Below are 144179 nucleotides of genomic sequence, written 5' to 3' on the forward strand. Positions count from 1 at the left end.
TTTGAAAGCCCTAAAGGCATCTCTAGCTATTCAAATAAACCTTATCTGGTTTTGAAGATTTTCTTTCATTAATCACCTTCATGGATGCATACCTGATGGTATCTATTCTTCAAGTCAAGATTGGTAAAGACACTTACACCATTTAGCAAAACTAACAAGTTATCTAATGGAGGAATGAGAAAGCGATACTTAACTGTGATCTTGTTGATTGCATGGTTATTCACACACATCCTCCAAGAACCAACTTTTTTAGGAGGAATGGGAAAACGATACTCAGCCTGCTAATGTAAACATAGGAGAAGGAAAAACAGAACGGAGAAAATGTGATAGAGAATGCTTCCACCATGGTTGTTAGTGAGCAAGAAATCCTTGAGTTGCAGGTTCAGTTCATGGGGAATAAGATTCACATGTGGCAAGCCATATTGGAGATAATGCCACGCCAACTGAGTCAGCAATGGAAATAAAACTGATTGAGGCAAAGAATCATAATGGCATCCAAGATTCGTTTGAAGTTTGGGAAAAAGTTGGCCAAAATGGGAAACTCTTGGTTGGAAATTTGAAACAAAAAGGAAAGTTTCAAATCCTTTCAATGTGTTGGATGTTGATATAGGGGTTGATTTTTAGGAAAAAAGGATAGTCACGAGAATTTGGGGTCAAGATTCTCTAACCAATGTGCAACATGTGAGCAAAAATTGGAGGGAGTTGTGAGTCCAACCAATCAAGCTATTTTGAAATAAAAAAAAAGGAAAAAGAAAATAAGAAATATCAACGAGATAATGGGTCTGAAATCAAAAAAAGGAAAAAGAAAATAAGAAATATCATTGAGATAATGGGTCGGACCAAGTGCTCGAGAAATAACCTCGTGGAGGGGATCCCTAGTCAAGATTCTTAATGTGTCTTGTGGTGAGGAGTATCCATGGTCTTAACCATGTAAATAAGAAAAAGACAGCATCAAATCTAATTACAACGGGGAAGATGGACATTCTTAGACTGTGTGAGACGAATGTAGTCAAAGAATATGCTAGAAAGTTTTGGAGAAAATTAAATAAGAACTTGGTTTTTATGGACAATTATAGCTTACCTTATTTTTGGAAGAATTTATGTAGGGTGGAACCCAATGAAGTAAAAAAATCTCAAAGATGATTTGAATTCAACATTTTTGTTATTTATGTGAAAATTTTAGAGTAGGAAATAGGCTATCTTTGAAGAGATATTGATCACATTTCATCTAATGACACATTCATTTTAATGAGAAACTTTAATACGACTAGGTTTCAGGAAGAGAAAATTGGAGGTTGTTTGGCATCTTAGAGGGCTATGAGGGAGAAATGGCCTAATGGAATTGAAGACCTTGGATGATTGGTTATCCTGATTAACAAGTCTTTAGGTACTAGAAGAATCTTTAGCAGACTAGACATAACACTTATAGACTTTTCATGGCTTTCCAGGTTCTCGCATATGGTTGTGAACTACTTATCATGTGCCACTGCGATTCAAGTTTCCAGAAGTTTTTTGAGGGGGATCAAAATATATAGGGTTAGGTTATTTTGACAAAATCCTAAACAAAATTCTAGACAAAGTTTTGTCTTACATTGCTAAAAAGTTATGGAATGGACTGATTTTTAAGTTGATCTTTCCATGTATTTTAAGTTACGGAATGGACTGATTTTTAAGTCGACCATCTACACAAGTTTTATGTCAAGTTTTAAGTCGATCTTTTGTTGGAAAAACTCGAAAAAACTAAATTAGGTGGGTTTTAGTGCTTTGAGGTCAACAATCTTTTAAAACCCTTGATGTCCAGGTCGACAATTTCAAAAAAAATTATTGTCGAGGGCACAATTTTTATAATTATTGTTGGTTTCTTCAATTTTTTGTGTCGTCGAAGCTAATAAGTCAAGTTCATAGGCTTCTTTGCCGTGTGGGGTGATGTGTATGGTCATGCATTTGTTGGCTTAGGTCTCGTCTACTTAGGCTTCAATACAGATATATCTAACCATTCACAAATGTTTGGCCTCAACTCATGGACCATCACGATGGTTTACCTCCTCACTAAAGTTGCCCAATGCAGTGGCATATGGGAGGCATCATAGGTACTACAAAAACCCAATCATTAATTAAGTTGTAGGATACCATATCTGAAAGCTCCCTCGATCTACTTTTTAGTATTTTAGGAGTTGCCTCCTAGTTTTACGGTTTAGGAACTGGAACATGATTCAAAATAGATAAAAAAATATTGTTCTACAAAAAGAACGGGTCCAGAGATCACATTACCGGATTGGAAGGTGTTAGGTACTAATCTCGCCTGGCAAATGTCGGTCTCTACTTTTTCTAAAAGTTTTACATTGCAAAAATGACCTAACAATTAAAATAAAATACAATAATAATTTATTTACTTGGGTGATTGTGACGGTCGATTTCCTAAAATTGGTAGAGAACGTTTCTCGTGTGAGTCTTCTTGCTTTTGTCTCCGTCATTAGATCCGCTTTCAATATCCAAAATGAGGTATTCTCGTCATAGATCTAAGTATTTTTTAACTTTTCTAGGTGTTTTGAGGGTTTATAGGTATTTTTTTAAAGGATTTCTAGGTGTTTTTTGAGTAAAAAATGTTGTTTAGGTGTTAAGTAGGGATTTGGGACTTTAGATATAGGATTTTGGGAAGGCTTGGGAGAGTTTTTGGCCTCTCTTTTGTAGGATTTTTCTTGACCTTCTAGTTTAGGTTGTAGAGGTTCCTTTTTATAGAGCTTTTAAAGAGTTTTTCTAGTTTGACCAAGTCTCTTTAAGTTGTTTAATTAGGGTTTTGAATTAGGATTTTAATTCTTACGTACAATGAAGATTTTTAAAGTTTTGGAGAACCATTTAATTATATTTTTAATTCTTTGGGACCCCAGATGGAAGGGTTTATAATAAATATCATGTAGGTCCCACTTAAATAAGTGGGCCACCACTTAAAATTTGACTCGTGGGCTTGATTGATTGATTTTATTTGTTCAAAATTTTAATTTAATTTATTAAGATTTTACTTTACGTTAATTAATGTTTTAACTATTAATTTTAGATTTTAGATTTTTTGGATTCGAAAAATTACTGTTTTACCCTAAAAGAGGTCTTTTTAAGTTGAGAGGTTGATTTTCGACATTTTGGGATATTTTGAAATTATTTTTTTGTAAAAATTTAATGAGAATATTTGTTTGTGTCCCTTATAGTTTTTTGGCGTGAAATGACCGTGGATCATATGAGGTGCATTTTCTTAATTTTGTCAAATTTAGTAAAAATTGGTGAAACAGTTTATTTGATTTTGATTTGTTATTTTATGTATTCGGAAGGATTTTCCTAATCGTAATGTACTCTCTAAGGATGTTTTGATGTCAGGGATATTTTGATAATTTGGTCAATTTTTTAATAATTTTTTCTCGTAAAGTTTCTTTTTGTCTCAAAATGATGATTTCTATGTTTTGGGTCATATTTTTCTAGCGTAGCGTGATTTCTAAAGTTTTACTTACTTGAAATACCTCATTCGAATTTTTGAAATATATCTAGTAACAAATAAAAAATATTAGAATATTCATCTATCATCGAGAACTGTCGCAATCGGGTTGATGAGTTGATTAATCGGGTGAGTACGAAAATAGGGTGTCTATAATATCTCATAGAACTCATGGTGGTACTCGCGCTCTTGTTGTCTCGATTCTCATGTGACGACTATTTTACTACTTCGAAACAAAAAATATGTAGCATGGTAACGGAATTATCCTAATTTTTCAAAAAATTCACATAGTTCTCCAATTAATGGCCATTAGTTTTTTTTTGATAACTGGATATTTCTATAGACAGTTGACTGAGCGTGTATCTAAGCATTGCCCAATCAATAGACTATTGTCTTTTCCAAGAACTAGTCCAGGGGAAACGTGCAACGCCTGCACATCACTTGCACTGAGTAAGTGAGGGTGCGCCCTCACGGGTGGGCCTGAGGAACTATTGCTCATACTTGAGTAGTGAACTCACAACCTATGGACATTCATCACTTATTTGTTTGAAATTTCCATTGAGCCAACCCCTCGGGTTTGAAGGGGGCATAAGTTGATTAAATTGACGAATTAATTGGCAATTTTTTTGAATAATTACTCAATATGGTATTTTAACAAGTTATTTTCTTCAACATCACAAGTTATTTTTTTCAACATCAAATCTCAAGAACAAGATAGGGTTTTAAGGGAGGTTGAAATGTTAGACCACGTTTTGTTGTGGCCAAATCAGTTTCCACTATTTGTGTTTTAAATATAATTGGACTCTATACTATAGTGGGAAACCCTAAACCATTCGAACTTGGAAAGAATCTTCATCAAAGATTTAATAGGAAACCTTTTAATTTTTATAAGTAAGCCTATTTTTAATGAGTTCAATAACTCAATGCTGGATAGGAATCTTACTAAAAGTGAAACTTTAGGTTATCCCCTCTCATCTATAAAAGAATGGAACAACATCCCTATTATTCCATCAAGAATACCTTAGACAATCCATAGAATAGAGAGAGAAGAAGGTGAATCTAGTATTCAAGAAAGACGAATTATTCTGATTCTCAAAAGGGGAGTTTATTATTCTATAGGTTTGTTCTTGCTCGGTTTATTGATCTCGATGTTGCAAGGTACGCTTCCAAATAATCTTAAATTTATTTGTAGTACTCAGTTTATTCTATATATTATTGTAGATTTCTTGCGCTATATGTTGATTCTAATTGATCAAAAAACATTGGATGGATTAAATGTTGTGTTGAATGAATTTGTAAATAGGAAAATGTTTAATATGCTTTATTAGAGCGTAGGTTAAAGAATCTGTATATCTTGGAATTCGATGGTTAAGTGTTGTTATCATTAAGTTTAAGCTCTTTGATTAAGGTTTCCTTGTATGACTAATTGAAAGCGCCCTCGATCCGCGGGGTGCGCGGATCCGCTTTTACTTTGAGGTTTTGGGAGTCGCCACCTAGTTATTACGATCTAGGAACCGGATACTAACTCTAAACGGATAAAAAAAACTAATCTACTGAAGAAAAACTGAATCCGGGGATCACATTATGGGGTTGGAAGGTGTTAGGCACCAACCCCGCCCGGCCAATGCCGGTCTCTACTTATCCCAAATAAGACTACATTGCTAACAAAAAACCTAGATAAAAGAAATCAAAGAAATTTTACCTTCGAAACACAACGATTCTATTCCCTCAGATCTGATAAAACCACTCATTGTACCGTATACCTTGTTTCGTTCTATCTCCGGATCTGATTTCTGATATCCGAGGCAAGGTATCTATTTCTTGGATCTGGATTCTTCGAATTTGTTATGGACTTTGGGGTGTTTTTAAGGGCTTCTAGGTGATTTTCGAGCTAAAATCAAAGTATAGGTGTTAAGTAAGGAGTTGGGGCTTCAAAATTAGGGTTTGTGGGAGGCTTTTTGACCTACTTCTCTTAGGGTTTATGATTTGATACGAAAATAAGGTGTGAGGACCCTTATTTATAGATTTTTTTAAGGGTTAGTTTAGATAGAATTAATATTTTATTATAATTCTTTTAATTAGAGTTATATTTTAAGTAGAATTGTTTTAGGTAGAGTTGTATTTTAATTAGAATTGTTTTGGGTAGAGTTATATTTTAATTAGAATTGTTTTAGGTAGAGTTATATTTGAGTTAGAATTCTGTTAAATAGAGTTATGATTTAATTAGAACTCTATTAGGGTTTTGACTTTTGGTCTTATTTGATTGACTTTAAGATTTTGACTTTAGTCTTATTTGATTGACTTTAATATCTTGACTTTGGTATTACTTGATTGACTTTAATTTTGACTTTAGTCTTACTTGATTGACTTTAATTTTTTGGAAAACCCCACTCTATTATATCTTTAATTCTTTGGACCCCCAAATGGAGGGGTCCTTGAATAAATATCTTGACAACCCTCAACAATTTTGTCTGAGAGCCTGATTGATCGATTTTTTTAGTTTAAAATTTTAAATTAATTTTATTAATGTTTCACTTTAATTATTTAATGTTTTATTTATTAATTTTAAAAATTTTAATTATAAAAATTGTGAAATTACCATTTTGCCCTTAGAGAGGACTTTTCACGTTTTAAGTCAGTTTTTTATGTTCTACGATGTTTTAAAATCGATTTTTCGCAAGGAATTCAATGGAAGTATTGGTTTGTTTCATTTATAAATTTTTTTGTGTGAAATGATCGTGAACTTTATGAGGGGCATTTTCGTAATTTTATCGAATTCTGTGAAAATTGGTGAAACGATTTATTTGATTTCGATTTGTTATTTTATGTGTTTGAATGAGTTTTCCTAAGCGTAACGTAGGCTCTAGGGATGTTTTAATGTTAGGGATATTTTGATAATTTTTTAATGATTTTTATCGTGAAGTTTCTTTTTGTTTGCAAGATGATGATTTCTAATCTTCTAGGGTTATATTTTTCTAGCGTAGCGTGGTTTCTATAGTTTTGTCAGTTCGAGATACCTCATCCGAATTTCTGAAACATATCTAGTAACAAAATAAAGTATTGGAATAAACATCCATCATTAGGAATCGTTGCGATCAGGTTGACGAGTTGATTAATCAGGCGAGTGCAAAAATGGGGTGTCTACAAATGCCCCTCTTTGGCAGAGGGTTGAAGAAAACTAGATAGCAAATCTATTTTGGTAGATAGTGCGATATCCGAATGCCAAAGCTAGTGACAGTTCATTTTGTAGCCTAATTTAGCAATTCATCGGTGTGTTCGGATCCTTGAAGGTAAAGCTCTCCCCGAACTAAAAAAATGTCAGGTCCTTGAGCGCGAGCTCTCACTGGCAGTGTCAAATCCTTAAATTTTAGAAAATTCTCCTTGACTGATGTAACAACTATGCAAGTGTGTGACTTAAAATCTGAGATAAATTTGGAAGAGTTTAAGTTCGAACTGAGTAAAATCTGAGCATAAAATGAATATAAATTGAGCATAAACTGAGCATAATTTGAGCATAATCTGAGCATAAACTGAGCATAGACTGAGCATAAACTGAGCATAACTGAGCATAATCTGAGTATAATTTGAGCATAAACTGAACATAATTCCGAGAAAACCCTCGGCGGTAACTGAACAAAATCCAAGATAACCCGACGACAACTGAGCAAAATCCAAGTTAATCCTTGGCGGCAACTGAGCAAAATCCAAGATAACTCGGCGGCAACTGAGCAAAATCCAAGTTAATCCTTGGCGGTAACTGAGCAAAATCCAAGATAATCCTTGGCGGCAACTGAGCAAAATCCAAGATAACCTTTGGCGGCAAATGAGCAAAATCCAAGTTAACCCTTAGCAGCAACTGAGCAAAATCCAAGATAACCCTTGGCGGCAACTGAGCAAAATCCAAGTTAACCCTTGGCGGCAACTGAGCAAAATCCAAGATTACCCTTGGCGGCATCTGAGCAAAATCCAAGATAACCCTTGGCGGCAATTGAGCAAAATCCAAGATAACTCTTGGCGACAACTGAGCAAAATCCAAGATAACCCTTGGCGGCATCTGAGCAAAATCCAAGTTAACCCTTGGTGGCAACTGAGCAAAATCCAAGATAACCCTTGGCGAAAACTGAGCAAAATCCAAGTTAACCCTTGACGGTAATTAAGCAAAATTAGCAGAGGAATGAATGAATTTTGGGAAAGAATGAATGAATTTGGAGAAGACTGATGTAATGAATAAATCTGAAAGATAATGAATCTGGAAGAGAATGATCGAATCCAAGAATGAATAGATCTGGAAAAGGATTAATGAATCTGAGAACGAAAGAATGCCCTATCTCCTACTCTAGGTAAATAAGTTATTCTTTGGGCAAAAACCAAAATATGAGATCAGGAACACTTTTGTTTGACCCTCAAAGGTTTTTTTTTTAAAAGTTTTATGAATTTAAAACCTGAGTTTTGATTTCTTTTGAACCTCAATGGTTTTTTGAAAAACTGTTATCAAGAGGGTAACCTTAAGTTTGGGGTTCCCATTATCTTTTGAGATTAACATTGCTCAAAAATAAAATACCACTAGTTTGATAATAAACATGGCATTGAAGATAATTGAACACATCGTGCAAAAATTAAAAAAATGCCCCTAGTATAAGGGGGGAAACTATATATTTAGAGAAAAAAGAAAATGCCCCTTGTATGAAGGTTTGAAATATTTGATTACCACAAGCGCAATAATGATCCAACTTTTAATTTTGATTAATTTTATTGAATATTTTGAGTTAGGCTCAAGAGAACAAAATATTTCCTTTTGAGACTCGTCATAGAATTCACCTTTCTCTCCTTTGGTTCACTTGGGGAAGTAAAAATTTTCAAATCGATTGTAGACAAGATACTTGTGGCTTTTGAGTCTGTGCCTGGTTTAAGTTAAGTATTGAACTTGATTATTTGGACTTCTTATATTTCAGCTCGGACCGCTTTTAGCTTTTTAACTCCCCGAATATTTTCTTCTGTTTTTCTTTGTTGCTTTAACTTTTGCCTAGATCGCCCTTTTAGATTTTCAAACTAGCGAGCTTTCTTTTTTTCTTTGCTCTGATTGTTGCCAAAGTTGTTATTTCAGATTTTCAACCTTGCGAGCTTGCCGTCCCTTTTCGGGTTTTCAACCTAGCAGGCTTTTTATTTATTTATTTATGGAATTGCTTTCTGATCATGCTTTACTATTTTCCTTGACTTTTCGCACGGTACTTAGGAGGACTTTTATAGGTAAGCTTAGGACTGGGTATACAAAGAAAGGGATTTTGAGGCTCAAAAATCCGAATGCCCCTTGTGTGGCATTTCTTTTATTTTGCCTTGAATTTTCTTTCCCATTTTGAAGATATGTATTTTTTTTCCTTTGAATTTTTTCTTGATTTTTTATTATGTGGGGAAATAGATTTTTTTTTATATTTTGATGTGGTCGGGCCTGAAGTAACTTCTTAGGTTGCCTTCGTACCCCAGAATTTTGGGATCAGACCAAAACGTAATTCAAATCTTCCCTCCCCTAGGTTAGGTGATCGGGCTGAGAAAGAAAAAGACATAATTTTTCTTTTTGAAAAGGTTGCAAAGAGATTCTGAAAGGATATATTGAATTGGGTAACTGGGTAATATGAGGATTGATTCGACCAAAGATGGCCTCCTAAATGTAGTAACGTTTGATTTGGTTAATGTTGGTTGGTTCTGGTAATTCGATTCCATTATGATCTTGAAGTTTGACAGTTTTTCCTGGTAATATTTCCTTGACGATGAATGGACCCCCCCAATTTGGTTTGAACTTCCCTCTAGGGTCAAAGATAGGTGCCCGATTCTCTTTGAGTACTAGATCCCCGACTTGTAAGTGACGGACCTTAATCTTTTTGTCAAATGCACGGACGACTCTTCTTTGATAAGCTTGCACGTGGTACAAAGCTCTTAGTCATTTTTCTCCGATCAAGTTTAATTCTTTATACCATTGACTAACCTAATCTAACAATTGACTTTCCTTGAAGGCCTTGAGATACGGGATTTCCATTTCAACTGCTAAGATTGCTTTCATATCATACACTAGAAAGTAGGGAATAGCTCCAGTAGAAGATTGTATTGAAGTTCGATATGCCCATAGTGCAAATGACAGTTTTTCTGACCAATCTCGATGTGATTGACACATTTTCATGATAATTATCTTGAAACTCTTACGAGCTGCTTCAACCGTTCTAGTAATCTGAGGACGGTAGGGGGATGATCTGTGATGCTGGATCTTGAACTTTGTACACAGAATAATGACTTAAGCTTTGAAGTACGACCCATTATCAGGGATCAGTTCAAATGGTACCCCTATATCAACTGATAATATGTGATTTGCAATTCAATATGTAGTGAGGATAGCACTGATACATTTTATAACATCTCTATCAATATTTTCATCTCATCAAGCGAGTATCTATTCTGTGTTGAACAACACCCAAGCTTGCACCTAACACATCCTCATCGGATCACGCGAACAAGTCTTTTGAAATTTCTGAGTAAATTCATTATCCCTTCGCGTTCCTCTTGGGATAGGAGGGTTTCTATTTGAATCTCTTTAGGAATTATTTTCTGTTCCGAGGTCAATGACCTTTGTTTTCTCGATTAAACGTTGAGTCTGACTTTTATGTTTTTACCCAAGAAAGAAATCTATCCTTGAAGCCAGATTAGTAGTTAATTTGTTAATGCGTTCGAGGTATTTAGAAATTTCCTTTATCCAATCATATTCAGATGGGGCGACAAATACCTCTATGACTCGACAAACTAACTCGACTCAATAGAAAAAAGAGTGGACTCGAAAAGAAGACATGACCTTGCTGAAAAAAGGGACTCAAACTTACCCAAATGACTCATGAAAACTCAAGAGTACCCACAATGGACTTGATTAGGACTGAGGATTGAGACATTGCTTAGAACCGGCATGATTAAGGCACTGTGATCTTCAAAGAACAACTGGGCGATGTTGAAAAATTTTGAGGTCATTTCTGACTGTTGACTTGGTATTGACGTTTACTCTAACTGACCGGATTTACAACTCTAGCTAGACGATGGACGATTGAGCTTAACTACAATGATAACCTAGTAACCCCATCAAATGTGGATTATCAATTCCAGTATTACCCCCTTGATAATATTTTAAATGAACCCTGAGATTTTATTGAATTATGTACACTAATCCATTAAACAATTCATCCATAAAAGGAAAATAATTTTATTGCACTTTTGAAAAATAATGTTTTTATTGAATAATGATTTTCACAAACATATTTCAATAATTTTTCATGCAAAATAGATATTTTGTAAATCATTTTTTTCTTTGAAAAATATTTTTCTTCCTTTTTTTTTTTGGAAAACATTTTCTTTTAGAAAACTTTTTTGGGAAAGCATTTCCTTTTTCGAAAATCCTATTCTTCTAAAAAACATTTTACTTTTGGGAAGCATTTCTCTTTTGGAAAACATTTTTCTTCTTTTAAAATAGGTTAAAAATCCAAATTAGAAAAAAAAATTTGAATTTCATTTTAATTTAAATGGCTCGGCCCATAATGATCGTTGGATCTAGATGGATTGGGTCAAGTTTAAAATGGATTTTTTATTGGGTTGGTGTACCCAGTGATACTGTAATTTCAAATCAGGTTAAACAACAAAAAATTTATCCTTGAGGACAAACTCTTACATTCCTGATCTCATCATTCACAAGGTCTCATTCAATGAACAACCTGGGAACACTCACGATAAGTTCGAGTCGTGACCTATAGGGAAAGTTTCTAGACTCTAAGTTTACTACTTGCAATGCATTTTTATCTGGCCACCCTTGCCCAAACACACTTATATACCTCTCGAGCGTACTCAATCAGACGGTATGTGGTGACTTGATTTGATATACCATATTGGTGATAATCTAAAACCTCAACTCATTTCTCTGAAACGAAAAATAGCCAGTTTGATCCCCAGTTGAGAGGTAGTGCACGATGTTGAGCAATGACCCACTTAAATACCTCTCGTCTAGAATAGACGTAGTCTATCCCCCTCGTACAGTAGGGTACAGTGGGGCAGGATATCGCTTAGGCACCGATTTTGACCAAAAAGTGCAATTGATATACTTGGATTATCTTTTATATATCTATAGGTACGAGTCAAGAGTTGTAGTTTTCATAAATGGTTTGGCATCCCACAAGGGGACCGACTACGTACTAATACTACGTTGGCAATCGGGACATGTGATTGTGTGACTTACAATAGGTCAAAGGCTCAGGTCGCCCCAGCCTGGGTGCATTAATATACCTTTCAGAGTCACATAATCAGACAGTAATGATGTCTCAGTTTGATATACCCTAAGGTACGTGACTGAAGTTGTGATTTTCATGAATGACGTTGCATCTCTGAGGAGACCGGGTCACGCACTAGTGCCACATTGGCTATAAAGGACATGCAACATGTAATGCAATAATATAAACGTGCTAGTGGTGTGTGCAAAACAGAGTGGGGTGTGCCCGGGGTCTTTTTCAAACACGTGGGCCCATGGGCCTGATTAAACCATAAAAATATGGATATTAGAAAATGTGATCATACACCATAAATATCCAAAGCATCAAGATTAAGATTAAGATTAAGGCATGCACATCAAATATATATAACAATTAAGATCATGTAATATCAGACAAACAACCAATCAAGATAATGCGAAATAGAATGAAAGTGATTAATCAAGATGGCACACAAACATTGATATAGGCACAAGAAATTTTTTCTTATGGTCCAATCGGGGATCACTTTGGGTGACTCAAAATAATTTGAGATTTCAACAAATATTTGAAGTGATGATAGGATGATATTTGTGGAGGTGAGGAAATTTTTTTTAACCTAAGAACCCTTTAAAAAAAAAACTACTACTAAAAAAAACCAAATCCTAAAAAAAAAGGAATTCATGTAACTAACAAATGAGTCGTTATTGTCATACCATCTTTTACTAATGCCACCCCAATCACTAAGTAATTACTTTTAATTGAGGTAATATTAGGGAAAATTGGTATGCCAACAAAAATAAAATAAAATAAAATTCTTTAGCCACAGAGAGGGCTGTCTATAGATTTTTACAATAATTGAGATACAAAATAAGATATTATTGGCACACCCATTGTTTACTTACAACACACCAATTCCTTTGAAAATAAATATTTGTTTACATGTGGATTGATGCGTCATAAGTAAAATTGGTGTGTTAATAACAACTCCCAACGACTTTCATCAATAAACTTCCTGCCCCTATTGTTATTATTATTATTTTTTTAAATAAATTGATTTTTAATAAAAATATATGTGTTGCTGCCTTTTTTTTAGAAAAAAAAATGAACACATGGAGCGCTAGCAAAAATTGGTGTGGCCATAGCCACTCTCAAACAACACAGAGAGCTGCCCCTTTTTTCTTTTTCTTATATTCCCCATCTATACCTTTTCTACTACACTCTCATCAAATCAAACGATACCCACCAACAACAAGAAAACCTTTCTCTAATCTTCCAAGAATGCACGACCCAAAGATCACTAGATGTAGGATAGCAAACCCATGTCCGCATGGTCACATCCGGGATCATCCCGATTATCTTCGTCACCAACTGTTTGATCCACATGTATATAAAATGCTACATAATAGATTATGCTCGCAAGATATTTGATCGAATGCCTCAACGTGATACAGTCTCTTGGAATGCGATGATTTTCGGTTACGCTGTATGCGGCTCAATGGGTCTTGCGCAATCCATCTTTGACTCAATGCCCATAAGAGATGTGATCTCGTGGAATTCTTCGATTTAAGGGTATTTGCAGAATGGTAATTATTTGAAGCCAATCCATCTCTTCTTACATATGGGACAAATGGGTCTCGGACTCGACTGTACCACTTTTGCCGTAGGTCTTAAATCATGTTTTGCTTTAGAGGACTATGATTTGGGTATTCAGATTCATGGTTTCTCTGGTCAAAGTAATTTTGACCCTTTTGGTTCCCACTCTTTGATACTTAGTTACAGTGGAGAGTTCGGTAACTTTGGCATGGATCTTGAGTGAAACCATCATCCCACCGTTCTCGAGTCTCCTTTGTTCGTATTCTTTTAAGGGTTGAGACGCCATTAGAGAGAGAGAGAGGGAAAAACGCCTATTTTCTTGCTGTTTTTTTCGTCCTTAAACATATGGAGAAGAAGATAAAAACAGCAGAAACTGTTTTCTGCTAACGACACATCACATGTAAAAATATGTTTTTTTTTTTTATTTTTTTTCTTGAAATCTTCTCCTCATCATGAACAACATTAAAAAAAGCAAATTTTTATTTCTTACCACATCACTCACAAATAATTTATTTTCACAACTCGGCGCCTATGCCTAGTAACGTGCTAAAAAAAAATTCATCCAAAATTAAAAAAAAAAAAAAAAATTCCATAACTCACATTCCAACCTCAACTTATGTCAATTTGAATCTTTCATTATTTAGGGTCATCCCAAAATGACCTTAGATTGAACCAAAAAGAAAAATTATATGCCAAATCTGAAATATCCAAAATTGAACCAAAAGGTACTAATAAAGGATAATACAAATAAAAAAATAATCAAAATAAAAATGAGTCAACACCCATTGTTTTAGACCATTACCTTCTTGAAATCCTGCATGATTTTAAGGTCATTCCGAATGACCCTAGATGAACCATAAAAAGTGCAAAAACAAAATATTCAACATCCAAACTAGTGCTCAATAATTAAGCAAAAAAGAATGATAAAAAAAAATAAAATAATCAAATAAACAAATAACTAAAAATAAAATAAAATAATTAAAAAAACTAGGTCCTACTGGCAATGCTTCCCATTCTTGGGGCTTTTCAAGTCTGATATTCAAATGTCCCTAGTGGAGTCGATGGTTAAGTGTTGTTATCATTAAGTTTAAGTTCTTTGATTAAGGTTTCCTTGTATGACTAATTGAAAGCGCCCTCGATCCGCGGGGTACGCGGATCCGCTTTTGACCTTTGAGGTTTGGGAGTCACCACCTAGTTATTACGGTCTAGGAACCGGATATTAACTCTAAACGGATAAAAAAACTAGTCTACTGAAGAAAAACTGAATCCGGGGATCACATTATGGGGTTGGAAGGTGTTAGGCACCAAACCCGCCCGGCCAATGCCGGTCTCTACTTATCCCAAATAAGACTACATTGCTAACAAAAAATCTAGATAAAAGAAATCAAATAAATTTTACCTTCGAAACGCAACGATTCTATTCCCTCAGATCTGATAAAACCGCTCCTTGTACCGTACTCCTTGCTTCGTTCTGTCTCTAGATCTGATTTCAGATATCCGAGGCAAGGTATCTCTTTCTTGGATCTGGATTCTTCGAATTTGTTATAGATTTTGAGGTGTTTTTGAAGGGCTTCTAGGTGATTTTCGAGCTAAAGTCGAAGTATGGATGTTAGGTAAGGAGTTCGGACTTCAAAATTAGGGTTTATGGGAGGTTAGGGAGGATTTTTGACCTACTTCTCTTAGGGTTTATGATTTGATATGAAAATAGGGTGTGAAGACTCCTATTTATAGATTTTTTTAAGAGTTGATTTAGATAGAATTAGTATTTAATTATAATTCTTTTAGTTAGAGTTATATTTTAAGTAGAATTGTTTGAGGTAGAGCATTTGGAGTTTGGAGGGCCAAACTTCTGTTGCATGTGCATAAGAGATGAGGAGTCCCCTAATCATTTCTTGTTGCATTGTGTTATACCTAAGGAGATTTGGATGCTTTATTTAGACCGCTGCTCTGGATAGAATGTTCACTGTAGATGTTCTCATTTGGAAGGGGTTTATAGGTTCGAACTTCTGTTGCATGTGAATGAGAGATGAGTAGTCTGCTAATCATATGTTTTTTCATTGTGTCGTGGTCAAGGAGATTTGGATACTTTTTCTAGGTCTCTTTAGAATGTTGGGTTGCTTCCCAAGAACGATTAAGGATCTCTTTGAAGAGTAGATGTCCTTGGGATCCTCATTTATATTATGGAAAGAGGATTTTATGGCCCCTTATTCCATTTGCAATGTGTTGGGGTCTGTGGAAAGAGAGAAATTAGTGTCTTTGAAGGAAAAAGTCAACAATGGGGGAAATCGTAGTGTCAGTAAAATATTTTCTTTTTTATTGGTTGAGGCCTTTGATGAGTTTAAAAGTGTTTTCTTTGATGAATTTATGGGGAGATGAGATTGGTTTTGTAGATTGTTGTGAGTCAAGTTGGGTTGTATTTTGGAGTCTTTTATGTCATAAGTATTGTTGGTCATCTCGGCAACTTTTAATATAATTGCATTTACTTATAAAAAAAATGTCTTAGGAAGACAAATTAGAGTGACAACATTTGGACTATACTAGGAAAGATTGTTAGTGGTGTGGTGCATGGAAGAGAGTATGTCACTGATGCATATGACTGACATGACTCACATTATGATTCAATTGAAATACAATATTACGTCATCTAACTAATTGGGGTTATTGACATGTTTTGAAAATTGTGGACACATGTAAAATTGATTTTGATATAATTCAATAATGAGTTATTTTAAAAGACACAAAATTTTAAATAAAATACACTATAACACAATTGGCATGTGTCAGACCACGTTTGGTTGTGGCCTTATCGAAATCCACAGCTTTAGTGTTTTCAATCTAATGGGTTTCTATATTAATGATTGTAAATATTTTGGAAACTCTAAACTGTTGGAAATTGAAAAGAATACCCATCAAAGATTTAATAGGAAACCTTGACGGACAAGACCTTGTTAAAAGAGGAACTCTAGGCTTTCTCCTATCATTTATAAATGAATGAAATGACACTTCTATTAGAAACATATTGTCAAACCGTTGGAACATTCTTTTCTACAGATTTTGTAATGTAGGGTAAAACATACAAACCTAGAGTTTATGTTAAAAATCAGATTCTTTGATGAAATCCCAAGAACTAGGAGTAACGAATAATCATCATGTTAAGTAAACAGACTAAAAACTTCAATATAGTATGAGATTGATGAAAATCAATTGCAAACTCTAAAATAAGAACTAATATCAGGTTCCTATGCTAAAAAAATAAAGGGAGGGCAGAAAAGGTTTTTTTATCTTCTTTTATTAATCAATTTTTTAAAAATCTAACTGTTGAATTTGTTTATTAGAGTTACTTATATAGATAACTCCCTCATGGAAACTTTGTAACCTTTTAAAATACTAAAAATAAATTTCTAACCTATCTATAACATAGTACTAACCTTCAAATCATATTAATTGCCATTTTGTTACTAATAATAATAATAATAATAATAATAATATTATTATTATTATTGTTATTGTTGTTGTTGTTGTTGTTATTGTTGTTAAATATATTTCACAATCGTCATAAGTTGATGTAGAATCAGGAGAAACAATTTGAGAACTTTTTTTGATTCTCTGTGATTTTGATTCCTAATTATGAAAAAAATCAGGTCGATAATTTGAATCAAATGATGCATCAGATTCTAGAATCCGAAGCAAACGCCCCCCTTTGAGTTGGGTCTTAGTTAGAAACAAGTTATCTCATTTTAAACTTAATTTTTCTCATTAACATTCTTGATTATTGTAATGCTATTAATTATAATAGTGCACCACTACCAAAATTGAACCAAGCATGAATAATTAGCAAGTACATTTATTTATTTTTGCTTATTACTAAACATAGCCTTGGAAGGTTTGGTGACATACATTGAACCAAATATTAATGCATCTATAATGTTTCAAACAACAATGCCAACAATTATAAACCACACAATTGACTAAATTTATTTTTTCCCCAAATAAAGGATCAATTTGATGGCCTAACCTTTAATATTAACATCATACATATATATATTATCATGTAAGTGAACTTGACAAGGGATTAAAAGCTGCCCCGGCATTGCTCCTTGTATACTGTATCTAGTAAAAAACAATTCGTCAGTTAGACGGGACTAGTGTTTTTTAATTTGATTATCAAGAATTTATCTTTCTATTGGAACTCTTTTACCTATCCTTTGAGAAACTAACTTATCATCGTTGCATGTAAATTTTAATTGGACTAGTTGGTAGTTGTGATACTGAATATCATCTATTTTTTATTATTAATTTATTGTTATCGAGAGGGAGAGAGAGAATTCAATTAGTAGGTTTTGGGCTAATAATTAGATTTTATTTATCCTTCTATTCTCTAGTATATTTTGTATCTATAATTGGGAGCTTCTTTGAGAATCTTTTCCATTTCACGATTGTAGGATTACCGTATCATTGTTTTGTTTGCTTCTTGTGGTTATTTCATGTTCTTTTGATGAGTTTTCTTGAAATGTATGTGATGGCAGATCGCTCAGATTCAAACAATAGCAGCTACCCATGTCATTCAAATAAGTCTCAAAGACAAAATTGTAATTCAAGATCATTGAAGATATTCAAAGGCGTTGTCCCGCAGAAAAATGGGCGCACCTGGGGTGCACAAATATATACAAAACAAAAGAGGATCTGGCTTGGAACGTTCAAATCAGAGAATGAAGCAGCCATGGCGTATGATAGTGCGGCCATCAAGCTTCGAAGTGAGTACTCCCAGCGCAACTTCCTTTTGAATGATCTCACCATTCAAGAAGCCAACTTCCAGAACCTACACTCTACAGAATCCATACTTGCTATGATCAAGGATGGATCCTATCAATCCCAGTTTATGAATTTTGTTAGGAATCATCAATCTTTAAACATGGAAAATAAAGGGAAGGGACTTATAAATGGTGGAGGGGTTTTGCATAAACAATTATTATTCCAAAAGGAGCTGACACAAAGCGACATAGGGAATCTCAATAGGCTTCTCATTCCCAAGAAATATGCCATCAAATATTTCCCTCCGATTCCAAAAAGTTCAGGAAATGGTGGTGTAGTGGATGATGTGGAATTAGAGTTTTTTGATAAGGAGATGAGATCATGGAAAGTCAGATACACTTATTGGGACAGTAGCCTTAGCTTTGTGTTTACTAGGGGTTGGAAAATTTTTGTTGACGGAAAGAAACTGAAGATGAAGGATATTGTTAGCTTCTATAGATGTGAGAATAGAGAAGGGGGAGAATCTGCATTCTACATGATCGACACCATCGTTGGGTGTAATGGAAGTGAAAGCTGCAGTGGTTCTGGAAGGAGTTTTAAATCAGTTTTAGATAGAAAGGAGAAGAGAAGATTGAGGAGGAGGAGGAGGAGGAGGAGGAGGGGGTGATGGGTTTTGCGCCACCGCGAATGGAGGAGAAAAAGAGGTGTCGAATTTTCGGTGTGTAAATCAATTGATGATGAGAAGATATTGGTTTGATTTACATTTTTTACTTTTGAGTTTTGTGACTGTCAGATTCAATCATACAATTAGGCTAACTCTTGATGCTTGTGTGTAAAATTCAAGACAAACGAGAGTTGTTTAAGTTATAATTGGTACATTTTGTGGGGTTGATATGGCACAAAGAATGTTATTTTTAAGAATAGTGGCATTTATATATTTATTATTATTATGTAACCTGCTGTTGAAAAAAACTGGTGGTAGGCTTATGAACCAATGACATGGTGCCAGATGTATTGAAATAGAAGGTAAGTGAAAGCATCATGCCATTAGCCAATCACTTATTCTATTTCAATACACGAGACATTACGCCCATTTGTTCATTTGCGTAGCACCAATTTTTCTTATATAGCATATCTCTATTCAAGAAAATGTAAGTGTATTTTTTTTTTTGTGGATGGGTAAGCTGTCCTTGAACCCACAACCTCAAATTTGCTTAGCAATGTGTCAAACCAAGTAAGTTATGGGTCTAAACCCAAACAATTTAACTGTATTACGTTAATATATATATATATATATATTTAAAATTTAAATATTGGCAATTATGACCACAGTTTAAATAATTGTATGTAACGTATATGCAAAGTTATGATGGACCACTTTAAAACTTGTTTGGTTGTCTTAACCTTAGTCACCAAGATTTGGGAATAAGTCGGCGAGGGAAAAATTTAAAACAAAGGGTGTGTGGTGTAGGGGGGGGGGGGGGGGGGGGAGGTGTTCAAGCTTAGGTTAAGGGCATGAAATTATTCCTAGCTACATGGTTCATATATTATATCATCAAATACTATGTTAAACTATAATGGATCCACCAACTCTACAAGACATTCAAGGTTTGTATAGTTCTAGATGTCAAACTTTTTACAATCATTAATTCAAGTTAGAGTTCATCAAGCAATAAAAATGAATGACCTCATTTGCATCCTTATTATCTAAGGCTTTATTAGTCAAATGGTCACCACATCATCTTTATTAAGGTCATTTCCTCTTCCTAGTGCATCAAAGTCATATTTTATTTTTACAGGGGTTTGGAAATATTTTCAAAATCCTTAATGAAACACCTGTAAAAGCCTGCATGCGTTAGGAAAGAGCAGACTTCCTTCATAGTTTTAGGGGGAGGTAGATTAGCGATAAGGTCAATTTTTGCCTTATCTACCTTTATCCCCTAGTGGGATACCATGCGCCCAACACGATCTCGGAAGTAACCATTAAATGACACTTCTATTAGTTTAGGACAAGATTCTTCTCGAGACATTTGGCTAATACTAATTTTAGGTGATTTAGACAATTGTTAAAGTTGGATTCGAAAATGGAAAAGTTATCTATGAAGACTTCTAGAAACTTTTCTATCATATCAAAACAAAATTCTCAACATTTACTGTTGAAAGGTCGCGGGCGTATTGCAAAGCCCAAAGGGCATGCGTCGATAGGAAAAGGTCCCAATGGGACACGTGAACATGATTTTTTCTTTGTCTTCGGGGGTGATTGGGATCTGATTGTATCCTGAGTATCCATCAAGAAATCAGTAATAGGTATGTCTGGCCAGGTGTTCTAGCATTTGATTTATGAATAAGAGAGGGAAGTGATCTCCTAGGCTTGGCTTATGAGGATTGAGTGGCTTGAAGAGGTAGTGCGAAAGAGGTGTTGGTTACTTGTAAGGAATTAGTACAGGGTTGTAAATGTTTGGACTTTGACTCGAATGAATTGCCAAAAAGTCCTAAAGAGTAGGCATCCTCAACTTAGTTTTCATCCCTAAGAAGGGATTGAAGGGTGGGCAAGTATTGAGGCATCAAGTACTTGACATAATTGGGAGTAAGATTCCTGAGGATGATCTTGACTTGTTCTTTTTCTTGAGGTCGATCCCATAATTGAGCAGCTTTAGCTTTCTATTGAGCAATGAACTCAGTAAAAGTTTTCCCAAACTTTTGCTTTGTCGTTTCTAGTTCCCTTTTTGCGAGTTCGATTTACCGACCAATGAATTCCTTCATCATTTCATGTCATGTTTTACCCGAGATGAGTCCAGTGACATTAACCAACGTAAAACATGACTTGTAAGAGTTCTCTAAAAAAGTTAGGCCATCTGTTCATTACTTAGACCTTGGGATTGCATGTTGTCGACATATACCTTTAAATGAGTCCTAAAACATTCGGTCCTATCAAACTTCTCCATGTCTGGCATTATTAATTTCTTTGGTAGACGGACCATAGGAAATAACGTCATTGCTTTTAATCTAAGAGGAAGATTGTCGTGGTCTTTAATATTCTTCAATGCCTTTTCTACCTGAGTTATTCAATGAGATAAGATAGGGTTGATGGGTAATTGATCATCTTCAAAATTTTTGACTAGGTCAAACATAACCTGAGATTCTATAATTTTATTTTTTTTCTTTTTAGTTTTCAGAGCCTTGATTTGTGTCTAAATAGAAGCAATGATCTGTGCTTGGAAGGATTTCAAAATCTGACGGAGTGTAGTTTCATCCATTGTACTTATTTCTTCTTGTGGCAAGGGTTTACTACTTGGGGTTGATAAAGGTACTCTGGTGAGATGACTCTTTCCATGGACCCAAAGTGGTATGGATGGTGGTTTAGAATGCTTAAGAGCAATTACTATCTGATTAGAAGTAAACCAAGATTAACTATTGACTCTGAAGGTTGGACTCTTAATCATATGATAAATTTTTTTTTACCTAAATTAGCCCAAGTCCAATGGTAAACATTGAGTCCAAATGCACTATAAGTCTATAGAGATCACAAGGGTAAAAGAGATTAGTTTACCTGATTTGAGTTGAACCTTGGGTCAGAGTAGTTAGTTTGACCTCCTGATTGCATCTTCTTGGGGTGAATTAGGTTGAGTCTTTGAACCTAAAAACCAATTAGTCCAACCTGTTTGATGTCGTTTGGTTAGATTCATTTGCTAATTGGGCCAATTGGTTCAAATTGATTGGTGCATTTTACCAATTAGGTCGGACCGATATTTTGGATTTAATTTGAACGGTGTGGATCGGTTCGCTTACTTACCTTTTGATTGGATTAAATAGAGCAACCCGGGAGCACTCATGGTCGATTCGGGTCATGGCTTAATGGGATTGCACTTAAGTTCAAGGTTCTAAGTTTGTTACATGATTGAGGTTAGGTTAGAAGAAGCTTAGGTTACTTCAGCCCGGAACATAGATATATTATTCTAGTCTCACTTAGTCAAGCAGTACGTGGTACTCCAATTTGATATACCCGAAAGTATTGTACTGAAGTTGTAGCATTCATTGTCATTCCCTGTGTCTCAACTATGACGTAATCCAGCTACGAGGTTTATAGGGACATGTGATGATGCAAACATGAATATGTATGCTCGTGAGTGTGTGTAAAGGGACAAAGTGGGCCCGGGGCGTTTTCGCTAATATGCAACCATATAAGTCACATGCATTTATCAAATCCCATCACAAGAAATAACCAATCAAAAGGAACAACCAATTACAAAAATCATCAATCAACTACATCCAATCAATCACATACCCATAATAAGAAGGGACAAAATTTAGTATAATCTAAAAGTCTCATTGAGTCAACTGGGTTGATTCGAGCAAAAAATCAACCTAAGGATAGTTTTGGATTGGGCAAGGTTTGACCCTAATACCCCTAGTGTAGTCGCCATGACCATTTTTTCTTAAATAAAGAATAAGGGTCCGATTGGTAAATTGGGGACTTTTAGGGAATAAGGAGTCGTCACATAGTTTAGGTCTAGGAACCATAGATAACTCTGAAATAGATCTGGTTGGGTCCACGAGTGAGAAAAATGGGTAAGGGGTCAGATTACGGGTTTCGGAAGATATTAGATACCAAACTCGCCCAATCAAAATGATTAGTCTCTACTACGATCCAAACTAACTTATGATCAACGACGAAAACTATGGTCAAGGCTAGGGTTCACTCATCATCGTCAATTTATATCGGACATGCCAAACGAATCTTATGGCTAAGATACTCCAATTATTATATGTTTTCTCAAGTTTTGCAAAAAATAGAAAGATTTGAAAAAGTCTTAATTTAGCCCCATGATCTAAAGTCAATAAAAAATTCATATGCAAATATTTTCCAAATCGTCCAAAATATAAACTTATGAGAATCTTCTAAATAAGAAAATTACAAATAGAAAACTACCAAATTGGAACTTATGAAGTTTCTAAATCAGGAAAATGAAGTTTCCTAAATAAGAATTTGAAGAATATATGATGAGTTCCGAAATTAGAAGTCTAAAGAATGAATCCTCCAAAATGGAAAGTTTCTAAAAATAATCAAATCTCTAAATTAAGAAATCCCAAATTTTTATGGACATGAAATTTCCGAATAGGAAAATGCAAAATCTTCTAAATTGGAAAGTTGTTGAAACGGGGAATTTCTAAAATAGAAATCTATAATATATGTTTTCCAAAAATAGAAAATTGTGCTATTTCCATATTAGAAAGTTCCAAACATGAATTTTTCAATAATTTACAACAAAACTTCCCAAAAGAAGGATTTTATGAATATAGGATCTCAAATTAGAAAATCATGAATTTATTTATCAAATTGAGAATTTACAAATAACACAAAAGACCCACGTTACTACGCTCACCAGATTGAAGATTGACGAATATCAATGCATACAAATTCAAATCTAAAAAAAATCCCAATTCATATAATTCTTAAATTGATCCATACGGGCATGCATACATAATATTCAATTTTCCAAAGCAATTATCATTCAACTACATGCCTCTCAATTTTTTCGAAATAATTATCAATCGAGACATGCATGCTCGTTATGCTAAAAATGTATCACAACATAGAATAGTCTTCAACTCATCACACATTCATTGTAAAAAAAATCATATAGAACCACCATGTTTAGACACAAAGTCATGTAATTACAAACTCATAAAAAATGCATAAAAAAATAATCTCCTAACCTTATCAATATGCATAAACAAATAAAAACATAAAAAAAATATAAAGAATATTCTCCTAACCCTATTGAAATGAAAACAAATAAAAACATGGAAAAACACCTAAAAACATTCTTCTAGTCCTATCGACATGCAATAAAAATCAATAAAACATAGAAACAATATACAAAGAAAGCAAATTTCTTTTAGTCCTATTGGTATGCAATAAAAATAAATAGAAACACAAAGAAAATATATAAACAATGTCCTCCTAACCCTACCGAAGTGGATAAGTTAACAAATAAATGAAAATTGCATAAACCATATTTCCCTAATCCTATCGACATGCAATAAAGTATGCCATGAAAAATAAGGAGAAAATGAGAACAAAAATGAAAATGAACTAAAATAAACTTACCTATAGAGAAAGATGACAAGAGCCGATTCCTTTAGGGAGGACCCAAAGGCTGTAAGTATCCGCTATAGAGAGACAATGATAGAGAAATGGACGCTCTGATACACACTATAACGATGTTGTAGCAGCACCTTGAAAAGACAAAGCAGCAAGATGACTGTACAAGGGAGGACGTGGTTGTGTTGTGGATGTGGGAGAGAGGAGATGTGAGAGAGAAAGCAAGGGTGTTGCAATGGCTGCCAGGTAAGTTTCTCTTTCCTTTCTTTCTTGCTTCTTTTTTCGTTTGCTGTGAAAAATACGGACTGAAATAAAATGGCAACTGAGCAAGAGGAGGAGAAGGAAACAGAGATGGGTGGAGGCAAGGAGTTGTGCTGGGGCTTGAAGAAGATGAGGCAGATAGAGGTAGGGGTTGTGCAGCCAAAGAGTCGAAGAAGGGGTGTTGTGGCAGCCAACAGAGATAAAGAGAAGGGTTGGGATGTGAAGGCGATGAAGGTAGAGAGAGTTGAGCGTAGCCGGGGTTGCAATGGAGTGACGTGAAGGGGCTGGCAGGAAGGGTGCTGTGTTGTAGGTTCTGTAATGGATATGGGTGCAAGAAGAACGTGAGAAAGAGGGAAGAAATCAGCAGGGATTTGGGGTGTTGTTGTAGCCAAAAGAAGAAGATGTGGGGGGCGGGAGTGGTAGAACGTGGGCTGAGATCGATGAAGGCTGAAGAAAAGCGTGGTTGCAACAGGATCAATAGCGAAGAAGTGCAATGGAGGAGAAGAAGAAAAGTGTGAGAGAGTTCAGCCTTTGGGAGTAGATGACATGAAGAGACCTACTACTGTTGGAGAAGAGACGTCCAGAGAAGAAGAATAGGGAGGGAGACATGTGTGAGAGAGTCTTTTTCTCTCTTTCTCTTGAGAGCCTGAACCTCGTCGAAGAGAGGAGGTCAACCTATTTATAGAAGAGTTGTACTGGAGTGACACCGAATTTACTGTGATTTCAACATTTTCCTTTATAGAAGCTCAATTTCTATTTTAAAAATTTTATTCTCTTGCCGTTACATGTTTCTCTTCTACTTTCTATGTAGGAGGATGGGGGTGGGGATTCTATGCTACTCGTACCACATTAGCTCTTTGTCGATGAGTTGCGATTTAATTTTGCTTCAGTTCGTCGATAAATTTTATTTTTTATTGGATTTTCATTTTTAATTTGAATTTTGATTGGCCATTTGATTTAGATTTTATTTGATCGATTGTTTTGAATTTGTGATTTTAATTCGATTCTGATTGGTTAGTTGGAATTTGATTAGATTTTATTTTAATTTGTCGATCGATTGGATTTTATTTTTAATATAAGTTTGAATTTTTAATTTTAATTGTTTGTTTTTTAATTTGAATTGATTTTTATTAGATTAACTTTTAAATTTGATTTCGAGTTTTTATCATTTTCCTAAGGATCAAGGTCTCTAAGTCGAATTTGGGTGTTGAGGGGCATTTCGGTCATTTTTATGATTTTTTCTAAATTTCTCTATTTTCATCGATTCGGGTCCTATTAGACTCGAAATCGTATTCTGAGTGCAATGGAGGTACTTTCAAGATTTTTTGGAGGTCCAAAATTTATGAAGGGTATTTCCGTCATTTTGGTGATTTTTTTACAGATTTTTATGAATTTTAGCGTGAGATTTCTTTTCGTCCCTATGTGATTATTTCTATGTTTCAAAGTTGTATTTTCCTAGTGTAGCGAGGTCTCTAAGTTATAGAATTGTGTAATGACCCTAAGCGTACGTGCTTGCTAAATCGGGTGTACGATGTAGCGATCCTAAGCGTGCGTAAATTTGTATATCAAGTAGTGGCGAGTAGGGGGGATGAAAGGACTAGAAAAGAAAAGAATTAGGGATAGTACTCACAAGCCTTCGAGTTCTTTGCGCGCATTATTAGGAATTCACGACAACCGAGTGACGGATCGCCAAGTGAGGCGGATGCAAAAATGGGGTGTATACACTTGGTCAGTTGACTTCTTCTGAATCTTTGAACATAGTGGCTTCTTTGAATTTTCTAATTTGTTTCCAAAAATTTATGACTTTTTCCTGTAAATGAAAATAATAGTAATTAGTTTTTGGAGGGAGTTGTGAGTCCAACCAATCAAGTTATTAAGAAATCAAAAAAAGGAAAAAGAAAATACGAAATATCAATGAGATAATGGGTTGGACCAAGTGCTCGAGAAATAACCTCGTGGAGGGGATTGTTAATGTGTCTTGTGGTGAGGAGTATCCATGGTCTTAGCCATGTAAATAAAAAAAAGACAGCATCAAATCTTATTGTAACTTGGAAGATGGACATTCTTAGACTATGTGAGACGAATGTAGTAAAAGAACATGCTAGAAAGTTTTGGAGAAAATTAAATAAGAACTTGGTTTTTATGGACAATTATAGCTTACCTTATTTTTGGAAGAATTTATGTAGGGTGAAACCCAATGAAGTAAAAAATCTCAAAGATGATTTAAATTCAACATTTTCGTTATTTATGTGAAAATTTTGGAGCAGGAAATAGGTTATCTTTGAAGAGATATTGGTCACATTTCATCTAATGACACAAGCATTTTAATGAGAAACTTTAATACGACTAGGTTTTAGGAAGAGAAAATTGGAGGTCGTTTGGCATCTTAGAGGGCAATGAGGGAGAAATGGCCTAATGGAATTGAAGACCTTGGATGATTGGTTATCCTGATTAACAAGTCTTTAGGTACTAGAAGAATCTTCAACAGACTAGACATAGCACTTATAGATTTTTCATGGCTTTCCTGGTTCCCGCATATGGTTGTGAACTACTTATCATGTGCCACTACAATTCAAGTTTCCAGAAGTTTTTTGAGGAGGACCAAAATATATATGGTTAGGTTATTTTGACAAAATCCTAGACAAAATTCTAGACATAGTTTTGTCTGACATCACTAAAAAGTTTCGGAATGTACTGATTTTTAAGTTGATCTTTCCATGTATTTTAAGTTACGGAATGGACTGATTTTTAAGTCGATCATCTACACAAGTTTTTATGTCAAGTTTTAAGTTGATCTTTCAATATATTTTAGTTGGAAAAACTCGAAAAAACTAAATTAGGTGGGTTTTAGTGCTTTGAGGTCAACAATCTTTTAAAACCATTGATGTCAAGGTCGACAATTTCAAAAAAAATTATTGTCGAGGGCACAATTTTTTTAATTATTGTTGGTTTCTTCAATTTTTTTTGTCGTCGAAGCTAATAAGTCAAGTTCATAGGCTTCTTTGCTGTGTGGGGTGATGTTTATGGTCATACATCTGTTGGCTTAGGTCATGTCTACTTAGGCTTCAATACGGACATACCTAGCCATTCACAAATGTTTGGCCTCAACAATAACTACCTCATTGACCATCACGATGGTTTATCTCCTCACTAAAGTTGCCCAATGCAGTGACATATCGGAAACATCACAGGTACTACAAAAACCCAATCATTAATTAAGTTGTAGGGTACCATATCTAAAAGTTCCCTCGATCTGCTTTTTAGTATTTTCGGAGTCTTTTCCTAATTTTACGGTCTAGGAATTGGAACATGATTCAAAAGAGATAAAAAAAGTATTGATCTACGAAAAGAATGGGTCCAGGGATCACATTACGAGATTGGAAGGTGTTAGGCACCAATCTTGCCCGACAAATGTCGGTCTCTACTTTTTCTAAAAGTTTTACATTGCAAAAATGACCTAACAATTAAAATAAAATACAATAATACTTTATTTACCTGGGTGATTGTGACGGTCGATTTCCTAGAATTGGTAGAGAACGTTCCTCGTGTGAGTCATCCTACTTTTATTTTCGTCATTAGATCCACTTTCAATTTTTAAAATGAGGTATTCTCCTCCTAGATCTAAGTATTTTTTAACTTTTCTTGGTATTTTGATGGTTTATAGATATTTTTTTAAAGGATTTCTAGGTATTTTTTGAGTAAAAAATGTTGTTTAGGTGTTAAGTAAGGATTTGGAGTTTCAGATTTAAGATTTTGGGAAGGCTTGAGAGAGTTTTTGACATCTCTTTCGTAGGATTTTTCTTGACTTCTGAGTTTAGGTTGTAGAGGTTCATTTTTATAGAACTTTTTGGGAGTTTTTCCAGTTTGACTAGGTCTATTTAAGTTGTTTAATTAGGGTTTTGAATTAGGATTTTAATTCTTACGTACAATGAAGATTTTTAAAGTTTTGGAGAACCCCCTAATTATATTGTTAATTCTTTGAGACCTTGGATGGAGGGGTCTATAATAAATATCATGTAGGTCCCACTTAAATAAGTGGGCCACCATTTAAAATTTGACTCGTGGGTTTGATATATTGATTTTATTTGTTTAAAATTTTAATTATTAGTTTTAGATTTTTGATTTTTTGGGTTTTGAAAAATTACTGTTTTACCCTCAAAGAGGTCTTTTTAAGTTGAGAGGTTGATTTTCGACGTTTTGAGATATTTTAAAATCAATTTTTTGTAAGGAATTCAATGGGAGTATCGATTTGTGTCACTTATAGTTTTTTGGCGTGAAATGACCGTGGATCCTATAAGGGGCATTTTCTTAATTTTGCCAAATTTAGTAAAAATTGACGAAACAATTTTTTTTTTATTTAAATTTTTTGTTTTATGTATTTGAAAGGATTTTCCTAATCGTAATGTATTCTCTAAGAATGTTTTGATGTTAGGGGTATTTTTGTAATTTGATCAATTTTTTAATGATTTTTTCTCATAAAATTTCTTTTTGTCTTAAAATGATGATTTCTATGTTTTGGGTCATATTCTTCTAACGTAGCGTGGTTTCTAAAGTTTTGTTTGCTTGAAATACCTCATCCGAATTTTTGAAACATATTTAGTAACAAATAAAAAACATTGGAATATTCATCAATCATTGGGAACAGTAGCAATCGCGTTGACGAGTTGATTAATTGGGTTAGTACGAAAATGGGGTGTCTACAATATCTCATAGAACTCATGGTGCTACTCGTGCTCTTGTTGTCTTGTCTCTAAAGTGACGACTATTTTACTACTCCGAAACAAAGAATATGTAGCATGGTAACGGAATTCTCCTAATTTTTCAAAAAATTCGCATAGTTCTCCAATTAATGGCCAATAGTTTTTTTTTTTTGATAACTGGATATTCCTCCAGATAGCCGATCGAGCGTGTATCTAAGCATTTCCCAGTCAATAGACTATGGTCTTTTCCAAGAACTAGTCCAGGGTTACGTGCAACGCCTCCACATCACTCGTACCGGGTAAGTGAGGGTGCGCCCTCACTGGTGTGGGCCTGAGGAACTATTGCTCATATTGAGTATTGAACTCACAACCTATAGACATTACCACTTATCTGTTTTAAATTGCCATTGAGCCAACCCCTCGGGTTTGAAGGGGGCATAAGTTGATTAAATCGACGAATTAATTGGTAATTTTTTTGAATAATTACTCAATATGGTAACATTGTTAACAAGCTATTTTCTTCAACATCAAATCTCAAGAACAAGATAGGGTTTTAAGGGAGGTTGAAATGTTAAACCACGTTTTGTTGTGGCCAAATCAGTTTCCACTATTTGTGTTTTAAATATAATTGGACTCTATACTATAGTGGGAAACCCTAAACCATTCGAACTTGGAAAGAATCTTCATCAAAGATTTAATAGGAAACCTTTTAATTTTTATAAGTAAGCCTATTTTTAATGAGTTCAATAACTCAATGCTGGATAGGAATCTTACTAAAAGTGGAACTCTAGGTCATCTCCTCTCATCTATAAAAGAATGGAACAACATCCCTATTATTCCATCAAGAATACCCTAAACAATCTATAGAATAGAGAGAGAAGAAGCTGAGTCTAGTATTCAAGAAAGTCGAATTATTCTGATTCTCACAGGGGAGTTTGTTATTCTATAGGTTTGTTCTTGCTCGGTTTATTGTTCACGATGGCGCAAGGTACGCTTCCAAATAATCTTAAATTTACTTGTAACACTTGATTTATTCTATATGTTATTGTAGATTTCTTGCGCTATATGTTGATTCTAATTGATGGAAAAACATTGGATGGATTAAATGTTGTGTTGAATGAATTTGTAAATAGGAAAATATTTAATATGCAGTATCAGAGCGTAGGTTAAAGAATCTGTATATCTTGGAATTCGATTGTTATTTGTTATTATCAGTAAGCTTAAGTTCTTTGATTAGGGTTTCCTTGTATGACTAATCAATAAATTAAATTATTTTTTTTAAGGTTACCAAATTAGTTTCGATTTTTCATTCTTACCAAATAAGTTCAGTTCATTAGCCTTTCTTGATTAAATCTTGTAATGTTTACTAAAGATAAAAAGATTCAACTTGTTTTGAAGGTAAGGTTTAGAGAACAGTCTGATTTGGGTTTTACAAATCCAATTAGCTTTTGGATCCTTTTCTAAAGAGACAATCGGTTTGGATTATACAAACCCAGCCATTAGGTACGGATCGATTTGGGTTTGTTGTGCTAATTGATTTTAATCTTGATCAATCATAGTTTTAATTCATATCGTTTTGATTCAAGGGTTTGACCGATTGGGGTTTTCTAGCCCAATCGTTTTTTCGTTTAAATTTAATCTAACGAATTGATTGAACTGGTTTTCCCAAAGCCCAATCGATTTTGCTTTTTATTGCAATCAATGGATTTAATTTTTATTATCTCAATTAAATTTGGAGTTTCTCCCAAAGGTTGTGTATTTGGGGTCTTGGTTTAGACTAAAGTTTTAGATCACATCTTTTTAAATTCTAGAGTCTAAGAACAAATCCATTGGGTTTCCAAAGTATACCGGATTTGGTTAACCAATTATTTATTAAGTAAAAAAACTAACATACCCTTGTCTTTTCCACTAACAGACAGAATACTAGTGGTATTATTAGAAAAAAATGTTGTGGACAATACTAATATCCCCATGAGGTCTTGGACTTTAACATTCCCCTTATATATATATATATATATATATATATATATAGAGCGAGCGAATAAGGAGACAATTGGAAATACATAAAAAACAAGGAGAAATAGGCTTACTAAAGACTATGACAAGATATTAGTGATAGAAGAAGTATGCTGAAAACAAAAATCCAAGGTAATGTGACTCAAAGAAGGAAACAATAACACAAAGCTCTTTCATGGCAAGACCAATAGTTAGAAAATAAGTAATCAATTATTAATGTTGTGGGTTAATGGAAGGTGGATATAGGGGGATGAGAACCGAGCTAAATAAGTTGTTGGGTTTTTTCAAGAATCCATGCAGAGGTGAGCATCCAATTAGACCCAGATTGGATAATTTATAGTTTGACAAGATTTTTGAGGAGGAGAGTGCATTGCTGGCAAGACTGTTCATTGAGGAGGAGGTTTGTAAGGTGGTAGCTAGTATGAGTGGGGATAAAGTTCTTTGGCCTGACGTCTCCTTAATAACTTTTTTAAAGGTATGCTAGAAGACAATCAAAAGTGATCCTATGGCAATCGTTTAAGATTTCTATAGAGAGACAAGTCTTTCTTGGATGATGGCTCTAATTGCTCATTTATTGCTTTAATTTCAAAGAAGTCAGGAGTAGAGGGGATTTTTGATTTGAGACCAATTAGCATAGTGGGAGCTACCTACAAAATCATTTCTAAGTTACTAGCATTTAGACTAGAGATGATTCCTCCTGACATTAATGGTCTGGGCAAGGGAGTTTTATTTAGGGAAGACAAACTCTTGGTGGGGTTCTAACTATTAATGAATGTATTGATTCAAGATTGAAGTCAAAGGTTCCTGGGGTCTTCTGTAAAACTGATCTAAAAAAATCTAATGATTTTGCAAACCAGAAATGTTTGGCGTATTTGCTTAGGTTGATGTGCTTCCATCAGATATAGAATAGATTGATATTGAAATGCATTTCATCGCCCACTTTCTCAATCTTTATGAATGGGTCGCCTCATGGCTTTTTCAAAAGCTCAAAGGGTTTAAGACAAAGGGATTCGTTTTCTCCATTCCTCTTCAAATCGTTGCTGAGTTTCTAACTAGGATGTAGAGAGTAGAGAGTTGCCAGGGTTTTAAACGGTGCAATCAAGTTTGTTAGTCTCATACCTAAAATTTTCATGTGATGTTTTGATATTTGTAGATGACACTATTAGTCAACTTAGCTTTTTGAGTGTGATGATATGTTGCTTTGAGGCAGTTTTTGGTTTACTGATTAACTCCCACAAAAACAAGCTTTTTCATGTGGGGGAGGTTCAAGATATGGGGTAACTAGCAATGACTCTCGAATGCTTGCTTGGTTTCTTTCCCTCTTCTTACCTTGGGGTTCCTTTGGGTGCTTCTTTCAATAATAAGATTGTGTGGGATTCATTTATGGAAAAGGTAGAAAAGAGGTTGTGTTGTTGTCAAGCGAAGTACTTGTCCATGGGTGGTAAGATGACTTTACTAAATAACACACTTTCAAGTATACCTATGTATTTCCTTTCTTTGTTCGGTTTGACAAAAATGTGGAGGTGAAATTGGAAAAGTTGTTTGGAACTTTTTATGGCAAGAAAAAGACAAGGGGAAATTCCACCTAGCCAATTGGAAACTCCTCTATTCTACGAATATCAAATGTGGGCTTGGTGTTCATAGTTTAAGAGACACAAACAATGTCCTTATGAGGAAATGGCTGTGGAAATTTGGTATGAATCCTAATAGGTTTTGAAGTATATTGGTGGCAAAAAAAATTTGGTTAGAAAGAGTTTGGGGGGAAGAACATAGCATGTATGATTAAGGTGTTTGGCGAAGGATTCTAAAGGTTTTGCCTTTGTTTCGGTCAGGTATATGATTCAAGATTGGTAACTAAAGTACAGTACGCTTTTGGGAGGATCTTTGATTGAGAAGGGGAGGAGTTGGTGTCTTTACCGAATCTACTAGTTGATATACTATTCTTTCTAGATTCAAGTGATAAGTGGGTGTGGAAAGGGATTAAAAAATGGGTGTTTTTAATTAGCTCTTTCTATAGATCTCTAAATTAGATAATGATTCAATTTTTCCAATAATAATCATTTGGGGACCAAAGATTTCCTTCTTTATTTGGACCGCTGCCTTGAATAGAATGCTCACTTTAAATGTTTTCATTTGGAGTTAGGAGGGCCAAACTTCTGTTGCATGTGCATAAGAGATGAGGAGTCCGCTAATCATTTCTTGTTGCACTGTGTTATACCTAAGGAGATTTGGATGCTTTATTTAGACTGCTGCCCTGGATAGAATGTTCACTTTAGATGTTCTCATTTGGAAGGGGTTTATAGGTTTGAACTTCTATTGCATGTGAATGAGAGATGAGTAGTCTGCTAATCATATGTTGTTTCATTGTGTCGTGGTCAAGGAGATTTGGATACTTTTTCTAGGTCTCTTTAGAGTGTTGGGTTGCTTCCCAAGAACGATTAAGGATCTCTTTGAAGACTAGATGTCCTTGGGATCCTCATTTATATTATGGAAAAAGGATTTTATGGTCCCTTATTCCATTTGCAATGTGTTGGGGTTTGTGGAAAGAGAGAAATTAGTGTCTTTGAAGGAAAAAGTCAACGATGGGGGAAATTGTAGTGTTTGTAAAATATTTTCTTTTTTTATTGGTTAAGGCCTTTGATGAGTTTAAAAGCGTTTTCTTCGATGAATTTATGGGGAGATGAGATTGGTTCTGTAGATTGTTGTGAGTGCAGTTGGGTTGTAATTTGGAGTCTTTTATGTCATAAGTATTGTTGGTCATCTCGACAACTTTTAATACAATTGCATTTACTTATAAAAAAAAAATGTCTTGGGAAGACAAATTAGAGTAACAACATTTGGACTATACTAGGAAAGATTGTTAGTGGTGTGGTGCATGGAAGAGAGTATGTCACAGATGCATATGACTGACATGACTCACATTATGATTCAATTGAAATACAATATTACGTCATCTAACTAATTGGGGTTATTGACATGTTTTGAAAATCGTGGACACATATAAAATTAATTTTGATATAATTCAATAATGAGTTATTTTAAAAGACACAAATTTTTAAATAAAATACACTATAGCACAACTGGCATGTGTCAGACTACGTTTGGTTGTGGCCTTATTGGAATCCACAACTTTAGTATTTTCAATCTAATGGGTTTCTATATTAATGATTGTAAATATTTTGGAAACTCTAAACTATTGGAAATTGAAAAGAATACCCATCAAAGATTTAATAGGAAACCTTGATGGACAGGACCTTGCTAAAAGACGAACTCTAGGCCTTCTAACGGAATGAAATGACACTTCTATTAGCGACATATTGTCAAAACCTTTGGAACATTCTTTGCTACAGATTTTGTAATGTAGGGTAAAACACACAAACCTAGAGTTTATGTTAAAAATCATATTCTAGGATGAAATCCGAAGAACTAGGAGTAACAAATAATCATTATGTTGAGCAAACAGACTAAAAACTTCAATATAGTATAAGATTGGTGAAAATTAATTGCAAACTCTAAAATAAGAACTAATATCAGGTTCCTATGCTAAAAAAATAAAGGGAGGGCAGAAAAGGTTTTTTATCTTCTTTTATTAATCAATTTTTTAAAAATCTAACTGCTGAATTTGTTTATTAGAGTTACTTATATAGATAACTCCCTCATAGCAACTTAGTAACCTTTTCAAATACTAAAAAAAAATTTCTAACCTATCTATAACATATTACTAACCTTCAAATCATATTAAAACTCATTTTCTTACTAATTATATTATTAATAATAATAATAATATTATTATTGTTGTTGTTATTGTTGCTAAATATATTTCACGATCGTCCTAAATTGATGTAGAATCAGGAGAAACAATATGAGAACTATTTCTGATTCTCTGTGATTTTGATTCCTAATTATGAAAAAAATCAAGTCGATAATTTGAATCAAACGATGAATCAGATTCTAGAATCCGAACCAAACGCCCCCTTTGAGTTGGGTCTTAGTAAGAAATAAGTTATCACTTTTTATACTTAATTTTGCTCATTAACATCCTCGACTATTGTAATCCTATTAATTACAATAGTGCACCACTACCAAAATTGAACCAAGCATGAATAATTAGCAAGTACATTTACCAAAATTGAACCAATTATTAATACATCTATAATGTTTCAAACAACAATGCCAACAGTTATAAACCACACAATTGACTAAATTTATTTTTGTCCCAAATAAAGGATCAATTTGATGGTCTAACCTTTAATATTAACATCATTCATATATATATATATATGATCATGTAAGTGAACTTGACTAGGGATTAAATGCTGCCCCGACATTGCTCCTTGTATACTGTATCTGGTAAAATACAATTCGTCAGATAGATGGGACTAGTGTTTTTTAATTTGATTATCAAGAATTTATCTTTCTATTGGAACTCTTTTACCTATCCTTTGAGTAACTAACTTATCATCGTTGCATGTAAATTTTAATCGGGCTAGTTGGTAGTTGTGATACTGAATATCATCTATTTTTTATTATTAATTTATTGTTATTGAGAGGGAGAGAGAGAATTCAATTAGTAGGTTTTGGGCTAATAATTAGGTTTTATTTATCCTTCTATTCTCTATATTTTGTATCTATAATTGGGAGGATCTTTGAGAATCTTTTCCATTTCATGATTGTAGGATTACCGTATCATTGTTTTGTTTGCTTCTTGTAGTTATTTCATGTTCTTTTGATGAGTTTTCTTGAAATGTATGTGATGGCAGATCGCTCAGATTCAAACAGTAGCAGCTACCCATTGCATTCAAATAACCCTCAAACACAAAATTGTAATTCAAGATCATCGAAGATATTCAAAGGTGTTGTCCCCCAGAAAAATGGGCTCACCTGGGGTGCACAAATATATACAAAACAAAAGAGGATCTGGCTTGGAACGTTCAAATCAGAGAATGAAGCAGCCATGGCGTACGATAGTGCGGCCATCAAGCTTCGAAGTGAGTACTCCCAGCGCAACTTCCTTTTGAATAATCTCACCATTCAAGAACCCAACTTCCAGAACCTACACTCTACAGAATCCATACTTGCTATGATCAAGGATGGATCCTATCAATCCCAGTTTATGAATTTTGTTAGGAATCATCAATCTTTAAACATGGAAAATAAAGGGAAGGGACTTATAAATGGTGGAGGGGTTTTGCATAAACAATTATTATTCAAAAAAGAGCTGACACAAAGCGACATAGGGAATCTCAATAGGCTTCTCATTCCCAAGAAATATGCCATCAAATACTTCCCTCCGATTCCAAAAAGTTCAGGAAATGGTGGTGTAGTGGATGATGTGGAATTAGAGTTTTTTGATAGGGAGATGAGATCATGGAAAGTCAGATACACTTATTGGGACAGTAACCTTAGCTTTGTGTTTACTAGGGGTTGGAAAAATTTTGTTGACGGAAAGAAACTGAAGATGAAGGATATTGTTAGCTTCTATAGATGTGAGAATAGAGAAGGGGGAGAATCTGCATTCTACATGATCGACACCATCATTGGGTGTAATGGAAGTGAAAGCTGCAGTGGTTCTGGAAGGAGTTTTAAATCAGTTTTAGATAGAAAGGAGAAGAGAAGAATGGAGGAGGAGGAGGAGGAGGAGGAGGGGGTGATGGGTTTGGCGCCACCGCGAATGGAGGAGAAAAAGAGGTGTCGACTTTTCGGTGTGCAAATCAATTGATGATGAGAAGATATTGGTTTGATTTACATTTTTTACTTTTGAGCTTTTAGACTTTCAGATTCAATCATACAACTAGGCTAACTCTTGATGCTTGTGTGTAAAATTCAAGACAAACGACAGTTGTTTAAGTTATAATTGGTACATTTTGTGGGGTTGATATGGCACAAAGAATGTTATTTTTAAGGATAGTGGCATTTTTATATTTCTTATTATTATTATTATTATTATTATGTAACCTGCTGTTGAAAAAAACTGGTGCTAGTCTTATGAACCAATGACATGGTGCTAGATGTATTGAAATAGACGTGAAATGAAAGCATCACGCCATTAACCAATCACTTATTCTATTTCAATACACGAGACATTGCATCCATTAGTTCATTTGCGTAGCACCAATTTTTCTTATATAGCAAATCTCTATTCAAGAAAATGTAACTGTATTTTTTTATTTTTTTTGGATGGGTAAGTTGGCCTTGAACCCACAACCTCAAATTTGCTTAGCAATGTGTCAGACCAACTGTGTTATGGGTTTAAACCCAAACAATTTAACTGTGTTACGTGAACATATTTTTTTTAAATTTAAATATTTGCAATTATGACCACATTTTAAATAATTGTATGTATCGTATATACAAAGTTATGATGGATGGACCACTTTAAAACTTGTTTGGTAGTCTTAGTCACTAAGATTTGGGAATAAGTCGGCAAGGGAAAAATTCAAAACAAAGGGTGTGTGGGGTAAGGGGGGGGGGTGTTTAAGGGCATGAAATTATTCCTAGCTACATGGTTCATATATTATATCAACAAATACTATGTTAAACTATAATAATAAATCACAAAACCCATGTTGATGTCATTCATGGATCCACCAACTCTACAATACATTCAAGGTTTATATAGTTCTAGAAATCAAATTTTTTACAATCATTAATTCAAGTTAGAGTTCATCAAGCAAAAAAAATGAATGACCTCATTTGCATCCTTATTATCTAAGGCTTCATTAGTTAAATGGTCACTACATCATCTTTATTAAGGTCATTTCCTCTTCCTAGTGCATCAAAGCTATATTTTATTTTTACAGGGGTTTGGAAATATTTTCAAAATCCTTAATGAAACACCTATAAAAGCCTGCATGCGTTAGGAAAGAGCGGACTTCCTTCATAGTTTTAGGGGGAGGTAGATTAGCGATAAGGTCAATTTTTGCCTTATCTACCTCTATCCCCTTTTGGGATACGATGTGCCCAACACGATTTCGGAAGTAACCATAAAATGACATTTTTCCTAGTTTAGCACAAGATTCTTCACGAGACATTTAGCTAAGACTAATTTTAGTTGATTTAGATAATTGTTAAAGTTAGATTCGAAAATGGAAAAGTTATCTATGAAGACTTTAAGAAATTTTTCTACCATTTCGAATCAAAATGCTCAACATATACCATTGAAAGGTCGCGGGAGCAGTGCAAAGCCCAAAGGGCATGCGTCGATAGGAAAAAGTCCCAATAGGACACGTGAACGTGATTTTTTCTTAGTCTTCAAGGGTGATCGGGATTTGATTGTATCCCGAGTATCCATCAAGAAATCAGTAATAGGTATGTTCGGCCAGGCATTTTAGCATTTGATTTATGAATAGGAGAGGGAAGTGATCTCCTAAGCTTGGCTTATGAGGATTGAATGGCTTGAGGAGCTAGTGCGAAGGAGGTGTTAGTTACTTGTAAGGAATTGGCACTGAGTTTTAATTGTTTGGGCTTTGACTCGGATGAGTTGCCAAAAAGTCTTGAAGAGTAGGCTTCCTCAATTTAGTTTCCAGTTCTAAGAAGGGATTAAAAGGTGGGCAAGTATTGAGGCACCAAGTACTTGACATAATTGGTAGTTAGATTACTGAGGATGATCATGACTTGTTCTTTTTCTTGAAGTCGATCCCATAATTTAGCAACTTTAGCTTTCTATCAAGCAATGAACTCAGTGAAAGTTTTTCTAGACTTTTGCTTAGTCGTTTCTAGATCCCTTCTTGTGAGTTCGATGTCCGTATTGAATAAATACCGACTAATGAATTCCTTCATCAATTCATGCCATGTTTTTACCCGAGATGAGTCCAGTGACATTAACCAGCGTAAGGCAGGACTTGTAAGGTTTATCTAAAAAAGTTAGACCATCTGTTCATCACTTAGACATTGGGATTGCATGTTGCCGACATATACCTTCAAATGGGTCTTAGGACATCCGGTCTCGTCAAACTTCACCATGTATGGCATTGTAAATTTCTCTAGTAGATGAATCGTAGGAAATAACGTCATTGTTCCTAATACAAGAGAAAGATCGTAAGGTTTTTAATATTCTTCAACGCAGTTTCTACTTGAATTATTCGATGAGCTAAGATAGGGTTGACGGGTAATTGATTATTTTCAAAATTTTCGACTCAGTCAAACATAACCCGAGGTTCTATAATTTTATCTTTTTTCTTTTCAATTTTCAGAGCCCCAATTTGTGTCTGAATAGAAGCAATGATCTGTACTTGGAAGGATTTTAAAATCTAACGGAATGCAGTTTCATCCATCATACTTGTTTCTTCTTATGGCAAGGGTTGACTATTTGGACTTGACAAAGGTACTCTGGTGAGACGACTTTTTTCATGGACCCAAAGTGGCATGGATGGTGATTTAGAACACTTAAGAGCAATTACTACCTAATTAAAAGTAAATCGAGATTAACTATTGACTCTGAAGGTTGGACTCTTAACCGCATGATAAAAAAAAATTGACCTAAATTAACCAAAATCCGACGGTAAACATTGAGTTTAAATGCACTATAAGTCTATAGAGACCACACGGGTAAGAGAGATTAGTTTACCTGATTGGGGTTAAACCTCAGGTCAGACTAGTTAGTTAGACCTCCTGATTGCATCTTCTTGAGACAAATTAGATTGAGTCTTTGAACCTAAAAATCAATTGGTCCAACCGGTTTGATGTTGTTTAATTAGATCCATTTGCTAATTGGGCTAATTGATTTAATCAGTTCAAATTGATTAGTGCATTTTACCAATTAGGTTGGACCGATATTGTGGGTTTAATTTGAACGGTGTGGATTTGTCTGCTCACTTACCTTTTGGTTAAATTAAATAGAGCAACCAAGGAACACTCATGGTCGATTCGAGTTGTGGCCTAATGGGACCACACTTAAGTTCAAGGTTCTAAGTTTGTTACATGATTGAGGTTAGGTTAGGAAAAAACTTAAGTTATTTCAGCTCGGAACACAGATATATTATCCCAGTTTCACTTGGTCAAGCAGTACGTGGTGCTCCAATTTGATATACCCGAAGGTATTGTAATGAAGTTTTAGTGTTCATTGCCATCTCCTGTGTCCCGAATATGTCATGATCCGACTACGGGATTTATAGGGACATGTCATGATGGAAACATGAATATGCATGCTCGTGAGTGTGTGTGAAGGGACAAAGTGCGTCCGGGGCGTTTTCGCCAATATGCAACCATACAAGTCACATGCATTTATCAAATTCAATTACAAGAAATAACCAATCACAATGAACAACCAATGACAAAAGTCATCAATCAACTACATCCAATCACATACCCATAATAAGAAGGGACAAAATCTAGTATAATCTAAAAGTCTCATTGAGTCAACTGGATTGACTCGAGCTAAAAATCAACCTAAGGATAATTTTGGATTGGGTAAAGTTTGACCTTAATGTCCTCAGTGGAGTCGCCACTAAAATCGTCTGAACCCTTTTTTCTTAAATAGTGAATAAGGTTCCAATTGGTAAAATGAGGACTTTTAAGGAATAAGGAGTCGTCACCTAGTTTAGGTCTAGGAATCATAGATAACTCTGAAATAGACCGGGTCAATCAATGAGTAAGAGAAATGGGTAAGGTGTCAGATTACGGGTTTCAGAAGATATTAGGTACCAAACCCGCTTGATCAAAATGATCATCTCTACTATGATCCAAACTAACCTATGATCAACGGGGAAGACTATGGTCAAGGTTAGGGTCCAATCATCATCGTCAATTTATATCGGTATGCCAAACAAATCTTATTGCTAAGATACTCCAATTATTATATGATTTCTCAAATTCTGCACAAAATAGAAAGATTTAAAAAAGCCTTAAATAGTTCCACGATCTAAAGTCAATAAAAAATCCACATGCAAATATTTTCCAAATTATCCAAAATAGAAACTTATGAGAATCTTCTAAATAAGAAAATTATAAATAGAAAATTGCTAAATTGAAACTTATGAAGTTTATAAATCAGGAATCTGATGTTTCCTAAATAAGAATTTGAAGAATATATGATAAGATCCGAAATTAGAAGTTTAAATAATGAATCTTCCAAAATGTAAAGTTTCCAAAAAAATCAAATCTCTGAATTAGGAAATCCCAAATTTTTATGGACATGGAATTTCCGAATACGAAAATGCAAAATCTTCTAAATTGGAAAATTGCTAAAACGTGAAATTTCTAAAATAGAAATCTATAAATATGCTTTCCCAAAATAGAAAATTGTGCCATTTCCATATTAGAAAGTTTCAAACATGAATTTTTCAATAATTTACAAATAAACTTTCTGAAAGAAGGATTTTATGAATGTAGGATCCCAAATTAGAAAATCATGAATTTACTTATCAAATTGAGAATTTACAAATAACACAAAAGACCCACGTTACTATTGACGAATATCAATGCATACAAATTCCAATCTAAAACAAATCCCAATTTATATAGTTCTTAAATTGATCAGGATGGGCATGCATACATAATATTCAATTTTTCAAAGCAATTATCATTCAACTACATGCCTCTCAATTTTTTCAAAATAAGTATCAATCGAGACATGCATGCTCGTTATGCTAAAAATGTATCACAACATGGAATAATCTTCAGCTCATCACACATTCATTGTAAAAAAAATCATATAGAACCACCTTGTTTAGACACAAAGATAATGTCATTACAAACTCATAAAAAATGCATTAAAAAATACTCTCCTAATCCTATCAATATGCAAAAACAAATAAAAACATAAAAAAAAATATAAAGAATATTCTCCTAACCCTATTAAAATGCAAACAAATAAAAACATGGAAAAACACCTAAAAACATTCTTCTAGTCCTATCGACATGCAATAAAAATAAATAGAAACACAAAGAAAATATACAAACAATGTCCTCTTAACCCTACCGAAGTGGATGAGTTAACAAATAATAAAAAATTGGGTAAACCATATTTCCCTAATCCTATGGACATGCAATAAAGTATGCCATGAAAACTAAAGAGAAAACGAGAATGAAAATGAAAATGAATTAAAATAAACTTACCTATAGAGAAAGATGACAAGAGCTAATTCCTTCAGGGAGGACCCAAAGGCTGTAAGTATCCGCTGTCAAGAGACAATGATAGAGAGATGGACGCTCTGATATGCACTATAACGATGTTTTAGCAGCAACTTGAAAAGCCCAAACAACAAGATGACTGTACAAGGGAGGACGTGGTTGTGCTGTGGACGTGGGAGAGAGGAGATGTAAGAAAGAAAGCAGGGGTATTGCAATGGCTGCAAGGTAAGTTTCTCTCCCCTTTATTTCTTGCTTCTTTGTTTGTTTGCTGTGAAAAATAAGGACTGAAATAAAATGGCAACTGACCAAGAGGAGGAGAAGGAAACAGAGAAGGGTGGAGACAAGGAGTTGTGCTGGGGCTTGAAGAAGATGAAGGCAGATAAAGGTAGGGTGTTGTGCGGCCAAAGAGTTGAAGAAGGGGCGTTGTGGCAGCCAACAGAGATGAAGAGAAGGGCTGGGATGTGAAGGCAATGAAGGCAGAGAGAGTTGAGTGCAGCTGGGGCTGCAATGGAGTGACGTGAAGGGGCTGGCAGCAAGGGTGCTGTGTTGCAGGTTCTGTAATGGATATGGGTGCAGCAAGAACGTGAGGAAGAGGAAAGAGATCAGCAGGGATTTGGGGTGTTGGTGCAGCCAAAAGAAGAAGATGGGGGGTAGAACTTGGGCTGAGAGTGATGAAAGCTGAAGAAAAACGTGGTTGCAGTAGGGTCAATGGAGAAGAAGTGCAATGGAGGAGAAGAAGAAAAGTGTGAGAGAGTTCAGCCTTTTGGAGTAGATGACGTGAAGAGACCTACTACTATTGGAGAAGAGACGTCCAGAGAAGAACAGGGAGGGAGACATGTGTGAGAGACTCGCTCTCTCTCGCTCGAACCTCCTCGAAGAGAGGAGGTCAACCTATTTATAGAAGAGTTGTACTGGGGTGACACCGAACTTACTGTGATTTCAGCATTTTCTTTTATAGAAACTCAATTTCTATTTTAAAATTTTTATTCTCTTGCCTATACACGTTTCTCTTTTAATTTTTATTTAGGAGGATGGGGGTGGGGATTCCATGCTACTCGAACCACGTTAGCCCTCCGCCGATGAGTTGCGATTTAATTTTGCTTCCGTTTGTCGATAAATTTTTGTTTTGAGTTTTATTGGTTGATTAATTTTGTTTTTTAGTTTTATTGATTTAAATTTTTGTTTTGATTTTTATTGATTTAAATTTTTTATTGGATTTTGATTTTTAATTTGAATTTTGATTGGCCATTTGATTTAGATTTTATTGGGTCAATTGTTTTGAATTTGTGATTTTAATTCGAATTTGATTGGTTAGTTGGAATTTGATTTTAATTTGATTAGATTTTATTTTAATTTTAATTTTAATTTGTTGGTTGATTGGATTTTATTTTTAATTTTGGTTTTAATTTAAGTTTGAATTTTTACTTTTAATTGTTTGGTTTTTTATTTGAACTTGATTTTTATTAGATTAGCTTTTAAATTTGATTTCGATTTTTTATCATTTTCCTAAGGATCAAGGTCTCTAAGTCGAATTTGGGTGTTGAGGGGCGTTTCGGTCAGTTTTATGATTTTTCCAAAATTTCTCTGCTGTCGTCGATTTGGGTCTCGTTAGACTTAAAATCATATTCTGAGTGCAATGGAAGTACTTCCAAGATTTTTTGGAAGTCCAAAATTTATGAAGGATATTTTCGTCATTTTGATGATTTTTTTGTAGATTTTTATGAATTTTAGCGTGAGATTTCTTTCTGTCTCAACGTAATTTTTTTCTAAGTTCCAAAGTTGTATTTTCCTAGCATAACGAGGTTTCTAAGTTAACAAATTGTGTAACGACCCTAAGCATACGTGCAAAAATTAGGGGGATGAAACGACTAGAAAGGTAAGGAATTAGGGACAGTACTAACAAGCCTTCGAGTTCTTTGCGAGCATCATTAGGAATACACGGCAACTGAGTGACGGATCGTCAAGTCAGGCGGATGTAAAAATGGGGTGTCTAGACTTGGTCAGTTGACTTCTTCAGAATCTTCGAACACAGTGGCTTCTTCGAATTTTCTAATTTGTTTCTGAAATTTTATGACTTTTTCCTGTTACATTAAAATAACAGTAATTAGTTTTCAAAATATATATTTTTATGAAAAACAACAATTATTATAAAACAACAATGTATTATGTCTAATAAGGGAATTTAGTGTATAATTTACCCGTAAAGTTTAAGCAATAAGGGCTCTAGAAACCATTTTCTAGACCCTCATCACTTTATCTTATCTGGATTCTGGAAGTTTCCCGTGTTTTTGTGAGTGTTTCCACGTGTCAATGTTTCTACACTTCATATTTGAAAAACTACACTCACTTATTACCTTTTTATTATTGCATGAGAATACCTAATTTATCCTCATGTCTTTATATTGCAATGCAATGGGGAACAAATGCCTTTTCTTCCTGCTTCTTGTAACAACTATTTTGTACTTTGTTCTGGTGTGGGACAAAGAAAAGAGATTAGAAAAAAGTACATATGATACAGTGGTCGAGCCACAACCATGAATGAGACTACCACATCTTTTGGACATCAATCAATCCCACCATTAACTTACTTGTTTTCTTTCAAGTTTTTGTTATATTGTTGAATAAAATTGCTGCAAACATGACTCAAACAAAGATTAAGAGACCATGAGCCCCAACACTAAAAGAGTAAATTGTTGATCACAGTGTTGCACACTCAGCAATCCTACTTTATACCAAAATTATATTTTTTGTAATGGTGTTACTCACTACATAAGTACCCCCATTCATCTAGGTTTATTTCATGTAAGTAATGTAAAAGTGATTCCATTCAGAGTTGGCACCATCAAATCAATGATATTTGATAGATGGTAAGAATACTTGTAAATGGTCAAACATATATCGAACTTAAAGAAAAGTTTGATTTTTCTTTTTGAATTGAAGTAGATTAGATACCGACACTACGTCATATTGAGGTTTTGGCGACGCTAGAATCGCGCTAAAAATGACTACTAAAGGCGGTCGTTATTAACGACAGCCTTTGGCTGTCGTTTAACCGTCGTTTCAACGATAAGTAGTAAAAGTTGGGGTGCCAATAACCACTCTAAATTTTTTTTTTCTCACCTTTGTTTACAGAAGCTCGTCTCATTCTTCTCTGTCTCACTCTCATTGATAAACTCTGTCTCTCCTTCTCACTGATCTGTCTCTCACTCTCACTAAGTAAACTCTATCTCCGTCTCGACTCCGTCGCTCTCTAGTCGCTCTTCTCGCTCTCTCTCGAATCTCTCTCTGTCGAATCTATCTCTCTGTAAGTTTCGATCTAGAAGATCAACTCTCTAAGTTTCGATCTAGAGAGATAGATCAACTCTCTCTGTGTTGAATCTCTTTCTCTAAGATCGACTCTCTCTAAGTTTCGATTTGCAAATTTTAAGGCAGAATCGATCAGAGTTTTATCGAAGGTTTTAGTGATTTGTTTGATCTCCCTCCCTTTGCTTGGTTTGTGATCGAATCTTCAGGTATGTTAAAGTTTTTTATTGAATCTCTAATTTTCCTTAATTAATTTAGGGTTTCAAACGTTTTCTTCAATGTTAAAGAATGTTTTAGGGTTTTGTTTGGTTCTGTTGCAAGCTGCAATTAGATCCCTTGTTTTTAACAATAAGATGGAGTTTGGTTATGGAGTTTTATATCATGATCTAGCTGTTACATCCCTTTAATTTTAGTTTTGAACATGAGTTCTTACCTTTCTTACCCTTCTTTAAGCTCAATTTTAGATCTGATTATCTTTCATATTCATCAATTTGAGATCTGAATATGCCTCTTTTTCTGAAAATTTTAGAAGATCCATTACTTTTTTCAATTTTGTTTGCAAATTTTTTTTCTTCAATTGCACTTATTAACATTGGCTCTGCTCAAATTCAGTGGGATCTATGTCGTTTATAAAATCAATTACTAATTAAAACAATGCAGCCAAACTAGATTCTGAAAATCAGTTACCATGATCTAATTCTGACAATCTTAAATCAATTACTATAAATAAATAAAAAGTTCGCAGAATGATATTCTTATTCTAGATTCTAAAATCAATTGTTAAAAATAATATAGTCAACATGAGATTCTAAAATCAGTTTCCATAACCTAATTCTAATTAACAATAAACAAATAAGTCAGAACCTAAATCAAAATCTAACAATTGGAACCAAACTCCCCCTCAAATTACTCATTTTTCAATGGTGAACACTAATTCACCAAAATCTTAAGCAACAATGACCTACCAAATCCAAATGGTGTTTGTTGTCTAGATTTTAATTTCTTCTTTAAAGCATTATAGGTATACCTCAAGAATATATATATTCGTCTGAGTTTTGTTGGCCTTGGTTATGAAATATTATATATTTGTTAATTGCAGATTTTTGAAAGCAAGAAATTTCGAAATTGATAAAGCAAAACACATGTGGGTTGAAATGATTCAGTGGAGGAAGGATTTTGGTGCTGACACTATTCTAGAGGTATTTTGGTCCTGGTTTTAGACTTTTATGGAGCACTGTGTCCCAAATCCCAATCCCTTACATTCTTGGAATTGTTCTGATTAGTTGGAGTTGATGCACTCATAGTTATTCTTTAGCGTGAATTAGTATGTCTCTTGTTCCAAGCTGTAATATATACAAAGTAACTAACTTATGGATTCACAAGATAGGTGGGGTACATTTTCACTTGGATTTGAAATGGTGAACGGTCCAGCTCCATTTTCAAACATTGGCAAAAGAACAAAAGGTTACAACTAAAACTTTTCCAATGTTTCTTGCATGTATAAGAGAACTAAGATATGTTTTCGATATAATTGAGATGGTTCGATTGATATCTGTTTTGTGTGATATTATGACTTTCAAGTTTTATTTTTATACCATTCAGCACTATATAGACTCATGACCAATGAACAAAAGACACAAACAGCTGTATTACTCTCTGAAACCACCAACAAATTTCACATTTGATAAGCCCCATAAATGGGGAAATATATATTTCACATACAATAGCTCATGTTAAGCATATAGCATTGAAACTGTCTCTTTAAAGAAATTGTTATACACTAAATCATGTTAACAATATATAAATAATAGTTGTAAACAAAATAATTTAATTGAGAAAGTGTGCCAAGTGTATACAAAGACACTGTCCTGCAAAACACATTTGTGGAAAATGGATTGGTGTTGTTCCATTGTTCTTGACCATCATGCGATTTATTAAGAGTTCTCTGTATCAGATGAAACATTTTCAATCAAACGAATTACATTACTTTAATGCTTCACACAGATTCGATATGTGCTTGTGTTTCTGCTCAAAGCTTGCGAGGTGATCTAGATTGATCATTAGGAACTGTTGGAAACTGGCCTTGTAGTTGGATTCAGGGAATTATTGGATGACTTGTCTGTGCAGCACGTTTGTTGAGGCTGGTGTTTCCAACAACTGAAATGTATGTCGAGTTATATCAAGCAAATGCTTCAAAATGGTTAATGTATCCATATTGGGTATTCCTGTCTTAAGTGTAACTGCAAATATAATTTGTTAGGTCTTGTATCTTTGCTTTATCTGGGTGACATAGTGTCTGAAGGTTAAAATGTCATTTTGTTGTACTTTAAACACTCCAAATGGTTTCAAATGTAGAATTTTTTTGAGTGAGGAATGCTGAGGGGTGAGGAATTCTACTTCAATGTCTCTTTGCAATTTTGTGTTTGTGTGCCATGAGTGCCGTGGTGAATTAGCCAATTTTATGGGACCACCACATTTCCATGATAGTGACAGTCCATTTTACCAAGGTTTGATGAGATGTTTGCTGCTTATATCCATTTTTTTCCAGAAAAGTCCATGATATAATTACTTTTGACCTTATCGTTGATCAATTAGGTGTCGGAGTTTCTTCCTGAACTTTTTGATGCTCTGAAAGATGAGGGCTATACACTGACAGAATCAGAAGCAGCAATATTTCTTCCATGCTTGATAGAGAAGGTTTGTTCTTGATAACTCTTTTGGCCTGGATTATAGTTCAAATGCACTAAATCGATCTCCTTGTTGGTTATATGAATGTATGCTACAATGGAATTGTGAAGTACTTCATTTTTGTTGGTCCAGGTGATGGTTTTGTAATGCATCAATGCCTTTGTTAGGACAATTTTGAGGGGAGAGAAAGATTGAAATGGTGTTCTAACTTTATGTGTAAGTGATACAGATTGGTCTTCTAAATGTCGATGGGTACTATAATTATTTGAAGTCCTTGCAACTTGTTGCTAGTTTGACATTGGAACGAGATGGTGAAATTAGGAAAGCTACTCTAAATACACTTGCTACTGCAAGGCCAAGAACCTGTGTCATGGGCAACATCCCTTACTCCATGATCTACAGAAGTGTAGATCAGTATCCAATGGCCGATACCATTCCTAGAGTTCTCATACTTCACATTGATGCTCCTATTTACTTCACTAATGCTGGCTACTTAAGGGAAAGGTACTTAAAAAAATACAATAAATACATGAATTTTTTTTAAATTGTCGCACACACATGTATGTGCATATGTGTAGATTCATGGACGACGTGGTATTCATGGATAGAGAGAGTAGGAATGATAGTGAGGGATTGGGCTCCATAGCTGGAGATCTTGAGTTTAAAAATGACCCATTTTGAGGGATTGGGCTCAAAATGAGGTTTTGAGTTTTCATTTGGATTTTGGCAGATTTTGACGTAGTGCCACTTTTTTTAGAGGCATTGATTCTAAAGGAGAAAAGAACTTTAATGGAGTTGGTGGAACCAAGATTGGAACTTAATTTAGTTTATTGTGCAGGAATCTTGAGCAGATTGCAATGGACAAACTTGTTATGATGGCTTACTTCCAGTATTCAGTAAGGATTCTTCAAGTATTCAGTAAGTATTCAGTAAGGTTAATGGAACTTGATCCTATATATAGGGTGAGGCTAGTGCCTAAGCATATGCTAATGCTTAGACATGTAAGTATCTCTTACTTTTAGTTTCTGTTAGCTTTGAGTTTTACTTTTGTCGTTTGCATATGCTAATGCTTGTAGTGGTTACTTTCCAATGTGATTCGTATTGAGCAGAGTTTGCCAAACCATTTTCACCACCATGTACCTCAGTAGCAGCCAGACACGTCAAGTGTCAACTCGTCGACTACTTTGGATATGATACATTATTATGCTCCTGGAGACATGGATGTTGCTATACAGATGCAAAGACCTATGTAGGCTGCTGGGAATAACAACATTCAACAGATGGATGGTGCACCAGCATTGCTTAGTAAGAGCTACTATCTACAGTCCCCCTCCTCCAACGCTCTCAAATTAGTTTTCTATCCCTGATTAGGGTATATATACTGTACATAATGCATATACAAGGAGAAATGACTTAGATGCATCTGCAATAAATTAAAACTACAAGAATGTTAAAAAGATAAGGTATAGTTCCGGGAAAAACATGTTAAGTCTGAATATCTTTGTGAGACAAATGTTCTTTTGCGAAAGTGCATATGTTACATTAAATGTGCCATTAGGGACATATATAAAACTATATATGTATAACTATTGTCTTCACACGGCCTTGCATATGTGTAGAGAAGTGTGTTTGGTATACTATACTGGTGGAGAAATTTACTCGATAAACCTGACGCCTTTTAGGTGCAAAATAAACAAGTAGAAGCTTAGTCTAGATGAGATTTATAGCTGAGGTAATTTAGTTTCTGATGTTCATCTCAGACAGCGTTTCTGAACTCTGTTGTTGTTAGATTGATGAATTCATGTAGTTTCTAGTATCGAAGCTGTCACCATGGCAGCCAAAGATCAAGAGTGCATGTTTTGCATTTAAAATTTCACTACTGCTGGTTTGGAATGGTATAATTTGTTAGTGGTATTGTTTCACGTTGTTTACAAGTGTAGATTGCACTAGAAAAGATAATGCAGAGGAGATACAAATTTAGGAGGTTGAGAAGACCTACCTAGCAAAACAAAAAGAATCAAATAAACAAAGAAGAGAATGTTGGTAGTCTTTCTAACACACTGAAAAAATTGAACTCAGTAAGAATCAAGTCCAGAATCAGGGAGGCTGGAAAAATCAACCACAAGTGGTTTTTTGCTTTGTGATTGGAAATGTTGAGGGAGACAAGCATGTGGGAGCTTGCTTCAGCTAGAAAAAAGTCCAAGATCATTGAATATGGAACACAAAACAGACATAAATAGGGAAAGTCAATCGAGATGGTATGGTCCTACACAATGACAACCGATAACATCCTCAATTAGTAGAGAATCTACAATTTGAAGGTTCTAAAAGAGTAAGACAGCCCAAAAAAGATGTGGATTGAGGTAGTTAGAGTGGATATGAACGTAAGTGTATTAACGAAAGATCAGTAGAATCGAATGGAGGAACATGATAAATTCAGCTAATCCCAAAACTTTAGGATAAGCCTTCAATGATCATCATCGTCATGACTCAAGATAACATTAACAAATTTAACTGCATAAAAGGGCCACAAGGTATTTGAGAGGTGAAAGGTAGCAATCATAGATTATGATTAACTTGCTGAAACTTTTATGGCCTACCAATCAAAACTGAAGAATGTAAGCAGGACTAGAAACATACGAATGCACTGAATAATCCCTCTTATAGCATATTGCTCTTTTGTTCGACAAACGAATGCTGTTAATAATCCCTCTTATTGCATATTCGGGCATACAACAAGCATTTGTGTGGTAAATAGCCAATTTATGATTATTTTTCTTGCACATCTCTTATTTTCTTTAGTAAAATATCTACACTAAAATGTTTATTTTGCCATTCTTCATCAGTAATGTGAAATCAGACCTGCATTGTTTTATAACCTTTTGCACTCAAACAGCGTTAAATTTGAGTTTTCCATGGTGTACTATTTTCTTTAGAGTTGGCCATGCAATCAAACACGCCTTTAAGAAAAGCAGGATTAAGTTAAAAATGCTGGACATAGATATGGCTCCCATTTGAAGTTTCCAAGTAATATCAACTTTAGAAGACATGGTCATGTTTTGAGTTGTGTAGCTTTTCCTCTCTTAGCTTATCTACTACTTGAGCATTGGATTCTGATATCACTCTCGTAGTTGTATTTTCAATTAACTAATGATGTATGATGTGTACATTTAGGCTGGCAAGCTGAAATTAGGAGATTTGAAAGGGGCATGGTTGGATGCAGACTTCGTTATGCGGGATGGAGAGGCTAATGTGAAAGCCCTGTTCCGTCAAGGCCAGGTTGGTATTTTCCATTAATAGAAATTTTAATTACTGGGAGTCTGAGCTATTTTCAGATGCCAAGTTTATGGAGGCTTCATTATTTTATGTTTTTTCTGTTATGTAACTATTTTGCATACACCCAAATTTAAAGATTCATCAACATAAAGCATTATCCCAAGATTTGGGGTTGGCCGAATGAATTTATCCATCCATCTAATTCCTTGCCCTGTGCCATGATTTATTGTTGAAAGCGAGTTCCTCTCCGTTTTCATTATCTCAATCCATATTTGTTTCGGCTTTCCTTTCACTCTTGTATAATCTTCAATATATAGATTTGTTTCTACTAATGTTCACTTTGCAATGGGTGCATGTGTTTGGAATTGCAGCTGCACATTCAATGTTCAATCAGGTATTCTCTTTCACCAATGTTATTTTCAAGTTTAAGCAGAATATCATGGTTGGGCATGACCTTTCCTTCCCATAAATGACCTGGTATTTTTCTCATGGACTATACTTACCTTCTATATTTTTGTGATCGTAGATTTAACCAATTATTGCATGTTCAAAACATTTGCTTTCTACATTTTTTTAATCCCTTCCCAATCTTAAAATTTCTACACTTTTTGTTTTACATTTTAGCTCATTGCAGGAATTGACAGTGGTTCCTTGAAATTATATGATATTTTTAATCCCTTCATGTGGTGGTTTCTCTTGTTTTGCATATGGAGAAGTTTTTATCTCGTAGAGAACATGTCTTCCCTCATCATAATGAAGATGGTTTGCTAGCTTTTTTGAGTACTTTATGTGATCCTTACATGGTAAGTTAAGATCTCAACAAAATTTGCTTTTATTTTGGAGCCCAGGATTTTCACATGAGTGTCCTAGTAGCATATATGCACCCCAGCTCAGAGTCTGAGCTCATCAAGGTATCTTTCTTACCTATTCTTTCTTCGCATTGTTGACTCTTTCGATTTTTCTATGGGATGGCTAAGTTTTTCTACGCCCATTGGCAGATCAACTTAATAGCATCCAGAAACTATGAAGAAGGGCATACTTACTGTCCACTCTCTCGTCCTTCCTATGATATAGGAGGTTGATGTATGCATCTTCACACGTATAGAAAGATATATGTATCAAAAGTATTAAAATAGAGGAGACTAGAACATCAGACCAGACATGGGGGCATTAGTTTGTAAGTACATAATGTATTTGATTAGCGTCTAAGACTATGGTTTTGTTTATTATATTCCAAGCTTTTGATTTCATTTGTGATCAGCTGATATCCCATAATGAGTAACATTGCTGATTATAAATATTGGAATGTCTCTCATATTGGTGCTAGTGCTACTCTGTCAAGGCCAAGGGTTTCATAGAAAATGTATATATATGGATTTGGGATTTGCTTCATTACAAATAGGTTATATGTAATTTGAAACATGCTTCGTTTTCAGTGAAGATGAGGGGTATTTTGGTCTTTTCATATTGTTAGTTGGGGTCTAGGTCATCAATGTCAAAACATAGGGGTATCTTCAATATTCAGCAACATGTGAAGGGGGCAGGTGTAAAATTTTTTTAAAAAAAAAATACCCTATAGCGACGGTTACCGACCGTCGCTATATCCCGCTTTTACTGTCGTTTTTTTCTGACTGTCTTGGATAGTTGTTTTTAAAAAACCACTCCTTTTAAAAAGACTCTTTTTGCGACTGTAGGGGCAGTCATTTTTTATAAAAACAACCGTCTTGGACAGTCGTTTTTTATAAAAACAACCGTCTTGGATAGTCGTTTTTTATAAAAACGACTGTCTTGGACAGTCGTTTTTGGCGCATTATGACGTAGTGTACACACTGGTGAAAGCCATTGAACTTTATACGTCTAACTCAAGCAAAAGCAACTTGTACATACTAACATCCCAAAAAAGTAACTAGCTTATACAAATTTCAATCCAAGCACTCATCATGAAAATCAATGTTCTTTAAAAGATTGAGAACTCCACCTAATCCCATTGAACTCATGTTCAAAACTGAAATTAAAGAGATGTAAGAGCTAGATCATGATATAAAACTCCATAACCAAACTCCATCTTATTGTTAAGAACAAGGGATCTAATTGTAGCTTGCAACAGAACCAAACAAAACCCTAAAACATTCTTTAACATTGAAGAAAATGTTTGAAACCCTAAATTAATTAAGGAAAATCAGAGATTCAACAAAAAACTTTAACATACCTGAAGATTCGATCACAAACCAAGCAAAGGGAGGGAGATCAAACAAATCACTAAAACCTTCGATCAAACTCCGATCGATTCTGCCCTAAAATTTGCAAATCGAAACTTAGAGAGAGTCGATCTTAGAGAAAGAGATTCAACACAGAGAGAGTTGATCTATTTCTCTAGATCGAAACTTAGAGAGTTGATCTTCTAGATCGAAACTTACAGAGAGATAGATTCGACAGAGAGCGATTCGACAGAGAGCGAGAAGAGCGACTAGAGAGCGACGGAGTCGAGATGGAGATAGAGTTTACTTAGTGAGAGTGAGAGACAGATCAGTGAGAAGGAGAGACAGAGTTTATCAATGAGAGTGAGACAGAGAAGAATGAGACGAGCTTCTGTAAACGAAGGTGAGAAAAAAAAAATTTAGAGTGGCTATTGGCACCCTAACTTTTACTACTTATCATTGAAACGACGGTTAAACGACAGCCAAAGGCTGCCTTTAGCAGTCGTTTTTAGCGCGATTCTAGCGTCGCCAAAACCTCAATATGACGTAGTGGTAGGAGGTAAATATTGGTCTCCATGGTTTTAATTTTCATCTAGATTAGTTGATTTTAGAAATTAACTTATTGGCTGTTTGGAAAAACTTGATTTCAATACTCGAATTGCATATTTGGTGGGGGTATAGTCATAATAATTATAATGTAAAACTGATGTGAGAGTAAGATCTCGTACAGGTTTAATGAATTTTATGACAAGTCTATAGTTTTATTCATAGAAAAGTCTGCAAGCAAGAAAAGTCAATAGTCTGGATTGAGGCTTCAGAGTCTACACTTGGTGTGAAGGACGTCCTTGGTAACCCAACTGTGCGACCCTCGTGTCAAAGGCTCACTAATAAGTCTTGTTAGATTCGGTGGATCGCATGGAAGGCAGGTTTTGACCTATGTCTTGCCTAGGCTCAATGGAAGACCTGACCATATGGATTCACAGGTATTTTGGCCTCAACAATAACCAATCCCATGGATAGGACATAAAATGGGTCGGATCTAAATGTATCATATTCAGACATGGATTTTTCTTATCCAAGACCATATCCCAATCATTTTGTGTTCACTGAAATCAGATCTAACCCGAGGTTTTAGGGTAACAGTTTGACTCCCCCCATTCCATTTAACCATTACAATCTTTTCATTTTACAAGAATCCATGACATAGAAAAGGATATTTTAAGAAATCTAAAAATATAGTTTTTAAAGAAATAATATATGGACATTTAGCATACAAATTCCTTAGGTTTATGACAATGGAAAAAAACATGGCCACTATTTGTTATAGTAACTTATGTTTCGGATAAAAATGCCCTCATGCACCTACAATTTCTCTAATAAACCCTTGAAAAATAATCTTCTAGATTGTAACTTCCATCCTCCCAACATTTTATACCATCGAAACAGAGAGAAAGAGAGATATCTTCTCTCGACCAAAACCCACCAATAATTTATTGGAGTTCACTAAATGTTATCAACCTCTCATTTATTTCCTTTTTAAATCATTTATATATTCTTATGATCTTGATATATTTTCATCAATAGTTATATAAATGGAAGATGATTGCAAAAAAAAAAAAAATGATTTAAAGAAATTTTTACGGTTTTGTTCATATAATTTACCCAGCATCGATCCTTGATATTAGAATGCATTATAGCATCGAGTCTCAATGGTACCTCTGGTCGAGGTTAGATGTAGTGGACATTTTTCACTAACAGAAACTTTTATTAGACAAAGGTTTGACATATGGGCGAACGTTTAAATGAATCCATATAGGACTTGGATACCAATCTAGTCAAGCGACATTAAACCATATTTGTCCCTTTTTTTGGGAAAATTCCTAATTGTTAACGGCACTAATTTTTCTTTCAATTTAGTACTTGACTTTTGCGGGTAATCAAAATAGTCTATTTAGTAAATCCGTCTTTTCAAAACAACTCTTGAACCCAACTGTAGACATTTCTCACGATTGAAATGTTGAATTACCCGAACCATTCATACTCACCATTTTCGTCCAAAAAAATTGGATTCTTGGCATCCCGATAGACATTGAAGACTCCATTCCGATGAAAAGGGTTTGAGAAGGAAGAAGAAACTAGGATTTTTTCAATTATTTTGCTTCCTTTTTGGACGAAAATCAATCAAGGATGGCTCTTTTGATTTGAAATCATCTACACAAGTTGTAATGTCAAGTTTTAAGTCCATCTTTCCATGTATTTTAGTTGGAGAAACTCAAAAAAACTAAATCGGGTTGGTTTTAGTGCTTCGAGATCAACAATCTTTTAAATCCATTGATATCGAGGTTGACAATTTCAAAATTTTTTTATTGTCGAGCACACAAAATTTCTAATTGTTGTTGATTTCTTCAATTTTTTGTGTCGTAGAAGCTAATAAGTCAAGTTCATAGGCTTCTTTGCCATGTGGGGTGATGTGTATGGTCATGCATCTGTTGGCTCAGGTCTTGTCTGCTTAGGTGCCAATACAGACAAACCAAAACATTCATAAATTTTTGGCCTCAACAATAACTACCTCATGGACCATCACGATAGTTCATCTCCTCACTAAAGTTGTCCAGTGCTGTGGCATATGGGAGGCATCACAGGTACTACAAAAACCCAATCATTAATTAAGTTGTAGGGTACCATATCTGAAAGTGCCCTTGATCCATTTTTTAGTATTTTGGGAGTCGCCACCTAATTTTACTATTTAGGAACTGAAACATGACTCAAAACAGATAAAAACGTATCGATCTACGAAAAGAACGGGTTTGAGGATCACCTTATAGGATTGAAAGGTGTTAGGCACCAATCTCGCTTAGTCAACGCCGGTCTCTCCTTTTCTCAAAAGTTTTACATTGCAAAAATGACTTAACAATTAAAATAAAATAAAATAATACCTTATTTGCCTGGGTGATTATGACGGTCGATTCCCTCAGAATTGACGGAGAGTGTTCTTCTTGTGAGTCTTCTTGCTTTTGACTCTATCACTAGATCTGCTTCCAATATCCAAGATGAAATATTCTCCTCCTATATTTGAGTATTTTTTTTGACTTTTTAAGGTGTTTTGAGGGTTTCTATGTGTTTTTAAGGATTTCTAGATATTTTTTGAGTAAAAAAAGGGGTTTAAATGTTAGGTAGGGACTTCAGGCTTTAGATTTAGAATTTTAAGAAGGTTTGGGAGAGTTTTTGGCTTTTATTTCCTAGGATTTTCTTGACCTCCGAGTTTAGGTTATAGAGACTCCTTTTTATAGAGCTTTTTGGGAGGTGTTCCAGTTTGACTAGGTCTCTTTAAGTTATTTAATTAGGATTTTAATTCTTACGTACTATGATGATTTTTAAATTTTTGGAGAACCCCCTAATTATATTTTTACTTCTTTGGGACCCCAGATTGAGGGGTCTTTGATAAATATCATGTGGGCCCCACTTGAATAAGTGAGTCACTACTTAAAATTTGACCCGTGGGCATTTTTGATTGAATTTATTTGTTCAAAATTTTAATTTAATTTATTAGGATTTAATTTTACGTTAATTAATATTTTAATTATTAGTTTTAGATTTTTGATTTTTAGGGTTTAAAAAATTAATATTTTGCCCTCAAAGAAGGTTTTTCAGTTGAGAGGTTGATTTTTGATGTTTTGAGGTGTTTTGAAATTAGTTCTTTTGTAAGAAATTCAATGGGAATATTGGTTTGTACGACTTATGAGTTTTTCAGGTGAAATTGTCGTAAATCCTATAAGGGGCATTTTCATAATTTTGTAAAATTTGGTAAAAATTGGCGAAACAGTTTATTTGATTTCAATTTGCTATTTTATGTCTTCAAAAGGGTTTTCCTAATTGTAATGTTGACTCTAAGGATGTTTTGATATCAGGGGTATTTTGATAATTTCATCATTTTTTAATGATTTTTTCTCGTAAAACTTCTTTTTGTCTCAAAATGATAATTTTCACGTTTTGAGTCATATTTTCCTTAGGTAGAGTGGTTTCTAAAGTTTTGCTTGTTTGAAATACCTAATTTGAATTTTTGAAACATATCTAATAAGAAATAAAAAATAGTGAAGTAGTCATCTATCATTGGGAATCGTAGCAATCAGGTTGACGAATTGATTAATCGAGCGAGTGTGAAAATGGGGTGTCTACAATATCTCATAGAACTCATGGTGGTACTCGTGCTATTCTCATGTGATGACTATTCTACTGCTTCGAAACAGAGAATATGTAGCATGGTAACAAAATTCTCCTAATTTTTCAAAAAATTTCCATAATTCTCCAATTAAGGGCCATTAGTTTTTTTTCAATAATCGGATATTCATGTAGACAACAGACCAAGCGTGTATTTGGGCATTGCCTAATCAATAGACCATTCTCTTGTCCAAGAACTAGTCTAGGGACATGTGCAACACCTACACCTCACTTGCACCGGGTAAGTGAGGGTGCGCCCTCGCGGGTGGGCCTGAGGAACTATTGCTCATACTGAGTATCGAACTCACAACCAATTATTTATTATGTAAAAAAACTAATATACCCTTGTCTTTTTCACTAAAAGACAAAATGCTAGTGGTATTACTAGAAAAAAAATTTGGTGGACAATGCTAGTGTCCCCATGAGGTCTTGGACGTTAACATTCGCCTTATATATATATATATATATATATATATAGAGAGAGAGAGAGAGAAAAGAAAACGAAAAGGAGAAAATTGGACATAAATTAAAAACAAGGAGAAATAAGCTTACTGAAGAATATGACAAGATATTAGTGATAGAAGAAGTATGCTGGAAACAAAAATCCAAGGTAATGTGACTCAAAGAATGAGATAAGAACACAAAGCACTTTCATGGCAAAACCAATAGCTAGAAAAGAAGTAATCAAATATTAATGTTGTGGGTTAATGGAAAGTAGATATCGGTGGATGAGAACCTACCTAAAGAAGTTGTTGGGCTTTTTCAAGAATCCATACAGGGAAGAACATCCAATTAGACCCAAATTGGATAATTTCTAGTTTGACAAGATTTTTTAGGAGGAGAGTGCGTCGTTGGCGAGACTGTTCATTGAGGAAGAGGTTTGTAAGGTGGTAGCTAGTATGAGTGGGAATAAAGTTCTTTGGCCTGACGTCTCCTTAATAACCTTTTTAAAGGTATGCTAGAAGACAATCAAAAGTGATCTTATGGCAGTCGTTTAAGATTTCTATAGAGAGACTAGTCTTTCTTTGATTAAGGCTCAAATTGCTCATTTATTGCTTTAATTTCAAAGAAGTCAGGAGTAGAGGGGATTTTTGATTTGAGACCAATTAGCTTAGTGGAAGCTACCAACAAAATCATTTCTAAGTTACTAACATTTAGACTAGAGATGATTCTTCCTGACATCAATGGTCTGGGCAAGGGACTTTTAATAAGGGAAGAAAAACTCTTGGTGGGGTTCTAAATATTAATGAATGTATTGATTCAAGATTGAAGTCAAAGGTGTCTAGGGTCATGTGTGAGACTGATCTAAAAAAATCTAATGATTATGCAAGCTAGAAATGTTTGGAGTATTTTCTTAGGTTGATGTGCTTCCATTAGATATGGAATAGATTGATATTGAATTGCATTTCATCGCACACTTTCTCAATCTTTATGAATGGGTCGCCTCATGGCTTTTTCAAAAGCTCAAAGGGTTTAAGACAAAGGGATTCGTTGTCTCCATTCCTCTCCAAATCGTTGCTGAGTTTCTAACTAGGATGTAGAGAGAAGAGAGTTCCAAGGTTTTAAACGGTGCAATCAAGTTTGTTAGTCTTGTACCTAAAATTTTCATGTGATGTTTTGATATTTGTAAACGCCACTATTAGTCAACTTAGCTTTTTGAGTGTGATGATATGTTGCTTTGAGGTAGTTTTTGGCTTACTGATTATCTCCAACAAAAACAAGCTTTTTCATGTGGGGGAGGTTCAAGATATGGGGTAACACAAGATTGTGAGGGATTCAGTTATGGAAAAGGTGGAAAAGAGGTTGTGTTATTGTCAAGCGAAGTACGTGTGCATGGGTGGTAAGATGACTTTACTAAATAACACACTGAAAGTGCCCTCGATCCGCAGGGTGCGCGGATCCACTTTTGACCTTTGAGGTTTGGGAGTCGCCACCTAGTTATTACGGTCTAGGAACCAAATTTTGACTCTAAAAGACAAATATACTAATCTACGAAGAAAAACTGAATCTTGGGATCACATTACGAGGTTGGAAGGTGTTAGGCACCAACCTCGCCTGGCCAATGCCGGTCTCTACTTAACCTAAATAAGTCTACATTACTAACAAAAACCTAGATAGAAAAAGAAAGGAAAAAAAATAAAATAAAATAAAAGAGACTTTACCTTTGAACGCAACGGTTCTATTCCCTCAGATTCAATAAAACTGCTCCTTGTACCGTTCTCCTTACTTCGTTCTGTCTCCGGATCTGATTTTAGATCTCCGAGGCAAGGTATCTCTTCCTTGGATCTGGATTCTTCGAATTTTGTTATCGATTTTGGGGTGTTTTTGAAGGGTTTTTAGGTGTTTTTTAGGCTAAAATCGAAGAATGGATGTTAGGTAAGGAGTTGGGACTCCAAAACTAGGGTTTATGGGAGGCTGGGGGGCTTTTAGACCTATTTCTCTTAGGGTTTATGATTTGATACGAAAATAGGGTGTGAGGACCTCTATTTATAGATTTTTTTATGGGTTGATTTAGATAGAGTTAGTGTTTAATTAGAGTTCTTTTAGTTAGAGTTGTATTTTAGTTATAATTGTTTTAGGTAGAATTGTATTTTAATTAGAATTGTTTTAGGTAGAGTTGTATTTTAGTTAGAACTCTATTAGATAGAGTTATTATTAAATTAGAACTCTATTATGACTTTTGATCTTATTTGATTAACTTTTAATATTTTGACTTTAGTCTTAATTGATTGACTTTTAATATCTTGACTTTAATCTTGCTTAATTGACTTTAATTTTGACTTTAGTCTTACTTGATTGACTTTAATACATTGACTTTAGTCTTGCTTGATTGACTTTAAATTTTTGGAGAACCCCCTCTATTATATCTTTAATTCTTTGGACCCCCAAATGGAGGGGTCCTTAAAAAAATATCTCACGAACCCTCAACAATTTTTTATGAGAACTCGATTGATCGATTTTTTTAGTTCAAAATTTTAAATTAATTTCATTAATGTTTAACTTTAATTATTTGATGTTTTATTTATTAATTTCAGAATTTTTAATTATGAAAATTGTGAAATTACCATTTTACCCCCGGAAAGGACTTTTCACGTTTTAAGTCGGTTTTTAATGTTCTAGGATGTTTTAGAATCAATTTTTCGTAAGGAATCCAATGAAAATATTAGTTTGTGTCATTTATGAAATTTTTTGTGTGAAATGGTTGTGAACTTTATGAGGGGCATTTTCGTAATTTTGTCAAATTCTGTTAAAATTGACGAAATGATTTATTTGATTTCAAGTTGTTGTTTTATGTGTTTGAATGAGTTTTCCTAATCGTAACGTAGGCTCTAGGGTTGTTTTGATGTTAGGGGTATTTTGATAATTTGGTCAATTTTTAGCGATTTTTATCGTGAAGCTTCTTTTCGTTTGTAAAATGATGATTTCTATATTTCTAGAGTCGTATTTTCCTAGCGTAGCGTGGTTTCTAAGGCTTTGTCAGTTCGAGATACCTCATCTGAATTTCTGAAATATATCTGGTAACAAAATAAAGCATTGGAATAAACATCCATCATTGGGAATCGTTACGATCGGGTTGATGAGTTGATTAATCAGGCGAGTGCGAAAATGGGGTGTCTACACACACTTTCAAGTATACCTATGTATTTCCTTTCTTTGTTCGGTTTTTCAAAAATGTGGAAGGGAAATTGGAAATGTTGTTTAGAACTTTTTATGACAGGAAAAGGAAAAGGGGAAATTCCACCTAGCCAATTGGAAACTCCTCTACTCTACGAAGATCAAATGTGGGCTTGGTGTACATAGGTTTAGAGAGACAAACAATGTCCTTATGAGGAAATGGCTCTGGAAATTTGGTATGAATCCTAATAGGTTATGAAGGATATTGGTGGCAAGAAAATTTGGCCAGAAAGAGTTTGGGTGGAAGAACATAACACGTATGATTAAGGTGTTTGGCGAAGGATTCTGAAGGTTTTGCCTTTATTTCGGCTGGGTATATGATTCAAGATTGGTAACTGAAGTAGAGTATGTTTTTGGGAGGATCTTTGGTTGAGAAGGGATGAGTTGGTGTCTTTATTGAATCGACTAGCTGATATACTGTTCTTTCTAGATTCAAGCAATAAGTGGGTGTGGAAAGGAATCGAAAAATGGCTGTTTTTAATTAGCTATTTCTATAGATCTCTAAAGTAGATTATGATTCAATTTTTCCAATAATAACCATTTGGGACCGAAGTTCTATTGAAGATTTCCTTCTTTATTTGGACCGCTGCCCTGAATAGAATGCTCACTTTAAATGTTCTCATTTGAAGTTTGGAGGGCCAAACTTCTGTTGCATGTGCAAAAGAGATGAGGAGACCGCTAAGGAGATTTGGATGCTTTATTTAGACTGCTGCTTGAAAGCGCCCTCGATCCGCGGGGTGCGCAGATCCGCTTTTGACCCTTGAGGTTTGGGAGTCGCCACCTAGTTATTGTGGTCTAGGAACCATACTGACTCTAACATGGATAAAAAGAACTAATCTACCATAAAAAATCTGGATTCGGGGATCAAGTTACGGGGTTGGAAGGTGTTAGGCACCAACCCCGCCCGGTCAAAGCCGGTCTCTACTAAATTCCCAAGTAAATTACATTGCTAAAACCTAGATAAGAAAATAAATAAAAATAAAAGGTTTACCTTTCCGATGGCAAGGACTTGGTTCCCTCAGATCTGACAAAAAGAACTCCTTGTACCGTGCTCCCTTGCTTCGTTCTGTTTCCGGATTTGACTTCGGATCTCCGAGGCAAGGTATCTCCTTGTTTTTGAATCTGAACTCTTCAAATTCGTTGCGGATTTGGGGATGTTTTTAGAAGGCTTTTGGGTGTTTTCTAGACTAAAATTGAAGGAGGGATGTTAGCTAAGGAGTTGGGGCTCCAAAACTAGGGTTTATTATTTGATACGAAAATAGGGTGTGAGCACCTCTATTTATAGATGTTTTTAGGGATTGATTTGGATAGAGTTAGTGTTTAATTAGAGATCTTTTAATTAGAGTTGTGTTTTAGTTTGACTTGTTTTAGGTAGAATTGTGTTTTAATTAGAATTGTTTTAGTTAGAATTGTGTTTTAATTCAAATTGTTTTAGGTAGAATTATTTTTAAGTTAGAACTCTATTAGATAGAGTTATTATTTAATTAGATCTCTATTATGACTTTTGGTCTTATTTGATTGACTTTTAATGTTTTGACTTCAGTCTTAATTGATTGACTTTTAATATCTTGACTTCAGTCTTGCTTAATTGACTTTAATTTTGACTTCAGTCTCACTTGATTGACTTTAATACCTTGACTTTAGTCTTGCTTGATTTACTTTTAATTTTTGGAGAAGGCCCCTTTCATTATTTCTTTAATTCTTTGGACCCCCAAATGGAGGGGTCCTTAAAGAAATATCTCACGAACCCTCAACAATTTTGCCTGAGAGCCCGATTGATCCATTTTTTAGGTTCAAAATTTTAAATTAATTTCATTAATGTTTCACTTTAATTATTTAATATTTTATTTATTAATTTCGAAATTTTTAATTATGAAAATTGTGAAATTACCGTTTTGCCCCCGGAGAGGACTTTTCACGTTTCAAGTCGGTTTTTAATGTTCCAGGATGTTTTAGAATTGATTTTTCGTAAGGAATTCAATGGAAATATTAGTTTTTGTTATTTATGAAGTTTTTTGTGTGAAATGGTTGTGAACTTTACGAGGGGCATTTTCGTAATTTTGTCAAATTCTGTTAAAATTGGTGAAATGATTTATTTGGTTCCGATTTGTTATTTTATGTGTTCGAGAGAGTTTTCCTAAGCGTAACGTAGGCTCTAGGGTTGTTTTGATGTCAGGGGTATTTTGGTAATTTGATCAATTTTTAGTGATTTTTATCGTGAAGCTTCTTTTTGGTCTGCAAGATGATGATTTCTATGTTTCTGGGGTTGTGTTTTCCTAGCGTAGCGTGATTTCTAAGGTTTTGTCAGTTCGAGATACCTCATCCGGATTTCTGAAACACATCTGGTAACAAAATAAAGCAACGGAATACACATCCATCATTGGGAATCATTGCGATCGGGTTGACGAGTTGATTAATCAGGCGGATGCAAAAATGGGGTGTCTACACTGCTCTGGATAGAATGTTCACTTTAAATGTTCTCATTTGGAAGGGGTTTATAGGTTTGAACTTCTGTTGCATGTGAATAAAAGATGAGTAGTCTGCTAATTATATGTTGTTTCATTGTGTCGTGGTCAAGGAGATTTGGATACTTTTTCTAGGTCTTTTTAGAGTGTTGGGTTACTTCCCAAGAATGATTAAAGATCTCTTTAAAGACTAGATATCCTTGGGATCCTCATTTATATTATGGAAATTGGAATTTATGGTCCCTTATTCCATTTGCAATGTGTTAGAGTCTGTGGAAAGAGAGAAATTAGTGTCTTTGAAGGAAAAAGTCAATGAGGGAGGAAATTGTAGTCTCTGTAAAATATTTTCTTTTTTAGTGGTTAAGGCCTTTGATGAGTTTAAAAGTGTTTTCTTCAATGAATTTAAGAGGAGATGGGATTGGTTCTGTACATTGTCGTGAGTCAAGTTGGGGTGTTATTTTAGGATCTTTTGTGTCATAATTATTGTTGGTCATCTCGGCAACTTTTAATACAATTGCATTTACTTACAAAAATATGTCTTGATAAGACAAATTAGTGTGACAATATTTGGACTATACTGGGAAAGATTTTTAGTGGTGTGGTGTACAGAAGAGAGTATGTCACTAATGCATATGACTGACATGACTCACATTATGATTCAATTGAAATACAATGTTACGTCATTGTAGACACCCCATTTTTGCATCCGCCTGATTAATCAACTCGTCAACCCGATCGCAATGATTCCCAATGATGGATGTGTATTCCATTGCTTTATTTTGTTACCCGATATGTTTCAGAAATCCGGATGAGGTATCTTGAATTGACAAAACCTTAGAAACCACGCTACGTTAGGAAAATACGACCCCAGAAATATAGAAATCATCATCTTGCAGACCAAAAAGAAGTTTCACGATAAAAATCACTAAAAATTGACCAAATTATCAAAATACCTCTAACCTCAGAACAACCCTAGAGCCTACGTTACGCTTAGGAAAACTCTCTCGAACACATAAAATAACAAATCAAAACCAAATAAATCATTTCGCCAATTTTAACAGAATTCGACAAAATTACGAAAATGCCCCTCATAAAGTTCACAATCATTTCACACAAAAAATTTCATAAATGACACAAACTAATACTTCCATTAAATTCTTTACGAAAAATCGATTCTAAAACATCCTAGAACATTAAAAATTAACTTAAAACGTGAAAAGTCCTCTCCGGGGGTAAAACGGTAATTTCACAATTTTTATAATTAAAAATTCAAAATTAATAAATAAAACATTAAATAATTAAAGTGAAACATTAATGAAATTAATTTAAAATTTTGAACCGAAGAAATCGATCAATCGGATTTTCAAGTAAAATTGTTGAGGGTTCATGAGATATTTCTTTAAGGGCCCCTCCATTTGGGGGTCCAAAGAATTAAAGATATTTTAGAGGGGGGTTCTCCCAAAATTAAAAGTCAATCAAGCAAGACTGAGGTCAAGGTATTAAAGACAATCAAGTGAGACTAAAGTCAAAATTAAAGTCAATTAAGCAAGACTGAAGTCAAGATATTAAAAGTCAATCAATTAAGACTAAAGTCAAAACATTAAAAGTCAATCAAATAAGACCAAAAGTCATAATAGAGTTCTAATTAAATAATAACTCTATCTAATAAAGTTCTAACTTAAAAACAATTCTACCTAAAACAATTCTAATTAAAACACAATTCTACCTAAAACAAGTCTAACTAAAATACAACTCTAATTAAAAGAACTCTAATTAAATACTAACTCTATCTAAATCAACCCCTAAAAACATCTATAAATAGAGGTGCTCACACCCTATTTTCGTATCAAATCATAAATCCTAAGAGAAGTAGGTCTAGAAGCCCCCATAACCTCCCATAAACCCTAGTTTTGGAGCCCCAACTCCTTACCTTACATCCCTCCGTCGATTTTAGCATAAGAAACGCCAAAAAGCCTTCCAAAAACATCCCAAAATCCGTAACAAATGTGAAGAGTTCAGATCCAAAAATAAGGAGATACCTTGCCTCGGAGATCCGAAATCAAATCCGGAGACAGAACGAAGCAAGGGAGCACGGTACAAGGAGCTATTTTTGTCAGATCTGAGGAAACAAAATCCTTGCTATCGGAAAGGTATAAAATTTTTCTTTTATTTTTATTTTTATCTAGGTTGTTAGTAATGTAATTTATTTGGGAAGTTAGTAGAAACCGGCTTTGGCCGGGCGGGGTTGGTGCCTAACACCTTCCAACCCCGTAATGTGATCCCCGGACTCTTTTTCTCTTTCGTAGATTAATTTGCCTTTTTTAGAGTCAGTTTGGTTCCTAGACCTTAACAACTAGGTGGCGACTCCCAAACCTCAAGGGTCAAAAGCGGATCCGCGCACCCCGCGGATCGAGGGCGCTTTCAGTCATCTAACTAATTGGGGTCAATGACATGTTTTGAAAATCGTGGACACATGTAAAATTGATTTTGACATAATTCAATAATGAGTTATTTTAAAGGACACAAATTTTTAAATAAAATACACTATGTGCTTGGATGTGATTGATTGATTATTTCTTGTGATTGATTTTGATGAATATATGTGGTTTGCATGGTTGGATATCTGCCAAAATGCCTCAGGAGCACTTTGTCCTTTCTTACACACTTACGATCATGCAAACTCATATTTGCATCATAACATGTCCTTATAAACCTAGTAGTCGAACTCAAGCTAATCTGGTCCTTCAGGACATAGGGGATGACAGTGAACGCTACAACTTCAGTGCAGTACCTTCGGATACATTAAATTGAAGCACTACATACTGCTTGACCAAGTAAAACTTGGATAATATATCGGTATTTTGGTCAAAAGTAACCTAAGCTTTGTCCTAACTTAGTCTCAATCATATAGTTAGATTATCAACTTGAACTTAAGTGCGGTCTCATTAGGTCATGACTCGAATCGATTATGAGTGATCCTGAGTTGCTTTATTTAATCCAACCAATAAAAAGAGAGTGGATCGGTCTATACCGCTCAATTTAAACTCGCTATACCGGTTCAACCCAATAGGCATAATTGATGAGACATACCGATCAATGTCCAGTTAAACCAATTACCCCAATTGATAAATAGATCTTGGATCAAGACATAGATCGGTTGGACTAATTGGCTTAAAAACAGTTGATGAAGTGATTCAAATAGAATATTAAGATCCATTAGGTCAAATCGACCTAAATTTAAAGGATACGTAGTCCTAATCACCTTGTATTGGCCAGTTTAATTCAATGGAATATATTTCATATTTAATAAGATCGGGATTAATAAAAAGATAATATTAAGGGATGTACTGATTAGTATAATCTAAATCTTACTTTTTAAAGATCGTATAATCCTTAATTATGATTTGAAATTTCCTAAAATTCCTAATCAATCAGCAAATCATCTTCATGCAATTTTTTGCTCGAAATGTATCATCCGTTAGAGACTTTGAATTTATGGGATTAATCTAATAAACGCTATCAAGAGGGACCTTTAGTTCTAATTGCGAAAAACTTATTCTTAGGTCTATAACAAATAATCAACTTTTGATGGGGTTTCAGGATATCATTGCTCCTAAATTTAAGCGTCCACCACCTACTTGGAGTTGTAAGTCAGGTCGGTTAGGGCAGACATCAGCACCAAGTGAATAGTCAGAATGACCTATGAATCTGAACTTGCGGAGATTCGTAAGATCTTAGTAGTCTTTGCAATATATATATATATATATATATAGATAACATAAAAAGCAAAGTAGAAATGGTACAATAAATCTCTAAATTCACAAGAAACCCCCATAATAATCAAAAGAGCAAGGAACTAGAAGGTAACACGACCTAAAATCTAGAAGTGGTTTATGAGCTTGATGGAAACAAAGAACCCTTTAATGAGAATCTGAAACTAACCAACATAATGACTCAGTTGGAAACATATTTAAAGAACATAAAAGGGATTGATGAAATCGCAGTAGGCATCAAGGCTTTAAATCAAATCCCTAGGATACGTCTACTTGAGAAGTTTGTAGTGACAGAGATGGAAAAATTCAATTGGATAGGTTGTAAAACCCCAAATAGTCGATTCGTATCTCGAGGAAATAAATACTAAAATTTTAGGATTTTTTTGATCATTTTTAATGGAATCTGACTACACCATTGGATTCAAAATGATCGAAAAACATACTTTAACCTATAAGCACGCTCAAATGTTAATCCAAACAGAGAAGTTGTAAAATCCTTGATTATCGAGTCGGATAGGGCAAAAATAATAACTTATTGTTAGAGTAATAATTTTTAAAATTAGATCATACCATTGGATTTATAATGAGAAATTATAGAAAATGGACTATTTATTTGTCATTTTTGAAAACCAGAAAGTCGAATTATCGTCAAAAACGAAAACGACGTCAATTTTAGGGTCACATCGGGTCAGAAATGTAAATTTTTGTTAGAGATATAATTTTTAGAAATTGCTCATATTATTAGATTCGAAATGAAAAATTAGATAAAATAGAGTATTCATTTGTTAGTTTTGAAGTTCAGATGGTCAAGTTATAGTAAAAATGAAACAATAGCTAAAATACCGATTTCGTCCCAAACACTTATATAAATAAATTTTTAAAATTTTTTTAATATTCATCTTCCAGCTCGTTTAAATACCAACCAACGAAATAATAAATTTTTTTCGATTTCTTCTGATCTTCCACCTCAAATCCCACGCAAACGGCTCGCCGTCGACGACCGACGTAGAAGAGAGAAACGTCCACAGCTGCGTTCTCTACAAAAGCACCCAACCTCTTTCCATTTCACTTTCTTTTTCACCTCGTATCGTCAAAAATCAGTCGTATTTATATATGGAGATTTTAAAACTTTGACCTCAGATTTCATCCGTTTCGGGATCAAACCATTTTCCGCCGTAGAAGGGAGAAAAGACGATGGTGTCAAGATCTTCGAAACCATCAGGTTAGATTCAAAAATCAGTCGTCTCAAACTTTAAGTCACATCGATTTCCGCGCACGCACTTCGATCATTTCTCACAGAGATAGTAAGGAACTCTAAATTTCTATTAGTAATCGTAGAATGTGAAAATTACATTTAGGATTTTATTAAAAATTTGTGGTAAGTTTTCAAAAAAAAAATATCGAATTCAATTGATTATTTTAAATTCACATCAGAACTTGAATGTTTGATATGTTTAATCGTATTTTATAACAAATTGTACGTGGGTAGGATATTTCACCGAGTTATTTTCGTCAGTTGGGTCCTGTGCATCGCTCGGACCACGTTTTGATTTAAGTTTTGTACTTTTTCAATGTTATTGATAAAAATGAATTTCATAGTTAAAAAAATGATTTAATATTCAATGAACTCATATTGAGTTGATGAATATCAAAAAGTGGATATTTTATTTGAGAGATTGAAAACTGTAAAAAAAATTGAAAAAAGGGAAAAAGGGTATGAAACGGTAAAATGTCAAAGTCACACCCGAGGGGTAATGTCTACATTTTATATTGTTGTGTTGTGTGTAGATTGGTGAACGAATATCCAATGATAATGTTACTGGTTACACGTTTATTTACTTTCTGTTAGAGCGAGGCGTTGTTTACTTTTCCGTTCTGTTATTTATTTTAGACCGGTGGCCATACTTGCATAGTAGGAAACTGGATATCCATTCTCAACCTTATATTGTTAATTTCTCTTTTGTTTTCAAATGAAAGTAATATATATATGTAGCTATTTTGTGAGCTGTTAAAGAGTCTGTGAATGCCTGAAGGGATGGTGCATCATATCATCCGGAGTGGTGTACTATCCTAGGATGTACAGTAGGGACCACCAAGCACATACGTGATATGTGAGGCATATGAGAGTGGAGTCACAACTGAAATCCGAGATATTCCTTTCTATCTTTACCAGTGAACTTGTAATGTAAAGGTGGTCATATACGAATGATTTGTATATTTGGGAATCATATGTATACCTGATAGGCATAAACAAAGATGATTAGTCAGTGATTACTAACAATCTATAATAGTCGAACGTTCTGACACATCGAAAAGAGACCCATTGCTTACGGTCACGTCAAACGGTCAGCCTGAGCCGGATAAATGGTTAACCAAACGTGGTAAATGCAATGATCGGCCAACAATCCAGTCATGAATCACAACTCTCTAATTCCATTAGTCCACCATGTGTATTATGTATATGTTGCCTTATTTTAATATATAAAATGAAATGCAAGTTTAATATTTTCATTTGATCAATTAGATTTGTATAAAAAGAAAATGCTATAGTGAGTACTGTTGGTTGATGTAATATCAGTTTTAAAATGTTTAGTTGCTCATCCCTGACTATATATACAAGTTAATCGTAATTTCTTTTATAAATTTTTTTTTTTGCATATGCTAAAATGATTCAGTATATTTATTCGTTCATGTTAGGAGAGGTTATTGGCAGAAATTGCTTGTTTCCTTATTGGGACCATTGTTACTCATCCTTTCCTTCTTCATTTTTTTAGTTTCAGATTCGAAGCTTGGCGAGGTAGGTATAGAGCACGAGTGAGAATCATCTGGTGAGTCAGATAGACAGTCAGAGTTCGTCACTTGGTGAGTATTGGGGTTATAGCCCCTAGTGGTATCGATTGTCCAAAAGTAATAGATTTTGTTATGAGCATTAGGACTTTTGTTAGAGTGAGAAATATTAGTATAATCTTGTATTCTGGTTATTCTTCCGTACTCTGATCCACTCACGTGTTAGTTATATTTAGTCTTTCGTCGTTATCTCGTTTTCGTAATTTTATATATAGGATTTATTGTTTATTGGTTTATCAGGTTTTGAGTTCTGTGAAATGCTAACATAAACAGAGGAGACCATGTTGAAATTTCGAGATGCCACCTAGTACCTTGAGTTTTGTCATTGGGATTTGTTTTAGCGTTTGGCGGGGCGTCACATAGGTTGCACAAGAACACACTTCAAAGTTTATGTCACTAACATACGTACTTAAGGCCTAAGTGATGAACATATGACATTACTATTCCAACGTACTCTATCAGGATCACGCTACTAAGGCTGATATCTCAAGATCTGTCTACAATCAGGACATGAGAGAACATGTCATTCCTATTTTGGCACCAGTACAAGTATAGTACCGAGATCAAAACTTCTCAAAGGGATTTATAGTCAATTAATAGAAAGAATGGGAAAACATTTACTGACTTCATCGGTCGCTTGAGAGCTAAGGCTGCACAAATGTGAGACAGACCCTCAGATAAAGAATAAGTAGTTATTATCTTGAAAAATCTTTTTCAAGGGTATGCTCAGTATCTAGTTTCCTAGTACCTTCCAACATTCGAATCTCTATTGCAAGTTGCTAGCCAATTGGAAGATGCCTTTGTTTCCGGGGTCTTATCCAATCCTTTTAGCAATAAGCTCAAAAAGCCATTTACCAAAGCCCAACACTAATCACGCTAGTCCTAGTCAACCTCTATGGCGTAGAAAATTCACTAATTTTAAGATGTCTTTGAGTATTGTCTTTCAAAAACTATAAAGTAAAGGGCTCATTGCACCTCTCCAACCTCGACCTTTACCAAATCCACTCCCCGCTTCTCACAATCCTAACTTATTTTGTGAGTTTCACTTTACTGATCGTTGCATCACACTTCATCATACTATTCAAGACCTCATCGATGACAAAAAATTTACTGTCCCTAGCCCTATACAGCCAAATGTTACTACTAATCCTTTACCCACATACCAACCTCCTTAGATTGTGAACATGGTATCTAATGCCCATCTCACATTTAATCTACTCCTCCTTATCCACCTAGTCAATTCTACACTACCTAGTCATCTTCTTATTAAAATGATAGTCCCTAAGGAAATTCTCACCACTAGCTATGAACGAACTTATGCTTCAACTCAAATGGACTTGAAAGAATCTAATTGCTTAGAAGATGAAAATCCTTATCTGTTGGACCAAGAATTCGAACTTTTCTCCCTCTCTTGCAATGAGTGTGAACATGTGACTTAAGAAAAAATAACTTTCAAAATATCTAAACTTGATGTTGACAATCATACCACCTTGGCCAAAGGAGAAGAATCAAGTTTGAACAAGAAAATGTAAAAAAAAAGGCATAGAATCTGAAGAAGAAGTTCAAGACTGGCAAACTACCACAGAATCTCTTAACATTGCCCAATTATTCCTTGAAGATCACAGTGCCTCAGTCATAATACTTGGAAACAATGTCTTGGGTCCTCAGTTTGTAATTGAGTCCGTTGTGGGTTCACGAGTCATGTGATTTAGTTTGAGTTTTTTTTTTTTTTTTTTAAATTTTATAATGTCTTATTTTCATTAAATCGAGTTTAGCCCTTTATTTCTGTTGAGTCAAGTTTGCAATGGCGTCTGTCGCCCTATCTAAATTTAATTGAATAAAAGAAATTTCTAAATACCTCGAGCGCATTAACGAATTAACTAAAAATCTTGTTTTAGGAGAGGATCCTCTAATAACCCCCCTCTCGCAAGTTATTCGCATTATTTGAATAAGAAGACAAAGGTCGGGCTCAACCTCTAATCGAGAAAGCGAAAGTTATTGACCTCGGAACAAAAAATAATTTCTAAGAAATTCATATTGGAATTAACTTATCCCTAAAGGAACACGAGAAAATGATGAATTTGTTTAGAAAATTCAAAAGACTTGTTCGCATGGTCCTATGAGGATATATTGGGTAAGCTAAGGTGTTGTCCTATATGAAATAGATACTCACTCTATGAAATGGGAACATCACATACAAAATCAGAATAGAATTACATAATCAGATAACAGGTTGCGTTGGAATTCTTAAAATATTAGGGTACCCAGAAAGGATTACCATTGCCATCATCATGAAAATATATGAAACACATCGAGATTGGTATAAGGAATTTCGTACCCTCGGCATGTCAAATTTTGACTTTAGTTCCTTAATGCCCTTTATTATGTGGTATGAGAAAAAAATTTTGAAATGGAAGTTTCACTTCTTAAAGTATCAATGAAAAGCCAATCGTCGGAAACAAATTTGATTTACCGCAAGTACAAAATGAGTAACTTGTGTTTCTTTATAAGAAAGTGAAGGTGCGGGACATGTAAGTCAAAGATTTAGCCTTAAAAGAAAATTGAATAGTTGTCTTCACCCGAATAAAGAAAATTACAAATCCAACAAGGAAGATCCATTCGTTACTATGATAAAAATGTTTGGAAAGGTTGTCGAACTTTAAAGATCATAACAATGTCAAAATGCTAGAATTAATCAACCTTGGCCAGATCGAGCATTACTATATCTAAGGAGGTCATATTTGGTCAAACCAATTTTCCTATTGCTCAACTCAATATTTCCTTTCGTAGTCCTTTGTAGCATTTTGAAAAATAAATCTTGCCTTTTTCTTTTTCAACCCGATCTCCGAACCTAAGGGAGGAAATGCGTTTCAACTACGTTTTGGTCTGATCCCAAAAATAATTGGGATACGTAGGCAACCTAAGAAGTTACTTCAAGCCCAACTATACCAAAAAATAAAAAATAAAAAATATTCCCCCACAAAAAAGATATTGTCAAAATGGGGAAGAAAATTCAAAGAAAATGAAAATAATATTTTGAGAAAAATGCTACACAAGGGGCATTTGGGTTTTGAGTCCCAAGTTTCCTTTCTTCCTTAGCCTACTCCTAAGCCCACCTAGGGAAATCCTCCTAAGTACTGCACGAAAAGTTAAGGGAAATAGTAAGCAATAGTTTCAAAAGTTCAAAAGAACCAAAAAAGAGAAAAGAAAAAAGAAAGCTTGCTAAGTCGAAAACCTGGAAAGGAAACTTAGGCAAAGATTATGACAAGTTTGCAAGGTTAAAAATCCGAAAAGACTACCATGGCAACAATCATAGCAAAAAAAAATGAAGAAATGGTAAGCTCGCTAGATTTAAAATCTGAAAAGGTGATTTAAGCAAAAGTTAGAACATGCTCGCTAGTACGAAATCTAAAAGGGCGATCTAGGTAAAAATTAGTGCAATCAGAAGAAAATCTCAATCAAGTTGAGAATCTAAAAGGTGATCAAAGTCAAAAACATCGAAAGTTTGAATAGCCAAGCTGCATCGACTTTGGGGCAAACAATTACTCATCGTACTATCAACACCCAATTTGAACCAAATATAGATTCAGTGGATAAAAGTATCTTGTCTATGATTGATCTGAAGAACTTTACTTCCCTATGTAAGCCAATGTGGAGAAAGAACATACTGTGATGAATTTGAAAGGAAATATTGTGTTCCAATTTCTTTGAGCCTGACTCAAAATCTTCAATATAATAGATCAAAATTAAAAGTTAAACCTTTATTGCGTTGGCGGTAATCAAAGATTTCACACTTTCATAACAAAGGTACTTCCCTTTTTAAAATTGTGCAGTTATCTCCCTTACACTAGGGGCATTCTATTTCAAATGATTTTCAATTATCCCCAGTGCAATGTTCCTTGCCAAATTAAGGGCATTTTATTCTAAAGCTTGATCAATTTCAACCTTAAAGTATAAGTTTAACCTTGAATTAAAGATTACACCCTTGATAATAAATTTTAAAAATCCCTGAGGTTCATAGAAAGTAAGAATGTTGACCTGGCCTTCATAAATTGCAACTATTTATTTTTTCTTTAAAAAAAAATTAGGTCATTACTTTTTCACCTTTGGTAGGTAGAGTAGGACTACCAAAAAAAATTACTTCATTACTCTTTCACCCCGGGCAGGTAGAGTAGGACTCAAAAAAAAAAAATAGTTCATTACTCTTTCACCCTGGGTAGGTAGAATAGGACTCCCAAAAAATATTAGGTCATTACTCTTTTACACTACATAGGTAGAGTAGTACTCCAAAAAAAATTAGTTCATTACTCTTTCACCCTGGGCAGGTAGAGTAAGACTCCCAAAAAAATTAGTTCATTACTCTTTCACTCTGGGCAAGGAGAGTCAGACTCTAAAAAAATTAGTTCATTACTCTTTCACCCTAAGCCAGTTGAGTAGGACTTCCCTAAAAAATAAGTTCATTACTCTTTCACCCTGAGCAAGTAGAATAGTACTCCCCTAAAAAAATTAGTTCCTCTTTAACCTTAGGCAGGTAAAATAGGACATTCAACTTTTGCTTTAATTTTACTCAAATTATGCTCAATTTAATTTTTCTCAAGTTTCGCTCAGGTTTTATCAATATTTTACTTAGTCATTTTCCTCCAATTTTTACTGCAAAATTCATTATCCTCTTATCATGAATGCGTAAAATGGAGGCGTGCCTTTTCAAAATCATAACTACAATATTACATACACGTGATCTCGCATTGCATTTGCATTAGTCAAGGAGAATTTTCAAAAATTCAAGGATTTAACATTTTTTAGTCCAATGAGAGGTTACCCTTAAGGATCTGGACACTTCGTCAAATTGCCGAATCAAACTGCAAAATGAGCTGTCACTGGCTTTGACATTCGGATATCGTATTATCTACCACAGTAGATTGGCCATCTAGTTTGCTTCCACCCTCTATAAAAGAAGGGCATTTGTAGGCACCCCATTATTGAATTTGCTTAGTTTAACAATTCGTCACCTAGTTGCCGTGAATTCCTAATAATTAGCGCAAAGAACTCGAAGTTCGTGAGTACTGTCCTTAATTATTTTCATTTATAGTCTTTTAATCTTGTATACTCATTACAACTCGACAAAGAAATTTATGCACGCTTATGATCACTACATCTTATAACCTATTTACTAAGTACGTACACTTAGGTTTACTACACAGTTCAATAACTTAGAAACCTCGCTATGTTAGGAAAATATGACCTCGAGACTTAGAAATAATCACGTTAGGATTGAAAGAAATTTCATGCCAAAATTCGTAAAAATCTACAAAAATCCTCAAAATGACGAAAATACCCATAATAAATTTTGGACCTTTGAAAATTCTTGAAAGTACCTCCATTGCACTCAGAATGTGATTTCAAGCCTAATGATTCTCAAATCGACGAAAATAGAAAAATTCATAAGAAATCACAAAAATGATTAAAATACCCTCAATATCCAACTTTGACCTAGAAACCCTAATTCTTAGGAAAACATGAAAAAAATGAAATAATTGAAATTCAAATTTAAATTAAAAAATAAAACTCAAATTAAAAATTAATCACCAAATTAAAAATTAACTTAAAATTAAAATCCAATCAATCAATAAATCAAAATCAATTAAAATTCAATCGACCAATCAAAGCGAAATTAAAATCAAAGACGAATTGACCAATTCAAATTAAAATTCCATCGAAACCAAACTAAATTAAATCAACAAATTTAAAATTCAAAATCGAACTCAATCGACCAATCAAGATTAAAAATAAAATTAAACCAACCATTCGAGATTGAAAGAAAATCATTCAAGGCTAAGATCAAAATTTAATCACGTTAAAAATCGAAAAAATAGGAAAAGTGATCAATCATAGATTCAATTAACAAGTGGCTATGAAACCGAGTAGCGTGGGATCGCTATTCCTATTATCTTAAAAGTGGAAACAAAAAGAAAAAGAAGCAAAGAAAATTTGAAAGCATTTTTCTATAAAGAGAGACATCTCTCTCTCCTAAGAAAAAGGAAAAAACTCTTCTTTTCTTATGGCTGAACGTGCTCCAACCCTTGCTTTCCCATGTTTTTTTCCTCTTCCATCTCTGTTGAACCCATGTCTCTTCTCTGAGGACGGGTTGAACTCCTTCTCATCTACGTCCTCTCTTTACCCTTCTCCCTCTCCACGTTTTCTTCCACAAGCCGAGCTACCTGTAATAGCCCTAACTCCCTACTACAACTTCCTTCTCAACCCTCTTCTTCTCTGTTGGATGCATCAACTTCCCTCTCTCAACCCTCATCTCCCTAACACCCTGCTACACCAACCCCTTACACCATTATATACAACACTTACCAAGACGTCCTCACTACTTTAACTCCCTGCTGCATCAACACCCTAACACCATTACAACACCTACTAGGACAACAGTCCCTCACACCATTACAACAAGAACGTCTCTCTCTCAACCCTTTTCTTTTCTGTTGGCAGCCATTGCAACTCCTCTCCCATTTCATCTCCCTCATACCAATATAGCACATACCAGAACGTCTCTCTCTCAGCCCTCTTCTTCTCTGTTGGCAACATTGCAACTCTTCTCCCACTTCATATTCTTCACTCCATTGCAGTCATTACGACACATCTCTCTCACATCCTCACTCCATTGTAGCCATTGCGACACATCTCTTTTATGTCCAGCCTTAGACAAGCAACGGTAACAACAACCATTTTTTTTCTCTTTTTCTTCTCGTATAGTCGGCAACCATAGCGGCCAGCATGGCGACTACTCATGGATTTCTTGAGTTACACCTGAAGGAACCTATAGCAGCCACAATTTTGTGGTAGAGGTAAGTTTAGTTTATTTTTATTCGTTTATTTATTTTTATTTTTTTCTTCTTTCTCCTCCTTTTTTCGTTTGTTTATTTTGTATGGATGATTGTCCAACTTTCGTTTATGTGTTCATAATCATCATCATATGTTCCTAATTTTTTTCTATTATTCGAGAATTGTCCATATATGTGTGAATCGATGATTCATTGATTTAGCACGTATTCTTAATTTTTTTATTCGTAAATTTTGTATATACGCATGAATTGACGATTTATTGATTTGCCATAATTTAATGGTTTTTGGATTCATAAATTTTGCATATGTGTATGAATTGGTGATTCACCAATTTGCCGTGTATTTTTAATTTTTTGATTTTAAAATTTTACATGTGTTGATATTTTTGTTCTCCGATTTGCCTTATGTTGATGATGTTCCGAGTTGGAAATTTGATATATATATATATGGGTCAGGTTCAAACGACAACCATTTCAACACACATATAGACAACGTGTTTTGTCTTATAAGGGAAAAAATGTTTGGAATGAGCTGATTTTTTGTGAGGATGATCTATGTGGTGAGGAGATCATCCTTGCCAAAAATCAGCTCATTATAAAACTTCTAGACCGTCCAATTTTTGTGGAAAAATTATAGACCGTCCAATTTTTGTAAATCAATTTTGATGGGGTTACAAGTTTTGGAATGTGATGATCCCCTCATCACAGAGATCATCCTCACAAAAAATCAGCCCATTCCAAATATTTTTTCCCATATAAGACAAACACGTTGTCTATATGTGTGTCGCAATGTGTGTTGCAGGAACCCGACCCTATATATATATATATATGAATCTCCAATTCATAAGTTCATAATATGCATGATTAGATAATTTTACATTATTTTGGTTTTGTTAATTTCGATATTCATGCATGTTCATAATTTTCTGATTTGGTAAGTTCACATGATTTTGATTTTTGCTAATTTTGAAATTCATGTATATTCATGTTTCATTAATTTGGTGGTTTTGTGAGACATTGAATTTTGCCGATTTGTTGAGTGGCCATGTGTCCATGATTATCTAATTTGGAAATTCATAATTTCTATTTTGAAAAATTCATTTTAGAACTCTCTAATTTGGAAACTCATAATTTCTATTTTGAAAAAAATATTATTTTAGAAGTCTTTAATTTGAGAATTCATAATTTTCTGCTTTGAGAAAATTCATATTCATGAATATCTAATTAAGATACTCCACATTTTTTGTGATTTTCCAAGTTGAGGGTTTTGCATTTTCCTTATTTAGAAATTTCACATTTATGAAAATTTATGATCTTCGAATTCGAAAATTTCATGTTTTTGGTGATTTTCAGTTTTGGTAAATTTCTATTTATAAATTTCTGATTTGGAAATTCATCCTATATTTGCAAACTTCTAATTTGGAAAATTTCATGTTCCTAATTTAGAAACTTCATAATTGCCAATTTAAAATTTTCACATTTATAATTACCTAATTTGGAAAATTTTTATAAGTTTCTATTTTATCTAATTTGAAAAATATTGCATATGTGGATTCTCAATTGAAGAATATTTCCATGTGAATTTTAGAAAATGTGTTGAAATTAAGGCTTTTTCAAAGTTTCCCCTTGTGTGAAATTAAAGAAATCATATCAATAATTGGAAAATCTAAACTATAAGATTCGTTTGGCAAATCCCATATAGTTTGATGATGATTGGACCCTAGTTTGACTTTTGTTTTTGTATGTTGACCATAGGATAGTTTTGAATTGTATAAGAGACCAATTATCTTGATCAGACGGGTTCAGTAGTTGACGTCTTCTGAAATCCCTAATCTAACTCCTTACCCATTTCTCTTATTCGTGGATTAATCCAGATCCAATTGGAGTTATTTTTTGTTCCTAGAACTAAACTAGGTGACGACTCCCATTTCTAAAAAAATTCTCAATTTATCAATCAGACTCCTCTTCACTATTTAGTAAAAAGGGGTCAAGGCGATTTCAGATTTCTAGATATCCTTAAAGCTCTGTTTGGCCTCTTATTTATAGAGAAACCAGATCAGGGTTTTTTAGGGTTCGAAATCCTTCTCTAGGCATAAACACTTCAAAACCCTAATTCACTACGACTTATCTTCATTCGCCAAACTTCTTCACAAATCTAAAGGAATGATTAACCGCCACCAAAACGCCGCGGTAACGGTCCACCGTGTCGCAGTCCATGTGGGCCCATTTGACCAGGGTCTTAGTCAGTTGCCTTCTTCCGGATCTTTGAACATAGTGGCTCTTCTAATTTTCTAATTTGTTTTCGAAATTTTACGACTTTTTCCTGTTACATGAAAATAATAGTAATTAGTTTTCAAAATATATATTTTTATGAAAAACAACAATTATTATGGACTAACAATGCATTATGTTTAATAAGGGGATTTAGTGTATAGTTTACCTATAAAGTTTAAGCAATAAGTGCTCTAGAAAGCACTTTCTAGACCCTCATCACTTTATCTTATCCGGATTCCGGAAGTATCTCGTGTATTTGTGAGTGTTTCCACGTGTCAACACTTCATATTTGAAAAACTACAATCAATTATTAACTTTTTATTATTGCATGAAAATACCTAATTTATCCTCATGTCTTTATATTGCAATGCAGTGGGGAAGAAATGCCTTTTCTTCCTACTTCTTGTAACAACAATTTTGTACTTTCTTCTAGTGTGGGACGAAGAAAAGAGATCAGAGAAAAGTACATATGATACATTGGCGGAGCCACAACCATGAATGAGACTACCACATCTTTTGGACATCAATCAATCCCACCTTTAACTTACTTGTTTTCTTTCAAGTTTTTGTTATATTGTTGAAAAAAATTGCTGCAAACATGACTCAAACAAAGATGAAGAAACCATGAACCCCAACACTAAAAGAGGAAATTGTTGATCACAGTGCTGCACACTCAGCAATCCTACTTTATACCAAAATTATATTTTTTTGTAATGGTGTTACTCACTACATAAGTACCCCCATTCATCTAAGTTTATTTCATATAAGTAATGTAAAAGTGATTCCATTTAGAGTTGGCACCATCAAATCAATGATATTTGATAGATGGTAAGAATACTTGTAAATGGTCAAACATATATTGAACTTAAAGAAAAGTTTGATTTTTCTTTTTGAATTGAAGTAGATTAGATACCGATGGTTATAAATTCATGGAATGAGATGGAGTTCTCAATCTTTTAAAGAACATTGATTTTCATGATGAGTGCTTGGATTGAAAACTTGTACAAGCTAGTTACTTTTTTGGGATGTTAGTATGTACAAGTTGCTTTTGCTTGAGTTAGATGTATAAAGTTTAATGGCTTTCACCAGTGTCTAGGAGGTAAATATTTGTCTCCATGGTTTTAATTTTCATCTAGATTAGTTGATTGTAGAAATTAACTTATTGGCTGTTTGGAAAAACTTGATTTCAATACTCAAATTGCGCATTTGGTGGGGGTATAGTCATAATAATTATAATGTAAAACTGGTGTGAGAATAAGATCTCGTACAGGTTTAATGAATTTTACGACAAGTCGATAGTTTTATTCATGGAAAAAGTCTGCAAGCAAGAAAGGTGAATAGTCTGGATTGAGGCTTAAGAGTCTACATGTGAAGTGAAGGAGGTCCTTGGTAACCCAACAGTGCGACCCTCGTGTCAAAGGCTCACTAATAAGTCTTGTTAGCTAGGGTGGATTGCATGGACGGCAGGTTTTGACCTATGTCTTGCCTTGGCTCAATGGAAGACCTAACCATAGGGATTCATAGGTATTTGGCCTAAAAAATAACCAATCCCATGGATAGGACATAAAATGGGTCGGATATAAATGTATCATATTCATACCAGGATTTTTTTTATCCAAGACCACATCCCAATCATTTTGTGTTCACTAAAATCAGATCTAACCCGAGGTTTTAGGGTAACCATTTGACTCCCCCCATTCCATTTAACCATTACAATCCATGATATAGAAAAGGATATTTTAAGAAATCTAAAAATATAGTTTTTAAAGCAATAATATATGGACATTTAGCATACAAATTCCATAGGTTTATGACAATGGCAAAAAACATGGCTACTATTAGTTATAGTAACTTATGTTTTCGGATAAAAATGCCCTCATGCACCCACAATTTCTCTGATAAACCCTTGAAAAATAATCTTCTAGATTGTAACTTCCATCTTCCCAACATTTTATACCATCGAACAGAGAGAAAGAGAGATATCTTCTCTCGACCAAAACCCACCAAAAATTTATTGGACTTCACCAAAAAGGCTCTAGATTTAAAGAATAATTCTGAATCTTGTAGATCTATGCACTCATTTGTTCAATCCATGATCTATTGAAGATTTCCACTAAATGTTATCAACCTCTCATTTATTTCTTTCATTTCCATTTTAAATCATTTATATATTCTTATAATCTTGATATATTTCATCAATAGTTATATAAATGGAAGAAGATTGCAAAAAATATGATTTTAAGAAATTTTTATGGTTTTGTTCATATAATTTACCCAGTATCGATCCTTGATGTTAGAATGTATTATAGCATCGAGGCTCAATGGTACCTCTTGTCGAGGTTAGATGTAGTGGACATTTTTCACCAACAGAAACTTTTATTAGACAATTTCATCGAGGTTTCACAATAGGTACCGTTGAGCTTCGATGCTATAATATATTCCAATGTCGAGACTTTGGGTAAATTTTACGAACAAAATCGTAAACATTTCATGAAAGCAATTTTTTTAGCTACCATTTTCTAGAGCCTCTTTGATGAACTTCAACGGCTTTTTGGTAAGTTTTGGTAGAGAGAATGGATCTCTCTCTCTCTCTCTCTCTCTCTCTCTCTCTCTCTCTATATATATATATATATATATATATATATATATATATATGGTCCAAAAAAGTTAATGTAACAAATAGCCCTATTTTGAATATTAAAGAAAAGTAGTCATTTTTTCCATTGCCATAAACTTGTGGAATTTTTTATGCTAAATGTCCATAATATATCCTTTGGATATGGATGAATCTATAAATGAATCCATATAGGACTTGGATACGAATCTAGTCAAGGGACATTAAACCATATTTGTCCCATTTTCAGGAAAATTATTTAATTGTTAACAAGACTGACTTTCCTTTCAATTTAGTACTTGACTTTTGCAAGTAATCAAAATAGTCCATTTAGTAAATCCGTCTTTTAAAAATAACTCTTGAACCCGACTCGAGACATTTCTCACGATTGAAATATTGAAATTACCCTAACCATTAATACTCACCATTTTCGTCCAAAAAATTTGGATTCTCGGCATCCCGATAAAGTTTTGGAGACTCCATTTCGATGAAAAAGGTTTGAGAAGGAAGAAGAAAACTAGAATTTTTTCAATGGTTTTGCTTCCTTTTTGGATGAAAATCAATGAAGGATGGCCCTTTTGATTTGAAATCATCTACACAAGTTGTTATATCAAGTTTTAAGTCGATCTTTCCATGTATTTTAGTTGGAAAAACTAAAAAAAACTAAATCGGGTGGGTTTTAGTGCTTCGAGGTCAACAATCTTTTAAAACCATTGATGTTGAGGTTGACAATTTTAAAAAAAAATTATTGTCAAGGGTACAAATTTTTTAATTGTTGTCAATTTCTTCAATTTTTTGGGTCGTAGAAGCTAATAAGTCAAGTTCATAGGCTTCTTTGCCATGTGGGGTGATGTGTATGGTCATGCATCTGTTGGCTTTGGTCTCGTCTGCTTAGGCACCAATATGGACAGACCTAACCATTCACAAATTTCTGGCCTCAACAATAGCTACCTCATGGACCATCACGATGGTTCATCTCCTCACTAAAATTGCCCAGTGCAATGGCATAGGGGAGGCATCACAGGTATTACAAAAACCCAATCATTAATTAAGTTGTAGGGTACCATATCTGAAAGCGCCCTCAATCTAGTTTTTAGTATTTTGGGAGTCGCCACTTAGTTTTATGATCTAGGAATCGAAACATGACTCAAAATAGATAAAAAAAATTACTAATCTAAGAAAAGAACGGGTGCAGGGATCACATTACAGGATTAGAAGGTGTTAGGCACCAATCCCGACCAACAAACGTCGGTCTCTACTTTTCTCAAAAGTTTTACATTGCAAAAATGACCTAACAATTAAAATAAAATAAAATAATATCTTATTTACCTAGGTGATTGTGATAGTCGATTCCCTCAAAATTGGTAGAGAGTATTCTTCGTGTGAGTCTTCCTTTTTTTATTTTCGTCACTAGATCCAGTTCCAATCTCCAAGATGAGGAATTCTCCTCCTAGATCTGAGTATTTTCTTTTACTTTTCTAAGTGTTTTGAAGGTTTCAATGTATTTTTAAGGATTTCTAGGTGCTAGGTAGGGACTTAAGGCTTCAAATTTAAGATTTTGGGAAGGCTTGGGAGAGTTTTTGACCTATCTTTCTTGGGCTTTTTCTTGACCGCAGAGTTTAGGTTGTGGAAGCTCCTTTTATAGAGTTTTTTGAGAGTTTTTTCAGTTTGACTAGGTCTTTTTAAGTTGTTTAATTACGATTTTAATTCTTACATACAATGAAGATTTTTAAGTTTTTTGAGAACCCCCTAATTATATTTTTAATTCTTTGGGACCCCAGATGGAGGGGTTTTTAATAAATATCATGTAGGCCCCACTTAAATAAGTATGTCACTACTTAAAATTTGACCCATATGGGCTTGATTGGTTGAATTTATTTATTCAACTTTTTAATTTAATTTATTAATATTTCACTTTACGTTAATTAATGTTTTAATTATTAGTTTTAGATTCTTGATTTCTAATATTTAGAAAATTATTGTTTTGCCCTCAAAGAGGGCTTTTGAGTTGAGAGGTTGATTTTTGATGTTTTGGGATGTTTTAAAATTATTTTTTTCTAAGTAATTCAATGGGAATATTGATTTGTGTTATGAGTTTTTGGTGTGAAATGGTCGTAAATTTTATGAAGGGCATTTTCGTAATTTTATCAAATTTGGTAAAAATTAGCGAAACAGTTTATTCGATTTTCATTTGTTATTTTATGTATTTAAAAGGATTTTCCTAATCGTAATGTAGGCTTTAAGGATGTTTTGATGTTAGGGGTATTTTGATAATTTGGTCATTTTTGATGATTTTTTCTTGGAAAATTTCTTTTTATCTCAAAATGATGATTTCTATGTTTTGAATCATATTTTTCTTGCGTAGCGTAGTTTTTAAAGTTTTGCTTACTTGAAATACCTCATCCGAATTTTTGAAACATATCTATTAACAAATAAAAAATATTGAAATATTCATCCATCATTGGAAACCACCGCAATCGGTTTGACGAGTTGATTAATCAGGTAAGTGCAAAAATGGGGTGTCTATAATATCTCATATAACTCATGTTCTCAACTCTCATGTGACGACTATTCTATTGCTCCGAAACAGAGAGTGTGTAGCATGGTAACGGAATTCTCCTAATTTTTCAAACAATTCGCATAGTTCTCCAATGAAGGGCCATTAGTTTTTTTTTTTTTTTTTTGATAACCGGTTATTCCTGTAGACAATAGACCGAGCGTGTATCTGGGCATTGCATAGTCAATAGACCATGGTCTTGTCCAAGAACTAGTATAGGGGCACGTGCAAGCGGGTTGGCCTGAGGAACTATTGCTCATACTGAGTATCGAACTCACAACCTATGGACATTCTCCGCTTATCTATTCGAAATTGCCATTGAGCCAACCCCTTGGGTTTGAAAGGGGCATTAGTTGATTAAATCGACGAATTAATTGGCAATTTTTTGCATAATCACTCAATATGGTAACATTTTTAACAAGTTATTTTCTTCAACATCCTATCTCAAGAAGAAGATAGAGTTTTAAGGGAGGTTGAAATGTTAGACCATGTTTTGTTGTGGCCAATCAATTTCCACTGTTTGTGTTTAAAATCTAATTGGATTCTATAATATAGTGGGAAACCCTAAACCATTCGAACTTGGAAAGAATCTTCATCAAAGATTTAATAGGAAACCTTTTTATTTTTATAAATAAGCCTGTTTTTAAAGAGTTCAATAACTTAATGTTGGATAGGAATCTTACTAAAAGTGGAACTCTAGGTCATCTCCTCTCATCTATAAAATAATGGAACAACATCCCTATTATTCCATCAAGAATACCATAGCCAATCCATAAAAAAGAGAGAGAAGAAGGTGAGTCTAGTATTCAAGAAAGACGAATTATTCTGATTCGCGCAAGGGGAGTTTATTATTCTATAGGTTGTTCTTGCTCGATTTATTGATCTCGATGGCACAAGGTACGCTTGCAAATAATCTTAAATTTACTTGTAACACTCGGTTTATTCTATATGTTATTGTAGATTTCTTGAGATATATATATATTGATTCTAATCAATGGAAAAACATTGGATGGATTAAATGTTGTGTTGAATGAAATTGTAAATAGGAAAATTTTTAATATGCATTATCAGAGCGTAGGTTAAAGAATCTGTATATCTTGGAATTCAATGGTTATTTGTTGTTATCATTAAGCTTAAGTTCTTTGATTAAGGTTTCCTTGTATGACTAATCAATAAATTAAATTATTTTTTTAAGGTTACCAAATTGATTTGGATTTTTCAAGCTTACCAAATCAGTTCAGTTCAATAGCCTTTCTTGATTAAATCTTGTAATGTTTACTAAAGATAAAAAGATAACTTGTTTTGAAGGTAAGGTTTAGAGAACAGTCTGATTTGGGTTTTACAAATCCAATTAGCTTTTGGATCCTTTCTAAAGAGACAATCGGTTCGGATTATTCAAACCCAACCATTAAGTACGGATTGATTTGGGTTTGCCGTACTAATTGTTTTTAATCTTGATCAATCATAGTTTTAATTCAAATCATTTTGATTCAAGGGTTTGACCGATTGGGGTTTTCCAGCCCAATCATTTTTTTTTAATTTAATCTAGAGAATTGATCAATCTGGTTTTCCCAAAGCCCAATCGATTTTGGTTTTTATTGCAATCAATGGATTTAATTTTTATTATCTCAATTAAATTTGGAGTTTTTCCCAACGGTTGTCTATTTGGAGTTTTAGTTTAGATTAAAGTTTTAGATCAAATCTTTTTAAATTCTAGAATCCAAGAACAAATCCATTGGGTTTCCAAAATATACCGGATTTGGTTAACCAATTATTTATTATGTAAAAAAACTAATATACCCTTGTCTTTTTAACTAAAATACAAAATGCTAGTGGCAATATTAGAAAAAAATGTGGTGGACAATGCTAGTGTCCCCATGAAGTCTTGGACGTTAACATTCGCCTTATATATATATATAAAGAGAGAGAGAGAGAGAGAGAGAGAGAGAGAGAGAGAGAGAGAGAGAGAAAGAGAGAGAAAGCGAATAAGGAGAAAATTGGAAATACATAAAAAAAACAATGAGAAATAAGCTTACTGAAGAATATGATAAGATATTAGTGGTAGAAGAAGTATGTTGGAAACAAAAATCCAAGGTAATGTGACTCAAAGAAGGAGACAATAACACAAAGCTCTTTCATGGCAAGAGCAATAGGTAGAAAAGAAGTAGTCAATTATTTATGTTGTGGGTTAATGGAAAGTTGATATAAGTGGATGAAAACCTAGCTAAAGAAGTTGTTGGGTTTTTTTCTAGAATCCATACCGGAAAGAGCATCCAATTGGACCCAGATTGGATAATTTATAGTTTGACAAGATTTTTGAGGAGGAGAGTGCGTCGCTGGCAAGACCGTTCATTGAGGAGGAGGTTTGTAAGGTGGTAGCTAGTATGAGTGGGGATAAAGTTCTTTGGCCTGACGTCTCCTTAATAACCTTTTTAAAGGTATCCTAGAAGACAATCAGAAGTGATCTTATGGCAGTCGTTTAAGATTTCTATTGAGAGACTAGTCTTTCTTGGATTATGGCTCGAATTGCTCATTTATTGCTCTAATTTCAAAAAAGTCAGGTGTAGAAGGGATTTTTGATTTGAGACCAATTAGCTGAGTGGGAGTTACCTACAAAATAATTTCTAAGTTACTAGCCTTTAGACTAGAGATGATTCTTCCCGACATCAATGGTCTGGGCAAGGGACTTTTATTAAGGGAAGACAAACTCTTGGTGGGCTTCTAACTATTAATGAATGTATTGATTCAAGATTGAAGTCAAAGGTGCCTGGGGTAGTGTGCAAGACTAATCTTAAAAAATCTAATTATTATGCAAGTCAAAAATGTTTGGAGTATTGCTTAGGTCGATGTGCTTCCATCAAATATGGAATAGATTGATATTGAAATGCATTTCATCGCCCACTTTCTCAATCTTTATGAATGGGTCGCCTCATGACTTTTTAAAAAGCTCAAGGGGTTTAAGCCAGAGGGATTCATTGTCTCCATTTCTCTCCGAATTGTTGCTGAGTTTCTAACTAGGATGTAGAGAGTAAAGAGTTGCCAAGGTTTTCAACGGTGCAACAAGTTTGTTAATCCTGTACCTAAAATTTTCATGTGACGTTTTGATATTTGTAGATGCCACTATTAGTCAACTTAGCTTTTTGAATGCGATGATATGTTGCTTTGAGGAAGTTTTTGGTTTACTGATTAACTCCCACAAAAACAAGCTATTTCATGTGGGGGAGGTTCAATATATGGGACAACACAAGATTGTGTGGGATTCAGTTATGGAAAAGGTGGAAAAGAGGTGGTGTTGTTGTCAAGCGAAGTACTTGTCCATGGGTGGTAAGATGACTTTACTAAGTAACACACTTTCAAGTATACCTATGTATTTCCTTTCTTTGATCGGTTTGTCAAAAATGTGGAGGTGAAATTGGAAAAGTTGTTTGGAACTTTCTATGACAAGAAAAGGACAAGGGGGAGTTCCACCTAGCCAATTGGATACTCCTCTACTTTACGAAGATCAAACAATGTCCTTATGAGAAAATGGCTTTGGAAATTTGGTCTGAATCCTAATAGGTTATGAAGGATATTGGTGGCAAGAAAATTTGGTCAGAAAGAGTTTGGGTGGAAGAACATAGCACGTATGATTAAGTTGTTTGGCAAAGGATTCTGAAGGTTTTGCCTTTATTTCGGCCAGGTATATGATTCAAGATTGGTAACTGAAGTAGAGTACATTTTTGGGAGGATCTTTGGTTGAGAAGGGACGAGTTGGCGTCTTTATCGAATTAGCTCTTTCTATAGATCTCTAAAGTAGAGTACATTTTTAATTAGCTCTTTCTATAGATCTCTAAAGTAGATGATGATTCAATTTTTCCAATAGTAACCATTTGGGGACCGAAGTTCTGTTGAAGATTTCCTTCTTCATTTGAACCGCCGCCCTGAATAGAATGCTTACTTTAAATGTTCTCATTTGGAGTTTGGAGGGCCAAACTTCTGTTGCATGTGCATAAGAGATGAGGAGTCCGCTAATCATTTCTTGTTGCATTATGTCATAGTTAAGGAGATTTGGATGCTTTATTTAGATTGCAGCTCTAGATAGAACGTTCACTTTAGATGTTCTCATTTGGAAGGGGTTTACAGGTTCAAACTTCTGTTGCAAGTGAATGAGAGATGAGTAGTCTGCTAATCATATGTTGTTTCATTGTGTCGTGATCAAGGAGCTTTGGTTACTTTTCTAGGTCTCTTTAGAGTGTTGGGTTACTTCCCAAGAATGATTAAAGATCTCTTCGAAGACTAGATATCCTTGGGATCCTCATTTATCTTATGGAAAGAGGATTTTCTGGTCCCTTATTCCAATTGCAATGTGTGGGGATTTGTGGAAAGAGAGAAATTCGTGTCTTTGAAGGAAAAAGTCAACGATGGGAGAGATTGTAGTGTCTGTAAAAATTTTCTTTTTTATTGGTTAAGGCCTTTGATGAGTTTAAAAGTGTTTTCTTCGATGAATTTAAGGGGAGATGGGATTGGTTCTGTAGATTGTCATGAGTGAAGTTGAGGTGTTATTTTGGGGTCTTTTGTGTCATAAGTATTGTTGGTCATCTCGACAACTTTTAATACAATTGCATTTACTTATAAAAAATAATGTCTTGGTAAGACAAATTAGTGTGACAACATTTGGACTATACTAGGAAAGGTTGTTAGTGGTGTGGTGCATGGAAGAGAGTATGTCACTGGTGCATATGACTGAGATGACTCACATTATGATTCAATTAAAATACAATATTACGTCATCTAACTAATTGGGGTTATTGACATGTTTTGAAAATCGTGGACACATGTAAAATTGATTTTTATATAATTCAATAATGAGTTATTTTAAAAGACACAAATTTTTAAATAAAATACACTATAGCACAATTGGCATGTGTCAGACCACGTTTGGTTATGGCCTTATCGAAATCCACAACTTTAGTGTTTTCAATCTAATGGGTTTCTATATTAAAGATTGTAAATATTTTGGAAACTCTAAACCGTTGGAAATTGAAAAGAATACCCATTAAAGATTTAATAGGAAACCTTGATGAACAAGACCATGCTAAAAGAGGAACTCTAGGCCTTCTCCTATCATTTATAAAGCAATGAAATGACACTCCTATTAGAGACATATTGTCAAAATCATTGAAACATTCTTTGCTACAGATTTTGTAATGTAGGATAAAACACAAAAACCTAGAGTTTATGTTAAAAATCAGATTCTAAGATGAAATCCCAAGAACTAGGAATAACGAATAATCTTTATGTTGAGCAAACAGACTAAAAACTTCAATATAATATGAGATTGATGACAATCAATCGCAAACTCTAAAATAAGAACCAATATCAGGTTCCTATGCTAAAGAAATAAAGAAAGGGAAGAAAATGTTATTTTTTTCTTCTTTTATTAATCGATTTTCAAAAAATCTAACTGTTGAATTTATTTATTAGAGTTACTTATATAAATAACTCCCTCATAGCAACTTAGTAATCTTTTAAAATACTAAAAAAATAAATTTCTAACCTATCTATAACATATTACTAACCTTCAAATCATATTAAAACTCATTTTGTTATTAATTATATTATTAATATTACTATTATTGTTGTTGTTGTTGTTATTGTTGCTAAATATATTTCACGATCGTCATAAGTTGATGTAGAATCAGGAGAAACAATTTGAGAACTTTTTCTAATTCTCTGTGATTTTGATTCCTAATTATGAGCAAAATCAAATCGATAATTTGAATCAAACGATGAATCAGATTCTAGAATCCGAACCAAACGCCCCCTTTGAGTTGGGTCTTAGTTAGAAATAAGTTATGTCATTTTATACTTAATTTTGCTCATTAACATTCTCGATTATTGTAATCCTATTAATTATAATACTGCACCACTACCAAAATTGAACCAAGCATGAATAATTATCAAGAACATTTATTTATTTTTTCTTATTACTAAACATAGCCTTGGAAGGTTTGGTGACATACATTGAACCAAATATTAATGCCTCTATAATGTTTCAAACAACAATGCCAACAAATATAAACCACACAATTGATTAAATTTACTTTTGTCCCAAAGAAAGGATCAATTTGATGGTCTAACCTATAATATTAACATCATACATATCTATATATATATATATATATATATATATATATATATATATATATTAATCCCTTGTCAAGTTCACTTACAGGATCATATATATATGATCCTGTAAGTGAACTTGACAGGGGATTAAAAGCTGCCCCGACATTGCTCCTTGTATACTGTATCTGGTATAATACCATTCGTCAGATAGATGGGACTAGTGTTTTTTAATTTGATTATCAAGAATTTATCTTTCTATTTGAACTCTTTTACCTATCCTTTGAGTAACTAACTTGTCATGGTTACATGTAAATTTTAATCGGACTAGTCGGTAGTTGTGATACTGAACATCATCTATTTTTTATTATTAATTTATTGTTATCGAGGGGGAGAGAGAGAAGTCAATTAGTAGGTTTTGGGCTAATAATTAGATTTTATTTATCCTTCTATTCTCTAGTATATTTTATATCTATAATTGGGAGGATCTTTGAGAACCTTTTCCATTTCACGATTGTAGGATTACCATATCAATGTTTTGTTAGCTTCTTGTAGTTATTTCAGGTTCTTCTGATGAGTTTTCTTGAAATGTATGTGATGGCAGATCGCTCAGATTCAAACAATAGCAGCTACCCATGTCATTCAAATAAGCCTCAAAGACAACAATGTAATTCAAGATCATCGAAGATATTCAAAGGTATTGTCCCGCAGAAAAATGGGCGTACCTGGGGTGCACAAATATATACAAAACAAAAAGGATCTGGCTTGGAACTTTCAAATCGGAGAATGAAGCAGCCATGGCGTACGATAGTGCGGCCATCAAGCTTCGAAGCAAGTACTCCCAGCGCAACTGCCTTTTGAATGATCTCACCATTCAAGAACCCAACTTCCAGAACCTACACTCTACAGATTCCATACTTGCTATGATCAAGGATGGATCCTATCAATCCCAGTTTATGAATTTTGTTAGGAATCATCAATCTTTAAACATGGAAAATAAAGGGAAGGGACTTATAAATGGTGGAGGGGTTTTGCATAAACAATTATTATTCCAGAAAGAGCTGACGCAAAGCGATATAGGGAATCTCAATAGGCTTCTCATTCCCAAGAAATATGCCATCAAATACTTCCCTCCAATTCCAAAAAGTTCAGGAAATGATGGTGTAGTGGATGATGTGGAATTAGAGTTTTTTGATAAGGAGATGAGATCATGGAAATTCAGACACACTTATTGGGACAGTAGCCTTAGCTTTGTGTTTACTAGGGGTTGGAAAAATTTTGTTGACAGAAAGAAACTGAAGATGAAGGATATTGTTAACTTCTATAGATGTGAGAATAGAGAAGGGGGAGAATCTGCATTCTGCATGATCGACACCATCGTTGAGTGTAATGGAAGCGAAAGCTGCAGTGGTTCTGGAAGGACTTTCAAATCAGTTTTAGATAGAAAGGGGAAGAGAAGAATGGAGGAGGAGGAGGTGGTGATGGGTTTTACACCACCACCAACGGAGGAGAAAAAAAGGTGTCGACTTTTCGGCATGCAAATTAATTGATGATGAGAAGATATTGGTTTTATTTACATTTTTACTATTGAGTTTTTAGACTTTCAGATTCAATCATACAACAAGGCTAACTCTTGATGCATGTGTGTAAAATTCAAGACAAACGACAGTTGTTTAAGTTATAATTGGTACATTTTGCGTGATTCATATGGCACAAAGAATGTTATTTTTAAGAATAGTGGTATTATTATATAACCTGCTGTTGAAAACAACTGGTGCTAAGCTTATGAACCAATGACATGGGGGGGCCGCTGCTATGTGTACATGAAACTGGGTGCAAAATTTTTTTGCGTCTTGCACAGGTTCCCATAGCGGTGGATAAAATTATCCGCTGCAACAAATGTATCATACTGAAGCGGATATAGTCATCCGCTATTATAAACCGACGCTAAAGATCGGAAATGTTATAGCGTTAGTTCATTTGCGTAACACCAATTTTTCTTATATAGCAAATCTCTATTCAAGAAAATGTAACTGTATTTTAGTTTTATTTTTTGGATGGGTAAATGACCTTGAACCCACAAATTTCCCTAGCAATGTGTAATATATTATATCATCAAATACTTGAATAAATGGTTCATATATTACATCATCAAATACTACTAACTACATGGTTCATATATTATATCATCAAATACTATGTTAAACTATAATAAAAAATCACCAAACCCATGTTGATGTCATTCATGGATCCACCAACTCTACAACACATTCAAGGTTTATATGGTTCCAGATATCAATTTTTTTACAATCATTAATTCAAGTTAGAGTTCATCAAGGAATAAAAATCAACGTCCTCATTTGCATCCTCATTATCTTATTCTTCATTGGTCACTACGTCATCTTGCGTCAAAAACGACTGCTCCTACAGTCGGAAAAAAAGTCTTTTTAAAAGGAGTGGTTTTGTAAAAACGACTGTCCTGGACAGTCGGTAAAAAATGACAATTGCTACAGTAAAATAGGGATATACTGATGGTCACTGACCGTTGCTATAGGGTATTTTTTTTTTCAAAAAAAAAAATATTAGGCCTTTTAGCTCACGTCCGTGTCTATAAGAACTTTTCAAAAAAAATTTAGATTTTACACCTGCCCCCCTCACATGTTGCTGAATATTTGAGACACCCTTATCTTTTGAAATTGATGACCTAGACTCCAACTAACAACATGAAAAGACCCAAATGCCCCTCATCTTCAACTTTCATATATCTAACTATTTTCTAAACCACCTACTGTAAATTATCTATTGTTAGAAGGTAAAATCTAACTACCAATCCAAATTCTAATCTACAATTTAAAATTATCGAGAATCCATTATTAGGATCGATTTCAAATGCGTTCTTCAAGTTCAACTCAGCTATGTCCAAATCAAGTGTCTCCATGTATGCTTCGGCTCTCCGAAAAAGCGCTTTTACATTGGTAGGTTCAAGCTTCAATACCTATTTTAAAACAAGTGTAGTAAATAAAACAAATTTATTAAAAGTTACACTTCTGTGGCTAATGTAAAATAAAGGCCCTATCCATCAAATTTTTAATTGTCATCTACAGAGTTTTGTATCATTAAGTGAATAAATAAACAGAAACAAAAGTAAAAAAACTTCATAAGAAACTCTAAGGGAATGAAGAAGAGGGATGGAGAGCACATGGAGTTCCATGCCTCATGCATGGTCCACATCTGTAAATGAGTGACAATACACAATACACACTAAATCAGTGACAACCTGTCATGAACAATTTTGTCAAATTTATTGGCATTCATTTGAATTGCTCACCGAGCAAGGGCAGCAAATCAAGATACATTCTATCCATTATTTCAACAGTACACGGTTAATTGTCAAATGTAACCTACCATTGCTCATTACTAAGCAAAACATATGCAATAACCACGTGTGATGCAAAGAATACAAGTTCACATAATTAACTGAACCCGAATAGAAAACTCTGAAAATTAGTAAACTCACCGCTGAGGTCTGGAGACTTTTCTGGAGGAGGGAAGAAAAGCAGAGGAGTTGTGGAGTCCCAAAAATTCAGAGAGTCCCTTGCCCACATTGGCCTACCCACACACCACACCATTAAAGACTAAACAAAACACACATCACCTATAATCATACATTACTAACTAGGATACTAAAACAAGGGATAAAAACATGAAATTTATAATCCTATCAAAAATAAATTACAATTTAAAATGTTCTAAACATTGAACCCACCACAAAATGAAAATTCAATTGCTCATAAACAAAGAGTAAAGCACAACAATAACAAGAGACAGGAAAAGAAAATTACTCATCCAATTCGACACCAGACATTGGCATCCATAGCTTCTATTGAGGATGATTTGCTGGCTTTCTTCCTTTTCTTCTTTTCTGCCTCTGTAGTTGTGTATTGAGTAATCCTGTGTGTGCGTGTGCGTGCGTGTGTGTGTGAGAGAGAGAACCTTGTGAACTGCCCCTAATTGAACAACACTTTCTCTAACTGCAATTAAACCTATAGTTTGTAGGATTAGACAAACAAATGAGGGGATGAATTCTTAAATCTCACAAGTTTGCATGATAATTGCATAGAGAGAATTTATGTTTGTATATGAACCTTTATACCATACTGAAACTGAGCTTCCCATGTCCTTGGATGCTGAAACTTAACAGGACAAAATAAGTATAGATTCTCAATAATTAAATTTGAAACATAAAAAATCACAAACTTATGTTCATATAGCTAAGACTTGCTTACTATGTCTCCTGTGTTATGCCATGCAGACAAGAAATTTCTTATATAAATATCCATTTATGATTATGATCTGCAGCCACTTTTCCAATCAAACTGCCCACAAAATCCATATCAAATATTTTGTTTTTGAAACCAAACCAATATATACTGATATTGTGTGGAAAGAAGGAAGAATCAGTGTATCACCTATTTTTCTCTTGCCCATTCATAGTGAAGATTTGGAAGCACTTTAGTGCAGCCATCTTGAATTCAGGGAGCCCACGTTTATCCTTCAATGATGTTGTTCATTGGGGTCATTCCTGTGAAGGTTGCATGCTAGAGAAGGTTGGAATTGCACCACAAGAGCCACTTACATGGACTAGACGCCTCGGAAATGCTCTTCCATGCCCATTAGTTTGTCTGTCAAGATGCAATTTTCCCTCTTTCCAGGCAGATATTGTGTGGGTCTCAAGTTCTTCCTCCGTCAGATTTGAACCATGATTCCCAAGCTGCAATTCAAAGGGTAAGAGAGCATTCCAATAAAGTAACCTCCCTTTCATTCATATAGGCATGTAAGCTACTAGATGAAGCTCATAACGAGATACAGTAAAGAGCTCATACAACAAATATAAATTCTTAATATAACAAATAAAACTTGTGATGCATAAAAACAAAGGAACAGATGATTAGCCACATCAGTTGCCTCAGCACGAGTTGGTTGCAGATTGTCAATCATACCGTCCACAACACAAGTAACCACTGCAGGCTTTCCAGCCATGTTACACTTGTAAAGAGCAGCCTTTTGAAATAAGAACACCTACAGATATTAGAACTGATTATTAGCAGGACCTAGTTGGCTAGCTCAAATACACAAGAACAGTGCTGTTATAGCATCTGCGTTATGGGACAATAAAGAAGATAAATACTATGAGTTTTTACCAAAAAACTCCTTCAACATTAATTACAATCTGAGAATCAATGTTAACCGCAAAGAGTCGAGATAAGGCACTCTTGAGTGTAAGTCAACATTACACGTACTTTTGTTTCTCCATTGTCTTTTAAGGAATGGAAATCAAATGTGTGATATAACAAACTAGAGCATTTCAAGATTTCTTTATTTAGGGATGGCGGCAAGTACAGAAGTTGGGTAAGGGTATGAATATTGATTGAGCATTACTAAAACGTGATACAAGGTTATATCCACAAGGACTGAATTGTGAGAACTACTTCGCAAGGCTTTATATAAGGTCCTCTTCCATTCAACTTAAGTGGTGATTTGCTATATATCCTTTTCTTAAATGTATAAGAATCGATTAATTAAAAAAAAATACAAGGAAAAAAGAAAAAAAGAGGAAAGGGTCAATGAAACTTACCTTAAGAAGCTAAATAGTGAAGCAAGAATGGGATAAAATCATAAAAAGAGGGGAAAAAAAAGAAAAAGACAAAGGTACAAATGCTACCCATTTGAATACAAAGTCCTCTTAGAGCACCATTTAAATTCCTCATGCACGATGCCCACTAGACCTGTTTGATTGAAATGATAATATTTTGAAGATCTACCTCCTTCCCTTCAAAGATCCTATTATTCCTTTCAAATGACCTACAATTTCCAAAAGATAAAGAACCCCTGCAATATGAAGTCTTCAGAAGGAAGGCCCTCGTATATCAACCGCTCAAAAATCCATTATTGACTCTACCATGATCTAGTGAGCCCCAAATTGTTGGAAAGAGACACCCAAACAGCATGAGCCAAACAACAATGAAGGAACAATTGTTTCACTAATTCTCAATTAGCTTTGCATATTGAACAGAAATCCACTAAAACCCAACTTTGAGAGTTAAATGGGTCAATAATGGATTTCATCAAAAATCCAGATCAATAAGTTTACGCAAAGAACTTGCAATACTAGAGGTCGGGGTCGTACTTCCAAATCACTGTCAATGGTTGCAGATTAACAGTAATCGAATCAGCAACAACTTCCAAATCACTGTCACTATCTGCATTATCTCTATGGCACACTTCAATACTACCATGAATGTAAGCCAACACCCTACAAATCTGCCAAATAGAAACACATTATAAGATTCTCTAGAAAGACAATTCTACTTTTATAAATTATCACGAAGGATGAACACAAAGAAAAATCTCAAAATATTACTCTCGTTCATATGCTTCAACACTAAAAGCATTAAAATAACTTTACACCACTGTAAACCACAAATGATTACTGTATAAAAATACAATAGAACTGTGTTGGCAGGTTTTCTTTAAAGGTGTAGAAATTATCAAAGAATTCCCCTATTTTCCATGTGCAATAAAACATACCCTAAGAGGATAAAAAGAAGATAAAACCATGAAAGAATCTCCCAGATGAAGACGATCTCTAGGTACACTGATTGTGTAGCTGTTTGAGTAACACCATTTGGTACATAACTAAATGTACCTGTTTGAGCTAAATATACATGTTTGAGTTGTACCCAAATGTGTTCTAACCACCAACAATACATTCCAAATAGATCATTAAGCAAGCATCAACAATGCATACCAAAGGTGCAAATGCACCAAATGGCTCACTAATGAAGCATCAATAGCAACACCAACAATGTTGTGAGGTGGAAAAGTACCAAATGACTCAATGATATCAAGCATCAACACCAACACAAATACAATTACCAATATTTGTAGATACGTGATTTTTATCATTACGACGACCACATCTAATAAGGATTGGAGTCACCACCATTCATATTATAAGTGGGTGTGAATGGTCACCCGATGTACATTTTTGAAAGATTTCCATTTTGACATTTTAGTGACTCACGATGGATAAGGGATAATCAAACCTTGAGATTCGGGTAAGCGATTCGATTGGAGAAAAGGAAAGGTGTTAAGCACCCTTCTCTGAGGGACGAATGAGATGAGAAAGTGATTTGTTGGATGATTTGGTCGGTGGTTCGGAGATGACCATGATCTTCGATTGATTGTTGTTGTCAGATTGGGGCATAGTCCCTCCCAAACTTGGTGGGATGACGACTGATGTCAATCAATATCGGTGGGAAAGGGTGATTCGTTCCCCTTGCTTTTGATGATTTCCACCTTTGTGGATTCTGGAGCAGTCTCTAATAGACTTTTGTTGGAATCCCCATTGAATAAAATATCAATGTCTTCTACGAAGGATGACTGGGACTCAACAACTGAATCTTCTTGAATGTGCAGAGATTTGAAACTTACTGTTCTCAATTTTCTTACTGATTTCGTCGTCAATGGTTCTGATAAGCTGTCAGGTCTAGTTTGAGACTTCGAGAAGCTAACACTAATGTGAGGAACTTTGCCCAGATTCCAGATATTTGGTTTGCAATTTTATTTTTTGACTAACCGGAATTCTCTCTTTTTGTCGTTCATTTGTACTATGTCCTTTTTTGTGGGCCTGAATCCCAATCCAAAATAAGGATTGTGCTTCCTTGCTTCGACCGATGCAACTTTCCCTTTCCCTTTCCCTTTCCCTTTCAGTCCCAACCCTTGTTTGGGTTGGTAACCTACTTTGATCATCAGATTTGCCCTTGACAGTTTCACTTTCACCTTCTCTTTTCCTTTCTCTACATGATTAACAGCAGCAAATTGATAGGAGTGGTACAGTGCCTTGTCTTTAGTCATTTCAATGTCAATGAATGGAACATCCAAACTTCTCCCGACCGGGATGAAATTTTCTGTTATTACCGATATCATTCTCTGCCCCATGATGAATTTGACTCTCTAGTGTAGAGAAAAAGGTACATCCCCTGCTATATGGATCCACGGCTTGCCTAGGAGTAAATTGAAAGTTGCCGGTATTTCCATGACTTCAAACGTTACTCAAAGGTGCAAGGACCTATAGTAATTGGTAGGTCTACCTCTCCCAGAGAATCCCTTCTCGAGCTATCATAACCTCGAACAACCTTGTTGTTTGGTTTGACATGCAACCAATCAGCGTTAAGTTTTCAAAATGTTTCGAGAGGACATACATTGAGGGCTGAACCATTGTCAATTAGCATCCTGGCAACCATCATTCCCTTGCAAATGACCATGATGTTTAACGGTTCTATGTGTCCTCGTCCTTTAGGCACAAATTCACTTTCAGTGAAGATAATGGGATTAGGAGCCATGATCTGGCCAACCGTTTGCTCTAATTGCGCCAATGAGGTAGTTGCAGGTACATGCGATTTTCCTAAAATACTTAGTAATGCCTCTTGGTGTTCCTCTAACTTTTTCATCAGACCCAAAATACTGATTTGAGATGGTTGTTTGTTCAATTGGTCCACTTTATTATGCTCACTTTTTCGAATGAGCTTAATGAAGTCTACAGCCTCTTTGTCTGTCACTTTTACCTTCTCTTCTGTCTTATCATATTTGTACAATTTACCCTTTCCCTTTTCCTTCCTTTTTTCTTCATCTGTCACCTCTTTTTCTATCTCTTTTGTTTCTTCCCTGATGTTTACCCCATTTTCTAGTAATTTTTGGCATCTTCCTGCCCTTGTCATATGGTCGATGTCAGTCACCATTGCTTTCTCCCCCTTAGATATGGTGATAGTGGTTTCGTAACTCTAAGGAACTACCTGGTTGAAACTATAGGAAAATGGTTTAGGCGAGCGTATGGTCATAGGAGGTGGATCAGGTTTTATATTGAGAATGAGGGGTGGTGGTGATGATTTCGGTGTAGTGGTGATAGGAGGAGTTACATGAAGATTGTATGGAATGACGAGTGGTGGACGTGAAGACGGAGTGTATGGTATATGAAAGGGAAATCGGGTTGATCCTTGAGAATTCGATAATGTGTAGGGTATAACAAGAGGAGGTCGGGTCGAATTTTGATGGTTTGGTGATCCGTAAGGTATAACTAAAGGTGGTCGGGTAGCAGTATTTTGGTGAGTGGGATGGATGGTGAGGTCGACCAATCTGAGAGGCATTTGTGAATTTTGAAATGAATTTGTTGTGTAGTGGTTGACTGTGTTAACGGTTGACGCCTTTGATTCCTTTGTTAAGTGAACCCTAATTTTTGCCCCGATAAGTGCTATCAAATCTAATGGTTTGAAGTCGAGTTCTCCGCAAACGACATTTACCCTATGCTCACTCCCCTCCCCATTGTGAGTAGGTAATGGGTTTTGATTGATATTCTATTGTTGGGCCGGGTTGGCAAGTCCATCTAGGATGAGAGCCTTCTTATCAATCAAATTCTGTACCTGATGTTTGAGTTGCCAGCATTGATCTGTAGAGTGCCCCGGTGCACCCATATGAAATTCACAGAACAAATTGGGGTTGTACCCTGGCCCTTTAGCAGCCTCAGGACTTGACGGACATTTTGCAAGATACTCACCCCTAAGTAAGATTGGTAGCAATTTCGATTGTGTCATATGTAACCTGGTAAATACTCTATTTACTATGTTGGGTCGCGCCTACTGGTTCTGCCCATATAGTGGTGCCTGTTATGCAACTGGTGGAGGATTTGTCCTGAATTGGTTTTGAGGTGCAGGATTCCAAACTGGTGGTGTTGGTGCCCATAAAGTTGATGGCGCTTGTGGTCTTAGTGCTGGTGAAGGGATGAAATGGGGTCGATTTGACTGTAGGTTGTTGACCTGTGTTTCTTTTCACGTCTTTCCTGGGGGCACTAGCTTTCTCTAAGAAAGGATTCCTGTTGTTGTCCCTAAACTTGTGAAATCAAATATCAGACCGGTTCAGATCCCGTCCTCGACCTGGTCTGCTAGTTATACCAAATTTAAGAATGTGCCTGTGATATGCCCCACCAGATGAGTATAGAAAGCGTGCCTTAGTGTCGAGATAAACATGGTGTTCATCTCTTGCTCGGTCATTGCAGGCCTTACTTGTGAGGCAGCCTCTCGTCACCTCTATGCATACTCTTTCACCATTTTTCGTTGCTTTCTTGACCATGTCATTTCGATCTAGACCCACATCTGTATTGAATCGATAATTTTGCTAGAATATCTCAGCTAAGTCCTGTCAATTTTTTATGAGTGTGTGGTCCAATCCAGAAAATCATTTGAGTGTCGGTCCTGTTAAACTTCTCTGAAACAACTACATTAGTAATCTGTCATCTTCTTTTTATTGGCACATGGATCCGCAATATAGCTTTAGATGAGACAGAGGACACCCTACTCCATTATATTTCTCGAACTCCGAACACTTGAACTTAACTGGTAATTGAGCATTAGGGTAGAAGCAAAGGTCATTGAACTGAGTTTTACTCATTATGTTGAGGCCCTTCATTCTTCTCATTTTTTCTTGTAGAGATTCGATTTGCTGAGCCAAATTTTCATCTGTTGTGCTCTTGGCCTCTATGGCTTTATACTCACATTTGTCATTGGGAATGACCACAGGGGTGGTTGATTCTGTGGAATATAGAGCGGGGTCCCTGGTATTCAGGCATTACAGGTGGCATGGTGGTCTGTGGTCCCTGTGGAGGTTGCTCGGGTGGATCCTAATTTGATCCGGACGCATGTTGTTGTATCGTTTGGGCTTGTATGATGCTGGCGTTGGCTAATACGGCACTTACCATTTTTTCTTACCTCTCAATCATTTTCAATAGTACTGCTATTTGTGGATCGATACCTGACGTTTCGACCGCAGTGGGCTGTGCCGGTTCAGAAGAACTCATAGTGACTGTAGATGATCGTGGACCCAGTTGTAATGGATTTGGATTTGGGTCATAAACCCAGTTGAAATGGTTTTGGATCTGGGTCGTAGACCTAGTTGAAATGGATATGGATTTGGGTCATGGACCCAATGTGAAATGGATATGGATTGTGGACCCAATAAAAATGGATATGGATCTGGGTCGTGGACCCAGTTAAAATGGACATGGGTCGGTTCATAAAATGGATTTGATTTGGAAAATCCGCACGCTTTTTTTCCTTTTTTTTATTTTTTATTTTTTTTTATTTTTCTTTTTTTGTACTTTGTTGAAAACAATGATTAATAAAAATCCGTTTCTCTTAGTTTTTCCAAATTTTGGGATTTTCCTAAAAGGATGCCTTTAATGTTTGACAAATGATAAGTGAGCTCCTTTAAAAATGGACTGTATTCATCCTGTGGGCCCGAATTCATTCTGGTCTGTATTAATGGTACGGATGTAATTATCCTTCAGTTATCCGTGTTTTGGGCACAGATGAGACATTCACTGTTTCAACCGTGCTTAAAACACGGATAAGGTGCTAACTATTTCAACCGTGTTTCAAACACGGATGAGGTGTTCACTGTTTCAACCGTGTTCCAAATACGGATAAGGCACATTTTTAGCAATCCATGTTATGGACACGGACCAGAAAGAATTCCAGTTTCTGGAATTTCACAGAACTGGTTTCTTTGCCCATTTTTTTCATGTCTCCCCTATTTTAAGTCTTTTACTAACTGTTTTCTCCTTTTTTTTTTTGTGTTTTGAATGATGTCACGTGCACTACTCCCTTTTACCTAAGGGAAGATAAAAATAAATTGAAAACACCTACCTAATGATCTAAGGGTGCCCCATTGGGCTTACAACTTGGGCTTTGAGGCCCGACAACAACTTGTACAATTACAACCTTGCTTGGGGTTGATATAACATTGAAGACTTGTGTTCTAGCATTGTTTAATCGGGCACATACATGCGGCTAGTGGGTGGCTTTACGATTATCCGATCTTCAAACCTTGATGCATACAGAAGTACGCACGTCGTTGGTTGGTGATCGGGTTTGATGTGTTCATCCCCAACACTTGAAATAACAATCTCAAGCCGTAAAACTACTACGCATCGGGGTTAAATATATTGAGGGTAGGGTGGCTTGTGAAGTAGGCTATGCTCGCAAGTGCTTGTGCAACAATATTTTTCATTTCTTTTTCATCGACCCCCTTACAAACATGTAATAAAAGAAGCAAAAGTAAATAAATATTACAATTTGATCAAGCGAAAAATAAAGAACACATAGGAGACAAACAAACAATGTTAATAAATAAAAAAAATATTTTTTATTTTTATTTTTTTTTATTTTTATTTTTATTTTTTTCAAAATGATCAAGTTGTCACGAGGGATGAGCCATGTCCCCAGTGGAGTCGCTAGCCATAGATACATGATTTTTGCCATTACGACGACCACATCTACTAAGGATTGAAGTCGCCACCATTCATATTATAAGTGAGTGTGAATGGTCACCCGATGTACATTTTCGAAAAATTGCCATTTTGGCATTTTAGTGACTCACGATGGATAAGGGTAATCAAACCTTGAGATTCGGGTAAGCGGCTCAATTGGAGAAAAGGAAAGGTGTTAGGCACCATTTTCGCCCCGTCAGATGGCGCTAACCTCAAAGAACTCGATCATTTTTATTTAAAAAAATGAAAAATAAGGTGCCACGTGTCATGCATTTGTACCTTAAGTAGGGATTTACTTTCGATTTGATCATAGGGTCATCCCATTGATAGAGATGCTCCTTATAAACCCTTAGTCTTGAGATCCATTCATTCTAAATCCATTTAAAACAAAGTGGGGATGAGAAGGGATAATAGAAGAGGGAGGAGGAGAGGGTAGAGAAGAAGAAAAAAGGGAGGGTACTTTGACCCCACTTTGATGCTTCAATGTTTTCTCTTATTTTCTTTCATTCCTTCTTCTTCTTTGAGTCTTCTTGAGTTCTTAGTAGGATCTGAGAGTATGAGAATGCGAAGAGGTGATTAGAAAGGGTAGGGATTTTTTTTTTTTTACTAAGACTTGGTATGGAGTTAGTAAGAGATGATTGATAGATTTTTTGAAAATTGGTAATAGTGGTTGGTTAGATTTTTTATTTTTTTGGTGATCATAGTTAACCATTTTTGGGATGAGGAGGGGGGTATTTCTAGATGTTTGGGAGGTATTTAGGGGTATAATGGGGTGAAAGGTTAAAAGAATAGATAATGGCATGGGTTTTAGAAGTGAAGGGCAGGAAATTTAGAATGGAAGTGAGGCTATTTGTGTAATGAGTGGAAATTGGTTGTATTTTGACCCAAATGGTTTGGATATTACCCAAATCTATTTGGGTAGAGTGTTTGGTGAGACGAGATAAGTGATGGTTTGATAGAGAGAATGGGGGGTATAAGGTGTTAGGTGTTTGATTGAGTTTTGAGTTGATGGAAGAGGTAAGGTATTAGATTTGGGGGGATGGGTAGTGTAAGAGGTTGGTTGGTTAGATTTTAAGAGAATTGAAGGAATGATGACATGTGGCAAATGGGGAGATGATGAGATTGGTTGATTGGTGATGATGGTTGGTTGATTAGAGAGAAGGGTATGGGTTAGTTTGATGATGATGGTGGGAGGTATGGGTTGAGGTGATTTTTGTTGGAGTGTTTTAAGGGAAAGTGATGGGTTAGAGTGTAAGGGATATGGGTTGTGATGTGGGTGGTTGATGATGTTAGAAAATGATGATAGGTTAGGGTGTGTAGGATATGGGTTGAGGTGTGGGTGGGTGTGGGTGGTTGATGATGTTAGAGAATAGTGATAGGTTAGGTTAGGGTAGGGTATGGGTTGAGGTGATTTTGGAGTAAAATGGTGTGGGTTAGATGAATTGTTTGAAGAATGATGATGGGGGGGTAAGTGATTAGATGACGAAGGTGAAATGGGATGATGACATGTGTCATCTTTTGATGTTGAAAAGGTGATTGGTTGATATGGGTAGTGGTTAATGGGTTAAGGTTGTGGGTAGGATAATGAATTGGTTATGGATAATATCCAGTGGGCTTTATATTGTTGGGCTTGGGTTTTGGAGATTGTTTATATGTTATTTTGGATTGGATTTTTGAGGGTAAGTAGGTTTTATGATTTAGGTGATATGGGATCAATTTTAGGTTAGGGGTAGGGTGATAAATTAATTTAGGAAAGAGTTGAGGGCTTGTGGGCTTTGAATGGGCTTAAGGTGTTTGCGGATTCGGAGGCGAAGCGGTGGAATTAGAGGAGGTAGGCATCCCAAGTCTCACATTTTTTTAAAAAAAAAAATTTAATTTTTTTGAGATTTTTGCAATTGTTGATTCGATCAAAAATGTCATGTGTTGGCAAATTGGACTTTTTAGGCCTGTTGGAGAATTTTATTAAGCATTCAGGTATTCTAGATACAAAGACAGAGTGGTGAGTGTTGGGCAAGTGGAGGATAGGTCAAACCCCTTTGGTGGGTCCCTTAGACCATTGAGTGGTCTTAGGGGCCTCGGTTCAGTCAAAATACCATTTTTCAGTTATTTGGGCTCTTGAAGCCCATTGGCCAACTTTGTTGAAAATCAAAGTTTTGAATGGAACGGGGTAGAAGGGAACATGCCGAGTCCCTTTGGTGGGCCCATTAGACTCTTAGGGGGTCTTAGGAGCCTCAATCTTGACAAAAATGCTGTATTTCAATTATTCGGGCCTTCGAGGCCCATTGGCCAAGTTTATTGGAAAATCATTGTTTTTGGGCCCTTTCGAGTGAAGGCCCGTTCAAATTGGGGTGTCTACAATATCGATTCTAAACGAAGAATAGAAATCCTTAATAAGATTAAAACAGTGAGCACGAAGATTACTGTGGCATATAACAACCAAGAAATTTAAGAGACGAAAATGAATGGGAGGAAAAACATACCGGTCTAGAGGTCTAGGTTTATGTTGTTCGTCAGTTTCTTCATTATTAGTTGACTTTGGGGATGGCACATCATAAGAGAAATGTTGAGATACCTCAGTTTTCACATTAACTTCTCTTCTGATAATGGGTTCTGGGGAAGATTGTCTTTGCCTGATATACAAACAAAAATGCCACAAACTTCAACAATAGGAACATTTTAGTGTTGTCAAAGTTAAATGACAATTATTCCAAGATGATATAATATGAAATCTGAGATGATGGAGATATATGATCAAGCTGAGATAATCCATACTTTGTTATCTTTATAGCCTCGTTTATTGACCGGTCGTAATCATCTACAATATTGTTCAAAATAACAATCAGTTATATGGGTCTGCAAGCTCACATACGAAATATATCATAGGAAAAGTAGGAAATTCCATGCAGAATAGACAATCTAAGAATATTTGAATAATTCCAAATTCATTGTTTTTACCAAAAGTAGAGGTGACAGGTTTTCTATCACGCAGCGAGCATCTTGAGACAAGCCCATCTGCACCCAAAAAGCTATCAAGAAGGATTGCTTGTCTATGTTCTTTTTTCAACAACCTCTCCTTCCTCTAAGAAAAATGGCATCTCCTACCTAATTACAAGCTAAAATGTTAATCTAACACTGTGATGAATACATAAGATCGCATCTAAATAGAAAATCCTCAAAAAAATGGCATCTCCTACCATCCACCTTTGCTTCTATGGGAAACATCTTCCTCATAGCCTTTATCTTTGTCTACTTATTTCTTCATTCCACTCCAAATAACCATTATGCCACAGTAACTTCCCTACTCCAATACCAGATATGCCTCTGCCATGTCCATCTAAGTACCAAAAATGTTAAAAGGCATAACACAGAAAAAAGAGTTATCTGCAAAATATTTTACTGGCTAGTATCTATTCCCACCAAGATTACAGATGTTTCCAATCCTGACACCACAAAACGAAAATTCAATTGCTCATAAACAAAGAATAAAGCACTTCACCAGAAATCTGATCATCCGCATCATCATCGGTCCCATCGTTCTCATCACCAACGTTCATGGAAAATCGATTATTTGTATAATATGATCAAGCAGGGTTTAATCTATCTTAGTTTAACAATCGAGCCAATTCAAGCCAACTCTAACACAAAATACAACACCCCTGCTTACTATTCCCTATCATTGAATTAAATCGTTTATTTGCTGACCCTAATATACCCCGCATTAGTATTGTGAAAGTGCAAGAAACAAATTTTAGATCAATCACAAAAAAATATTTCAGATTTTAGTCTAATTTTTATTATATTTATGAGAAAAACAATTTTACAATCTAAACTCTATAATCAGATTGAATTAAAAACTTCAAATATACAAGTAAAATATAGTGAAATAAATGGTAAATCTTTAGATCACCAATACATAAAGAGTTTACTTGATGCAATTCCATACACAACATAGATAATAAAAGAGTCCCTGTCACTTGGTTAAAATTTTGATAAAATTTTACATACCTGAAGATTAGATCACAAACTAAGTAAAGGGAGGGAAATCGAACAAAGCCCTAAAAATTTCGATCAAACGCCGATCGATTCTGCCCTAAAACTTGTAAATCGAAATCTGATTGCATCTTCAAAATCACAGATTCTGTGAGTGAGAGATCGAGCGAAGATCTTTCGATCAAACTCCAATCGATTTCTTTCCAAAAAAAAATCTGATTCGAGAGAGAGCGAGAAAACAGAGAGAGTCGAGAGAGAGCGACGGATTCAAAAGAGGAAGAGAGAGAGAGAGAGAGAGCGACGAATTCAGGAGAAAGATGAGAGAGAGAACGAGAATACAGAGAAAGTTGAGTGAGAGTGAGAAGGAGACAACGACAGAGACTATAATTTTTTTTCGGTCTGAGAGTAATTTCTTTTAGAATGGCTATTGGCACCCCAACTTTTACTTATTACCGTCAGTTGGTTGAAACGACGATTAAACGCCAGTAAAAAACTGTCGCAATTAACGACAACCTTGAACAGTCGTTTTTAGCGCAATTGTAATGTCGCAAACAGTGCGATATGACGTAGTGGGTCAAATGGTCACCATCATCTTCACTATGGTCATTTCCTCTTCTTAATGCATCAAAGCTATATTTTATTTTTTCAGATTTAATTGCAAAGTTCATACTGGAACAGTCATCACCGACTTCTACTATAAGAGGGATAAGGCCGGTGAATTAGGAATTTTTTTTAAGGACGATTCTATCTAAAATAAAATTGACTTAGATTTCGATTTATTAGATATAATTAGTGTTTGATTTTAATCAGAGTTAGTTTACTACTTTGATTTAGAGTTTGGTTTTAACTAGAATTTGATTGGGTTGATATTCATGTTAAATTAGGAGTTTAAGTTAGATTAGGACCACATCTAGTCTATTCTTTTTTAGAGTTTAAGTCCTATTAGGATTTGTTTTCTTCTTTTATAAGTAACACCCAACGTGGTTCATCTTTGTAGAGAATTTTATTTAATAATATATTAGTATTATTTATTTAAAGAGAGAAACGTCTCACCTCAACTATTCTTCTTTTTGACCTGTGGTATGGTGTGGCATTCTTCTCTTGGTTTGTGGTAAATTTTGACTCTTCTAAAGCGTACAAACTTAACACATAAAAGTAGGGATGGACATTTTACCGGGAACCCGAAACCCAGACCGGAACCCATTCAGAAAAAGACCGAACCGAAATCAAAGAAATTCAGTTGAGTCAGGGTTTAGCTCTATGAGATTGAACCAAAATCGTTATATGGACCGTTCCCTAAGACTGAACCCAGATCAATAAATCCGAAAATTCAAAAAAAAAAAAAAATTGAATATTTATCAATCCCCCCCCCCCCCCCCCCCCCCCAAAAAAAATAGATTTATAACCGTTTTAAATCCATTGAGAGGGGGAGGGGAGGATATTTATTTATTTTTTTGATTATAAATACTTTATGCTATTCTAAATAATCCAAGTACTAAGCACTATCAAAATTCTCTCAATCTCTCTAATTTATTTTTTTTAATTTTATAGCATTTCTCTATGGTTTCTATTAAATTAAGATTTGGTCTCAATTAATTTGATCAAGTGATCAAGAATATCTTCTACGTGGTAAGATCAAGTTCAAGTCATCATCAACTGATCAGGAATTTCTTTTACATGACAAAATCAACCGATTTGATCACATAAGACAAAATCAACAAATCAAAATCAAAATTTTCGACATTAATGTGTAGTGATTCTAATTTTTTTTCTTCATATTATTAATAATATCTTCTTCTCCCCTTTCTTATTTTTTCTCTACTTCCAAGTGAAGTCTAATCAACCTCTATTATTTTAGTATTAATTTTTATATAATAGATCTCCAAAATTTTAATAATAAAGATTTTCAAAATTATGATAATACTCCTAAACAAATCCTTAGTTTTAATAATGATTTTAATTCATTTACTTACAAAGCTAGCAATGAGCCCGAAACTTCTAATCCTAATTCTAATCTCCCAAAAAAAAAAAAAAAATCGAAAGGATTTCAATCCGAAATATGATAATATTTTACATTAATAGATGTTGTAAACTTAGATGAAACTAAAACGGAAAAAATAAAATGCAATTATTGTAGTAAAATTTTAACTTATTATAATACATTTGCTAGAATAAGCATAATGAATAAACACATAAAAAATACGTTTTCAAGAAAAGAACAACCCGATATTAGTCGATCAACCATCGGAGAAATAAGCATGTGGTCATATGATGTCGAAAAAGCGTGATGGGAAACGATTAAATTTTTTATTATGAAAGAAATGTCATATTTAGTAATTGAAAAAATACATTATAAAGAATTTATTCAAAAATCATTTATATTTTTTTAATTTTGAAAGTATTCTAGAAATACATTAAAAAGAGATGTAATTAAAAAATTAAAAATTAAAAATTTATTACAAAATGTACTTAACAAAATATGCTTAACTTTAGATTTATGGATTTCAATTCAAAATGTACCGTATATGTGTGTTGCAATACATTTTATAAATGAAAATTGGAATTTACATAAAATAATTATTGTAGACACCCGAATTTGAGCGGGCCCTCGACGCAAAATACCCCAAAAATTGGGATGGGCCCCAAAGTCCAAATCTACATTAATGTTCGAGGTTACCTACGTGGCCCATGGACCCGCACACCTCACCACAATCCTACATCCCCAAACTCAACCCAACCACTCTCATTAAACCCAAACCCATTATCATCAACCCCCTATCCCATTACCCACACCCAAACCCAACCTAAGCTAAGCCCATCACATAAAACCCAAACTATTCTACTAAACCCAATCCTACATCCCCAAACTCAACCCAACCACTCTCATTAAACCCAAACCCATTATCATCAACCCCCTATCCAATTACCCACACCCAAACCCAACCTAAGCTAAGCCCATCACATAAAACCCAAACTATTCTACTAAACCCAATCCAACATAAACCCAATTCAATCCAAAACCCAATCCATCATAAACCCAATTCAATCTAAGCCCAAGCCCATCACATAAAACCCAAACTACTTTCCTAAATCCAACCCAACCAAAGCCCAACTCACTACCCAAACCCAATCCAAACCATCATCATCACATCAAACCAATCACCAAGAGATGACACATGTCATCATCTCCTTCCACCTCCCTCATCTAATCAACTCAACCTATAACCCTACCCTAACCTATTCCCCATCCTCTCATCATCAACCACCAACAAAATAACCCATACCCTACCCTAACCTAACCTATTCCCCATCCTCTCATCATCAACCACCAACATCATAACCCATACCCTACATACCCTAACCTATTCCCCATTCTCTAACACTATCAACCACCCACATCACAACCCATATCTATCCATCACTTTCCCTTAAAACACTCCCACAAAATCACCTCAACCCATACCTCCCATACTCTTCTCTCTAATCATCCAACCACCATCACCAATCAACTAATCTCTTCATCCCTACATTTGCCATATGTCATCATCCCTTCAATCCTCTCAAAATCAAACCAATCACTACTCATCTCTCCAAATCAAACACCATACCTCTTCAACCATCTCAACACTCCTTCTCCAAACAACTCCCTTACACCACCATTCCTCCCATCAACCATCACTCATCTCACCCCACCAAACACTCTACCCAAATGGATTTGGATAAGATCCAAATCATTTGGGTTAAAACACAACCCATTTCCCTCATTACAAAACTACCCTTATTTCTCCCTCAAATTTCATACCCTTCTTCTTTCAAACTCATGCCATTATCCACTATTCTCATCCTTCACCCTATTATACCCTTAAAATACCTCCCAACCTCTATAAAAACCCCTCCATTCTCCTCTTACAACACCTAATAAAAATTTGAAAAAAAAACCTCTAAAAATATCACAACACACCACAACTCTCTACTCTACTCTACTCTCAACACCTCACTCTCAACTCAACTCAATCTTCTACAACCTCAAGCAAGTCCAAGTCAACTCCAGGGAAGACCTATTTGAAGATCAACTCAAGGACAAGGTGGGTTCAACAAAAAGGAACACCCCCTCCACATCCCCTCTTCTTCTCTCCCTTTTCCCACACATTTGCACACACCACCATGGGTTAAATCACCAAAGGGCCCCTTTTACATAAGGGTGCCCTTAATGATTGAAGCCAACATTGAAAGTCCCCCATGCTTGAGGGCACACATCGAATTTTTTCGATTTTATTTTATTTTTATTTCAAAAAAACCGAATCCGAGGTTACCACCTATGGTGGGTGGAGTAGGGTGCCTAACACCTTCCCTACTCCATAAATGGACCCCCTTACCTTGAATCGAGGTTGGACCACATGCATTATCCGACGAGAGTCATCAAACATACAAATGTATGATTTTTCAAAAAATGTGACATCGGGTAACCATTCACACCCTTTTACCAATTTGAATGGTGGCGACTCCAAAACACCCCAAAGTGGAGGGATGTTTTCGAAAATATTGAAAATCCCGTGTCCACAGCTTGGTGACTCCACTGGAGAGTACATACTAGTGGGTCCGACCCTCTTCCTTGATTCGGTTATTTCAAAAAGAAAAAAATGTTTGTTTTCTTTTGGTTTATCTACTAACGTTTGCTGTGTTTCTTTCTTTCTTTTTTATTTCACAAGTTTCATATGGGAATGGTTGTAATATTTATTTACATATGCTTTTGTTTTACTTTTATTTTGGGACAAAGAATATAAGGATGGATACGTTTCAAAAAAAATGCACGCACATGCACATGCGATTCACACCCCTATGCATAAGCCACCCCCCTCCTCTTTAAATTCTAACCCCGGATGCCGGTACTCTCAAACCCCCGAGATCGCTATTTTGGGTGGCTGGGAGGAGAACATCCACCCCATTCACCAACCTAAGACATGCACACTTCGGTGTGCATCGAGGTTTGAAGAATGGGTAGCCGGAAAACTACTTACAAACCGCATACATCGAAGCGTAACTAATAGACAAAGGACACTAAGGTTTTCAAAGTTTAATTCCGTATCCATCCCACGTGTGTGTGTTGTAATTTTATTTTTTTTATTATTGCTTTTCTTGTAGCCCACGATGGCAAGTTGTATAGACGTTAGGATTTTTATTTTGTTCTTGTTTATATGTCCCCCTAGGTAAAAGGGGGAAATCTGTTTTTCTTTTTTTATGTTATCATGTGCATTATCAAAAAAAAAAAAGTAACATTTTTTGTGGCCCAAGCCAAAAAACAGAGGCTATGTGCCTCAAAACCCAGAAATTCTGGGTTAAAATGGGATGAGGACCAAAAACAGAGGAAGTTTGGAAAGCTAGAAAAGGTTCTGGTCCGTGCTTGAAGCACGGACTCAAGAAATATTGTTAAGTCCGTGCTTAGAAAACGGACTGGGTAAAATTTCTTAGGTCCGTGCATGAAGCACGAACCAATGCAAAAAAAAAAAAATTTTAAAGTTCTGGTCCGTATTTGAAGCACAGACTAGCCAAGAAATGTTAGGTCCGTACTTGAAAAACGGACCCAAAAAAAAAAAAAGAATTTGATGTTCTGGTCCATACTTGAAGCACGGACCAGCCAAACAGTGTTAGGTCCGTGCATGAAAAACGGACCCCCAAAAAAAAAAAAAAAAAATTTTTTTTTCTCATTTTGTTCCTTACGTCAGTCTTAACAACTTTTCTTCTTGAAGCTTTTTTGATTTTGAGTTTTAAAACTTGAAAATGATCAAATGATTCGCTTTACTAGAAAACTCAAGGCTTACCACTTGTAATCGATCCCGCTCCAAACGAAGTTTGCCCAACGCGGCTAACTATCGATCTCGGTCATAATCAAACTTTTCCTTCATCGAGTATACACTTCAAAATGGGTCCATGACCCAGATCCAGTCCAACTGGGTCCCCAACCCAGATCCATTTCCAACTGGGTCCACGACCCAGATCCAATCGAACTGGGTCCACGACCCAGATCCGTTTCCAACTGGGTCCACGACCCAGATCCATATCAAACTGGGTCCACGACCCAGATCCATGTCCAACTGGGTCTGGGTCCACGACCCAGATCCATGTCCAACTGAGTCCACGACCCAGATCCATGTCAACTGGGTCCACGACCCAGATCCATTTCAGCTGGGCATGAACCAGATCCACTTCAACGGGGTCCACGACCCAGATCCAATCCAACTGGGTCCACGACCTAGATCCATTTCAGCTGGACACGACCCAGATCCACTTCAACTGGGTCTACGACCCAGATCCATGTCAACTGGGCACGACCCAGATCCAATCAAACTGGGTTCACGACCCCGATCCATTTCAACTAGTTCCGACCCAGATCTATTTCAACCAGATCTACGACCCATATCGAATTAACAAAGATAACAACCGATCAATCAATTCAGATACATGCAACTTTCTAAACAAAAAAATAATAATAAATAAACAAAAAATAAATAAATAAATAAATAAATAAAAGAGATTTCGGAAAGTACCAATTGTAGTCCTTGATCAAAGTCGGTGCCTAGAAAGATCTTACCCTGTTGATACGAGGGGGATAGACTATGTCTATTCAGGGAACAAGGTGATTTAAGAGTGCCATTGTGCGCCACCTCTTCCTTGGAGATCGGCCTGGCCGGTGATGATTTCATAGAACTGAATTGGAGGCTACCACAAACATGGGTTACTCTAACTCGATTTATCTCGAAAATTACATTATTTCAAAATACTTTCCCGACTCCGTGTCGATGCCAGCTCCGTGCTGATGAAATTACCTTTTGCAAAATGTTTTACCGACTCCGCGTCGATGCCAGCTCCGTGCTGATGTAATTTTTTTTCAAAATGTTTTACCGATTCCGTGTCGATGCCAGCTCCGTGCTGATGTAATTTCTTTTCAAAATGTTTTACCGACTCCGCGTCGTTGCCAGCTCCGTGCTGATGTAATTTCTTTTCAAAATGTTTTCCCGACTCCATGTCGATGCCAGCTCCGTGCTGAGGTAACTTCTCTTCAAAATGTTTTACCGACTCCGCGTCGATGCCAGCTCCATGCTGATGCAACTTCTTTTCAAAATACCTTACCGACTCCGTGTCGATGCCAGCTCCGTGCTGATGTAAGTTCCTTACCGACTCCGTGTCGATGCCAGCTCCGTGCTGATGTAATTTCTTTTCAAACCGTTTTATCGACTCCGTGTCGATGCCAGCTCCGCGCTGATGTAATTTCTTTTCAAACTGTTTTACCGACCCCGTGTCGATGCCAGCATCATGCTGATGTAATTATTTTCTCTCAAAAATAACCCAGCTCCGCGCTGACGAACTATGTTTTCTTTTTTTGAATACCATCCCATGATAATTACCGGACCTAATAAACATCATGCATTTCCCTTTTTGTAAGTAAGATAGTAACACTTGGTCTTCTGTACCCACAGGTGGCCAAACGAAAAAAGTACAAACATCCTGAGAAGCCTCCATACTTTCTCCGATCATCTTCATCAGCTATGAGTAACTCAGATGAACCACAACCTGCGACAAATGAACTGGCCGAAGCCAATGCAATGATAGCAAAGCTGTTAGAAACAACGAAAAGGCAGGAACAAATCTTGGCGGCTGTCTTGAGTAGCACCAATTTTCTGCAAGCATAGGCAACTCAGCATCAAGCATCCGGGTCAAACCCCGAACCCCCTGAACAAATACGACCAAAACAACAAACCACCCCACCTCCTACTGTGCCAATATATCAGGGTCCTCCGCTTTATATACCACAGAACCCACCACCTCCCGTGATGATCCCAGATGACGAGTGTGACTTTAGGGCTCCTGAAGCTAAGAGTGCTACTAACGACAAAATGGCCCGACAGATTGAGTCTCTCCAAGAGGAAATGCGACGGATGAAAGGCACAAATACTCTGGGAGGAACAAGATTCAGGGACCTATGCTTCTATCCCAACGCACAGCTGCCGACTAAGTTTAAATGCCCAGAATTTGAGAAATATAATGGTGTTGGGTGTCCTCTGTCACACCTCAAATTGTATTGCGGATCAATGTGCCAATACGGCGAGGATGACAGACTGTTGGTACAACTTTTCCAAAGAAACTTGGCAGGACCGGCTCTCAAGTGGTTCTCAAGATTGGACCATACACTCATCAAGAGTTGGCAGGACTTGGCTGAAATGTTCTGGCACAATTACCGGTTCAATACAGATGTGGGTCTGGATCGAAACGATATGGCTAAGATGACAAGAAAACACAAGGAGACAGTGAAAGAGTATGCCCAGAGATGGCGAGAGTCCGCCTAACAAGTTCGGCCTGCGATGATTGAACAAGAGATGAACACTACGTTTATCTCGACACTGGGGCATGCCTTTTACACTCATTTGGTTGGACACACTACAGGCACCTTCTCAAACTTAGTTCAAGTAGCAGACCGGGTCGAGGACGGGATCCGAACTGGTCTAATATTTGACTTTACAGCCTTGAGTGCAGTAGCGGGGACCTCGGCACAAAAGAAATCAGTGCCTTTTGTCAAAAAGAAAGAGGATACCCAGGTCAATAATGTACAACCCAACCAACCTCTCATCATTCAGGCACCAGCTCAAAGGCCACAGGCGCCACAGGCACCTTGGGCGCCAGTACTTCGAGCTGCTTGGGTTCCAGCACCGCAGAATCCCTTCCGAACAGTTCCTCCACAAGCCATGCCAGCACAGCCAGCACAACAGTATGGGCAGAATCAGCAAGCAAGACCGAACCGAGTAAATAGAGTATTTACCAGGTTACCCATGACACTATCTGAGTTACTGCCAATCTTGCTTAGGGGTGAATATCTCGCAAAACGTCCGCCAAATCCTGAGGCTGTCAAGGGGCCAGGGTACAACCCCAATTTGTTTTGTGAATTTCATATGGGTGCACCGGGGCACTCTACGGATCAATGCTGGCAACTCAAACATAAGGTATAGAACCTGATTGATAAGAAGGCTCTTATCCTGGATGGACCTCCCAACCCACCCCAACAACAGAATATCAATCAGAACCCCCTACCTACCCACAATGAAGGGGGAAGTGGACATAGGGTAAATGTCATTCATAAGGAACTCGATTTCAATCCGTCTGTCTTGATAGCACCTGTCGGGTCCAAAATCAGGGTACATTTAACTCAGGGACCAGAAGCGCCAACAGTCAGTACAATCAACCATTATACGACAAATTCATCTCAAAATTCATTACCACCACTCAGATTGGCCGACCTCACCATCCATCCCACTCACCAAAATGCCGCTACTCGACCACCTTTGGTCATACCTTATGGATCACCCCATCATCAAAGTTCGACTCGACCCCCTATTGTCATACCGTACATACCACCATATCCACAAGGATCAACTCGACCCCCCCTCCATATACCATACACTTCATCTCCACGTCTACCACTCGTCATCCCATACACTACATCGACTCCACCAATTTCCACCAACACTACATCCAAATCACCACCACCTCCTCTCATTCTCAATATGAAATCCGATCCACCCCCCATAACCATACACTCACCTAAACCATTCCCATATAGCTCCGATCAGGCAATTCCTTGGAGCTATGAGACTACCATCACCACCACCGCCGGGGTCGAAACAATGAAGAAAGCAATGGTGGCTGATATCAGCCGTATAACCAGGGCGGGAAAGTGCCAGAAATTGTCAGAAAATGGGGTAAAAATCAGGGAAGAAAGCAAAGAGACTGCAGAAGAGGTGATCGACGAAGACAAAAGAAAAGCAAAGGGAAAAGGCAAGCTGTATAAAGAGGAGAAGATGGAAGAAAAGGTGAAAGTGACAGACAAAGAAGCCACAGACTTTATTAAGCTCATCCTCAAGAGAGAGCATAATATAGTAGACAGGTTGAACAAGTAGCCAGCCCAAGTCAGCATCCTAGGACTAATACAAAAATCGAAAGAGCACCAAGAGGCATTGTTGAAAGTCCTAGGGGGATCACATGTTCCTTCGACCACGACACCGGCGCAGTTAGAGCAAACGGTCAGCCAGATCATGGCCTCCAATCCTATTATCTTCACAGAAAATGAGTTTACACCTGAGGGAACGGGGCACGTCGAGCTACTAAACATTATGGTCATATGCAAGGGCATGATGGTTGCCAGGGTGCTGATTGACAACGGCCCAGCGCTTAATGTTTGTCCACTTGAGACCTTCCGAAAGCTGAACGCCGATTGGTCGTATGTGAAACCCAATAACAAGGTCGTCCGAGGCTTCGATAGTTCGAAAAGGGACTCGCTGGGCGAAGTAGACCTACCAATCACAATAGGCCCATGTACGTTCGAAGTAACGTTTGAGGTCATGGAGATACCAACGACATTCAACTTACTATTGGGTAGACCATGGATCTATACTTCCGGGACTGTGCCTTCCTCGTTGCACCAAAGAGTCAAATTTATCATGGGGCAGAGGATGATATCAGTATTGGCAGAGAACCTTATTCCAGTTGGGAGAGCCCCAGACGTGCCTTTCATTGATATCGAAATGACAGAGGACAAGGCACTCTACCATTCGTACCAATTCGCGGCTGTCAACCACATCGAGAAGGGAAATGAGAAGGTAAAGGCAAAGCTATCGAGAGCGAACATTATGGTTGGTCGGGTCATGAAAAGGGGAGGTTACCGGCCCAAGCAAGGGTTAGGACCAGGGGGAAGAGGAAGAGCTACACCAGTCGAAGCAAGCAAATATACTCCTTATTTTGGTCTAGGGTTCAGGCCCACAAAGAAGGATATAGCAGAAATGAAAGAAAAGAAGAAAGAACTTCGACTAGCAAGAAAGCAAAATCGGGAATCGAATGTCTGGAACCCGGGCCGAGTCCCTCACATTAGTGTCAGCTTCTCAAAGTCCCATATTAGACCCGACAACTTATCAGAACCACCACGGGCAAAAAGGGTAAAAACGGTAAATACCGCACCACTGCACTTTCAAGAAGACTCAATCGTCGAGTCCCAATCATCCTTCGTAGAAGGCATTGACGTTTTGTTCAATGGGGATTCCGAGGAAAGTTCATCGGAGACTGCTCCAAAATCCATCGAAGAAGAAATCATTACCAGCCAAGGGAACGAATCACCTTTTCCCACCGGCATTGACTGGGCATCAGTCGTCATCCCACCAAGTTTGGGAGGGACTGTGCTCCAACCTGACAACAACAAAGATCAATCGGAAATCATGGTTATCTCCGAACCACTAATCGAATCATCCAACAAATCACTTTCACATCTCATTCGTCCCCTCAGAGAAGGGGAGACTCTGAAAAATTGGGAAGAATTCCCTCTAACCCTTGAGGCTACCATAGCCTCAAAAAAAAAACGCCGTTAGGCAACATCAGTTTGCCCGAGGATCATAACGAGCCCTCGTCCTCGGGTAAAGACTGTTTTGAGGGCTCCCTATCTTTACTAATGCATGATTGTTCTTCTTATTTCAGATGTCCGGAAAATAGCATTCAAAAACCAAAAAAATCAAAAATTCTTCAAAAATCAAAAAAATCAAAAAGTCTTCAAAAAACAAAAAAATCAAAAAGTTTACAAAATCTCAAAAAAACAGATATATTCCAAAAACCAAAAAAAGAGTTTTCACAGAATTTAAGGGATTTATCTCAATCGAATGGACCCTTGGACAGAACAGAATATGAAAAGGATGAGTATGACTTCGATCTCGAACTCGACTTCGATCTCATGGGAATTGAAGAAGAGTCTGAGGACGAAGTGGAATACCCTCCTAAAGAAATCAAAGACTTGTTAGAACGACATGAAAAAGGTATTCAGCCAAACATTGAGGATACAGACTCAGTTAATCTCGGCACTGAAGATGACCCACGTGTTGTAAAAATCGAAACCTTGTTAACCCCTCAATAAAAAGAAGAAATGATTGAACTATTGCGTAACTATCAAGACATCTTCGCCTGGTCCTACAAAGATATGCCCGGTTTAGTCACGGATCTTGTTGTTCATAAGTTGCCGATCGCACCTAGGAGCAAGCCGATCAAGCAAAAATTGAGAAGACTCAAGCCAGAATGGACACTCAAAGTCAAAGACGAAGTGATGAAACAATTTCAAGCAGGATTTCTCGCAGTTTCTACGTACCCCGAATGGCTAGCCAATGTCGTTCCGGTACCAAAGAAGGACGGAAAAGTACGAATGTGTGTCGACTATCGGGATTTGAACAAGGCCAGTCCTAAGGACGATTTTCCACTACTTCACATCGACACTCTAGTCGATAGCACAGCGGGGCATGGTATGTTCTCATTCATGGATGGTTTCTCCGGATATAATCAGATAAAAATGACAGAAGAAGACCAAGAGAAGACAGTATTCATTACACCCTGGGGTACTTTTCATTACAAAGTCATTCCATTCGGGCTTAAAAATGTAGGGGCAACCTATCAACGTGCAATGACGACTTTATTCCACGATATGATCCATAAAGAAATGGAGGTCTACGTAGATGATATGATCGCTAAATCAGGCATAGAAGAAGATCATCTGATAAATCTCAAGAAACTGTTCGATAGGCTAAGAAAGTACAGCTTAAGGCTCAATCCAGCAAAGTGTGTCTTTGGGGCAACATCAGGCAAACTATTGGGCTTCATCGTTAGTAGAAGAGGCATTGAGATAGATCCAGCAAAGACCAAGTACATTCTTGAAATGAAAGCACCGGTATCAGAAAAGGATGTCCGAACATTTCTGGGTAGAATACAATATATCAACAGATTCATCGCACAACTCACGCCTATCTGTGAACCAGTATTTAAGCTACTCAGAAAAGATATGCCGAAAGCATGGAACGAAGACTGTCAAGAAGCCTTCGACAAGATAAAGAAATATCTGCTCAATCCACCAGTTTTGGTTCCTCCTATGCCAGGACGACCCTTACTGATGTACATCTCGGTGCAAGAAACGTCTATGGGCTGTGTACTGGGACAACACGATGAGTCAGGCAGAAAAGAGCAAGCCATTTACTATCTCAGTAAAAAGTTCACTGATTATGAGGCAAAGTATTCGGCACTCGAGAAGACTTGCTGCGCACTGGTATGGGCATCTCAACGACTACGCCACTATCTCCTCAGCTACTCGACTATGCTCATCGCTCAAATGGACCTTCTCAAGTATCTCTTCGAAAAGCCAGCACTAACGGGTCGTACTGCGAAATGGCAATTACTATTATCTGAGTTTGACATCACCTATGTCACTCAAAAGGCCATCAAGGGGCAAGCCATCGCCGACCACTTAGCCGAGCATCCATTGCCTGATTACGAACCATTGAAGACATACTTTCCTGACGAAGCCATATTGCTCACTGAGATTGAAGACGATGATGAAGAATCGGGCTGGAAAATGTACTTTGACGGGGTAGCAAATCAGAAGGGAAACGGAATAGGGGCAGTCTTGATCAAACCAGATGGGTCCCACGTGCCAATTGTAATCAGATTAAAGTTCCAATGTTCTAACAACGAGGCTGAATACGAAGCGTGCATAGCAGGGTTGAAAGCGGCACTGGATCTCGAGGTAGATGCGATCGATGTTTTCGGAGATTCAAGCCTAGTAGTCTATCAGACGACTGGAGAATGGAAGACTCGAGAGCCGAGATTGATCCCTTACCATGAGTATCTAGAGGAACTAAGCTCATGCTTCGATAGAATCTCATTCACTTATATGCCGAGAGCTAAGAATCAGTTTGCTGATGCACTAGCAACGCTCGCTTCTATGATCAGTATCTCAGAGGACTTAGTCATTGATCCTATTGAGATCGGACTTCAAGATGAGCCAGCTTACTGCCTACCCGTCGAAGTAGAAGAATCTGAAGAAAAGCCTTGGTATTCAGACATCAAAGCCTATCTCAAAGATCGAACTCTCCCATCAGACGCAACGTCTAATGATCGAAGGACTATTCAGAAGCTAGCAGGCCAATTCTTTCTAAGCAATGGCATTCTGTACAAGAAATCACATCATGAAGTCTTACTCCAATGTGTGGCAGAAATAGAAGCAAAACGACTTATCGAAACCGTGCATGGTGGAGTCTGTGGACCTCACTTGAATGGTCACATGCTTGCTAAGAAGATCATGAGAATGGGATATTACTGGACAACAATGGAAAGTGATTGCTATCAACATGTCCGTAAATGCCATCTCTGCCAGATTTATGCCAATAAGATCAACGCGCCACCTTCAGAGTTGCACAATATGACTACTCCTTGGCCTTTCTCACTCTGGGGCATGGACGTTATTGGACAGATTTCGCCAAAAGCTTCAAATGGGCACCGCTTCATCCTAGTCGCTATCGATTACTTTACGAAATGGGTAGAAGCAGCTTTTTATGCTAATGTCACAAAGAGCAGTGTTCTGAAGTTTGTCAAGAATAATATTATCTGCAGATACGGACTTCCTAGTGGGTTGGTAACAGACAACGCCAAGAATTTGAAAAACAAGGATATGATCAAGATGTGCGAAGATTTTCAGATCACTCATCACAACTCTGTACCTTACAGGCCCAAAATGAACGGAGCAATTGAGGCTGCCAACAAAAACATCAAAAGAATCATCGAGAAAATGACAGTCACTTATAAGGATTGGCACGACATGTTGCCTTTCGCCCTTCATGCTTACCGGACTTCATTTCGAACCTCAACTGGGGCAACTCCGTATTCATTGGTATATGGAATGGAAGTAGTCTTACCTGTCGAGGTTGAGATTCCCTCCCTCCGAATCTTAAAAGAAGCAGAGTTGGATGAAACAGAATGGGTTCAAGCTCGATTTGATCAACTAAATCTGATAGAGGAAAAACGTCTCGCAGCTATTTGTCATGGTCAAATCTATCAGAGACGAATCGCACGGGCCTACAACAAGAAAGTCAAACCTCGAAATTTCTCACCAGGAGACCTTGTCTTGAAAAAGATCTTACCAATACAAGAAGATGCTAGGGGAAAATTCAGACCAAATTACGAGGGACCATTCATTGTGCAGAAGGTAATGACGGGAGGAGCTTTGATCTTTACAGAAATGGACGGACAAGTCTTCCCTCAGCCGATCAATGCTGACACCGTTAAAAAATACTACGCTTGAGATCTGACCCTGAGATGACGAAAGGCCATCTTTGCTATCCCAAACAAACTATCTAACCCTAGTCAACCCCTTTGAGCCATCACATTCATTTCTTAACCCAAGACTGGGGCAAGTCAACGTTAAAAAAAAAAAAAAAAACAAACAAAAAAGGAGAAGAAAATCAAAAGTCAAAGCACCAAGTTACTCCTGGCCCGCATGAGGATAAACTGTGAACGGCTAAAATACAAAAAAATCAAAAAGTCAAAAACTCGGACACTTGATCTTGAGCTCGACCCAAATCTCCAGCCTAAACAAGTTCGAGAGACGCTAGGAGGAGACATAGATCACCTTTTCGAAACAAAAATAGACGAATCCCATGTCTAACCTACTCAGACTTTAACCTCTTTTGTACCTTTCCACTAACTCAGCCTTAGCCAACACTTCGTCCCATCAAAAGTCCTTTCGGATCAGAGAACGTTCTGAGGCATCATAAGTGACGGTGGTAGCACCAATGATCTTGCGACTTGGTCCGGACCCCAAAGTCTTGCTAGTCGTTGGAAGATTCGAGAGGGGAGTCCAGGTTGGATATTCGAAAAAAAAGAGTACTCGAAGTGTAGAGTAATTGATCTCGCGGCTCAACTTGAGTTGCCGAGCCACGAATAGTCGTCAACAAACTCGAGAGGGGAATCTAGATCTGTTACTCAAGAAAGAGTGCCACTACAAAAGTAGAGTCGCCAATCTCGCAGCTCAACTTGAGTCACCAAGCCACAAAGACACAGAGGCTCCAAACAAGATTTGCAATGTAAAAATCCAAAAAAAAATACAAGCATAGTCTGAAAGGGCATAGTGAAAACTCGAAAGGGCGCTATGAGTAAAAGAATCAGACTATGGCAAGATCAAAATCACCGGCACGATGAAAATCCAAAAAGGCATCGATGCGTAAAAATGTGGAAACCGGGTCTGGTGAAAACCGTAACTGGCACCAGAGGCAATAAGGGAATCATAAAATTAAAAAAAAAAAAAAAAAAAGAACTCCTGGCCCGCATGAGTATAAACTGTGAACGGCAAAAATTTCCCAGAATCCTAAGTCTCATTGCTCGATCGATATTCACCCAGTATTGGGGCACTGGGGATGACTCTAAGTAGAACCTGAGAACTGCTGACATCTATATCCTCAGTAGTTGGCAAAAACACCAATATCATCGAGATAACAAAGGTTTTTCGAAAATCTTCATATTTTGGATCTACAATATCTATTCGACAAAGACAAATTATCAAAAATTCAAATGTTTTCAAAACTACTATTTTGGCCGATGACGAAAAATCTAGGACTTATTCAAACATCATGTTTTCAAAGCAATAGATACACCTGAGGCCAAGTAAGTAAAAAACCTATTTTCCTTCCATTTCAAAAAGTTTCACATTACATTTTATAAACACAAAAACAAAAAAAAAACAAAAAAAAAGAAACAAAAAAACATAAAAACATAAAAAATAGTGCCAATCACACATCTCGCCGAGAAATGAAGAAGGAATCGAGTCTCTCTTCTAAGGCGCGAATGCGGGCAGCTTGTCCCATCATTACCACCTCAGCGTCGGAAGCATCACGACTCACCAGGTAGGATGTAAAGGCATCAAAACAGGGACCCTGGGCAAGCCTTTCCCGGAGATCCTCAATCTCCGTCCTAAGGATAGAAGACTCTTCATTCTTCAAAAACTCGAGTCGAGCTATCTGGTTCTTCAGATCATTCTCAGAACGTAACAAAATCTTCTCAATCCGCTTATGAGACACCTTCATCTCCGCCAGTCGATCACGGTGGTCAGAAGAATGAGAACCAGAAGACCTCCTTTGAACTGAAGGCGTGGCACAAGTTCTCTCAGCAATCTGTTGTTGCATCCAAAGTTGGTAGTTTTGAAAAGAATAACCCGGAAATACAGGATGATCAAGAGTCACCACGTTCTTCCAAGCTTTCTATAACCGATTACGCAATTGTCACGAGGAGGGAGAAGAAGAAAAAAACCCGACCCACTCTCCAAAATCTCCATGAGTCACTATACCCTGTTCTTCACCAAATTGCCGCAACACACGAAGAAGGATGTAGTGAGTAGCTCCAGTCAAACCAATCAATATGGCAAAACAACTCTGAGAGAAGGAAAGAACAGGTGAAGCCGAAGGCTGGAAGGTGCCTAACCAACGTATCTCTTCATCTGGCATACCTTGCAAACCTTCAAACCAACCAAACTTGCCACCAGAATGGACGGGAAGTTTCCTTCTGTGCATCAAAGCCACTAAATCGGCATGGACGTTGAAAGGGCGACTAATGGATGTAGTCAAAGCCAAATGTTCGAAGAACCAAAGCTGCACAAAAAAGGGAAGTCAACTCTAATCACAATGGCAAAATTTAAAAGCTTCAACTCTAATCATGATGTTTTCAAACTTGAAAGGGACATTACTGCAACAATGGAGCACACCCATGATACACTCGCTCTCTCCCGCTCGAACAAGCTATGAGAGACAAATATGTTTCTCCTAGAAGCATAGGAGCCAATTTAAAACCTTGTCGAACTTGGTCAAGGACGCTTATCAAAGCTAGATTCACATACTCATTGTTCCGAGGAAATAAGAGTTGGTTCATTACCACCAATGACAAAACATCAAATCGAGATGGAGAATTCATGTCCCCAAGCCATCGAAGCAAAAATTCTTTAGAAACCTTGAGGAGATTCGAGTTTCCATCCACCTGTTCTAATTGTTGCTTGGTGACCCCAAAGAATCCTGACGCTTCTTTTCTATAACTTTCACGCAAGGGTGGTACAACCACCCGAGGCGATTGGCAAAGGCCAAGTATGCGCTCAAACTCTTCAATTGTAGGAGTCATTTCTTTGTCTCCAAAACGAAACAAGTTGAGCTCCGGGACCCAAAATCCCATAAGAGCCTCTATCAAGTCCCACATGATAGTGACCTTTGACAAAGAGAGAGTGAACCCAAGCTTGTTGGAATCCCACCTAACTCTCTCTTCATGGGTCATAGAACTAAGCCATTGATGTAAAAATGGGTCCACAACGGCATACCTTTTGAGATTTGGAAGATTGAAGTTACCTTCGAGGGCGGGAGACGAGCTTTCAACCGTAAGATCAAAGTTGGTGGAATCCTCCAAAACATGAGTGGGCTCCATTGATGCCCTAGGGGGTGTGAAATTCCTAAAAATCGTGAAAGAGAATGACCAAATGAAGGTCTGCGAGTGAAAAGGCAAAATGAAAGGTTCTGGTCCGTACATGGAGTACGGACTGAGTAAATTCACTTGAGTCCGCGCTTCATGCACGGACCGTTCAAATTTCAAACAGTCCGTACATGAAGCACGAACCGTTCAAATTTCAAACAGTCCGTAAATGAAGCACGTACCGTTCAAAATTAGCGCAGTCCGTGCTTCATGCACGGACCAGTACATTCAAGATGTTGAATTGATGCATGAATTGATACGTAAAGGAGGCCCATAAACCCTAGTCATTTGATGTTACTACTTCCCAGCCTCGGTTGCTCAACGACGGTCCTAATCACCATTTCACAAGAGGATTCAAAATGAAATAAACAATGTCATATATATAATCAAAATGAGTTATACAATGTGCACAAAATACAAAAAGATATATACATGTATATTCATAAATACATCCTAAGATCTATCATCATCTGATCCAGGAGCATCTCGAGCAGCAGAATCAACGCCAGATAGATCTACGTCCCCTCAGTCCGGAGAAGATAGAGCCGGTACCCGAAGAGGCAGGCAGATCATGCATCCCTAAGCCCATATCAGAAGAATCTACAGTAAAAGTTGGGGGTCGGGTAGAAGGTCCGGCACCATCCGAAACCTGAAAAGATAAACAGATGCACTCAAATGACAGGCAAATATGCAGGAAGGCTAATGAAAGAAGATAACTGGAATTAAATGAACCTGAGTGGGAGGAGGTGGATGAACAGATGTGCTGGCCCCATCATGGCATCGATGATAGTCCTGAAACATCACATGAAAACAAAGCAATCAGCTTACAGTGATAGAAATACGGAATTGAAAGAGACAAGGGAAAAGAAGAACGTTCCATCTCAGCCTGTGAGCGAGACTCCCTCATGGCCAGCCTCATCTCTAGCTCATGAATACGCTCGGCCTGAGCTGCCACCTCGGCCTGAGCCGCTCTCCACCGAGCCTCCATCTCAGCACAACGGGCCGCCTGGGCCTCGATCACGCTGTACCCCTCCCTGAAGCGACGCAGATCATCAATCTGAGAAGAAAGTAGCAAATCAGACTTGAACAGATATGGAAAACCAAAAGACGAAAGGAAAAGAAATGTCAGAACTTACAGTGTCATCATGCTCCCGGATAAAGACTCCGCCGATCTCAGTAATCCCAGCACGCATGGGCATAGCAGGCATCAGGCAACCAATGGAGGCGGTCCTGAACCAGCCAATGTAATCACCCTCCACTAGAAACCCTCGTGCTGGTACCCCACCGACCTGGGCCAAGTACTCCTCAGCCGATAGATCCATAGAAGAAGGCGTCACTGGAGCTGCCGGGATACTGAGAGATCGATCATGCTGAAAGAATAGCCGCTCTCCGAAGTAGTACACATAGAAGAGACGACCGATGAAACAAGGATAGAGCTCTCGTAGCATGTCTCGATCGAAGGCTGCCCACACCTCTCGGCGCTCCTGGACCGACTGAGGGAGGTCCGGAAAGGTGACTGAAAATATCTGCACAACAAAGAAAAGGGAAGCAATGGGATTCTAGGATATTGGAAGGAAGCTCTAGTGCTACAAACCAAAAGAAGTTACTCACCTCATGAAGCCTACACCTGTCAAAATGGGCCCGGGTACTACGGGCATTGCTCTTGATAGTGCGCCCGTCTCGAGTCGCCCAAAAAGCACCGAGAGGATAGCCCTCATCTGGATGGCGCATCTCAGGCAGATAGTACGGGAAGTGAACATGTACAAAAAGCTGGAAGAAAAAGGGAACGACAAGATCAGACCAATCAATCAAAATAAATGAAATGCCCAAAAATTCGAAGACTTGAGAAAGAAAGTACCTCGATAAAGGGCCAGAAGAATCTGGCAGAGATACCGCCACCTCGTGGGGAAGTGATACCCTCCACGATACGATCTAGGCCACCAAGGATGGTGCCATAAATCAGACTCCCCCAGTCATAGGTAGTTACTCGACGGATGTCTCGAAGAAAAGGGAGAAACCATGTCATCACTGTGGAGTCATCCTCCAAGAAAAAGCAGCTCCCCAACAAAAGTAGAAAACTGAGACGGAAGACTGCTGCAAAATCGGCGTCTCCTCGCCTCACGGTCCGACCCCGCTGGCCTAAGGACGACCACAAAAACCTCATGCCCAGCCTATGTAGCTTGCCGACCTCGGCAGCTGGAATATAAGGAGCCCCAATCAACTCGGCAACCTCGTCTAACGACAGCATATGAGGAAAAATGGCCTCTCCCTCCATAGAGATCCCGGTGATGGTCACAAAATCTGATGGCCTGATGCCAACCTCGGTCTCTGGCATATGAAATGTGTGCGTAGCCGGAAACCACCTCTCCATCATCGCAACAAAAATAGGTCGGTCTGACCTAAAGTAGGGAATCCTCAAGAAAGCTCCAAAGCCGGCCCGAGTAAACTGGCCCCTCAGATCCTCAGTAAACTGAGAGAACTCTAGCATAAAAGTCCTCCAACTGCCCCTGTAGCTGCTGGATGGGTAAGGAGTCGGCACGTCCATCCGTACGTACATCGAGACGTGTCTGCTCAATCCACTGAGAAGAGGAGTATCCACTACACCCTCTCTGGCCTCTGCAGGAATCGAAGCACGAGCTCCCTCTACCCCTCGACCTCGGCTACCACTATCACCTCGACCACCACTACCACCCTCACTACTACCATCACCTCGACCACCACTACTACTACCACCATCACCTCGGCCACCACCACCACCTCTGCCTGCCGCCTCTGCAGTCCTACTCCTCCCAGGCACTCGTCGAACCGCAGCACGGTGTCGCGAAACACCAATATCCACCTCGTTCCCAGAGGATGAACCACTCGATGAAGACTGAGTCGCCTCCTCTGTAGGCGGAACCCTCACAGTCTCCTGCTCGTATCGAGTCCTCGCAGACTGCCTGCCCTCGGACTCACCAATCAATGCAGCTTTGCTCCCTCGAGTACGCGCCATCTACATGAGAAAACCGACTACCCAATAAAAGCCCAGATCAAAAGTCCTAACCATAATCAAACCCAATAACCAACCGAAGCCTATCCACAAATCAAAGCATTAACCCGAACCAAAACCTACCAACAATTAGCCCAGCCGAGTGAGCTCATTCAAGACCCCTTACAAGTCAAAATCCCACCTATCTTGCTCCAATAACCATGCCCCACCACCTCGAACCTCGAAAGCCAACCCCAACCTACGCCTAGCCTACCCTGAAAGCACTCGAATCATTCCCCTCTACGGCGTAACCATTCTCCCCATCGCTTCCCAAAGCCCACCACCATCTAATCAAACCTACACCTAAGAAAGCCGCCCCAACATCCCAAGCAAAGCCTATGATCTCAAGGAGAGTACATCGGAGTGATAACATGATAAATAACGAAAGCATATAAGGCAAAACGAATAAATCATAAGCAATATGCCACGAATATTGCACATCCAAAAGTAAGTTCGATAAAAGAACATGCAAGGCAAAATGAGCATGCCACGAAGGTTCTTATGCGAAAGCAAGAATGGGCAAAATAATACAAATCACATTGGGCATACAACGAAAATTTTGTAATTCAAAAGCGATGTGATAAGGAGTTCCAAGAAAAGGCAAGACATATGATGAACCCTCATGCAATCAAAACCCTCAAAAAATAATGAACGAAGCATAAATAGCATACATACAGTAGGTTTGTGTGTTCGTCATAAATTGTTCCAAAGCAGGTGATCATGCGATAGAGGTTTGCAAAATCAAAAAGAAATAATCTAAAAGGAGTAGATGAACTGACCTCTATCGAAGGAGTAATCCAAAGAAGTACCAAAAATGCTCCAAATCCAAGTCTCCACACGCCCGACATGTCTCTTCGACCACCCAAGCACGCAAGAGAGAAATGAGAGAGGAGAAGACGAAGAACCAGAGGAGAAGACGAAGGAGAATAGCCAAGTGAAACGTCTAGGCGCGACGTTCGGTTTTTAAAAATGTTCTGGTCCGTGCATGAAGCACGGACTGAATTAATTTTGCGCAGTCCGTGCTTCATGCACGGACCGAAAATATTAAAAATAGAGTCCATACTTGAAGCACAGACCGAATGAGATTTAAACAGTCCGTGCTTGAAGCACGGACCGAATAAAATCTAAACAGTCCGTGCTTCAAGAACGGACCACTGAAAAAAAAATAATAATAATAAATAAAAAAATAAAAAATAAAAAAATAAAAAATAAAAAAATAAAAAATATAAAAAATAAAAAATATAAAAAAATAATATAAAAAATAAAAATTAAAAAAATTAAAAAATTAAAAATATATATATATATATCAAAATGGTATTCTTGCAAAAGCCAAAAGCAATTGCTTAAAGACTCGTTTGAAAATACCTAAGTCAAAGTTTTTTTCTCAAATCATCACAAATCCGAGACCTCACACGAGCTCCGCGCCACGAGGTCGAGGAAATCAACTGGCGCCCTGTCAGACCCCGTGCTTGGGTAGCCATCTCTCAACCATCAAATCAAATCGGTGTTTTCAAAAACTTGTCTGAGCAAAATCCTCGGACCCGCACAAATCAGGGTTTCGTCTATTCTTTGCACGCAATTCCTGCAAAGAGGGGCAGCTCTAGACACCCGAATTTGAGCAGGCCCTCGACGCAAAATACCCCAAAAATTGGGATGGGCCCCAAAGTCCAAATCTACATTAATGTTCGAGGTCACCTATGTGGCCCATGGACCCGCACACCTCACCACAATCCTACATCCCCAAACTCAACCCAACCACTCTCATTAAATCCAAACCCATTATCATCAACCCCCTATCCAATTACCCACACCCAAACCCAATCTAAGCTAAGCCCATCACATAAAACCCAAACTATTCTACTAAACCCATCCTACATCTCCAAACTCAACCCAACCACTCTCATTACCCAATCCATTATCATCACACCCCTATCCAATACCCACACCCAAATCCAACCTAAGCTAAGCCCATCACATAAAACCCAAACTATTCTACTAAACCCATCCAACATAAACCCAATTCAATCCAAAACCCAATCCATCATAAACCCAATTCAATCTAAGCCCAAGCCCATCACATAAAACCCAAACTACTTTCCTAAACCCAACCCAACCAAAGCCCAACTCACTACCCAAACCCAATCCAAACCATCATCATCACATCAAACCAATCACCAAGAGATGACACATGTCATCATCTCCTCCCACCTCCCTCATCTAATCAACTCAACCCTAAAATACCCTAACCTAACCTATTCCCCATCCTCTCATCATCAACCACCAACAAACATAACCCATACCCTACCTAACCTAACCTATTCCCCATCCTCTCATCATCAACCACCAACATCATAACCCATACCTTACATACCCTAACCTATTCCCCATTCTCTAACACTATATCAACCACCCACATCACAACCCATATCTATCCATCACTTTCCCTTAAAACACTCCCACAAAATCACCTCAACCCATACCTCCCATACTCTTCTCTCTAATCATCCAACCACCATCACCAATCAACTAATCTCTTCATCCCTACATTTGCCACATGTCATCATCCCTTCAATCCTCTCAAAATCAAACCAATCACTACTCATCTCTCCAAATCAAACACTATACCTCTTCAACCATCTCAACACTCCTTCTCCAAACAACTCCCTTACACCACCATTCCTCCCATCAACCATCACTCATCTCACCCCACCAAACACTCTACCCAAATGGATTTGGATAAGATCCAAACCATTTGGGTTAAAACACAACCCATTTCCCTCATTACAAAACTACCCTTATTTCTCCCTCAAATTTCATACCCTTCTTCTCTCAAACCCATGCCATTATCCACTATTCTCATCCTTCACCCTATTATAACCTTAAAATACCTCCCAACCTCTATAAAAACCCCTCCATTCTCCTCTTACAACACCTAATGAAAATTTGACAAAAAAACCTCTAAAAAAATCACAACTCACCACAACTCTCTACTCTACTCTACTCTCAACACCTCACTCTCAACTCAACTCAATCTTCTACAACCTCAAGCAAGTCCAAGTCAACTCAAGGGAAGATCTATTTGAAGATCAACTCAAGGACAAGGTGGGTTCAACAAAAAGGAACACCCCCTCCACATCCCCTCTTCTTCTCTCCCTTTTCCCACACATTTGCACACACCACCATGGGTTAAATCACCAAAGGGCCCCTTCTACATAAGGGTGCCCTTAATGATTGAAGCCAACATTGAAAGTCCCTCATGCTTGAGGGCACACATCGAATTTTTTCGATTTTATTTTATTTTTATTTCAAAAAAACTGAATCCGAGGTTACCACCTATGGTGGGTGGAGTAGGGTGCCTAACACCTTCCCTATTCCATAAATGGACCCCCTTACCTTGAATCGAGGTTGGACCACGTGCATTATCTGACGAGAGTCATCAAACATACAAATGTATGATTTTTCAAAAAATGTGACATCGGGTGACCATTCACACCCTTTTACCAATTTGAATGGTGGCGACTCCAAAACACCCCAAAGTGGAGTGATGTTTTCGAAAATATTGAAAATCCCGTGTCCACAATTATATATTTTTTTCTTTATTAAATTCAAAACATACTGGCTTAGTAATTTTTAAAGTTTACAAAATATTTTATTAGATTATAAAATTACTAGTAAAATATTTACAGTTACATTAAATTATGCTAGTTGTAATAATATTGTTGTAACTTACCTTAAAGATGTTTTATTTGACGAAAAAAATTTTTAAAAAATTATTAAATATTCATTGTGCGGTACATTTTTTAAACTTAATAGTACTAGATGATATTTCATGTATAAATAATATTATTTTTTTAAAATTAAGAAAGTTCTTAGTATTATAAGAGTATCACATATCAAACAAAAATGATTTGATAAATATTGTGTATTATTTGGATTATCACCAATTAGATTATCATTGATGCATTATATCGATGACATTCCACCTATTACATGTTACAACATGTAATTCACAAAAATCTATTAAAAAGATTTTTTTGAAGAAACACTTAATGAGAAGATTATAGAAAAAAAAATGATAGGGATAATGCATCAAATATTTGTAACTATATTTCAAAAACTTTCGAAATTACAAAAGCTTTTCAGGATAAAAATATACAACATCCTCCGAATTTTGTGCGCAATTAGCTGAAATTAAAGAATTTTTAAATTTGAATTTGAATAAAAACAATGTCACACAAATGAATTATAAATTTAATAAATATTGATAAACTATTCTATATAACTTAGTATTTTTTTTTTTAATTATGGCTCATTAATTTAAAACTCATATTTTATAACTTATTTTTAATTTAAATAGTGATCATGATATTGAACTTGAAATATAAAAATTTTTAAAAATATTATTTAAACTTTAAAAATTTTATAAAATTAAGTATGGTGTAATTAATGTAATAATATGACTAATCCTAATGTAGCATGACCATTTTTTGGTTCTAAATATATTTTTCTTGGGCTTTTATCAAGAGCACCTATAACTTTTAACAATAATAATCCAACTTTCGAATTAAATTTTTTTTTGGATTCTAATACTATAGAAATTTGGGATGAGAATCATTATAATGTTTTGGATTGGTGAAAAAGTTATTGCAGGTAATATTGCATCCAATCTATAATGACACGCGATATACTGACGATTCCTTTGTTTCTTGTGGCTTCAGAATTAATATTTAGTGCAGGTGGAAGAATCTTATCTCATATAGAAGTCGTTTAGTTTTAGATACATTAAAAGCTTTAATTTGTTTGAATGATTGGTGGTTAGGTGAAATAGGAGAACAAGAAGATGAAGAAGAAGTAGGATTAGAACAATCATTAGATGAATATAAAATTTTATTTTATTTTTTATTTTTTATTATTTATTTAGGTTAAGTTGTACATATGATAGATAAAATGAGTGGATGCCAACCTAATTAGGATGAATTCATATTATTGTAATGCATTACCTCCTCATTTTGTAATTGTAATTAGTTTAATTTTATAATTTACTTTTATACTTAATGTCTCAACGTAACTTTACAATTTCATCAATAAAAAAGTTATAATTCAATTTTAATTTATTCATTTGTGATATATTTAAAAGTGCAAGTTATATAGTTATTTATAAGTTATGTAGGTGTATATTTATAAATTATATACTTTATATTTTATATAATTATAAATAACTCTTTATATATATAAAAGTCATATGATTGCATAAGTTATATAGTTATTCATAAGTTTTTTAGGTACATATTTATAAATTATATAAATATATATAAACTTATGTATTATGTATTATAAACTTTTATAGGTTAATGTTGAAATGTTAAATTGGATCTATTCGAACCAAAAAATCGAACCCATTTTTTATTTTATTTTTTAAAATTTAAAATTACAACGGCTTTAATCCAAATTTCAAATATAAAAAAATCTAGTTTACCCAAAAATTTCGGTTCGGCCTGGGTTCGATTTTTATGTTTGAGACTTGAACACGGACTGAAAACTTTCAATTTGGCCTCGATTTTAAATATACCCGGACCGAATCCAAAAATTCGGTTTGGGTTTACCCGAATGTACATCCTTACATAAGAGTCGCTATTTATTGAAAATTAAATTACGATGAAAAGATCCATATTGGAAAAGAGTCACCATTTAATCTCAATTTTTTTCAATAAATCGCAAAATTTTGTTAATATAGTCTCTACTAAGTTGTTAGTTAATTAAGAATATCTCCAGAGAAATAAAAAACAGGAAAATTTCTTCATCGCATCCCTTTGTGGCATCCAAAAACATGATCCGATGTCATGGGGTTTGTAGAGGATCAAATTCTAAGAACTTCAAAAAAATTAAAAATATATATATTTTTCACCATTGAATTTTAGTTTTAAATTTGAGAGTTTGGTAACCATCCTTTTTCAACAATTTGAAGCAACTTCAAAAAATAAAAAGAATTTTTATTTTTATTTTGAGTTTTTCCATGAAATTTGGAAGGCTGTTGTGTTGGATTGCCCATTTGGTGATCCATGTGGGCCTAATGACCTTTTTCGAAATCTTACTAAATCAATAAGGCTAACCTGATTCTAGAGGATAACGACACTTTCCTTACTTAGTAAGATTTCAAAGCCTACTAATGGTCCTTGAGCTTGAATCAATCGCCGCATTAGCAACACAACACCATTGCCCTCTAGATTTCACGGACAAACAAAATTCGAAAACCAAAAAATCTTTGGGTTTGATCTAAGGTTTAAAAAAAATAAAAAAAAGGCTCCCGAATTTAAAATTAAAATTTAATGATTGAAAATTTTATTTTAGAAGTTCAAAGAATTTTGTCCTATACATCCCTATGGCATTGGATCATGCTTTTGGATACCACAAGTCGAGCTCAACAGACTATCCTAACTATAGTTTTAAAGAATATTTAAAAAAAAAAAATTTGGGGGGAGGGGGGTGCACACATAGTTCTACCCCTTCCCAATATAGAATACAAGACATTTACACAACAAACACCAACATCAACATCATCGTCACCACCACCATCATCATCTTATCACCATCATCATGATCATCCTCATAATAGCCAAGAGGTTGATAATTAGTTTGGGAAGAAAGATCAAAATTTTCACTGTCATTTTCTTTAGTAGGTAGGAGAAGACTGAGGTCGACAGGCATGTCACCGATATGAAAGTATAGGAGTGGGTGCCTTCAAATTTCTGAAGCAGGCTAGCCGCTTCAAAAAAATTTACCAGAAGATTCCAAATTCAAAATTTTGAAGGTACCCTTCTCATCGTAACATGACATATTGCTTTTTGTTTTGATTTCACACTCCTACTCTTTCGTTAATATGTGGGATGCCTCCCTGGAGATACCACGTGTAGTAAAGGAGAGTTCTACCGAATTTTGAAGTGAAATGGGCGCTTGAAGGTTTTTTCCATTAAGTTACTTATCTTGGAACCTGCTTAATTTTCTTATGAAGTAGTTTGATTTGTTACCTAGGAACGAACATAATTTGTTATGGTACTTATTTAGTTTTTGAAAGTTGATTTAGTTGTCTAGAGAACGAGTAAGCAACATTCAATGTTACATGTGGAATTAATGACCAATATTCAATGTTGGCTTTCCTTTTGGAGGGTAATCTGGGGTTTAGACAGACCCCGAAACCAGCTATATTAATAGAATAACCAACATTTACAATCTATGGTGCATACATCCCATGACATCCTTTCTAACAAGCTTATCACTCTCTCTACGAAAGGTGGGTGAGAACTCACAAAAGTCACAAAAGCTTGGTACAACATGAAAAAGGAGTAAATTGGATGCCAATTTGTTTGGTTTTGACCAAATTCAACGTACCTTGATGTCGAATTTACCCCTTATTTCACGTAATGAGCTACGAGTATGGATAGCTTAATTTCACCCTTCTTTTGATGTAACCCTCCAAGGGATGGTGCATTTGCCTTGAATGCAATCAATGGTAATGGAGGAATCTTCTGCCACAATGATTGCTTCAATGATGATACTTCTATCCATCTCCAAACCCTTCTTGATTGCTTCCTATTCATGATATATGTAGTGGCGTAAAACACAAGAAACTCACAATAGATTCTTGCTCTTTTGTTGGAGAAGGTCTTGAAAATCGTGTCATTCTCCTTGGACAGTGGGGAATTTGTAGCCCCTTCTCCTCATTTGTTGTCACAATGTTTCCTTTTATCAGGAGCACCAGTTCATGATTGCCGCGTCCTCCCTCTTCTATGACTAATACAGAGGTAGGGTGTGGCCTCTCATTGGCCCCCCTTGATCATGGGATGCTCATTGGCTTACTTGATCCAAGTTGGGCTCATTTTATCCATGTGGCCTCCCTGTTGTTGCTATGAGTGTCATTCCTTCACCTATTGCCTACGATGCCCATCACCTCTAGGCAATGCAATGTATCACTATGGATGGCATGGGTCCACGTCATTTAGCATCACTCACATTTGGCCCCCTGTTTGATTGGGTAAGGTTTTCATCTCTTTTGCAATCAAACATAACCCATTCGAGGATGTGATGGAATTTCTTTAGCTTTGTGTGTCTAACTTGACCAACGATGGCATAAGGATGAGTGGGATACTCAGCGACATTTTCTCGATGTCAACCGAGGCATTTGTTTGCAAGGCGTCACGTTATAATGACACACACATTCCTCAAGGTTTCATTATTACCCTCAGTACCATATATATAAATAAGGACTTATTCCCTTTTCCTTTTCATTCAAAATTTTTCTCTCCTCTTTTTTTAGAAGAAGAGGGAAAGGGGATCCTCTCTTCTCATCATAGGATCTCTAGTGGGGATTTTAGAGCTTGACGATGTAGCCCAACCATCGACGTCGTGGCCTCTCTTTTTCTTACAAGAAGAGGGAAAGGGGTCCTCTTTTTATCTTAGGTCTCAAGTAGGGGTTTTAGAGTTTGACACCGTAGCCCAACCGTCGGCGCCGCATCCCTTATGTCTTGTTTTGAGTAGCTACTGCAACTCAATCGCTAACACCACGACCTCTCTGTTTTCTAGACGCCACGACCCCCTGTGCTCTGTTGAGAGTAGCCGTCATATACCCACCTCTTAATTGATGCCACGACCATAGTCTCATGTTGTGATCCAAACCTTTGACGTCATGATCCTAGCCTCGATTCCTTGGAACCCCTTATCACCACTCATTCGTTCACAACACGCCCGAAAGGAGGAGTTTACGTACGAGCATGGACCACGATGTCTCCAAAGTAGATAATATTCAACATTGTCATGAATTCTTCTAACTGGAAGGCTCTTTGTTGCGTGGTCATGACAACTCTAAAGTCATTTATGTTATCTCCTTAATTTAGGTGCTAAGGGTACTTCTCTTGGACATTCCTTGGCAATCGTATTCGAGTTTCCTTTCAAGATGGCCTCCTCCACCACTATAGGGTTTTGAGGTATCGTCTATGTTTGGTTTGGGGTCGACCAGCATAAGAAATTAATAGTTCTTTGTTAGTCTCAATGACGTTCCAAATTATTTTGTGCAAGGATTCAGGGACTTCACCCATCACCTCAGCTGGTTTGAGTGGTGGATGAATCGTCGTTGTATTAGCCACTAGTGTTTGTTGACGTGTGCCCAACTCGCTTCTTGTGCTCGACTCCGCTTTGCTTCGAGATGTGCCTGAGCACCCTTGAGTGTTTTTCTTCGTATGCTACTTTGTGTTGTTGGGTCCCCAGAGGAGTCACCAAAATGTAATGGCTTAAAATACAAGAAACTCAGGAGTACAAAAAGTGCTTCTTTCTCTTTTGTTGGACAAGTTCTTGAAAATAGTGTCATTCTCCTCGAACAATGGGGTATTTATAGCCCTTTCTCAATAGCCTCTGTCACAATGTTCGCATTTGTTAGAAGCTAGCACCAGTTTATGATGGCCATGTCCCTACTCTTTTAAGACAAATACAAAGGTAGGGTGTGGCCTCCTCATTGCCCCCCTTGGTCATGGGATGCTCATGTTTGTAAAAATACTGTGAACATAGTAGACATGGATCTAGGATTTGATCTTGAAAAAATAATAGAATAATCAAAATCGAAAAGCATTAATTGTAAAATACCTGGATTCGCTTTTTCGATTATCTGCAGAGAATACGTTGATCTTGACCTGCGAAGAATAGGTGCACTACCCCAACTCTTCCTACACCTTTGGTGAGGAGAACCTCTATCTCAATGATAGAATAATCTGCGTGTGTAGAGAGGGGGGGACGACCACCTATTTATAAAAAAAAAATGAGGATACTGGATTTTCTACCCATCGTAGAATTCTAGTATTAGGTGAATACCACTTAAATTTTGATAGGATGTTCACTAACCCATCATATTTGATGCTGGTAACCAATGCCAGACCACTAGCATGATTTCCAATTTTATCCTTAATGTTTTGAACAAATTACAATCTAGTATTTATATTAAATTTGTATATGTGAAAAGGCCTCAAAATAATTTTGATAATGAAAATAAATAATAATAATTCCAACAGCTCATTGGCATACTTGATCCAAGTTGGGCTCATTTTTTCAACGTGGCCCCCATATTGTTGCTGTGAGTGTCATTCCTTCAATTGTTGCTTACGGCGCCCATAACCTCTTAGGCAATGCCATGTGTCATTAAGGATGACATGGGCTCCACATCATTCACCATCGCCCACAATAAAGAATTGATATTCCATTGCATACTTTTAGCATGTAACCTTATAGCATTGCCCTCTGAATCTCTAAGCGCGACCCAGTCATATTTAGTTTGAAGACATTGTTTAAGGAGAAATCCATATTCTATTGTTGGTTGTCCTCCACCTTAATGCACTCTACTGTCAAGGCAATCCTAGCCTCTTGATGAACAATAACACTTGCCAAGTATTACAATTTCTGAATGAATTGAATAATTCTAGTATAAATATCCATGTAAGCAAGTGTACATGGGCAACCTTTGATATTTTGAATCATATCGAGTAAAGTTTTGATCTTTTCTTTTGTCCAATCTCTCATCTAGTATTGGCCTTGACAAAGCCTATAGTCTATGTTGAGTTCTAAGTATGTGATTTGGGTCCTTTCTTTCTTGTCTCATTGAGTAATATGATGCATCCAATTTTTTCATATCTATCTATTGTGTATGTGAACACTTTTGTGAAACTCAATAATTTAATCAAATACCTATTGGGTATTTCACCAAACACCTTGTATGCCACCCCTTCCAAGACCTTGTTTGATAATGACTATGAAGGATAATTCAACTAATTGTAGAAAATGCAAAGAAGCTAAACAACCACATAAAAAAAGAGTCAGAACACAATACCTACAACATGAGATTTTACGTGGTTCACCCAAAAGCTATGTCCATGGAGGTATGGGCGTTGGAGCTTGATTTCACTATGAAGAATATGGGGCAAATCGATACAATAAAATACACCTCTATAACTTAACTTCACCTTCTTCTAGATCTCAATCTTCCTAAACCTCTCAACCTTTCTTCTCTTAGATTTCTTTATTTCTCTCTCTTTTCTTTAGAAAAGACTTAGACTTGAAGTTAGACTTACAATAAAAGAAAACAAAACCTCATATGTTTAAAAACACGATAAAGTGAGCTACTTACATGAGTTACAAGCCCAACCCAAATTACCTTGGACCGACCAAAAAAAAAAAAACACACACACACATACATACTTTGATCAAGCTTAATTGATTTTGAACCATATTTAAATAATCTCCACCTTGACGAAAAAACTTTTTTACCCTTGAAAACATTATAACCTTGATGTACTTAAAAGACCTCCACTTTGATGAGAAACCTCTCATCTCCATGCATCTCAAGTGCGTAGGTGCCCTCAAAATCTCAATAAGCAATGAGATTAAACAAATTTAGGCTATGCTCAAATGTGTCCCTTGTAACTGATTTAATGAGATCTCCCTTACTTGCCACTAGTACAAAGTGCACTTCATCTTCCTATCCATACCTTTTAGGTGGTAAGATAGTTCTTTTTTATTTTCCTTGTGTTATGTTAAAAGGCTCATCTCATAAACTCTCTCTTGTTGTTGTTCATCCCCATTGGATATGCTAGTTTCCTCAAATTGAATTTGAGGTTCTTCCATTCTAATCTCTCCATGCTAAGAGGAATTTCAGTAAAGACTACCTTGTCACCAACAACTGACTTGTCACCATCATTTTCTTGAATTCTCTTTTTTCCATTAAACATTCATCAAAGACCGCATCTTAACTAAGGATTTTCTTCTTGTTTACTAGATCTCAAAACTTGAATCCCTTTATTCACTTCTTGAATTCGAGGAAGATGCAAGTCTAGTGATTTTGATTGCAACTTGTTTCTCTCATCAGTAGGAATAAGAACATATACCTTGCATCCCAAAGCCTTCAATGTAAAATAGTCCACTTCTTTGCTCGTTAATACCTCTTCAGTACATTTAAATTCAAGTATCTTAGATAGCAATCGATTAACCAAATAATAAGCATGTTTAACCAATTTTACCCAAAATGGTTCGAGCAACCCCGTATGCAGTCTCATGCATCTCTCCCTCTCTATGAGAGTTTTATTCATCTTCTTGACCATACCATTTTGTTGAGGATTTTTCTTCATGATAAAATGCTTTGTGATGCCTTCTTTTTTGCAAAACTTCAAGAACTTATCATCTTTGTACTCACCCCCATTGTTGTTTCTCAAGTATTTGATTTTTTTTCCCTGTTTGATTTTCTACTCGATCTTGCATTCCACAAACTTAGCAAAAATATCAAATTTCTCTTTCATAAAGTAGACTCAAACCTTTCTTGAAAAATCATCCATCAAAGTGATAAAGTAGCAAATTCCACATTTTAATTTAGTATGTATGAGCCCTTACACATCAAAATGAATATAATCTAGCAATTCCTTACTCTTAATATCTTTATTAGCAATCTTGAACGACACCTTACTTTGTTTTCCCATCACACAAAGCTTGTAAACTTCTAACTTGCATGCTACAACACCCTTCAACAATTGTCGTCTGTATAACTCTTGTATTACTCTTTAACTCATATGACCAAGTCTTAAGTGTCGAAGTTGAGTTTCATCCTTTTTAAAAAATTTCTCTGTGGATATTGAAATTTTACTTAAAATTGTGTTCTCCAAAAGTTTGTAGAGGTTATTTGTAATTTCATACCTCTTATTATCTCCATAGCTACCTTAGACATATTGAGTGCTCCAATCTTTGCCGAGAAAAAACATCCATTTGAGTCGAATGTGCCCAAGGATATCAAATTTTTCTTGAGTGTTGGTACGTGCCTCACACAACCCAATGTTCTAATAACTCTATCATATATTCTTATCTTCAAAATACCTGTTCCAATGACTTTGCATGCCACATCATTACCCATTAAAATATATCCACCGTCATGAGATTCGTAAGAGTCAAACCAATCACGATTGGAACACATATGAAAAGTACACCCAAAATCTAAAATCTAATAGTTAAAGGTAAGATTACTCGAAGATGCCACTAAAAGTTCTGTATCGCTTTTCGATGCTATTTTTACCATGAAGCTTGACTCGACTTTCTTTCCTTCTTTTACCTCCGCTTTGTAATTTCTACAATCTCTTTTGTAATGTCCCTTCTTCCCATAATAGTAGTAATCCACTTCTTTTTTACTACTAAATTTGGATGTATAATTTTTCCCTTCAGATTTTCCTTTCTCTTTTGTTCAGCCTCGTTCAGTTGAACCCTTTGCAATGAGTCCTTCCCCTTGAGTATCCTTTTTACTTGACTTGTTCATGGTCTTGTGAGATATTAGATTTTGAACTACCTCCTCAAACTTAAAAGTCTCCATGACAAACATAAATGTGGTCTAAAAGTGTTTAAAGGAATTAGGGCATAAGCTCAACAGGAGCAATGTTTTGTCTTCTTCTTCAAATTCCATGTCTACCTTCCACAAATCACTAAAACACCAATTAGATGTGTTCAAGTATTCCATGATGTCTTGTCCATCCTCCATCCTTAGACTATAGAGTTGGTCCTTAAGGAAGAGTTTGTTGGACAAAATCTTCTTCATGTAAAGCTTCTCAAGCTTATCCCATGTTCCCTTTCCATGATGCTATACATGGCTTCATAAAAAACATGCATCTCAATAAAATTAATAGCTTTCAAATCCAACTCCTCTCATGTCTCATTGGACATGCACTCCGACTTCGTTTTAATGCCTATCTCGAGTGCAATTATAAAACCTTTGTTGGATAAGAATATTCCTCATCTTCCTTTGTCACAATGTAAAGTTTGATTTTCCATCAAATGACATCACTTCAAAATTCACCCCATTAGAACTTTCGATCACCATTGTACCCTTCTCCATCATTACAAACCCCCTAGATAACCTAGGCTCTTATAGCACTTGTTGTATATGTGAACACCTTTGTGAAACTCACTTAATAATTTGATCACACGCCTATTGGATAAATCACCAAATACCTTATTTGCCACACCTTTCAAGACCTTATTTGGTAATGATAATTAAGAATAACCCAACTAATAGTAGCAAATGCAAAGAAGATAAACAACCACACCAAGAAAAAAGTCAAAACACAATACCCACGACACAAGATTTTAAGTGGTTCACTCAAAGGTTACGTCCACGGAGGTATGAACGTTGGAGTTTGATTTCACTATGAAGCAAATAAGACAAATCAATACAAGGAAACACACTTCTATAACTTAGCTTCACGTTCTTCTAGATCTCTATCTTTCCAAACCTTTAAACCTCTCATTTCTCTACTCTCTTCTTTAGAAAATACTTAGACTTGAAGTTAGTCTTACAATAAAATAAAATAAAACTCCATCTTTTAAAAGCACTATAAAGTGGGTCACTTACATAAGTTACAAGCCCAACCCAAATTACCTTGGACTGGCCCCCACACACACACACTTTGATTGGGCCTAATTGATTTTGAGCATAGTTCAACACTATCTTTAACTGTAGAATGCAGGTTGCATCAAATGTGATGGGTAGTTCAGTAGTGACATTCCCACTTTGTTCCCCAAATATCTAGATGATGCTCCAAATTGGGCTAATTTTATAAAAACCATGCATCTATATCTCATTCCATCCCCCTCAATTTCTAGAATAGGTGAAACTCTGAAAATTCAATTTTTTTTTTTTTTTTGTTTTGTTTTTGTTTTTGAAATAATATCTCATTGTGTGAGATACTAAAAGTTAAAATTGCAAATGGAAGGAAGTGAGCATAGGAAACTTGAACGTGAGTCATTAAAGTGGATCAAGAACCCTACTTCAGCATCCAATCACACACGGTTACGGCATTCCTTGGGTTAGAGGTAGGTCTCTAACATATATAGTCCTTATGTATGCTTTATCTTATCCGGATTCCAGAATTATCCCATGTTTTTGTGAGTGTTTCCACGTGTCAAATGTTTCAACACTTCATACTTGACAAAACTACACTCAATTATTAACTTTTTTTATTGCATGAAAATACCTAATTTATACTTATCAAAAAAAAAAAAAAAAAACCTAATTTATCCTCAGGTGTTTATATTGCAGTGCAGTGAGCAAGAAATGTCTTTTCTTCCTGCTTCTTGTAACAACTATTTCGTACTTTGTTCTGGTGTGGGGCATAGAAAAGAGATCAGAGAAAAGTACATATGATACATTGGCGGAGCCACCAACCTGAACGAGACTACCACATCTTTTGAACATCAATCAATCCCACAGTTAACTTCCTTGTTTTTTGTTTTTCAAGTTTTTGTTATGTTGGGGAATAAAATTGCTGCAAACATGACTCAAG

The 144179-nt window shown here is 36.0% G+C and overlaps 1 protein-coding gene, 2 long non-coding RNA genes and 3 pseudogenes across 11 annotated transcripts; 4 read left to right on the forward strand and 2 right to left on the reverse strand.

Annotated features, from left to right (window-relative positions):
- The first annotated feature begins 17863 nt into the window (after positions 1-17863).
- On the forward strand, positions 17864-18763 carry LOC147398468 (AP2/ERF and B3 domain-containing transcription factor At1g51120 pseudogene; annotated as a pseudogene).
- A 17169-nt stretch (positions 18764-35932) lies between these two features.
- LOC147398469 (AP2/ERF and B3 domain-containing transcription factor At1g50680 pseudogene) lies at positions 35933-36898 on the forward strand (annotated as a pseudogene).
- An 8486-nt stretch (positions 36899-45384) lies between these two features.
- On the forward strand, positions 45385-52628 carry LOC147398470 (sulfate transporter 1.1-like). 4 transcript variants are annotated; one of them, XM_086447680.1, is made up of 10 exons: positions 45385-45761; positions 46652-46751; positions 46940-47016; positions 48148-48249; positions 48373-48744; positions 49079-49158; positions 49350-49545; positions 51415-51519; positions 51888-52427; positions 52515-52628. In XM_086447680.1, the coding sequence occupies exons 5-7, from the start codon at positions 48611-48613 to the stop codon at positions 49505-49507; spliced, it is 372 nt and encodes a 123-aa protein (XP_086303806.1). In that variant the 5' UTR covers positions 45385-45761; positions 46652-46751; positions 46940-47016; positions 48148-48249; positions 48373-48610; the 3' UTR covers positions 49508-49545; positions 51415-51519; positions 51888-52427; positions 52515-52628. The 4 variants fall into 4 exon arrangements, with proteins under 4 accessions (XP_086303806.1, XP_086303805.1, XP_086303807.1 ...); XM_086447679.1 differs by having other exon boundaries at positions 51415-52427; XM_086447681.1 differs by having other exon boundaries at positions 48470-48744; positions 51415-52427.
- LOC147398471 (AP2/ERF and B3 domain-containing transcription factor At1g50680 pseudogene) lies at positions 50592-92640 on the forward strand (annotated as a pseudogene).
- A 1073-nt stretch (positions 92641-93713) lies between these two features.
- LOC147398472 (uncharacterized) lies at positions 93714-97407 on the reverse strand. Of its 5 annotated transcripts, none has more exons than XR_015179904.1 (4): positions 95377-97407; positions 94933-95277; positions 94608-94699; positions 93714-94085 (listed from the first exon to the last, which is right to left on the reverse strand). It is a non-coding gene; the product is annotated as an uncharacterized LOC147398472 (long non-coding RNA). The 5 variants fall into 5 exon arrangements; XR_015179905.1 differs by lacking the exon at positions 93714-94085 and having other exon boundaries at positions 94116-94699; positions 95377-95466; positions 95560-97407; XR_015179903.1 differs by lacking the exon at positions 93714-94085 and having other exon boundaries at positions 94116-94699; positions 94933-95133; positions 95236-95277.
- An 8522-nt stretch (positions 97408-105929) lies between these two features.
- On the reverse strand, positions 105930-107704 carry LOC147398473 (uncharacterized). 2 transcript variants are annotated; one of them, XR_015180175.1, is made up of 5 exons: positions 107475-107704; positions 106664-106803; positions 106425-106571; positions 106242-106284; positions 105930-106099 (listed from the first exon to the last, which is right to left on the reverse strand). It is a non-coding gene; the product is annotated as an uncharacterized LOC147398473 (long non-coding RNA). The 2 variants fall into 2 exon arrangements; XR_015180174.1 differs by lacking the exon at positions 107475-107704 and having other exon boundaries at positions 106664-107176.
- Between the last annotated feature and the right edge of the window lie 36475 nt (positions 107705-144179).

Source organism: Akebia trifoliata, chromosome 7 (genome assembly GCF_017979445.1).
Source record: "Akebia trifoliata isolate Shusen 1 chromosome 7, ASM1797944v1, whole genome shotgun sequence".
Lineage (NCBI taxonomy): Eukaryota > Viridiplantae > Streptophyta > Magnoliopsida > Ranunculales > Lardizabalaceae > Akebia > Akebia trifoliata.

What these genes read in the sequence shown, in the direction of transcription:
- LOC147398470 (XM_086447679.1), top strand. Translation starts at nt 48,611, where the DNA reads ATGGGCAACATCCCTTACTCCATGATCTACAGAAGTGTAGATCAGTAT. An exon ending in GCTGGCTACTTAAGGGAAAG is followed by an intron (nt 48,745 to 49,078) that starts GTACTTAAAAAA and finishes TTTATTGTGCAG; the next exon opens with GAATCTTGAGCAGATTGCAA. An exon ending in AAGGATTCTTCAAGTATTCA is followed by an intron (nt 49,159 to 49,349) that starts GTAAGTATTCAG and finishes CGTATTGAGCAG; the next exon opens with AGTTTGCCAAACCATTTTCA.